The sequence below is a fragment of the Camelus ferus genome, chromosome 4 (genome assembly GCF_009834535.1).
Source record: "Camelus ferus isolate YT-003-E chromosome 4, BCGSAC_Cfer_1.0, whole genome shotgun sequence".
Taxonomy (NCBI): domain Eukaryota; kingdom Metazoa; phylum Chordata; class Mammalia; order Artiodactyla; family Camelidae; genus Camelus; species Camelus ferus.
In genome coordinates this window covers 50077702-50221880 of record NC_045699.1, presented here as the reverse complement: position 1 = coordinate 50221880, position 144179 = coordinate 50077702, and the positions used below count along the sequence as shown (strand labels likewise).

Sequence of the window (144179 nt, the reverse complement as noted above, 5' to 3'; positions counted from 1 at the left end):
TCTACTCAGCCATAAAAAAGAATAAAATAATGCCATTTGCAGCAACATGGATGGATCTAGAGATCATCATTCAAAGTGGAGTAAGCCAGAAAGAGAAAAATATATGATATCATTCATATGTGGAATCTGAAAAATAAGAGGACACTAATGAACTCATCTACAAAACAGAAATAGACTCATAGGCATAGTAAACAATTTTACAGTTACTGGGTGAAAGAGGATGGGAAGGAATAAATTTGGGAGTTTGAGATTTGCAAATGTTAGCCACATATAAAAATAGATTTTAAAAAAACCAAGTTTCTTCTGTATAGTACAGGGATCTATATTCAATATCTTGTGAAATGATTCTGGAAAAGAATACATGTATGTATATGAATAACTGAATCATTTTGCTGTACACCTGGAACTAACACAACATTGTAAGTCAACTATACTTCAATTAAAAAAAATAAAGTATAAAAGAGAGTCAACATAGATATTTACTTAGGAGGGACGTGGGAGCCTCTGAGACACTGGATGTTTTCTATTTCTTGATCTAGGTGCTGGATATAGGAATATATTCCCTTTGTGAGAATTTATCAGCTGTAGTCTTGTGATTTGTTCAATTTTATGTATATTTGTATATACTTACATTTACCTAGAAAGAGTTTTGGAAAAAAACTGATGAGAAACGTTTGGTAGTGAGACACAGGAAGTTATCAAAAATGTGAAGGCTAAATCATTAGGGAGTGCATTCCACCATGTTCTTGGTCTAGACATTTTATTTTTCCTCACTAAGGCCCATGAGGCTTATCAAAAGTCTTCCTATTGTGGCTGGTGAAGGCGTTTGGAAGCACTCCAAATATTTTATACTGTGAAAGGAAATTACAGCTTCCATTAACACTGGTACAAATGCATTACAGACAAATGGAAACTAGAAAGAAAGCAATAAAGCAAGAAGGCAAGAAGATAAGAAAGCAAATGTCACCTTCTCTGGGTAGTCTTACTGAATCCTCTTTTCTGATTTGGAAACCCTTCTTTTGTGCTTCTATACAATCCTTGCATATCTGTATAGTAGAAATTTTAACTTCTATTGCAATCGTCCATTAACATGCTCTCCCTTCCCCCTGGAACAGAATTGTATACAAAAATATGGTATATGAAATTTTACATTTTCTAGTAGCCATGTCAAAAAAAGTCAAAAAGGAACAAGTGCAATTAATTATAATGATAAAATCTAATAATCTCAATAATACATTTTATTTAATCTGGTATGTCCAAAATGTTATTTTAGTATGTAATTATCATAGTAAATTATTAAGATACTTTACATTCTTTTTTGAACTAAATATTTTTAATTCAATGTATATTTTACACTTAAAGCATGTCTCTCAATTTGGACTAGCCATTTTTCTAGAGTTCAGTAGCCACATGCCTATTGGCTATCACAATGGACAATGTAGTTCTAGAATAAAACTATGAAGGTAGTGATTATTTATTCTCTTCATATGTTTATCTACAGAGTGCCACCGTTTAGTAGGTACTGAATAGATAGTTCTTTTATCATCTCCAAAGATGCATTAAAACTGATATAATAATTATAAAAAGTTCTAAATCTTAATCTTAATCTTAATGTGTTCCCTCCAGAGGTAGAGTTTGGTGATGGTGCACATGGCTCTGGGGGAAGCTCTAAATAGATGCTTATTTTGCCTTCTTGTAAGGTCAAACTGTTTGCAGGAGACTTGTCTCAGCTGAGAGAGATAAAAATCTAGTTCATACTGAATAAGACGTCAATAAAATATTTCATCATGTATCAGGAAAGAATAATCATTTTTTAAAACTGAAAAATATCCATCAGCTATCATCAGAGAGCTGAACAAAACAACAAACCACTGTGTAGCAAAGCTATAGTTTACTCATCTCAAACAGGATAACAACCACGTGCTCCATCAAAGGGCTCACTTGGGGATTTTGTTATAATACATGTGAAGTGGTACATAGTAAACAGAAGCAAAAGGACTTTAGGGGAGTAAAGAAAAATGAATCCTCTGAATGGAAACGTTCTATTTGTTTGAAATGATAAGGACGTCTTAAATTGTTTAAGCTGGTAGAGTAGAAAAAATAGCAGAAACCTCACAGTTCTCATACACCATTATAGACCAACAATTTCAGCCTTAAATCATAGTTCCCTAGAATATCAGAACCATCGGAGCCTTAGAGATCCTCCATCTTAAGAGTTTCCCTTCTGGCAATTGATTGATGCTTCTTTGTTTCTGGGTAGAATTTTACTCTCCTGCGAGTGTCTTGTTCTCTTTATTTTCTTACAGAAGTCCAGGTTAGTCTTTCAAGGGACAATTTCATGTCATTTCCTCTCTGAATTCTTTGTACACAAAAGTCACTGGATATACATGGTATCCATCAGTATTAACAAATGTATCTCTAAAATCTCATTATTACCTTGCTTTTCAGTCATATTAAAGTGAAATTTCAACTCCTCGCCTGGCTGGACCCAAAGCCTCTCCTGACCCCAGGCGTTAATAACCAGGCCCCCCTGGGAAGCCAGCATTTCAGCTCATGCATTTACCACTCTGATTTTCAGTTCCTCTTCTTTTCTGGCAATTAGTGACTCCCCTTTTTCTTTTGAGCACAGCTACTCATCTCTTTGGGAGTTATATTTTATCCAGCATTTCCAAGTGTTGGTACAAGGTTTTTCACACTAGCTGAGTCCACTATCTTGCCTAAACAACTGTATTTGTTCAAAGTATATACTTTGTTAAAGTATCTGCTTTTCAACCACAGCAACAGAACACTCATTTCTCAAAGGTGGCATTTTAGACTACCCTTAAAGAAACAGATGTTTATAATAGTATCTAGCTCATATCCTTAACATGCCATTTATCAAAACAAGCTGCCCCTAGGTTGCATCCAAAAACTAACTGCTGATGTAGCCGTACCAGTGTCTCTTGACATCAGTCCTCTTCTGATGATAGAACCCACAGATGATATTTTGCCCCTTTGCAAGATAATGTGTTCACTTTGCAGATATTCTCTAAGGAGATGGAGGAATGGAGAGCTGTGTGTACTAGGTTATGAAGAGCTTTAACTTGCCCTGTATTTTAGCATACCTGGATTCGACTCACATGATAATCAAAACCTCTTTGTTTTAGTTTATAGATACAGATGATGACTGTGCCTTTCTGCTGCTACTTAGTAGAATTAAGGTACAGCCTTCCTCATTTGTGAAGGCAGGTTTCCTAGAAGTAATAAATAATGGATAAAAGACAGCAATTAAATGCATTAAAATGAATTACAACTTTTGGGGGAAATTGAATCTGGTGTTAATTTGGTGATCAGTGTGGCATTTGAAATTCTGTTTAGCTTTATAACTTAACTTTGCGGCTACACTTCACACTTAAACCAATTTATGAGAGACAATTGTTGGTGCATGAAATATGTAGCTGTTCTAGATATTATAAGTGTACAGTTTATCTTTTCAGATTCAGCAAGCTCTGGATTATGTTCCATAAATAGCCACGCTCAATTCATTTGTCTTTTATTCTCAGATTTATCCTGAATATGTCATACAAAATGTAACCTAATAAAAATCACAATATGGCCAACAGGGAAAAAAAATAACACATATTGTTTGGTGGGATGTTTACTCATGCTCAGATCGTGTAGGTAAAATTCCATCAATATAACCCATTAGACAGAATAGGATAGCATCAAATTTTCTCATTTTATAGTACTGAAAAATTTTATTCACTCTTCCTGAATAGTTTTTGACCTTTACTCTCTAGTTTCTTTTTCTTATAATATCACTCTTCTAAGTGGATGTTCAAGTATCATTGTGCATCTTATGAACTATAAATGTTATTTGAAATGTCATTTTTTTGATATGAAATAGTTTATATAATATCTTGCATATGAAATATAAATGTAGCTTTAAAAAAGAAGGTGCACAAATTGTAAGGAGAAAGTATAAAAATGATTGCCAGTAAAATCTGTAGTAGTTATAATCTTATAATCTTTATCATGGGGTAGCATTTTAAAAATCTATATTTACAATAAAAGGAAACAAAAGAAGCACTGTATAATTCAAGCCCTCACTAGCCAGGGCCTTGGCGCAGGGTGGGATGGGTGATGGTAGTTAGGGAAAGTGTTGGGCTTCCCTGAGACATATCCTGCGAAAGGGACTGTCAGCCTTTCAGTAAAGCCCCTCATCCCACGTGGCAACTCATCTAGTGTGGTAAAGAAACAGACACTAAGGGCAGAGAGTTGTTTAGGTTGACAGGTGGAGTTAGCATTATAAATTGCTCACATGCTATCTGAGGCAGGTAGAATATCCAAGAGGAACTTCCAAGCATCACCAGGGAGATGCGGAAGTGCTGAGAAGCAGGTGGGTCTGGAGTCCTGTGGTTGAGATGATCAGGTGCAGCTGTGTGGACCCTGTAAACCAAAACAAAGGCAGGTCTGGACACTGGCACTGCCTTAGACCCCATATGCTAGGAACCACCATTTTTAGTATCATCAAATGTGATGATAAAAAAGACCAGTGCCAAGGACATAGAAAACAAACTATGGTTACCAAAGGGGAAAGGGCAGGGGAGGGATAAATTAGGAGTTTGGGATTAATAGATACACATTACTATACATAAAATAGATAAACAACAAGGACCTACTATATAGAATGAGGAATGATATTCAGTATTTTATAATAACATACAATGGAAAAGAATCTGAAAAAATATATATGTATGTATGTATATGTATAACTGAAACGCTTTGGTGTACACCCAAAACTAACACTGTCAATCAACTACACTTCAATTAAAAAAAAAAAAAAAAAGACAAGTAAAGAGATACTTCAGGGGGGAAAAAAGGCCAGTTCTAGAGATATAGAGGATGAGCCAAACCAACTGGAAGCCCACACAGAACAGAAACAGACACGTCTATCACAGTACGTGCAGTGAGACCTCCTCCCCCACCCCCAGACAGAAGTGTGCTGTGTCCCTAGTAGAGAGTTGTACCTTGAACTGACTGAATATTTACCCTCTTCACCAAGAAACAAAAACTGTTTAAACCTTAAATGCAGAAGTGCTGATGGTGCTAAGGTCTTTTGTTGGTGAGATTCTTGTCTCCTACTAGGTCCTATACTCTTGTCCTAAAATTACTAGTTTTAGCAGTGGCTACGGTTAAAGATTAGGTTATGGAAAACAGATTTAAAAAATACTTTCTTTGGAACATCTGAGCTAAAGTGAGTAAATATATATTCTTGCACACTATATTTCAAGATCTTATTCCTACCTATTTATATGCGCATTTTAAGCAGTGTATAGATGACACAGGTTGAAAAACAGATAATTTTACTTGGCCACTTTTCTTTGTGCATGCACTTACCACTCATCACTGCCCAGACATGTTCCAGGAGGGGGCATCTCGTCCTGCCGACGGTGGTCCAGGGCTGACATCTGCAAATCACATCAGTAGAGCTTCTAGGGGAAAATCATGTCAATGAACTCCAGAAGTTCTTGATGTTGCCTGGATTTTCTATTGGTACAATTCCTCCTTTTCAACATCAGGGTATGTCCCCACTTTTATATGTAGTATTTTGTATCTGCTAATCCCAAACTCCTAATTTATCCCTCCCCTACCCTTTTCCCTTTGGTAACCATAAATTTGTATTCTCTGTCTGTGAGTCTGTTTCTGTTTTGTAAATAAGTTCATTTGTATCATTTTAAGTTCCACACACAAGTGATATCATATGGTATCTGTCTTTCTCTGACTTATTTCACTTGGTATGATAATCTCTAGGTCCAGCCATGTTGCTGCAAATGGCATTATTTCACTCTTTTTTATGGCTGAGTAGTATTCCATTGTATATATACCACATCTTCTTTATCCAGTCATCTGTTGATGGACATTTAGGTTGCTTCCATGTCTTGGCTGTTGTAAATAGTGCTGGAGTATAGGTTTACAGGTGGCCACCAGTATATAATTCCTGCATCCACAGATTCAGCCAACCATAGACAATGCAGTATTATAGTACAGTCCATATTCAGTGAAAAAATAAATCTATGTATAAATGGACCCACGCAGTTCAAACTAATATTGTTCAAAGGGTTAACTGTATATCTTTTTATTATAGCCTCTCTTTAAGTCTGTTCTTTTCTCTGTATGGGAAATTCATTTTGAGTTAAAGTGTAGAGCTGAAAAGTTAATTCATTATTTAATTTTGGGATGTTAAAAAAAATTATTCTTGAGAGCATTTGGAATTAAAATATTGTTAATTATAATAATTGACACAGGAACTTTTTGATGAAATTAGGAAACACTAAGCACAACCTGGGCAGGAAATGTAATATAGAGACTCATATAATATATAGACTCATAGCTAATACTCATCATGTATCTACTGAGTGAATGTTTTAGAAAGTTCTAAGATGTTCCTGTTTTCATCCTAGGATAAAAATAACTTTTTTTCATAACAGTTATACTTACAAAAGCAAGCTGAAAAATATAGTTTATAAGCAGCATTCCAAAAATAAAGAGCACCATAGAGAACTAGTCCTAGAATATTCTCTGGCTCCTACACCAACCCATCCTGTGATCTCAGACAAGTGACAGTTGATCCCCAGCTCTCAGTTCACAAATATGTAAAGGAGGATCTGGGAATCATGTCCTCTAGAGTTTTCCAATTTGTGTCCCATTTCTTCATATATATTTTTTCTGTGAAGCAGGTAACACATTCACAACTATAACTAGCATAGTTTGTCACCCTACTTTAAATAAGGTTTAATGTTCTACAGGCTTCAGTAAATATGGAGACAGACAGAGATTATAGGGGCGAGGTAACAGAGCCATGGTACAAACCTTTATGGGAACTATTATACCTACTTCAGCAGAGGCATCTAGCCCCTAGCTTCTGTGTACTGTGAATCCTGGGAGGACAGGGACTGTATCTGCTAACTCATTGTCGAATCCTCAAAACTTGCGCTTGGCACATTGTGGCTGATGAGTAAATATTTGTTGATGAATGGTAAAATGTCTCCTATGGTGAATACGGATATCTAGCTGCAAGGAAGTTTTCACTGCAGTTTACTGTTCATTATCTAAATAAAGTGGAATAGGATAGTATAAAAATATATGCTGAACCTGCGAGGTCTAGGATTTTCCCTGGAGGTATAGCATCTTAACCCTGAAACACTGGGATTATTTCTCTGTGATGAGGTAGATAGAAATAAGTAACAGAGGCATTTAGCCCAGCCTGGGAGGAGCTTCTGGCAAGGTGTTTTGAAGGATATCCTCTCTGAGGTGAATCTTGGAGGACAAGTTGAATACAGAAAGGGAGAGAGCTGTTCCAGGTTGAAGAAACATGCCATGCATTAAAGCATGCCATTATAAAACAGCCTCAGTCCCTCCTAAGATTTCTAATTACAGTAAACTATTTAGCAACTTGGAACATCTAATACATGGGTTCTGAGTTAGATGGATGTTAAGTTATTTAGTGATTAACTAGACTGTGGTGGTAAATCCCAGAGGGGATTCTAATTGAGAATCCATTTAACTGACTAGCTCTTAAGAGGATGGACTACAGCACAGCACTGACAGCAGTTGGATCGATGTTTCCAACAGGAAAACACAATTATTAATTTTGGATTGATTGCAATTGGGTACTTTTTTAAAATTCCAGAGCAAAAATCATGGTTAAGGAAAGCTGACCATAATAATGAAAAAGTAATTGTTTTGGACATTAGTTGTCACTGGCCACAGCAGTGTGCTTATAACACTGCGGGTACATGAACTATGCATTCTAGGAGCGTGTCTGGGGTTACAGGTAAACTCCTGGAATGCACTCTTTATGCAAAGTTTTCTGAAAATGATAATGTTGGTTTTGTTTTTTGTCCTATCTTGACTTTCATTCTCTGGTTTTTACTTTGATGCCAGAAATACAAGTTCATTGGAGAACTAGTGACTGATAGAGATGTAAACATCTAGACTACTCACTCAGACATAGCCACGTGAGGCACCCACATGCAACCATATGCTATTTTTAATATTCTGATTTCTGGTTTGTATTCCACACTAGACTATGTCATCCTAAGGAGACTCCGTATCTGTCATGGTTGTATCCTCTGTGCCTACCTCAGGCCTGGCACATTGTAGATTCTCAGTGATTTTGTAGACTGAGCTAATACATAGCTATAGTTGTGTTCTCTGTAACTACATTGGAACACATGTTCACATACAGGAGAAAATTCTAAGGACCAAATACACCATGCACAGTTTGCTTTGCCTCTCACAAGGTTTCACTGCAACAGCTTCTGTTATCCTGCCATCTGCCTTACAGCCTTTCCTTTTCCACTTTCTGATGACCACTGTTACTCCCAGCCGCAGAATCATTGCCTCCCTTTCTGGGGAGGTGGGCATCATTTTAGACCACCTACTTCCCCACTTGCCCTGTCCTGGCCTTCTTTGTTCTTCAGTGATGATGCCTTCACAAACCAAGGCACACCCAGGCCAAAAGCTTTTCTTTCCTAACAGTTTCCTTAGTTTCCACCCCAAACCAAATTCCTCACCACACCAGATTTAGCTCCCCATTTCCCCAAGTGACTGTTCCAAAACTTTAGTTTCCTCTTGTCCCACCATGCCCCTTTCCCACTCACCTTCAGGAGATAGCTTTGTATTGATCAAGAAAATAGAGAAACCTTCCTGCTTAAAATCTGCAACTGCAAATATTATGACATTGTTGCCTCTAGTTTTACAAATGTCTTACTTCTCTTCAGAGCCAACACTTGTCTTGAGCTCTTGGCATCAGTCCCCTCTGGTTACCCAGGTTTTTTGCTTTGTCAGTTGTAACACCTTTCCTACAGTTTCATTGTCTTCCGTCCAGTGGATCACTCCTCAGAATATACGTACTTCTCACCCATATCTACCTCCAGATCCCAGTCAAGCTTTCTGCTCCCCTCTCAACCATCATTGGACTTACACATTCTTCAGTGCTTCATTCATTGTGACTTGGCTTCTACTCCTGCTACTGCATGGAAACCACTCAGCCAAATGTTACCTGCCGGTGATCTCCATATTAACACATCCAAAGAGGCTCTTCACCAGAAATAACATAGTGCAACTTGCTTCTTAAATCTTTTAAAATTATTGGCTTTCTTTATATTCTTTTCCCCTATTCTTCTCTTATCTTTTTTAAACATTGATTTTCAATCTTCCTATTGGTCTATTTCTCCCCAGTTCGCATCTTAAATATCAGTATTTTCCCAAGGATTCTGTACATGCCAGAACATTTCTTTCTACTTCCTTTCTCTGGGTGACCTCATCAATAACCATGGTTTTACCTACCCCCTGGACAATGATGATTTCAACACATTGTCACTACTTTTGATCCCTCCTCTGGGCTTAATATAACCAACTGTCTACTGTACCAGCTGGGCATCACACAGATGTTTCATACAAATCAAACCCAACATTTAAAAGCTGGTTTTTTGTTTACATACTAACTCCAGATTTATTCCTCCTGTGTATCCTCTATTAGAGTGCAATCTGCATGATCACTGAATGACCCCAAACAGAAACCTGGTGAGTTTGTGCCTCCTTCCACTCCATCACTCACTGTATCCATATCACTCAGGATTTTGATCAGAAAAATAGAATCACTAGGAATAATAGAAAATATGGATCTATATTAGAATTTAACCCTAGGAATTGTGGGGGCTATTTAAACGGTTTATGTATGGCTGTTCCTTCTACATCTGGTGTTGAGTCTGGCTCAGGAAGAGCTGAAAGAAATCCAGTGGGAACTGGAGGGGCCCAGCAGCTGCTCAAGCCAGTAAGGTGAGCCAGTGAGTCAGTAATGGTGTATTTGAGCTGCAGCTGTGCAACTGGGGCCCCCGCTGATATTTCCAGCATGAAACCAGTATTACTGCTGCTTCACTTATGCCTTCCAAATTTTAGGCAGAATGTTCCGCCTCATTCATGCTAACCTGGAGCTATTCAGGGAAGAGAACTGTGAGAAAAATAGTTCCAGATTAGCTAAACTGACGCACCAGAACCCCATTACAATACCCAATTAGTCAAATACTGCCAATTTCTAAAATCTTTTCCTTTATCCACACCTTTTCTGGTATAAGCCAGTTCAACTCGTAATAACCTCCTTCTTCATGTAATAACCTCCTGTTTTCTGGCATCTAGACCACCTCACATCCATGAATCCGTCCTTCACAGCACCACCACTCTGCTCTACCTATAAAAATCAAGTCTCACATCATTAGCTCACACGTAGTTCCCACATCCCGCAAAATTAAGTCCAAGCACTTTAGCATGATGTAAAAACCTACAAGATCTTGTCCCTACCTACCTCTTCAAGCCTCATGCTCAGTACTCCTTGCCTTGAACTTTAGCAACTCTGGATCAGATTTATTCTCTGCTCCTCAACTTCATAAATTTATGAACTTGTTTATTCTGCACCTTCTATCTCAACTACTCCCCCATCGAATCCTTACTCCATACACAGTTAACTGGGTTAAATCCTTCTTATTCAGCAATTTGGGATGCAATTTTATTTGGAAAACCTTTCACTGAACTCCATCCATTCTCCTTCTGGACTGGCTTAATGCTCCCTCGTTTAAGCTCTTTCACCAACTACATCTTGGGCATTTCCCTTTCATAGCAGGCACTACATAATTTTGAAATTATCTCTGTGTCCTCTCTACTCTTGGGTAAGAAGTTCCTGTAGAATGAACACTAGGACTGGTTTATTTTCTTTTCATCCCAGACCTGAGATCAAGCTTGATGCATAAAATATGTTTGACAATGTTTGCTAAATCAAACTGAAGTGGGAATGCCTTCCTATCTTCCAAAAACTGTATTTTGGGACTTGGTCCTGTGATGTCAAGAAGGGAGAAAAGAGAGGAAAATACACTGCATTTTATTTTATGTCTAGGAAGAACTGTTATCTCCTTCTAAGGTATGCCATCCAGTACTTCTTCCTGAGAAGATTTGAATGAGATGAAAAAATTAAAGTCTAATAAAATTATAAATGTTTTACTTTTCATGAGGAGATAATAACTTCATGGAAAATTTCTATTTTTCTGAAATTTTCACATTGAAATATATTTGATCACTCAAGAAGATTAGCTGAAAAATATATGATTTTAAGAATTCAATTATCATATACACAATAAATATGTAACAATCTCTAACTTTCCTTTAAACTAGCAATAGACAGAAAACATATTGAAACAAATAAACTTATTCCTAATTTCAAGAGAAAATGCCTAAAAATAAACTTAACAAGAAATATATAGGATTTTTATGAAGAAAACTACAAAGATTCACTGAGGTGCATAAGGGAGGTACGAATAAATGACCATGTTCCTATAATAAGAAGAGTGACTTTTTAAAGATAATGTCAGTTCTTTCTACTGTGATTAATAGGTTTAATGCAATTCATTCAAAACCTAAAGAAAACTTTTAAAGACCTTCACAAAACCATTTAAATGTTCATTTGGAAATGTAAATGGATAAGGCCAGGTATGTAAGTTGTGAAAAAGAAGAGTTGTTGAAGGGACCCAATCAGCTCAGATATTTTGAAGTGTATTATAGAGCTAAAATAATTAAAACTTTTTAGAAACAAATGAAAGGTTAATGGAATAGAAAAAATAGTTCTAAAGCATAAACTAATATGTATAAGAAATAAAAGATAAAGGCAGCATTTTAAGTCATTGGAGAAGGAAGCATTGTTTAATAATCTATGCTAGGACAGTAGCTTATATAAGCAGAAGAAAAATGAAATAAGCTTCTGCTTTCATTCCAAAATCTAAAATACATTCCAAAGGGATGAAAGGACTACATGTTTTTTAAAAATGGAGGAAACTATCTAATTCAATGGTTCTCAACCAAGGATTATTTTGGCCCTCAGGAAACACTTTGAGACAGGAGGGAAGGGGGCAGGGCACAACCACTAAATGAATGACACAGCAATTGAGGATATGACAAAAACTGGTTAAAACCTCCTAAGCCCAAGATGGTGGAAGATTTGATCTCCAGTAGACCTTGAGCCTCATACACTCATTGTAATACATTAGCATACTAAATGATACACACACAGATGCCATAACAGTTCTGAGCCTGACCATAAAATGCCAAAAAGTGAGTGGTAGCCCAGTTTCTGGAAATCCCCACTCCTTTCCCAAAACAGTTGGAATAATCTCCCATTTGTTAGCATAGGAAATTACTGAGCCTGTAAAAACTAACTTCCTTCACACCTCCAGGCCACTCTCACTTTCTGAGAGGACCCCATGCTCTGGGGCCAATTCTCTTGACTTCTGAGTCAGCCCACACTCTGTCTATGGAGTGTGTATCTCCCTGAATAAATCTACTTTCACTCTTCTTCTGCTTACTCTTTAATTCTTTCCTGCTTGAAGCCAAGGACCCCCATTTGATGGGGCATGTCCCAGGGACTCACCCGAGACCTGAGACATGACCATCCTCTCATACCCCATTTTCTTGCAACAACTTGGCAATGTCTGGAGACATTTTTGGTTGGGGAAGGAGTACTATTGTCATCTAGTGTCCTAGCATCTAACCAGGGAAGCTGCTAAGCAAGCTCCAGTGCACAGGGAAGCCCCTTGTAACAAAGAATTGTCCAGTTCAAAGTGCCAGTTATACCAGTGAGAAATCCTGATCTAATCAAAAAGGCAAAAATCATAATGGTTAATGTCAACTGAAAAAAGAAAAACAAACCCTAAAAACGCACAGTCTTAAAGTTGTGAGTTCTGTTGTTTAGAAGGGACCTTACTGAGGACTGTTGCTCTGGAGATAGCCTCTCCGATAGCTCTAAGGAACTGTTCCAAAGAGGTAAGAGAGAAGCCAGCATATACAGGAGTTTCTGTTGAAAAAAAAAAAATCGTAGTTAAACAAAAGATTACTGCTAATCACAAAAAAAGACATATCAGGTTAATAATTTTAGTGCTTTTCTACGTATGGGAAGATGCAAGAGTCTGGGCTCATTGAAATTATTCCTTTGATTTGCATCTTAACCATCTAGGATGCATCCTGTTTTTCTCCCTGCTGAATTCCCCTGAGGATATATCTTCCAGGAAAGAGGCATAGGGTGCGAGGGAGCCCATGGCTGCCATGGCTGATGGTTTGATGGCAGGCAACATTCTTTGTTTACTGAAATAAATGGCGGGCAACATTTTTTTGTCCACACTAACTACTCATAATATAGCATAATTAACAATACTAGGGCCAAAAAGTCAAAATCATTAAAAAAAAAAAAAAGTAATCAGTTTTTTAAAGTGTAAGAACTTTTAGGGTGGCTTCAACTAGACTTGGGAAAAGGATATATCAGTTAGTGTCCAATCAAGGGACAGAAAACACCCAGTGATCTGAACAGGAAATAATAAAAAAAAATTATTAAGTATAGTGGGGATTGGAATCATGAGGGACTGGCCAGTAAGGAGTAAAGAAAACTCTAAGGAATATAGGAATAACAGTTATTAGGAGCAGTCACTATCCCTAGAGCTGAACTAGCACACAAAGAGCTTCTCCCAAGCACTGAGGCCGATTTGTTGGAGATGGCACAGCTCACTGGATGGCAGGGAAGTGACTGTTGCCAGCACCACTTGCTAAAAATTCATCTTCCAGACTTCAGTGGTTAGGGTCTGTATCAGCCGATCCTAAAATACAGTGGTAGAATTTTCTCTCTCTCCAGTATCCCTACTTGTTGCAAAGAATAGAAAGAGAAATAGACTGCAGTCCCTGATGGACTCCCCTCTTGACACTTAAAGTCTGTGGTTCCTGGATCCAGACCTTTGTGATACTCAAGGGCATTTTTTTGCTTTTGAGTTGTGTGAGATTATTCTGTGTTCTTATGATGTAATCCCCTTTTTTGCGAGGGAGGTGGGGGAGAAAGAAGAGAGACAGGAGTGCAGGGAGGGAGGGAGAGAGGAAGAAATAAAAGCATGCAAATGACATGAATAAAAATTAAAGAAAAAAATTTCAAATGGCTCATACGTATGAAATTAACTGCTCAACCTCCCCAACCTCTAATTTGTAAGTGTATAATGCTTTTAAGTACTACAGACGGTTTTGAAAAGTGTGTAGAGCTACAGTTCTCTCTCTCACCTTTTTCAGTGCCTCATTCTTCCATCTCTTGTAGATCATGATATTAATTGTGAGTTTGTGTTAGATAAATTACTCTCATATCTGTAATTTTAAGTTCATTATGCCGTTCAGGAGTCCAGATGAAAGAAAGGATAAGAGTAATGGCAAGCACTTAACAACCAGAAGTCACCAGGGAGCATGAAAATTGAAAAATGCAAAATAAATATCTTGTCTGCCTGAATTAATTGATCTAATCAAGAAGCATGTTGCTGTTGATGCCATGATTACTGAGCTGTACCCACAGGGGAAGCCGAAGCCTTTGTTTGCATTTGTGCTAAATGCTATCACAGGATTTATTATCACAGAACTGACACATTTTCGAAACACTGAATTAAGATTAACTAAAAACTGTAGCCAGGGAATTGAGAAATAAAGACCAAATACTCAGTGTACCAAATAGTTTTAATTATCTAAAGATGAGAAAGCCACTGTAATAAATAATAGCAGCTAAAATTGTTTGAGAACCTACTAAATGCTAGGCGTAAAGACTACTACATTATCTCATTTCATCAACTTATGAGGTTGGTACTATTAATATCCCCATTTTACAGATGAGAAAACTAAGACTAAAGAGGTAAAGTTAGAGGTGGGACGTGGATTCAAACTCTAATCTATCTGACCACAAAAGGCATACTGGTTAGATGAAAAATGGATATTAACTTTGAGTTATATAATTTAATTCTGATTTTTAAAGTAAAACATTCCTTTTTGGAAAAAAAATAAAATTTTAAAAGTAAACAGAAAAGAAGAAACATTAACATATTGTCATATTACCTTCTAGCAGTCTTTTTGTGTGCAAATATATGATTTTTACTCCAAATTAATATCATACTACATATCTTAGAATCTGTTTTGTTTTCCCTAACTGTATGTCATAAGCAATTTCTCATGTTGGTAAATGTTATTCTAAAATATGCATTTTAATGATTATAATATATTAAAAATATAGCTATATAATGATCTTTTAATCACTTCCATAGTGTAAGCATTCAGTTAATTCATAATTTTTCACTTTCATAAATCTTTATGTAAAATATAATATTTATACCAAATCATTTGTAAACTTTGCTTCTATAAATTAATAGAAATACTACTACATGGGAAGAAATCATAAAAAATTAACCTCCAGAAGAATTGTAGCAGTTTCTAGAAGTTTGTGAATACATTTCCTTAACCTCTTGATCATAATAACTCTTGGCTGTTATTTAATTTTAACATTTATAGAGAAAGTAGTGTCTTCCTGGCTTACTTTTAATTTCTTTCCTTATGTTCTCTATTAGATTTACTTCCAAACATTTGCATAGGCCCTGGTTAACTCGAACAAAAAGGAATTTTTTTAAAAAGAATACTGGATTGCTTGCAACATTAAAAATATAATGGAGCAATCTGATCTTAGTTGAAACTGGGTAATACTGGAAGCACTCTTTAAGCTGCTGCTGTTTGATCAACTCAACCATGACTTTTCTCTAGAAAGAATGTCAATCGCTCTAGTTTGCGTTAAGAGGGGCACAGTTCAGGCAAGGCCCACAGAATAGAGGAGGCATGTTTCCCCAAAATAAAACAATAGACAAAAACAGTAGATGACTTTGCTAGTGAAGATAAACGAATCCCCATATATATGCTGGCTGTTTGGCACTTCTCCTCATAGTGAATTGCTTCAGTACATGTCCTTGACTTTCTCAACTACTGTGTTTGTCCTTTTCTTATTGTTATCATGTCTTCTTATATATTAACTCCACATGTTTTTCATATTTATTGTACATCTTCCTAGTCTAATTTTGCATTAAAAATGTGAATATAATATGGGAGCTTACTTGCAAAATTTTAAAATTTCTATATAGTTAAGTAAGTAGGCTGTTTATGTGACCCTTTCTGCCCTCACTGTTCTGTTTAGATTGTTATTCCCAGCCTAACATTCTATTTACATTTATTATCATAGCTACTGCCTTTGGTGCTTTATCTTTGTACTTATATATATTTTGTTGCATTTTGTTTATTGTATTTTTCTCTTTTTTTCCCTATGGTCTACTCTTTGCTGCTCGTCCTTCTCATATCTTGTATTCTAATTTCACCAATGGGGCTCTTGTCAGTTCCTGTGTTCAGAAACGGCCACTTCATGCCCAAATGCCAATAATCACAAGGTGGAAGTTGTATTTTTCAATATTTAGATACTTGCTCAACATCTTCCCAAACCCTCTGAGATATCCCACGAATAAAGAATTCTATTAGAAATGCTGGTACCATCCTTGTCACTGCTGCCTGCTAGCTGATTTTCATTCTGTTCTCCCATGAGGATCTGACCCCACCTCTGCCCTCCTTCTTGTCAGGAGTTGAGGGACAAGAGAGGAGTAGTCTGAGCCCTAGAGAAAAGTTAGCCTCTGAGAGCAACACAGATGAGAATCAACACTATACCTGATACAAAGTAGCATGCACATTGTCTAAATATCAAAGGGAATTCAAATAATTAGAAATCACACATCCTGAATATCACGTTTTAAAAGTTATTTTTTTAACCTCTTACTAAGGAAATCTTCAAATACATTCAAAAGTAGAGAAAACATTTTAAAGAACCTCTCTTGTTTGTATCTCCTAGTTTCAACTACCAACAAGGTATGTGGAGCACCTCTTAAAGGAGATTACCATGTCAAAATGGAATCATTGACAATTAACATTTCTCTCAGCAACATTCACAGCAATATACTTCTGAAAGATCTCAATGGCTGCTACAAGTCTCATGCAGCTAACACAGTCAAGTTCACTTCTCTCATTCATCAATATCTGTTTAATTCTGTGTGAGAGAGAGTCAAATGAGGTATTCACACATCTGGAATCTGTGGGGATACCTGAACAGTCAAGGAATTGTAAAGGAAATTTAAAACAGAAATGGGTTCAAATTTCTAGTAATGTGTCCTTGGGCATGTTAACATTGTGGTCTTGTTTGCATCCTTAAAAAACCTGAAAATTAGTAATACCTATTTCTTAAGGTTTTATTTTCTTCGGGATCAAATGAGAGTTTGTAATTCTTTGCTTAATACGAACTGTCATTGTGATATTTAGTAAATTAAATCTTCCCCATCCAAAAAAACTTTAGATTTCTAGAATTCAGCTGTTCATTATGAACTTCTAGTTAACCATGTAAAATAATTTAGACCAAAAATTTTTAACTTTACTTTTTAAAAAGAAATCTAGAGGTTGAGGCCAAGTTTAGAGTGTAAGTTGTCAAATCAGATCTGAAGGAACATGCAGGAGGTTGCTGAGGGCAAGGGTCTGGAGGTATCCAGCCAACAAAGGTTTTAGGTAGAAGAATCACCCAGGTGTCAGGTTCCAAACTAGACAGACAGAAGAGGGCAGCCGAAGTATGGTTTTCACACAGCAAACTGGGAAGAGCTTTTCAAGCCTAGTTCTCAGGAAAACACTGCAGTTTTTACTACATTTAAAAAAAAAAAAAAATGAAAAGAACCTGTGGTTTATATCAATCTATTAGAATTTAGTATTGTGGTTTTTTAAGACTCCACAGCAACATTTAAACAGAAAGGTTTGTATGATGCATATTAAAATTTAAAAAGCAGAACACAAAGTGGTATATATACACTGAGGTTCCAACTACATAAAATGTTGGTTTATGAGGATGAGGAATAAACAGGACCAGAAAAAATGAAACAGCTAGTATGTGAAGATGGTAGAATTGTTTTCATTTTTCCTTTTTGAATTTTCTTTATGTTATGCAATTGGACAGTAAATAAAAAGTTAAGAAATAAGAGTGTCTGGGGCTGAAGGAAGGCTAAATAAGATCTCAGTCTGTCAGAGGGTATGAGCCTCGGGAGGGGGTCTGGGCAAAGACAGAGTCTCCAGGGAATAAGCACAGGGTTATTTACTAACTGGGAAGGAGCTAGCTAATCTTACTCTTGTTGTGCCAGAGGCAGAGAGGCCGGAACCTTGAGAAGAAAGCTCTGGGGTGGGTAGAGGGGGATGAGAGATCATTGCTGAAGACAAACCCATGGTGTTTGGTAACAGCTTCCTTGAATCCATGAGTAGGAGGCCCATTGTCCACCAAGATTTGACCTTTGTCAAACTTACCCAGCTCTTGTTCAGATCTTTTATTTCTTTATCATGACACACTCCTAGAGTCCGGACTTAGAACCTCTTCCATTTCCAGCAGAAACGATAGTCAGCATCATAAATGCTGCTGAAGCTTCTGGAGGGAAAGAAAAGAAGCATTTTCTATCACAAATTCAGTAGCACACCATTTACAAGTCTTCTTTTTAAGACTCTTAGCTTTTCTAATAGCCAGGGAAATTTTCATCTTCACCTTTTCACCACTCAGTACTTAACCTGTCCAGCCCTCGTTTTCTTTGTTCCAGATCCCACACCCCACCCCCACCCCACCCCCAGTCTCTGCCTAGTTTCCTATTCTTATTCAGGAAAAGTTAGCCTGGTTGCTGCTCAAATAAACAAACCTGCATACCCTCAGGCATTGATTGACTCAGCAAACACAAGGCCCTCTGGTTACCAGAGTCTACTCTTCTAGGGAGGCATTGGAGAATAGACTAATACATTTTTTTTTTTTCTTTTCTCATTGGCATTGGATACTCTGTACCTGTGCTTATAATCAAACAATATGAAGTTTTTAGTTTTTAATTTCCAATATGTATTAGGCACAGAAAAACTTAATTAGAAAGCATTGCATTTTATAGATATGAAATTATCATTCCAATTTTATTTTGGACATCAAAATTTGTAAGAGCTTTAAAGTTAAAGAACACTGCAATCTGATATTTTTCATTTGCCTGTGCTATTTCTATAGTCATATGCCTCCTCTAGGAACATGGTGCAATGGTCAAAAAGAGAAGTGGCGTTTATCAAGAAGGGCATCTTAGTACATTTTTAAAAATGTGAAGCAGAAATGTGTGCATGTCTAATGAATCTGGGAATTATACAAATAAAATATAGTAGTTCTAGCTTTTGACTTCGAACCAATGAATTCTGTACCCTAGTGAAATAGTTACTGCTTTTGAGTATGCGCAATTCATTTTTCATTGCCCCAAATTCTGGAGCCTAAAATGAGAAGGAAAGAGCATCTTTCCTCATGAGGGATTGTGACAATTTCTTAATTATAATGGAGGAGCACTCTGAAAATGAGTAAGTGGTATATAAATTATTTAACTCTGAATTACCTCAGAGTAAGGAAAATGTGGGCTTTTTTTAGTTCTCCTTATATGCTATTTTTAGATAAAGTCCAGACTAACTGCTATAGCAAGCAACATCCAAATTTCAGAGGCTTAATTAAGGATTTATTTCTCACTTATAGTCTAGTGCACATCAGATGGAGAATTCTCTTCTCCATGGTCAGTTAGGTACCCAGGCTAGTATGTTCTCCCTCAGGTTCTCCGTCTTCTAGGGCCTTGTCCTTTACTGGGTCCCCAATATGTGATTAAGAGATAAGGAAAGTTTGTGTGTCTGTGTGTGTATGCCTGTCTGAGAGAGAGGGAGACAGAGACAGACAGAAAGAGAGCGAAGTATACAAGGTTTGGAAATGGTCACCAGGCCTGGAAGTGGGACCTCACGTTTGTTCATCTACATTTCCTTGGCCAGATTTCAGTTGCAGCCTCATTAAGTGCAAGGTGTGTGAGACAGATACTCTGTCAGTGTGTCCAGAGACACAAACATTGGTGAATGACAGTTTTCTGTGCCACAAGGTCACTGTCAAGACACATCAAAGTCTCTCCTCAACAATTCCTGGGATACCTGGCAATGCTAAAGCCACAAAAAAAAAGATGCACAGGGGTGTTCAGTAGTCATTCAGTTTATCACCACTACCCTACAATTTCAGATATCAGAAAAAAATGAAATACAGGGTTATTGAGAATAAAAAGCTAGTTAGTAGCAGAGATGCAACAGTAATCTAAGTCTCTTGATCCTTCGTTCAGTGTTCTTTCCACCGTACGTACCACTTGTCTTCACAAAATTAAAGTATTGACATGTGGTGTAGAGATTTGATTTAATATGGTGTAACTCTGGAAGGCAAAATGAGAACCGAGTGGCTAAAGTGAAAGAGAAATGATTTATGCTCAATCTATAATATATAGTTGGTCCAAGGGAGAATGGACTGCCTAGTAAAATAATAAATTTACCGTGAATGGGGTATTAAGTGAAAGCTCCATGGTCCGTTCTTGGGATGTTGCTGAAGTAAAGATTTGTATCAGGAAAACTCACTTTTTTCAGCTGTAAAATCTATAATAAAAACATTGTCTATTTTCATTTTTTTGTGGTCAGAAATATAAATTTTTTATGGTTGTCTCTATAAGAAAAATGTTCATCCTAATGAAAGATAAAATCCTTTATGACAAATGGCCTTATCTTTGATTTTTAAGAAGTTGTTGGTCTATTCAATCATACACACATACACAGACACACACATGCATGCACACACACCTTGAAACTTTATTTAAAGTAACTAAAATCAACGTCAAAGAAGGCCACATCAATCAAGATGCAGAAAAGATGAATGGGTAAGGCCTCAGTTCTGCCCAAACTCAGTGTCAATCCTGACCGTTTTGTTAGATATTTGGTGCCATCAGCCTCACCAATAATGGGCACTGAGAGAAAAGAATTCATAAGGATCTTAATTCTTCCCATCTATCCTCTGGGACATCCAAGGCACCATTGCTCTTACCCAATATTCTCGTAAACACTGTGATGAAATCTACTAGCGAGATGATAAGTTCTTACCTAAGAATGTTTTTGCAAAATATACCTGATCTCTCTGGATAGCTTATTTTAACTAGTCCTATAATTTTATGGATTTATGGAATGTACTGGATACAGGGGCCCTATGACAACCTAATAGAATATACAGACTAAGAAAACCCAAACTTGAATGTTCCTCCTCTGTGCCAGTCTGAACTACATACAGTTGGCGCTCATCCCTCTGAACCAGAACACGCCTTGATGTTGGTTTAGGAAAGGGACTTCATCGAGACTTGTCTGGTAGATTCAGGACCTTCTAGAGCCTTCTCTTGTGGCTGCTTTGTGTTTATATTCTTTGCTTATGTTTAGTAAATTTTGATGTAATTATGATCTATGATTTGTGTGAATCTACTTTGAGAATTCAACCTTGCTTCTTTTAAATTTCAAGCAGTAAAGACAAATTTGATTTCAAGATACTAAAAGTGAGTTTCTCAAATTGTAAAAACAATACCTTAGATGCTTAAAATGATACATTCCTCCTACTTTTTTCCCTATTAGGGTAATGTAAATGAGATGTCACTCTTTATATCATCTTATTAAGGAAACCTAACATATTCATAGAGTAACACATAGCAAGACTTGGAAATTTTGATCATTGATTAATAGGCTACATGAAATAATATCTACCATCTGGAACCACCTTATCCTATAAAATAGCCACAGATGGTTGAGAAGCTTTTAAGATGTGGCTGGTCTGAATTGAAGTGTAAAATACATGCTGGGTTTTGTGCTGTACAAAAAGAAATGAATGTGAAATATTATTGATCATTTTTAATGTTGATCATTTTTAATGGTGATCATTTGTTGGAATAATAATGTTTTGGATAGATTGCTTGAAATAAAAGACATTAGTAAAATTAATTTACCTTTTTATAAAACTTTCTTTAGTGAATCTGCTAGAAAATTTATAATGTATGAGGCTCTCCTTACATATGAAATTAGCATTACAAAGTATAATTCACATAGTCAAGCTTCTGGATGAATTAAATAGCCCCATTTGTATAAAATAGCTTTTTTTTGGCCCAAAGAATAAGTGGTAGATTATAGTGGTTAAGAGATCGTCCTCTAGAATGATTGGTTGCTCAGCTACATCACGTACTAGCTGTGCGACTTTGGACAAGTGACCTACATTTCCTGAGCTCCATCTCCCTCCTCAGCTAAGGAAGGATAATAATAGTATCTAGGCCATTGTGTTTCAGTGGCTGGCACAGGATAGGTAGTCAATAAATGCTATTCCTTATTATTATTACCCCTACACAGGTTCTGCCAATGTTCAGGTTTAATCTCTGAAATATTTTCTGTGCCATGCATAACAACCACTCACTAAATGATACTCAGACCCTGACATAGCAGGTGCTTACCTTATCATAATTTACCTGGATATCAACAAGAGGAAAATATTATATAGAGTATGATTTATTAAGTTTCAGCTATTAAATGATAAAGTCTATTAAGTATCACATTTATGGAAAATTGCTCTTAGATGTATGACCCCAGTCAAAATACTTTGCTTCTTTGTGACTCACTTTCCTCATCTTTAAAAATGTAAGAAGTAAACAGGACATTTAATATAAAACATTTAAAGTATTGCCTAACACTGGGACAAACTAAACATGTATTAGATGTTAGTATACTGGTATAGGAAATGAAATGTAACATTATTAGAGCATATTTGATAAATTGGGGGAAAATCACTCACTATTATATCTTCCTAAAAATCTTGCTATTATCTCTCAGTTTTTATCCATGTATAAGCACACTGTTTACATTGTTCTAGTTAGAATGTGCTTATGAACCATTTTGTAAAGGCAGATTACAACAGTGAGTCTATACTACAATCTATTTAAAGTGCTGGAAAAAAAATATACACACATTTCCAAAATGTGAAGGAAACAGATTAACTGTTTGATTTATTGGGCTACAGGGATTGTTGGATGATTTTTATTCCCTTCTGGTTTGGGTTAATGTTGTGAATGCAATAAGGAAAACAAATTTAATCCTTAAACTTGATACTGCTAGAAAAGCATTGAATCAAAAAGGATCCTGAAGGACAAAACATGATTTCCTCTACACTTCCCACTGTCTATTGCCTATGTACTTGTGAATAGAGGTGGTTAGGAAATCATTTCTTTTTTGATAACATATTTCATGTCAGACTCTTAGAACGGAACTACTGTATTTGAACAACAATAAATTTGAAAAGCAATTTCAAGGAGACCATTCACTGGGGCAAGGACATGTTTTCCCATAATATTCTAATCTGCCATCGTGATTTTTCCTTTTATCAAAAGCAAATTAATAAATACCTTAATCTACCTAGCAGCCATATGTTACATCAATAGAATGACCTCCATTACAAGTGTAGCTAAAGTGACAGGGCTCTCTCTTCATGAATAACAGTAGATGTGTGTAATGACAGATATTGATAATACCTTTTTAAATGATTTTCCCTAGCCCATTATAAGCTATCCTTTCTTGATTCCACTTAGCAGGTACATTTATTATTAAGTCTATGCTCTCTAAATGAGAAAGAAAATATACTATAGTGCCATGCACTGTTTAAGTACATGATATTTATTACATCATTTGGCTTTAACAATAACCTTTGAGATAATTATTTCCTTTTTATAGACAAAGACATGAAGGTTAAGCTGATATAGATAGTAAGCAATATAATATCTCTGTTGAGATATTAATACAAATATGACAGGCTCCAAAGATCCATTAGTTTTTCAACATAGAGATCAATAAGCAATGCTACTTGTGAAATTGCACAATCACATCTTTAAGTCTGAACCTCATAGTAAAAACAATAATACTTTAGAATTTTTAGGTTTACGTAAGATAATGGCAGTCATCTTAACCTGAATCTCTTCCTGTATTCTCAAAAAAAACATACACTTCAACAAGAGGAACAAATAAAACTACCCATGGCCTACATATACAGCTTAACTAAAAAAGGATTCTATAAAATACAATTTATATGTAAATATATAAATATACGCTGGAAAATCAGAGTCTTTCTCATAGTTCATGTTGAAGCTGAGGTAGGAGAAGACTGGGAAGGGAAAAAAAGTGAATCCCACCCAGAGCAGGAAGATACTGAGAAGACTGTTCAAGACCTCTTAGATCAGATCCCTGCCCAGGTACCAAAGGAAAGGACCTGAAAATGCAAAGGACTGGAGATAGCAGTCTTGGGAAAGCACCACTTCTAGAGAAAAGAGCACTTCTTGGAGGCTAAGTGGTAAAGGGAAAAGACCAAGCAAGTGTTAGAAATCAAGAGTGCTACAGAAGGAAGTGTATCAAAACCCAGAAGCATCAATGCTTCCCTGTATGGAAAAGGATCCAACTATTAAAAAAGAAGAAACTTTTGAACAAAGAAACCTAGGAAACCACCCAAATCCCAGACCTCTTATCTATACTTATGACATTTCTGGGGAATACAAGTTATTTAAAAATTAGTAGAAAATAGCAGATCACATACATACAAACTTAACATAAGGAGAAAGAAATTTCAAATCAAAACATTTCAGCTAATGAAAGTTCTCCCCAAAATACTGATCACAAATCAGAGAAAGACTATCATACAACATTTCAACTAAATTAAACACTCTGAAACAAATATGTGCAAATAAGAAATTTGTAACAGAACTTAAAAAAAAAAAAAGAAAAGAGCAGAAAGAAAGGGTTGTTGAATGCCTAAGAAAATTGAAGAAAAAGCAAATTCATCTCTAAGAAGTTAAGAATAAATTACAAGCTGGGCTAGAGAGAGTAGATTTTATTAAACATATAATAAGAGGCCTTCAGAGACAAAATAAAGAGATAAAAAGATAGAGGATAGTAATAAGAAATAGAGAAATAAGTTCCAACATACTTAAAATTGAGTCCTTAAAGAAAAATGAAACAACAGAATATAACTAATGTTTAAATCTATAGTCCAAGAAAATATTCCAAAAATGAAGGAAAATCTGAATCTCTATACATACATAGCCCAAAGTATAATCTTAGAATATTTACCAGGAACAGTTAACTCTAAGACATCCTGCTAAAAAAGTGGGTCTTAAAGAAAAATATCACCAGAAGAAGCAAGTTAGTTTGGCATTGAACTTACAAACAGCAACATACAAAGCAAAGCAAAACTGAAGCTTTATTTTTAAAAATACTCTAGGAAAGAAATTGTGAGCTAATTATCTTATACCCAGACAAACTGTTCTTTAACTATTAAGATTTAGAAAAATATTTTCAAATATACAAGCACTCAAAGAATAACACTCATGAACCTTTTATAAAGAAAGAACTACATCCAACCAAAAACAAAACAAAAACAAAAAGGGAAAACTATCAAACGGGCTTATTGTCAGACTGTCAACTTTGAATATCTTTATTTTTAGACCCAAGGCAAATACAAAATGTAAGACCAAGAGAAAAAGAATATTGTGTGAATGTTACAAGTTTGGATGAAGAGGAAATAACACAACTTAATAATTGAAGAAGAAAGGGAGAAAGGAGAATGTATAATAAAATCATTAACTAGTGCATAAGAAATACATAGAATTCAAAGGATGCCACTTACGCACCAAAAACAGAGCCTTGAAATACATGAAGCAAAAACTGAAAACAAAACAGACAAACCCAATAGACTGGGATTTCAAAATAGCAGAATAGACTACACTGTATAGCACAGGGAAATATACACAAAATGTTATGATAACTCACAGAGAAAAACATGTGACAATGAGTGTGTATATGTCCATGAATAACTGAAAAATTGTGCTGAACACTGGAATTTGACACAACATTGCAAAATGATTATAAATCAATAAAAAATGTTAAAAAAAAAAAAAACAGACAAACCCAGAGTTATAACCAGAGAATTAAATAGCTCTCTTTCAATAATTCATAGAATAAGTAAAGGTAAGATCAGTAAGGATATAAAAGATTTGAAGAGAATTAATTAATTTTACCTAATTCAAAACTATAGAACACTCCACTCAACAAAAGAGGAACACACGTTCTTCTCAAGTGTATGCAGAACATGTGCCAAGATTGACTGTATTCTGGGAAATAAAACAAATCTCAATACTTCTAAACGTATTCAAATCGTATGAAGTTTGTTCTCTGACCACAATGGAATTAAATTAGAAATAAGTGACAGAAAGATCTCTGGAAAATCTCCAAATATTTGGAAGTTACCTAACATACTTCTAAATAACCTATCAATGATATAAAAAATCAAAAGGAGAATGAGAATGCATTTTGTGTTACATGAAAGTGAAAACACAATATATCAAAATATGTGAGAGGCTGCTTAAGCAGTATTTATGGGTAAGTTACAATGTTAAGAAGAAAGATCTCAAATTAATGATCTAAGTGTATATATACCTTAAGAAACTAGAAAAACAGCAGGACATGAAACCCAATGTAAGCAGAATCAACATGTCAACTTTAAAAAAAAACAATTCTATTAGGAATTTTGTTGTGATTGTATCCAAACTACAGATCAATTGGGAGAGCGTTACATTTTAATATTGAGTCTTCCGATTGACAAAAATAATACATCCTCCATTTATTTAGATCATCTTTATTTTCAGCAATGTTTTACCATTTTTTTGGTAAGGAATTCTTAAATATTGTTTGAAATTTGGAATTTGATTTTTTGATGCTGTTGTGACTTAAAGTATATTTTTATTATATTTTCCAAATATTTGTTATTTATATGTAGAAACACAATTGATTTTTTTATATTGACCTTGTATCAGTGACCTTGATAAATTCACATGCTAGTTTCTGATCGGTGGGATTTTATTTACAGATTTTTTTTCTGTATCAGCAAATTATAAATATTCTTGCACATATCACATATTTCAGAATAAACATTTTAAGACTGTTGAAATACTTCTGGAATGAAAATATATAAAAGTCTAACATTTTCATTAACTATTATAATTCCATACTATAATGTTTCTCTTGTACTTGATGCATTTGAAAATAGAGCATCCTATAAATTAAACTAAATAGTGAACTCTCAGGTGAGATTTTAATATGAGTTCCCAGTTTAAACTCTTGTTATGTTTGGAACATTAACATAATAGAAAATAGTTATTATCTCTGTATTTTGAGGGAAATATTTTGGTAATATTATTTAGACTATTTGACTATATCTGAAGATTAATTATATCTATTGTGAGCAAAAGGTACTGCAAGCCATATCACTAAACAAAGAATGCTGTGGCCATCATGTCATCAGCCAACTCTGGATGCAGACAAGCAGGCAGTCAGGACTCTGCAGACACCCCAGTGGTGCCCTCTGAGGCATGTGAAAGAACAAGATACTGGCCCTAGATAGCCAGGTGCATACGAAAGGAATGATTTCAGTGAGACCAGATATTTGTGCCTTCCCATACATAGAAAAGTGCTAAATTCTTTAACTTGAGATGTCTGGTTTTCTTCAGTTAACAATAATCTTTTAATGTTCTGACTACGTGGCCTTTGTTGTAAAGCTCCTATATATCCTGGCTCCTCCCCTACCCCTTCGGAGCAGTACCTCAGAGCAATCTGAGAGGCTGTCATCTTGGGCTCAAAGGGTTTTGAGTCCTCAGAAATGTCTGCTAAATTAAACATAACTCTCAACTTTTAGGTTGTGCATATATTTCAGTCGACACTACCAGTCGACACTACTATTTTTGTTACCCCCAAGAGTTAGGCAGGGATTAGGAAGTGTTCAACAATAGGCAACTGAATGAAAAACAAAAAGGAATCATTACTGAGGAATAAATTCATTAATCACCTTAGGCATGAAGACATAATGAAAAAATGATTACCAAGGGTGATATTTACTTCAGTTAAACTATCATCTTTCCTATTCATATTCATATTTCAAAACCTATTTTCTAATGAGAAGAGTTGAATTCACTTAGAATCTGCCAAATATCATGAAAAAGGATATGAGCCAACTGGCCCAAGTAAAGGGTATGAGAGTGACAGTATTTTTTAAATGCCATTTCTTAAATTTAGCACTGGAAGAATGGCTTCAAATACTTTCAGTAACTTCTGCATTCACTCTATCAACCCTCCACACCCTGTCCACACCTTTTTTATCTCCTTACTTCCTCCTTTCTTTAAAGTAATCCCTCAGCCTCCCTTATCTAGATGTTGCACTCTTACTCTTTCTAATTTCTTACCCAATGAATCCACCTCTCAAGAGATCTGAAACGCAAGTTGGCCATGCCAGTTAACGCCCTTACCTACAATATGAAATCCTTAGGCTAGCAAATCTGGTTTTAGTAATCTGATAACTGCCCATCTACAGTCTCTCCTCCTTTCACTCCTTACACGAGACCTTGTGAGATAGATATACATATATATATCTCCAAGTGCATAGTAATTCCCCCAAGAGATGAGTAGTAGAATTGTCATCAGTTCTTTTTTCTGTTTTGATCAAGAAATGTGATTTTTCTCCCTTTGGAGAATAAGTAGAAGTGATGTTTCAAAATATATGATGATGACTTTGCATACATTTGTCAACTTTATCATGTTGATCCTTAGAGTTACAATTTTTTCCCTCTTAAGATTTTTGGGTGTGTTATGGTTAGGAATTTCCTGTTACCTAAGGATACACTTGTCAATTCCAGTTTCTTCCTCAAGAGATACTCTTTCCATCATAGGTGTGGCATCATCCATAAGATACAACTATTATCTCAATAAAACAGATATCATAACCTTGGATAACAGAAAATGAATGCCACAAAAATGTGTAGTTAGAGGTTGAGGATAGAATAGGTAGACTTTGCATTTCTTTGGAGTTATTTGCTGGTATTTCTGAAAAGAATTGGGTTTCACATTTGACCTGCTAAAAATAATTCCCTCTGCTTAAGAACAATTATTCCAAAATACATGAAGCATCCTTTTGTATTTTATGATTTCACAAATACACTCAGAAGAATTGCAGAATTTTAATCACTTTCATTAGCATATTCTTCTAGGGTAAAGGAGCTCTAAGCAGTTTCAAATTAGCAACTTCAAGAACACAAAGCCATTCCTTTCTTTTTTCAGTGAATTTTTTAAAACTAAAGAACGTTTAATGTACAGTATTATATTAGTTTCAGGTGTATAACATAGTGATTCGATATTTTTATAGATATACTCCATATAAAGTTATTTTTAAAATATTGGCTATATTCCCTGTGCTGTATATTAGATCCTTGTTACTTATGTGCTTTATACCTAGTAGTTTGTACCTCTTAATCCCTTTCACCTATCTTGACCCTCCCCCAAATCCTCTCCCACTGGTGACCACTAGCTTGTTCTCTGTATCTGTGGATCTGTTTTTGTGTTATTATATTCATTCATTTGTTTCATTTTTTATACTCCACATAGGAGTGAAAACATACAGTATTTGTTTTTCTCTGTCTGATTTATTTCACTAAGCATAATACCTTCCAGGTCTGTCCATGTTTTCTCAAGTGGCAAAATTTCATTCTTGTTCATGGCTGAGTTATATAAATTATATATCACCTTTTCTTTATCCATTCATCTCTTGATGGATGCTTAGGTTGAGTCCATCTCTTGGCTATTGTAAATAATGCTTCTGTGGACATAGGGGTGCATATGTCTTTTCAAATTAGTGTTTCTGGTTTTTTTGGCTATATACCCGGGAGTGGAATTACTAGATCTTATAATAATTCTATTTTTAGTTATCTGAGGAACCTCCACACTGTTTTCCATAGTGACTGTACCTGTTCACGTTTCTGTCAGTGATGTACCAGGTTTGCCTTTTCTCCATATCCTTGCCAACACTTGTTTCTTATCTTTTTGACAACAGCTATTCTGACAGGTGTGAGATGATATCTCATTGTGGTTTTGATTTGAATTTCCCTGATGATTAATGATGTTGAGCATCTTTTCAAGTGCCTGTTGGGCATCTGTATGTCTATTCAGGTCCTCTGCCTATTTTTTAAGTAGGTTGTTTGGGTTTTTTTTAAATATTGAATTATATGATTTCTCTATATATTTTGTATATTAACCTTTTATCAGACATATCATTTGCAAATATCTTCTCCTGTTCAGTAGATTGCCTTTTCATTTTGTTGATGGTTTCCTTCACTGTGCAAAAGCTTTTAAGTTTGATTAGGTCCTGTTTATTTATTTTTGCTTTTGTTTCCCTTGCCTGAGGAGACAGATCCAAAAAAAATGTTGCTAAGACTGATATCAAAGAGTGTATTGCCTAACTATTTTCTTCTGGGGGTTTTATAGTTTCAGGTCTTATATTCAGGCCTTAAATCCGTTTTGAATTTACTTTTGTATATGATGTAAGAAAATGTTCTGAGGTCATTCCTTGTAGGTACAGTTTCTGTATTACTGCTTTGGATGCCCAAAGAAAACTAACATAAACAAGTTTAGATGTGTTTATTCCTGTCCATTAGTGGTATGTTTCACCTTCATAGAATGCTGCAGAGTCTTGTAGAAATTTTGAATTGTATACTCCTTTGATCGCCTTTGTATGTTCTCTAGGAACCCTGACATTGGCCTTTTATATTGATTACGTGCTGCATTAGGTGGCTTGGGAAACTGCAGATTGCATCACTGAAAAGCTTTGATGCTTGTCTCTATCAGTCCATTTTAACATATCATGAAAGACTTCTCAAAGTTCATTATAATGACTTGTTTACATGTATATCTTTTCTCTTAACTGTGAGACTTTTCCTTTAGCAGAATGGCTAGCAAAGTGGAAGTCCCCAAATACTTGTGTGAAAGAAATTACCCTCAGAATTTAGACATAAAATCACCCTCTGCAAGAGTTTACTAAGAATCAACAGCGAATTAGATAAGAGTAGGCAGAAACAGAAGTAATCAAGCCTAAAAAGTACGTTTATAGATGTGAGAGGCTTGGGAAACACTCAAAGCCAATCATGAAAACCAGGATGTGTGCTTAGATTTGAACTGTAACTAAATAAAGTCTGGGGGAAAAATTGTCCTCATGCTCCTTCACCAAAACTGAGGGCTGAATGTCTCTAGCAGCAGTCCTTCCTCCCAGGGGTCCTGCTAAAGCGGCATTGTCTGCTTACATCCACACTTGTTGCTATTGCAAGCCAAGGCTGAACCTGGCAGAGCAATTATCTAGAGAAACCAGAGGCCAGTTGAGCCTAAAGGGTACAAGTTATCATGTTTAAGGATGAAAACAAAGTCAGAGACACAGTCTCAGATATCAAACCCAGTATAGGGTTGAATACACAAGGAGAAGTAAGCAGCCTAGAGCTGTGAAGTTGAAGAGTTGGGGGGATTGGAGAAGGCACACGAAGATTCATTAACTTTACTACAATAAGGGTAAAAGTTTCCTGGGTCATTCTCCCCTTGGTTATTGGGTCTAATGTGCTTAGGTCAGTTGGCCTGAGTTAAATGCTTAGATGTGAGATGGCATGCCAGGAGAAAGACTCTCCTAGCCATCCTATACAAGTTTTAATTACCCAAGCTTGTCAAACCAAGCTTTACAACAAGGAGCATTACCTCAGGTAAACAGGATATTTAATAAGGATGATAGGGTCACCTGGTCAGGAAGACTTCAAAATAATAAATGTGCAGTGAAAATGTTCTGTATCTTAATTGAGGTGATGGTTAGTGGGGTGTACACATTTATTTATATTCATCATATTCTGCAGTTAAGATCTGTGGATTTCATTTTATATCAAGTTTTCCTAATAAAAGTTGTACAAAATAAGCCATATTTTCAACTATAATAATCCTGAAAATACAGCATGCACCATTAGAGTCAGAGGAAAAAGAGAACTATTTTAGCCCTACATGGGCAGGTTCCTCGGATTCCTCCCTCCAGACTATAAGAAGCATAAACTCAAAGAATTTATGAATCCAGTTACTTTCTATATCTCCAGTGCCTAGCACAAGTTCTGATGCATTAGCCAATCAGTAAGTATAGTGTATTAATTGACTGATAAATGTGTTAGCCTATCTGTCTAATTTCTCAGGGATAATGGCTTCTCTTTCTTCAGATTCTTGAAGATAAATGTGTGCTTATCTTGTGTCAATAGTGAAGGACATGAGTCCTGCTATCTGGTGTTTCTGAAATTAGATGCTCACCTCATCCTTGTCTTTAAAAGGTAGCAGGTTTTTGCTTACCCATGAACATAACATTATTCACAATAGTCAAGAGTTGGAAGCAACCCAAATGTCCATTAGTGGATGAATGGATAAAGAAGAAGTATATATAGAAACATTGGAATATTATCTAGCCTCAAAAAAGAAGGAAATTCTGCCACATGCTACAACAGGGATGAAATCTGAGGACATTATGCTAAATGAAATGAGCCAGTCACAAAAAGACACAATCTGTAACATTCCACTTATATGAGGTATTTAAAGTAGTCAAATTCATGGAAACAGAAAGTAGAGTGGTGGCTGCCAGGGGGCTGGAGGAGAGGTTAATGAGGAGTTGTTCAATGAGTGTAGAGTTTTCATTTTGCAAGATGGAAAAAAAAGTTTTAGAAAACTGTTGCAAAACAATGTTAACATACTTAACACCACTGAGCTGTACTAAAAGTTTAAGATTTTGAATTTTATATCATGTGATTTTTGATCACAATTAAACATTGTTTTTAATGTAGCGTCCTTGTCTTTAAAATGTAGCAGGTTTTTGCATACCCAATAAGCCTTTGCTATTGTATTTGCCTGCGATATGTTAACTGTTTTCCCCAAACCAATTTAAAAGCATACTTTTAAATGTATTGTATGGTTACCCAAAAAAGGTAAATAAAATAGATATGGTGCATGTGTGTACCTAGGAGCAACTTTCTTAAGTTGAATTTTTTTTCTTGTTTCATCTCTGATACTGCCTTTTGGAAGTTATTTTTCTGAGATACTGATTTCTATATTTAGCTCTGGGTTTTCCGAATATCTTCAATATATCTCCTCTGCATTTATCTTAAGTCAGAAGTTCACTGATGGGCATAGACCTGAAAATATCTAATTGATACAGGCAGGGTAGCTCTTACAGAACCACCAGTATTAGGCTATCAGGGCAGGAAAGAACCTTAGAGATTATCTATTTCAACCATTTCCATGTTTAAAAAGGCTATGGCCTAGAAATGATCTGATCATTGACTCTCTCCCCTCATCAACCAGTACTGGTCTCATCCCATCCAGTGCCCTCTCTGTACTGTCAGAATCTTACCTAGCACATCTGAAACACTGTCTTCCCAGCCAATGATTTAGAAATTCAGATCTGGAGACACTGAAGGCTTCTTTTATGCTGCAGTCCACGTGCATCTCCACCACCCAGTGTTGGAGGCTCTCGGGACATTCCCTTATTCTCACACATATCAATCTCTCTCTCTTTTCTTCAAAAGTGCTATTGACAGATGTGGACTAGCCTTGCAGGAATATAATTCACAAAGCTTACCATTTGAGGTCCTTGTGCTTTTTTGACAAAGACATGCAAGAAGGTCCATTTTTCTTTGGTTTCAGAAGAAATTAAAGACATATTAGGGGAAATAAACCACAATTACCCTCTCTAAATAATCTTTTTGTCATATTTTACCATCTAGTATTTGTCTTTCTACATCATATTTTAGAGTTGTAATCCGTATAACTGCCATTTCATACTGACAATTCAATTACTGTGCTAGCATAGCAATTTTTCCATATGATTAAATAGTTTTAAAAGTTATTATTTTCTCTTCTTAATACCCTTATTTATTCTTAGTTTACATCTCTCCAGTGAATAGGAGATAGTCCTACAAATATTCAGTGGCTTGCCACATCTGAAAAAAATTAGGGCAGTTGCCAGGGGCACAGTGGGACATCCCTTCCAAAAGTAAAAACAAGTGACTACATGGTGCATCTTCTGCCCCCAACGAGGAAGCCCAATGCGGCAAGTCATTTCTGCAGGTAGCGTTTTGACATCTATGAATACTAGTCAGGCCCATACATCACAAATCTAAAAATAAAAACAAAAACAAAAACAAAAAATCTACCAGCTTTGAGTGGGGCCCAGAATAGGAAAGTCTGCAACAGAACCAGGTTATGGCTGAAGAAGCCCTGCTATGATGGAAGTAAATCTGGCGGACTCTGTGGGAGACCCCAAAGGTCATCTGGCAGAATCTAAGATGCTGCATGGCATTTGTGGCAGATTTCACTAGAAGAATCACAGTGAAAGCACCTTGGGAGCAAGAGCACTTAAACTATGAATAAGAAAGTTATTTCATTAAAATGAGTTATCACCACTAAATTGTATGAATCATAGCTTTTAATATGAAATTTTGTCATTAGATTTTGTGAAGCCCCAATAATTGCTCTATTGGACCCCAGTCTACATGTCTGCTTATTTCTCTGACTCCTACTTGTTTCTCAGATCTGAATTGAAATATCAGTTAATCATAAAACACATTTCTGACCCTCCAATATAAATTATCCCATCCCCAACTCATCCAGAATTATTCTCTCTCATAGACCTATTATTTTCTTCCATAATAATGGTCACACTTGGTAATTAAATTTGTGTGTTTATTTGTTTTATAGCTATATCCTCCTACATCTATGTCTATATCTAAGCATCATGAAAATCTGATCAACCAGTGTATTTTGTTCACTGCCGTATACTCCATGCCTACCTAGCACAGTGCCTGGTAATAAACAAATAGTGAGTGAATGGGTGAATGAATGAATGTTCAGAGTTTTTCCTTTCCTCTATTGTATGAAAATAAAGTCTTATGATAAAGTTCAGCAATGTAATGGAAGTGGAATATGAAATTGTTATAATTCTGGCTCTCATGGAGCTTTCTTTCTAGTCTTGGAGCTTTTTGAGAATGTGACATCTAAGCTGACTCTACTTAATAGATAGAGACCTATCCTAAAAAGGGTGATCGGGAAAGAGAGCATGTTATACACAGACATGGTATCAAAAGTAAAGAGTCTTTGGCAGAATCAGATTTGGCAAATATGATGAACAGAGAGGTATCCAATGGATTCAAAGAACATAGTAAGTAGATCATTATAGAAGATGAGACTAGAAAGGTAGGCAGAAAAAAGATCGTGTAGGACTTTATGAGTGTTGGTAAGAATCTTTTACTTCATTGAAAGTGAAGTGGAAGATCGTGGTAAGTTTTAAGCAGAGCAACAATATCTAAGTCAAATCTTTAAAATGCTATTCTTCCTTTGTGGGTAAGAGGTTGGGAATAAAAGTGGATGGAAAGGATGGAAACAAGGACACCAATTAGTAGACTATTGTTTTAGTTTAGGAGAAATATGGTGGCTTTAACTAAAGCGATAGTTTAGAGGCAGAGTCAAGAGAGGACTTATTATATATTTTCAGTTCTAACATGGATTGGAGGTGGGTTTGTCAGGAGACAATGAGGAAAAGAAAAGAATCAAAGATGACTCCTGCATTTTTGGTTCAAGAAAGTGAGTAGAAGGTGGTATCTTTTATTGGGAATAGGAATAGTTTTGGTTGGAGGCAGAGTCAGAAATCAAAAGGTCTCTCTAGGGCATGTTAAGTTTGAAATGCTTACTAGAAATCTAGCTGGAGATGTCAAGTAGACCATTGGGTAGCTGAGTTTAGAATACAGGAAAGAGATGAGGGCTGTAAGAATACATAAGGAAGTAGTCAGTGTATCATTGAGATCAAGGAGGTATGAGAAGAGAAAAAAGAAGAGAGAAAAATAGGCAGAAGGACCAAAGTTGGTTGTCAAGCCCACTAATATTCACAGATTAATTGGCAGAGGGGAAGCCAACAAAGGAAACTGAGAGCAAAACCAGGATAATGTTGTGTCATAGAAGAAAAGAAAATAATTTCAGGAAAGAAAGAGCAATCTAATTTACCCAAAACTGTTAAACAGTAGAATAAAATAAGAACCATTGGATCTGGTATACTGAATACCACTAGTAAACATGGCAAAATAGTTTTGATGGAATAGAAAGAATGATAGAGCAGTTAGAGTAGATTGAAGAGAGAATTCCTTAATAATACTGGCAATATCACTACTCCACTATAACACCTATTCAGCAGATTAGATGTTCAGTCATTTAACAGTTCTACATTCTTGGTAGCAAGAAGCTAAGATTTCAGGGTAATTAAAGGATGGTCCCTGTCCTTGAAGATTTTATTTTTTAGATATCTCAGAAATCTTAGGAATATGTTATTCAGTTCTGGAAATTTTTCTAATATAGTTGCTCTATTTTGTACTTGCCAAATATGATTTAAAATTTTGCACCTCCCTGATGGTGTATCAGTGGTCTCCAGTTTGCCAGATCCAATGGTTCTTATTTTACTTAGTAAGAAATGAAGGTAAGGCCTTACTTAGTCATACACCTTTTCAAATTCTTCACCCTGGCAGAGTGTTTTCATTCATTTCATAACATCTTTCCATGTTCAATAGATTAAAGAAATTTCTTTTATGGGTTTAAATGAAGTAGGAGATGGCTATTCATACTTGGAAATTCTTTAACAAGTTATCTTTATTTGCCTTATATTCTTGTCCTAAATGATTTGGCAGTTTAGGGTCAATAACTGACTATGAATAGATTCTCTTATTAAATTCACCAGTTCTTCAATAACAGTAGAGAATTCATCATAATTAATGAGTTTCTTAGTGTGGTAATTAGAGAGTTTGATATTGATATCCATTCTGTGACAATTGCTGGCATTTCTATGACAAAAATAACCATTATATTTAGAGAATCCTTTAAATACTGACTAGAAATAGAAGTTCGAGGCACAGATATGTCCATTATTATACCAGAAGTAGTTAATTTTTTTTCCCTTTGCCAAAATCCAAAGATACAGAAATGTTCTTTTACTTTACCGACTTGAGGTACAGTTTAGAACACCTTTTCATGCTATTTTACTTTCAAAATGGAAGATGTTTATTGTTATCACTGATGCAGGGTTAGAGTTTTTAAAAAAAAAAAGTTTATTGTACAGATGGATTAAAAGATACCCATGATCCCAGCATCCAGAAAGAATTACTGTTAATAGTTTTATAGATAATCCCTTGTAAATATTTTTCTATGCTTATGGCTTTAAATTTAATGCCTGAGAATAGATCTGACTGGTACAACCACATTTCTTCATGCTTTTCAGGGGCTATTTTTTATTAAATTTATTTTTCTGTTTTCAAGGAAAATATTCATTTTTGTAGGAAATTTAAGTGTTACAAAGTAAAAAAGAAACCCTCTCACCATCACTACCACCAATATCATCACCCAAATATTAAAAAAAGCCAGGATCAACATTCGGGTGGTTATCCTTCCAGGATGTACTTTAAATTTTTAGTTAGTTTTCATTAGTAGAGTCTTTACTGTGGATAATGTTATAGAGATTAAATCACATCATGCATACTATTTTGAAGCTTGCTTTATTTAAAAAATTTAAAGTTGTATTATCTTTTGATAGAAATGAATGCAGAGTTTGTCCTGTGGTTGTAAGTTATTATTTAATAAATCACTTATTAGTGAGCACTTAACATACTTTTCAATTATATTTTGCTATTTCGAGTTGCAATGTACATTCTTCTACGTTCACATTTGCTCTCTTGTCAGTTTATCTCTCCTTTTCTACTCTTAATCTCAAAGTAGTATCCTCTTAAAATATGATCTAGGCATTCTTGCCATTTAAATAATATGGCTGTAAATACTTATGGTGTTAGCTACAAAGAATTGAGTCTAGACTTTTACCTCTGGTGGTGTGACTTTATATTTTTTGCTGTTTTCTATGATATTGCACTGTCTCTCACCAGTTCCACCTGAGATCCCTCATTTTCATGATATCTAATTTGATACCATGCATTAATCAGTATAAAAATGTGGAAATGCAGACTTATCATTATAGAAAAATCAATATCAAAACTAACAAGATTTTCACCCCAAAGAATTGAAAGCAGAGACTTAAAGCGATATTTGTACACCCATGTTCATAGCAGCATTAGTCACAATAGCCAAAGATAGTAGCAACCCATGTATCCTTTGATGGATGAATGGATAAAGAAAAAGTGGTATCTCCACACTGTAGAATATTATTCAGCCTTAACAAGGAAGGGAATTCTGACACGTGGTGCATCAATGGATGAACCTTAAGGACATTATGTTAAGTGAAATAAGTCAGTCACAAAGGGAAAACTGTTGTATTATTCCACTTATATCAGGTACCCAAAATAGTCAAATTCCTAGAGACAGAAAGTAGAATGGTACATTTCAGGGTCTGCAGGGAAAGGAGAATAGAGACATTATTTAACGGAAACAGATTTTTCAGGTTTGTGAGATGAAAAGAGTTCTGGAGGTGGGTGTTGGTGATACTGTGCAACAATCTGAGTGTACTTAGTACTGCTGAACTGTACACTTAACAGTGGTTAGTAGATAAATTTAATGTTATGTGTATTTTACTAGAATTTAAACAAAATTTTTAAATGAGGTTTTTAACATACTCTTTATATTTATTTGGGAACTTGGAGACCTAGGAAGCATGTGTGGGCTTATTAAAAAGTAAAATGCAAAGCGTCCATTATTTATTTTGTCATTGTTCTCAAAATGCACTTCTGAGACACATTATAACCTGCTAGCAAACTCAGGCTACAGTGAGCCTATCTTCATACAGAGAGGGGCTGAAATATAGCATAGGAAATGTTTTTTGCCTGAGGCCTGCGCTCTGACTGGGAATCTCATAATTTGGAGCCTTGCTGAATTGGAAAAGTCAACTTCTGTACTTGGACAGTTCTGCCAAAAATTTTTACTGCAGTCACCTTCTTGTTTGTTTTTCCCTCTTTGACTCCTTCTAGTTCATTTTCTACATAGCAGCCAAAGATCTTTAAAAATACATTATGACATTTTGCTAAGTGCAGTAAATCAGACAGAGAAAGACAAACACTGTATGATCTCACTCATATGCGGAATCCAAACAGCTGAACTCAGAAGCAGAGAGTAGAATGATGGTTGCTGGGGGCTGGGAGTGGTCAAAATGGAGAGATATTAGTCAAGTGGGAAAAAAAAATTTCAGTTATAAGATGAGTAAGTCCTGGGGATCTGATGTACAGCATAGTGACTGTGGTTAACAATGCTGTATTATATACTTGAAAGTTGCGGACAAAAACCACATGATCATCTCAATCGATGCAGAAAAAGCATTTGATAAAATTCAACACCCATTTATGATAAAAACTCTCGCCAAAGTGGGTATAGAGGGAACATATCTCAACATAATAAAAGCTATATATGACAAACCTACAGCCAGCATGGTACTCAACGGTGAAAAACTCAAAAGCTTCCCACTAAAATCTGGGACAAGACAAGGCTGCCCACTATCACCACTCCTATTCAACATAGTCCTGGAAGTCCTAGCCACAGCAGTCAGGCAAGAGAAAGAAATAAAAGGGATCCAAATTGGAAAAGAAGAGGTAAAAGTGTCATTATATGCTGATGACATGTTACTATATATAGAAAACCCTAAAAGGTCCACACAAAAGCTACTAGAGCTGATTGAAGAATTCAGCAAGGTAGCAAGTTACAAAATTAACGTTCAAAAATCAGTTGCATTTCTTTACACTAACGATAAATCAACAGAAGAAGAAAGTAAAGAAACAATCCCCTTTAAAATAGCACCCAAAGTAATAAAATATCTGGGAATAAATCTAACCAAGGAGGTGAAAGAATTATACACAGAAAACTATAAACCATTGATGAAGGAAATTAAAGAAGACTTTAAAAAATGGAAAGATATTCCATGCTCTTGGATTGGAAGAATCAATATTGTTAAAATGGTCACACTGCCCAAGGGAATCTACAGATTTAATGCAATCCCTATCAAATTACCCAGGACATATTTCACAGAACTAGAAAAAATCATAATAAAATTCATATGGAACCATCAAAGACCTAGAATTGCCAAAGCATTACTGAAGAGAAAGAAAGAGGCTGGAGGAATAACTCTCCCAGACTTCAGACAATACTATAGAGCTACAGTCATCAAGACAGCATGGTATTGGTACCAAAACAGACATATGGACCAATGGAACAGAATAGAGAGCCCAGAAATGAACCCACAAACTTCTGGTCAACTCATCTTCGACAAAGGAGGCAAGAATATACATTGGAATAAAGACAGTCTCTTCAGCAAATGGTGTTGGGAAAACTGGACAGCAGCATGTAAAACAATGAAGCTAGAACACTCCCTTACACCGTAACAAAAATCAACTCAAAATGGATTAAAGACTTAAACATAAGACAAGATACAATAAACCTCCTAGAGGAAAACATAGGCAAAACATTATCTGACATACATTTCAAAAATTTTCTCCTAGAAGAAATAAAAGCAAGAATAAACAAATGGGACCTAATGAAACTTACAAGCTTCTGCACAGCAAAGGAAACCAGAAGTAAAACAAGAAGACAACCTACGGAATGGGAGAAAATTTTTGCAAGTGAAACCGACAAAGGCTTGATCTCCAGAATATATAAGCAGCTCATACAACTCAATAAGAAAAAAATAAACAATCCAATCCAAAAATGGGCAGAAGACCTAAACAAGCAATTCTCCAAGGAAGACATACAAATGATCAAAAGGCACATGAAAAAATGCTCAATATCACTAATTATCAGAGAAATGCAAATCAAAACTACGATGAGGTATCACCTCACACCAGTCAGAATGGCCGTCATTCAAAAATCCACAAATGACAAATGCTGGAGAGGCTGTGGAGAAAGGGGAACCCTCCTACACTGCTGGTGGGAATGCAGTTTGGTGCAGCCACTATGGAAAACAGTGTGGAGATTCCTCAAAAGACTAGGAATAGACTTACCATATGACCCAGGAATCCCACTCCTGGGCTTGTATCCAGAAGGAAATCTACTTCAGGATGACACCTGCACCCCAATGTTCATAGCAGCACTACTTACAATAGCCAAAACATGGAAACAGCCTAAATGTCCATCAACAGGTGACTGGATAAAGAAGAAGTGGTATATTTATACAATGGAATACTACTCAGCCATAAAAACCGACAACATAATGCCATTTGCAGCAACATGGATGCTCCTGGAGAAAGTCATTCTAAGTGAAGTAAGCCAGAAAGAGAAAGAAAAATACCATATGAGATCGCTCATATGTGGAATCTAAAAAACAAAAACAAAAACAAACAAACAAACAAAAACAAAGCGTAAATAAAGGACAGAAATAGATTCACAGACAGAGAATACAGACTTGTGGTTACCAGGGGGGTGGAGGGTGGGAAGGGATAGACTGGGATTTCAAAATTGTAGAATAGACTACACTGTATAGCACAGGGAAATATACACAAAATGTTATGATAACTCACAGAGAAAAAAATGTGACAATGAGTGTGTATATGTCCATGAATAACTGAAAAATTGTGCTGAACACTGGAATTTGACACAACATTGTAAAATGATTATAAATCAATAAAAAATGCTAAAAAAAAAAAAAAGAAAGTTGCTAGGAGTAGATGTTAAATGTTCTCACCACACAAATACACACACACACACACACACACACACACACACTGTATGGTAATTAATTAACCTTATTGTGGTAATCATTTCACAATATATATGTGTATTAAATCATCATATTGTATACCTTAAACTTACAGAACGTTATTCATCTTTCTTCCTTGTCATTTGGATCTCAAATATCATTTCTTCACAGAAGTCTCCCCTGAATACCTTATTTGACATGGATCCACCCATTATTCTGTATCTCTGTTCCCTCTTTGTTAACCTCATGACATTTAACACAATTTGTAATTATGTCATTTTGTTGTTGACTCGCTTTTTTTTCTGTTCCCCTCACTTAATTCTAAGCTCTTGAAGGGCTGGCCCTATATTTGTTTTGTTCACTATTAGGCAGAGCACCTAACAGAAATTTAGCACATAATAGGAAATAAACAAAAAATTGTTGTATGATTGAGTGAATAAAAACAGCAATTAAATTCAACCTAATATCCATCAGTAGAGGAGTAGATCTTCTAGAAAATACGATTCTATTGTTTAATAGAATGAGAGAGATATCTATATAGTATTGTTACACGAAAATAGCAGGTTGCATAACAGTACATTCATTGCAGTAATGTTTTTAATAAAAATATGTATTTGTATAAGTATAAATATATATGTGTGTGTGTGTGTGTGTGTACTTCAGAGTACCTTTGGAAGAAACTGTTAACAATGATTACAACCAAAGAAGGAAATAATACTGTATAAGCTGGGAATTGGATGATGAGAGATTTTAGTTTTTCGGGAATTTTTTTTTTCTTTTGCTAGAGAGTGAATTCTTACTTCTGTGAGCACGTTCATGTTTTTGAGTAATTTAAAAATTAATATATTTTTTGTTTGTGGATACCTTTATTTACTATGTTCAAATTAATTTGGGAAATTGGATAATCAAATAGGTGCGAAGAGTTACCAGAATCCATACATGGTACAAATGGGATGTTACTATGTAGAGGTTAAGTAATTTCAAGCCCTTAAACTGAAGTTGTTAGGTAAGAATACATTTTCAATATTAGAATCACTGGGGGCGAAAAATTACACATTTTTGCTCATTCAAGATAGTAAGTTGTTTAGCATTGTCATGAATTTTTATGCCTGAAATATTGATTGATTTACACCAATAAAGAATAAATATATTTGAGAGATTTATATTTTATTCAGTAGTGCTGCAACTGATAATGAACTCAGAGACACAATATCAAGAGATTTTTTACAACCAAGTAGAGTTATATTCATTACATTTGACCAGCTCTGTCATATTTACCCAACTTCCAAAAAACAAATAAACCAAAAAAGAGCTTTATTTTTATAGGCTGTTGGATCAATGTGGTAAGAATGAATGTCCTCTAGATAACTGCCAACTCAAACACAAAAGATGATTGCAGGAATGCAATTCATGGCTTCCTGAAGGAATTATCATAAACTATAGATCAGACCTCAAGAATTCCAGCCCACTTACAGCATTTGGAAACGTGCGCTTCCTGACCTAGAGGAGGCACAGGTGCAAGACAGCGTTGAGTTCTCAAGGATAAGCATCAGACAGCCTTGTAGACTTCGCGGTTTTGAGCTTGAAGCCACTTCTTTTTCCAATCCTGCCTTCATCTTCTTTGCCTCCGGTGTCAGAGTCTCTTCCCACATCACTGTCACCTTTAACATTGTGCTGTGCTTCTCTTCCCAGCCTGGCTGCAGAATGGAACAGCCTTCCTAGAACATACTTTCCTTGATATTCTGAAAAGGGCGGAGTCTCTGTATTCGGGCAGGAAGTAGCTCAGCAACAATGCCTCAGAGTCACAGGCAGAGCAGGAGGGGTGGAGGGAGAGTCCTAATGGTGTATGAGAAGGATTGTGGTATAAAACCATGATATAAAATTTTAAGTCTCCATCAGTGTTAAATGGGCAATTTCCAGCACGGTCTGGATGGCTGCCAACTCATTGGTGTATAATTCCATGAACACAGATTTCCAAAAGGCATTTTTTTATTGAGATGATTTGAATAGTAAAAGTATTTTTTCCCTCAAGTCCTGATTGTAGGGAGAACAGTCTTCTTCCTCACTCCATGGTCCCTGCATCTGACCATGAAATAGGAAGTACTATTCTCTTGAAAGTATTAGGAGAAAATATTCTGTCCTCCCTCCCCTCACTCATGCTGCCCACAGAAGGAAGGCCTTAACTGACTGGAAGATGGTCACCAGAGGAAAGGTCACTGGCTTCTGTAAGGAACCACCAGCCGTTCAGGTTACGCATATTCACTCCTGGCTCCTCCCTGTAGTAAGCCAAATAGGTGATTATTTATCAAAAAAAATAGAGCTGATATTTTGATCTTTCCAAACTATTCCTCAGAATGTTCAGGAACATGAAGGAGAAAGGTCTCCATAGAAATACTCATTACCTTACTGGTTTAAGTCTTAGATTGATGAGTGTCTGTCTCTGAGCCACAAACTGCCGAGTAATGTAGAAACTGTTGAGTAATGTGGATGTTTGAGCCAGAATGAGGTACACTTATACATTTAAGTAATACTTATTGAACTTAGCACAGGAAAGACACTTATCAAACAAAACTAACAAGAGTGAATGAAGATAAAAATAGCTAATACTGAGTGAGCATAGACTGTGTCGGATGCACACTCAATTGGTAACATGCTCCATCAGTCAGGATCCTTCAGAAACAAAATTCCACTCAGATATTCAACTCAGGGGCCTTTAACGAAGGGACTCTTTACAGAGGACTGGGCAAAGTTAAGAGAACAGTCAATGGATACTAAAGCACCCAGGAGTCAGAATTCGGTGAAAGCCACTAATAATGGCACAGAGGCCAGAAGGACAACAGGAAGAAGAATGTAGCAAGGACCTAGTAAGAGCTGGTGCCCCAGAGGAGGGTCAAATCTACCGCCATAATGTGCCAGAATCAGGGCACTTAAGCAGAGAGAAAACAAAGAAGAAACACCAACTGCTTCCCTTCTCCGGTCTCTGGTCAGTGCCTTGCATTGGCCGGAAGCACCAGAAACTAGCCAGCCAGGGAGTCTGCATGATCCAATGTGCAGGGCTCAGCCTTAGGGCACAGAAGACAGTAGAGAAAGACAGAAAATGGGTCGGTCCCAGCAGGGAGGGAAGACAGCAAATGGAAAGCAATCAACACAAATGCAGAATAAGAATTATATTAATTTTCAAAACTATCTTTTGAGATAGTTAATCTCATCTTAAAAGTAAAAAAAAGTGAAATTTAGAGATGGTAAATAAATTGTTCAATTCCTGAGTCCATGGGTTTAACGACTAAATTATTCTAGATGCAGAGTATATGCCCCCAAATGTTTGCTTCAATAATTAATTGATTGAATAGAAGCTATATTTGATGTAATTAGGCATGCATTGTCTTTATAAATATAAGCTAATTAACCATAGCAATTATTGGTCTGTAAAAAAGAGATGACTTTTCTCCCCTGAGATATCAAATGCCACTTAATCAGGATTAGGAAACCACTGAAGGAACATTCAGGATTAGAGTTGAAAGGCAGAGGAAGGGGAGATTCACTAGAAACAAAGAACTCTAAAAGGCAGGTTTTTCTTAGGCAGCCAACAGAGCCTAAGCCCCAGCTGAGTTCCCACTAAAATCTTTCCTCGTATCTCTGGTGTGATTCAGGCAAAGTGTCAATCTTGTGTCAGAGCACGCAGTTCGTGCTCCTCCATGTGCTATTCTCTGGGCCTGAAATACCTTTCTTCCCTTTCTTTTCCTGATCTAATTATCGAACTTATTTTCCAAAGCCACATTCAAAGCCATTTCCCTGTGAAGTCCTCCTGAAGGCTAGGGGTGTATCTTACACGTCCGTGTACTACTCATGCCTGACAAGTAGGCTGAAACATGTAAGGCATTCTGTGAATATGTTTAAATTAATTAAACCTAGGAAAAATGAGAACTGGGTCCTGAAGGTTGAAGACTTTTGGGGGAAGCAATATAGAGAGAGACAGAACAAAAATGGGGTAAATATTAGCAGAAGATCAAATTGATATAGAATAAAGAGCTGTCACTAGTTTATTTCTTGTACAGCACAGAGCCATACCCTTTCTTCCCCTGAAATTGCCCACAACACCATGTGGATATCTGCTCAGTCTACTGCCCAAAGTCTCCCTGTGTATCTCCTTGTTACTCTTTGAGGAATTACACACGTGTTACACACGTGTTCACTTTTACATTTTATCTTCTCTCTCCTAACTTACAGCTAGCTAGTTTGATCACAAATATACACTATTCCTCCCCTAACAGAACAACTCCCCTTTAATATAATCCTTTTGTGAGTTTATTCATCTCAAATTTGACTAGTCTTAAAATCCATTATCAAAAACTTCTCTTGCTCCCAACTCCACCCACCCCTCCGCACTCTCAGATTTACATGGAGCTGATTGCTGTATTAGTTAAGGCATCAGACAAGGCATAAGGAGAGGCTATGATGATAAAGGAGATATGGTTTCTGACACTAGGACGTTTAGGCTGTAGCAGGAAGGGTAAGAAAAGATATAGAGTAATTGATCTAAAGAGTAGAATTTTTGGGGTACAAAAATAATTGCTAGGGGTAAAGAGATAAGAGAATTCACTTCTAATAAGGAGAACAGGAAATACTTCATGAAGAACATAACATTTTTTTTTTCATCCAGTTTTCAAAGTGCCATAGACCTCATGTCTATGAACCAAGGAGAGAATGATAAAGGTTTTTCCTATCTCTTTTAAAGGGATAAGAATAGGAATAGCTTTCAAAGTTAGGGTGATGTTAGAAGAAAGGAGGACACATGCATACCGTAGAGGAATGATCGATAAAATTATCCCAATTCAAGGGAAGCAGGTGCTCAGAGCTTAACGTGACTCAGGAGTCATGACTCTCTTTGCTTCCCACCCAAGGCCACCATGTTGCACATGAAGAGACACCACACATATCACAGTCTAGGTACATGGAAAACAGTATGGGGCCTTAAGGAGTCTTTATATATATTACATATATATATTTTACCTTATTGCTTTCTCATGAAAACACCAGAGATATACTATGTGTCTTTGATGTTCTGTGTGTATATCTGTGCTCCATACACAAAGGAGTAATATTTTTTGTTCCTCCTCTTACCTGCCCCCCTCAATAAGAACAAGTTTTCACCCTCTTGGAAGTGATGTTATCTGTGTTGAGAGTGCACGATGGAAAAGCGGTACCCATTCATGTTACAGTGGACCATAATGTGAATGGTTCTCCTGGAGGGGAGAAACCCAGCTCCCCCAGGCCACTTTGAATCTCCCAACCGATTAGGCAATAATTTAGTGATTATATATTTGATTTTGAGCCATTTTAATTTCAGTCTCAAATATTAGGTTGTCTTAGTTGACATCTAAGTCACACCATGAATAACAACCAAAACTATTGCCAGATACCAAGAAGAATTCCCCCATTTTTCCAAGGCTGATGGAACTTTATTGAAAAGTTCTAAATCACCCATCACACTGGCTTTTGAAGGTGTTGCAGACTTTAATGAAGGGTTAAGGTTGTGCATCCTCAATTCCCGTCACTTGATTATATAGGACAGGTGGCCTCTCTTTATTCTGCAGCTCACACACCTTCATATCCACAGATTCATTGGTGTCATTATTCTGAACTGGCAGAGACTTTGAAATAGTATTCTTTCATTCTCACTTTTCCTATTAAACTTTTTCATAGAAGAGGTCAGTATAGAGATTTATTTCCTTGCTAATGTGAATTATTTCCCAAATACCCAAAGAGATTAAAGGTTGGAGAGGTTATTGTTCATTACGGTTGTCAATAACATTTTTTCCACTATGGTGAGTCATGTATCACTATAGATATTTTAGTTTAAAATTGAAGAGGTTGTATTTGGGATTGCTAGCCAGACTGGTTTTTTTTTTTCTCCCATTTTTCAAGTATTGTTCTTTGTTGTGGCAAACAACTGCAAAACACTTTCACTTTTCTTTAATGGAAAGATCTGTCTTGAGAATAAATTAGTTTCTCAAGGGCCTATTCAAACACAAAATTCAATGTCTACTTTCAAGTTTGTTAAATGTAAAGAAAATTCTCACATAGAAAATAAGTCTAGACTCTGAAATCTCTAAGGTCCCATCTAACTCTTAAGATTCCAAAAACAGTATTTCTTTCTGAATATAGCAAGAACCTTGGCAGATGTCAGTGTACCAGCTTTAAGTGATAAGCTAGAACCATGGTGGAGATTTTCACCAGCCACTTTTCTCCTTAATATTAGCCAGACATCTGGTCAGCACCACACCCATCAATCTCCTCTCTTGCCTTGATTTTTGTGGTACTTTATTACAATAAGATTAGGAGATTTTATTGCATAAAGTTTTAAGGATGTGTCCACACTGAAAAGGAACACAAAAGTACTTAAGAAACTCTTCTTTAAAACACCCAGTATTTCCTAGAGTGTAATTCCTCCTTTATCCCCTAAATACAGGCCTGATTCTATCACACCAGGCCTTTAGTAACTTCAAATTGCCCTCAGCAGAAAGTAAAAATTCCTTAGCACAACATACCAAGTCATCTCAACCTGACCCCATCTAGATTAGGACCTCATTCCAGGCTGGCCTTTCTCTAACTTTTTCTATGTTGCTGGGCTTTTCCAAACAAGGCTTTTTATTTTTTAATCCCCATTTCTCTGACTCTCTGCATGTTGTTCCTTCTGTCTGGAAATTAGTTACTTCACCCTCATGCTAACCATCAACAGTTAACAACTGACACCTCCCTCCTTTAAGAAGTTTCCGCATAAATGAGTCACACTTCTCTAAGGCCATCACTCTCTACACATTCTCCCTCATAGCTCTTCTCCAACTGGATCTCAGTTGTTTGTATGCAGGCTCACTCCTGCTAATAGGCAGTCTCTTTTGAGGGCAAGGACAGTGTTAACTCACTAAAGTGCTTATGACATTATGCATTTACTTATTTATTAGGTTGAACTATATAAAACTGCTGAAATTTAAGCATTTTTGACCTATAAAAATGACAATACTTACATTATTTATGCCCTACCTCATCCTAAAAACACTTCTCAAAACCCTGTCAAAAATATACTGAGACAGACTGTATACTCACCAAGTATTTCATTTAGACCCCTGTATTTCCTGACTCCCTTGCTTCTGGTTTAGAGCCTTGCAGCCAGGCCTGGTCAATGAAGCAACAAAAAGGCAAACAGGAGTCTGTCCCTCGGTGGCTGAAACAGTGAAAATAGCAAGTGCATTTCCAGGCTCTCTCCTCTTGCTGTAATGACCAAAGAGACTGCAGGTTCCAGATGGTGCAGCTATAGACGGTGACTCTTTTTAGCTTGAATTGCTAACTGACACATGGCACAAGTCCCTACACCAGCCTATAATGTACACAGGAAAGAAATAAACCATTGTTGTGTTAAGTCACTGGGATTTCAGCTTTAATTCCTGGCTAATCTTACATTTAACCAAGTGAAACAAAACGGACAAGGAAATGAGGTAAAGGGACATAAAGACAGAGAAATAAAGACAGGATAAGATTAATCCCAAAGTGCAAGCCATTATGTCCTCTCTCTAGTAGACGTGTGATACGTATTTGATTTGAGCTTCTTTGTGGTCCCCTCAAAGTGAGAAATACCATATCTTAGAAAGTTCAATGTCTCTAAAATATGAAAACTAACTTATAACAGTGCTTTAAATTCTGGATGTATATTGAATGAATGAACTCTCATAATCATTGTTTAATGTGTACACCATACATCAGGAAAATAGAGAATAGCGACATTAGCTCTGGAAAGATTCGAAGAGTCTTTACAAGAGTGGATCAGAGAAACCTCCCAACTGTATTGAGCCTGGTGTAACACTAGATCAATTACGTTTCTGTCTCCAGAGGTATTAACCTTGATTTTTCCAATGAGCAAAGGATTCTAAACAAAGAAGGATGATGTTGCGGTAAGCCACTCACTTTGTGCATGCATTTTTAATAAGCTCTTTTTAAAAATATCATTTTAGACAGTGCTCAGCTGCATATTAACAAATCCACAACAAAGCGTTTTATATTAAAAAATGTTTAGCTCAGAGGTGAGAATAACACCTCTAATAATTTTGTGAGCAGTAATTTATAGGGCATAGAGACTGACAAGAAGATATTAACAACTTTATTCTCCAAACGCTTGGTGAAACTAAGACAGTCATTATCTGAGTTGTTGTCTCTCCAGTTACGTATTTCCAAATTAAGACATAAAGGCAAAATTGTTATCTATTAACAATATATGTGTGTACAAGCATTCGAATCAGAAGTCTTGTGAGATCGTGGATCATTTTTATTATCTTCTTTATACTTTCCTTTGCTTTTTTCAAAATATTTAATAAGAAACTACACTATTTTTTATAATCAGAGAAATGCACTTTAATATATATAAATTCAAATGTTTTGGCATTTTGATCTAGCCTGTTCTCAGTGCTATGCACCCACCCTCTCTTCCTCATTCACAGCGTTGAACTTAAAAGACAGGGATCATATCATACTTACCACTTATTACCCACCTTTACTACCTCTGTGATTCAAAGCTCCTTTGAGGACAAAAACTCTTTTTATAGATAAGCTGGATAGGTCTGTGAAATACAAAAACCTCTGCATTCCCACTGGCAAGGTTCATAGAGAAGACACTCCTAGTTTACTTCTAGGTACTTCTGCTTCAGCTAATGTGCACCAGCCCTCATCCTCAGCAATGCAACGTCCCTGTTGACTGAATACAATCTTAGGTCTGTTCTGTTGTCTCTTTGCTCAAAGACAAAAATCATTCAAACTCTTTCTCTGCCCTTTTCATCCATTATTGGAGCTATGCTATTCATTTCCAGAAATGTACCTCCAATTTTGTTACCCTATTCAAAGCACATGGCATCTCTTCATGGTGGCTATCTTCTCATACAGTGCTTTAGCAAAGCAGAGAGAAGAATAATATGAGTTCTTTTTCGATATTAGCTGATCTAAAATCTGGAACAGCAGTCTTTTCACTTGGTGTTCAATAAGGAATTATAAAATCAATCTATCAATAAATTATACCATATTGCAATAATCTCTTGCTCTGTCTAAAACTTAGGGAAAGAAACTTAGGAAAATAAAAGGAACACCTCTCTGTTCAAACCATTAGCCCCTCCATGTTTTAACTAGAAACATTTTTGTGTGCACGTGCGCACACACACACACCACACAATCCTGCAGGTAGGGCTAAGTGGCTCACCAAACAGTCTTCGCTTTGTGCTCCCAAATCTCCAGTCTCAGCTCAGGCCCTTTTGTTTCCATAATCCAGAGACCCAATTCAACTCTGCCACAAAGGAGCTACCTCACTTTTCCCAGAAGAAATGCAAAAAGATTGCATCACTAATACTTTGCCAGACAGAGCTGGTAGTATATTTAGTTGACACAGTCTCCTGGAGGGCAATTTGGCAACAAACCCAAAGGGTTAAACTTCTGCATAAACTATGACCCCCAAATTTTACTTCTAGTAATTTATCCTAGGGAAATAATAGTGGATGTGTGCAAAGTTTGTTTAGAAGAATGTTTATTATACAACTGTGATGTTCCCAGGAGAAAATATGAACAGTTTTTGTTTCAAGATTAACAGCATATATTGCAAGGTGGTGTGATTGTATCTTTTAATTTCTTATTGACAGGTTTTAAAAATGTACTTGAATTTTCCTGTAATAAAACTGTAATCACACATAAGAATTCCAGTTTCTGACTTGAGGATAGGGCTTGTCCACAAGCATTCAGCAGGACTGAGTGACTGATTCAAATAACCTCACCTTTCATGTAAGACTTTTTCCTTCAGAAGCAGAAGAAGGGTGCTGTCAAGCCAACATTCATTTAGGAAGTGTTCTTCTAAAGTAAAAGCAGGGCCATGTGCCCACACTGCTACGACAAGCAGGGGTTTTTTTTAAGTCATTTCCCACTTGAACTATCTGTTAAAGTCATTCTTGAGCCACTCAGTTTAGTAATCCATATTTGCTACCTTGTATGGTTATAAAATCCCTCAGTAGGAGTACAAATACGGAAGTATTGTTTCCATGTGTTAGTGTTCCTGGGAATATTCCTTGGCCAAAGGGAATAGCTGACACCCAGTGACTGGTTGATGGCAGGGTACAGGTGTCTGAAACTCTTGCCTCGGTTTATAAAAATCTCCGAATTGGTGTTTCAGTTCTAGAGTTTCCTGTAAAACTGACTGGGGCAGCAGCATGCTGCAGCCAGGTCTTATCTATTCACAAAACCCAAGTTTTAAATATTCAGGGAAAGTACACTTGACTTGGTTATCAAAAGACATGGGGGCTGGAAACAGGCTCAGTAATTACCTTATCCTCTTGAGCAAAGATATTTAACCTTGTGGAGCCTCATTACTCAAAAATGGAATAATGCCTACTTCATAAGTATATTATAAGGATTAAATAAGAAAGTGCTTGACTCACAGTAAATATTTGCTAAAATAAGAATATGCTAGGAAAAGTAGTAACTGACTACAGGAAATTTTCTCAGAGTGTCCAGTGAGCTCTTGGCCATTTTATTTTACAATGCCCTTTTTCTATTTCTTCTGGCATTTTCTTGACTGGTAAGGTCATGCACTGGAAAAGAATATTGCAGTAGGAATAAAAAGACTCGGGTCTCAATCCAGGCTGTGAACCTGTGATATGGAATAACACTTTCTGGGTTACAGTGACCTTAACTACACAAGGCAGGATGGCTCTTTAGTTTAAGGTAACTTCAAGTTACAAAATTGTATGATCTTATTTTTCAACTTTTTTTCATATAAATTTCCATTGTGGATCAAGCTTGAACCTCTCTAGTTCTCCTTTTCCCCAGGAAGCAGCATCCCTTCCCAAGTAGATTTAAACATTCCAGTCACAGCTTAGCTATGAGAATATAATAAAGGTTTAGAGAGGGCTCTCTAAGAATGCTGTGATGCAAACTCCGGCTTAAATTGCATCCAGTGAAGCCACTGGCAAGCAAATCTTTCTCTTCCTCAGTATCACAATCAAGTGTTGGAAACTAGTTGGGTTTAATTTACTACGTGTCTCAACTGACCTTCCAGCTCACTGGCTAAGCTGTTAGGTTTGCCTTGATGTCAGTGAACTTTGGGTCCCTCTAGTTCTCCTTCTGGGCCTTGGGCATCATACAAGCATCATTCACTTTGATTGCCTCAGTCCGCGGCCTTTCGTTTTAACTCATTTGAGCTTCTTTTTATCCTCCACAATAAAATATCTTTCACATTTGAGATTCAGCACCTCAGATAAGAAATCAGTTAAAGTATCTTAGGCCATTTTTCTGTACCTTGAAAAGATGTTATTGCTATGATAAATTGTTTCCTTTCAACAGAATTTCCTCTCCGAGTTTCCTGTGTTTCTCTTGGTGCCTTTGATTATGCCTGATTTTGAATAGCTGCACTATAGATTTAATACAATAGATATATACTGATGGTCCAGGCCAAAATTGCTTTGAAGACCATGTTTGTAAACTTAACTGGTACGTAGCATTTACAGAATGTTAGTTTTTAATTATGAGGCCAATATCTTGCTTCCAATATTTATTTCAGAACAGAATTTCTATAATTCACTTGAGGCAACTTGGTAAGGAGGAAATAACTGACTAGACTGCTGAGTTATAGATTGGCTCCTGGTTCTCAGGGCTCTAGAGAGCCCCTATGAGAGAAACCCCTATGTGAACCATGTAACAGTTTGAAACCTCTTATTTCTGGGAAGGCTTGCATGGTATATGAATTTTAAGAGAAAAAAAATCCAAGGCAGTTGTAGAATTACAACTTCAGGATTAGACACTTGAAAATATCATAAAACATCGCTTCTGAAAGTGTTCTCCAGCCATTCTTTGGAGGCAAAGCCCTTGCTAGCTAATAAAGCCTTCTGTAAATGCCGGAATGTTCAGGAAGATTGGTGGCTCCCTGGAAGTAGCTGAGCTTGTAATGAGGATTAGGACAACTTTGATGTGTTGGGCTACAGCAGGCCCATATGGAAGACATACTTCCATAGGTTGTTGAGTGAGATTTCACAGACTAAACAAAGTTCAAGGAGGCTGTAAATAGTGGAGGTGATCCTGACAACGGTTGGAATTTAGCCAGGGGCTCACCTTGTCCCTCACTGTGGCTTCTGCAGTGCTATCCAAAGGTCATACTTTCGGGAGCCAGTACAAAATGTATGAGAGGATCTTGTGTTGTGTTGAGGCAAACTAAAATAAAGCAAACTAAAACAGAATAATCATTGCTTTTTTTTTCTTTTTTGGTCCTTATTTGATAGAAGTAAGTTCCAATTCTAGTGCCAACATTTACCAGCAACATTTACTAGAAAGTTGAAGGAACTTTCTAGGCCTTGCTTTTTCTCTTTGACAAATTAGACAAAATAATGTATACCTTATAAGGTCATTGTAGGAATTAGAATCAATAGTTTATATAAAGTGATGATGAAAATGGTGATAGTGATTTTTAAACAAATACTTATTACAGAGTTTGACACACAGTAAGAAATCAGTGTTCATTTTTCTTCCCTTTTCATTTTGAGATGACTTCATACCTAATATTTACAGTATAGTCTTCCTATAGCTTTTCTCCCCAAAGCCCCAAAGAAAAGTAGACTGCATCTTTCTCTCAAGAGTTATCAAAAATCTTCTCTTAGCAAGATACTCTATTGTGTTTTGTGCTAAGAGGTGGGGAAAAAAAGGCCTTTGGAGTCAGAATATTTGATTTTTTCCTCTTCCACTATTCTCTAAGTATTACTGAACATCTGTCTTAGAGTAATTTTTTCTCTTGTATTAAGAGAACATTAACTGCACCAAAGGTCCTGAACCTTACTCCATCTAAAATATGAGAGAGGCTACCATTTAAGAACACTTACAATGTACAAGTGTACTATCTCATTTAATGCTTAAAATATTATTATGTAATTATTGCTGCCATTCTTATTTTTAAGATGAGAAAAATTTGGCTGATACAGGTAAAATGCAACTGAAACAAGGGCATGGAACTAATAGGCAACAGAGCTGAGATTTAAACTTCTGTCTGACTCTAAAGCCCATGATCATATCCACTATGCCCTACATCTCCTTGGCAAAGATAGAAGCACTAAGAAAGCTTATTCTCTTAGGGAGCTATAAAATAATAAAAATCGAGTGAACCAAATGTCAACTTGTTCATTAAGATAGGAAGTACACACAATATAAAAGTGATAAAGCGGTTAACTTTTTTTTTTTACAGCCTCAGTGTTCCGTGAGAGAACTAAACTCATCAATCTTCTTCCCAAGTAATCTTTTCAACATCAATAATTTCCTAAAGTAAATTATGAACTGGGAATTAATCTAATGAGTTTTTCTTCCTAATGACATAAGCCTCGTATCACTGTAGTTTCCCAAGCAAATTACCATTTAAGTTATCAAAAGATGTGGACCATAGTCCCCTGTGGAACTCAAGAGTTAAAAACAAAATTTAATCATTAGAATTTCTCATTGAAGTGGACACTTTTTGTTCTAAAACCACCCCCCCTAAAAAATGATGTGTTAACATAGCCAGCAGCCTTATCTCCTTAGCAATTTAAGAATGTTTGTTTCTTGTCATGTGTTACCTGCTCCACAAAACACATGCCACCAATATAAAGTATGGCTTGTATACATTTTTAAATACACAATTATAATTTTCAATGAGCCATGTACGAGAGATATGAGTTCATGTCATTTGCATAAAGTGTCAGTCAAATTGGCAGCGAGTTCACCCTTTTGCTGTCCTTGAAGCAGAGCACAGACTGCTGAATCCCAGTGTCATTAGTGATGACAATCAGAATAAGGACCAGTCACTTTTAACTGAAAGAATGAAAAATTGAATTATCTCTGATTTGTCAAATCATTTCGCAGAGTAACGATACCATTAATAAATCATATTAGTCCTACAAAGGGATCAGAATTCCGCCTGTAACATTTATGGGGGAAACAAGCCATTCTGTTTAAGGAAGAGGAGGATGAAAGCAAAAGATTTGGTTACTTCTTTAAGTATATTAGTACTGGAAAAGGATTAAATAACTTGAAGCATTATCTTTCCAGTCAATCTACATTGTTTGTTTATTTTTTAATACTCACCCTGGACAAGATGCTTCTGATCAGGGAAACAGTTTTTAAAAAATTGAGTTCTCTCTATGCTAAGGGATGAGTAATTCACAAAGCTTACAGGAGAGGTGGAACTATGATACTGAAGGATCTTGAAACATATGAGGAATGGTGGAGGCAGCTGGATTTATGTAGCCTCAGGAATATTCAGCAGAGGATATGCTGGATGCTTTCATTTATTTAAAACCATCATACAGAGTGGACTAATAAACAAAGGCAAATGGTTAGAAGACACAAGGAAGCCAATTCCTACTCATCATAGGAGACTTTGTAAACGTTAGAGCTGAGCATTACTGTCTACTTCGAATACCACTGAAAATCTTCAAACATAAGTTGCGATTGAGAACATTAGGGGGGGAAACTATTGTATAGAAGGAAAAACCAGATAGGTGGCCAGTAATGTTTCTTCCAGACCTAAATATCTCTGTTCTAGAGATGAAAAAGATACAGTCATGAAATAACCCAAGAATCATTTTAAAAGAATATGACAGAAATCAATGCATACAAAATGGAGAAATTCAAACTGAATGTGAAGTATTGTCACAGGTTGGGTTCCTCCAGAAGGTGACTGTGAGACTGAGTTTAGTTTGCTGAATGCTTATCAAGGAGCTTTCTTAGGGACAATCCCCAGAGAAGGAAGGAAAAGGAAATAGGATTAAGCAGAGAGTGAAGTCAAGCTAAGAGGCAGGACCAGCGACAGCCTCCGCCTAGTACAAGAACCCCCCTTAGGAGTTGCCCTGAGTTGGGTCAAGATGGCCAGGTCCTCATAGGCTTTTGTTAGTAATTCATTGGATGGGGATCCTGGGCAGGGCTGTAACCTTGAGCAAGGTCACTCCCTGCAGCTGGGGCAGACCTTGAGAGGGCTGACAGCTGAAGGCCAGCATCTCTGCTAACAACTGAGGCCGTAAGTCCTGCATTGAAGGGGGATCTGGGTGATATATCACGGTGTCCACCAAATCCACCTTTACGCAAATTGAACTTGTTTCTTCATATATAATTTGCAAGCAACTTCTACAGGATTCTCGCAGTCCTCTCTTTTTGAGTGAACTTTGCAGGAGGAAAGTCCATAGGACAAGCTGCAGCCACTGCAGGCCTCCAGCCACAGCTGACGCTCATTGTCTCCCCCCACCAGGAGGCGAACGCGCTCCATTCTAGGTGCCCCGTGCGTAGCAGTAATTAGCTCCGTCAGCGATGGTAAGTAAAAATCCCTACTCTTGGGCACAAGCACAGACCGTTTTGTACTCTGTGCCTATTGTGTAGAGTACTGTGAGCCAGACTCTTCAAGGGGGAGTCAGGGATGAGGGGCCGCTAGCATCAGGGGCACCCAGGTGTTTCTCATCCCAGGACTCCCAGGCCGACCCCCACCCTGCCTATATCTTCTGCAAGATTGGGTTTCCTCTGGGAAGGGGGGTTGGGGCAACAGCACCTGGGCCTAATTCTACGGTTCGCTGAGCCTCCCGCGACCTAGCACATACCAGTCCATCCTCTCCCTGCCTCTCCAACAATACCCGTATGTACTCCCTCCCCCTACACGCTGTAAGCCACGAATCAAACGCACCCTGAGGGCTCCTGTTTGCCTTCCTGGGAAGCCCCACACTCCGCCCCAAGCTCCCACCAGACCCTGGGCCCCATGCTCAGGTGCCGCTGGTATTCAAAAGAAGCGAACATTTCCTGCTGGAGAGGCTTGGGTGAGGGGGTCAGCTCCCCGATCACAGGGTATTGGCAGTAAGGCTGAGTCAAAGTGCGCTGAGGCTGTTCGGGAAGGCTCCAGGAGCAGGCAGCGATGGTCTCCTGGGATGAATTCAATAATCTTGGCAGCTGTTCGGAGGAAAAACTGGCTCCCAGGAGGATGTAACAGTGCTGTCGGGTTGCTGCGGCATTTGACCTTGTTAGAGGTAAGCCTGTGCCAGCCGGTATCCTGGGGCTTTGGCCCCCGGCGTCCTGGGCGTCCTGGAAAGTGATGGACTCCCAGTGCTCACCTGTGCAGGTCTGTGCCCTGACCAGGTCTCAGATGTGCCCGCCCTTGCACCTCCGTTGGGACAGACCCTTGTCCCTCACTCCTTACTGGGCCCATGGGAGGGCTGCCGTCACAGTGTGCGTCTGACCGCTGGGTCAGGGGCTGTTTGTTGTGAGGAAATCATTTTGACATGGTCTCCTGAGACTGAGCACACGTGGGCAAGGGCATGAGAGAGAGGCAGTGTGTAACAGCAGTGGACTCCGTGTTATGTGTGTAACAGTGGGCTGATCAGGGACCTGAGCATGATTCTTGATGAAGCATTTTTATCTTAAACAGGATTGTTGCTAGGCCCAGCTGACCTGTGTAATCACTTAGTACCGCGTGGATACGTACTCCCTGTCCACAAGGGCTCAGTAGCACACCAGGAATTGTTTTTCAGAAGATATTGAAGTCTCTGTTGCAGATGGTGTGGCCTTGCCCTATGGTTCTGTGTTGTGAATATCCCCCAGGGGCTTGTCATAAATTCCACCTGGTATCTTTTCCCACAGCTTATAATGCCACAGGGTCGGCCTGGTCTGTTTCAGGTAGCAAGGCTGCTCCCACTGTAGCCTGGCCTTGCTACAGAGCTCTTCGTGTTTGGGGCTCCCCTCAGTTTCCGCGTCACTTGATGTACAGGTCAGCATTGTATCCTTGGTTATTGAACATACTGCCGTCAGAATCTGAAGAGGCTTACCAGTCATTGTGCCTCTTTCTCTGTACTGGGAGGTGCAAGGTGCAATAATTTATCTTTTACTTTGTATGGGATGTCCTGGAATGCCCATTCCAGTGTTACTGATGTGGCCTACCCATGTGTCGTTAGGATTCATCTCCTGTCTCCTGGAGAACATGTGTCTTAGCAAGGTCTCTCATGCGCCAGCCGTTCTGTCACTCGTCTTGCCCAGTTAGCATGATGTCATTGATACAGTGGATCAACATGGTATTTTGCAAAATGTTTAGATTATCCAAATCTCTTCATGTTATATTATGATAGTGGAAGGAAATTTCAACATAATTCTGGAACTAAACTCTAAATATATACTGTTGCCTGTTATCTGAACTAATCTGATCCCCTATTTTGATAATGATGGGAAAGAGTACATTTGCTAAATCAATGGCTATATTCCATGTATCCAGGGTTATTTAATCTGCTCAAGCACCACCTGGCCTGGTGACTGTAATTAGGGCTGCTTCTTAGTTGACTTTGCCTTAGTCTAATGCTGTTTTTCTAGGATCGACCTTGTTATTCCAAGGGCCAGATCAGTGAAGCAAGTGTAGACATGGCTGGAACCACCAACCCAACATTCTGTAGCTTGTTAAGAGCGGCATGAATTTCCACCAGTCCCATGAGATGTGGTATTATTTTTGATTTGCTATGTTGGACGTGAGTTTTACAGTATCAGAAGCTTCCACTTAGAATTTCACACCTGAACAGCTTTTACCTCACAGGTCTAGCATCCATGGTAGGTGTTTAGGTGTAGTGCCCTTACTAAGGACGTCTATTCTGATTACATTGGGGGCCAGGAAAATGACCGTTAGATGGGTCCATACACCCAGTAAACCCTTTGAACCAGTTTTTTTTTTTTTAATTGAAGTATAGTCAGTTACAAAGTGTTGGTTTCTATTGTACAGCATAATGTTTCAGTTATATGTATATGTACATATATTCCTTTTCATATTCTTTTTCATTATAGGTTACTATGAAATATTCAGCTAGTTTTCATTTATTACCTGCCTCCATATCCCCCCACTGTAACAGATCATGATGACACTGTAGACTTCCAGGAATCAATTTAATTCAGACTCTTTACCTATCATTCCATAAACTGTTTGATTATTTACCTTCCCCTGGGGCACAGTTATCCTAGCATAAAGTTGAGTCTTCTCTGCTAATCTGAAAATCTTTGTCTTCTGATGTGTTTATACTATTTTCATTTAATGTGATTATTGATATATTTGGACTTTGACTTACCATTTTCTTGTCCTTCTCTCCATCTTTCTGTTTCTCATTTTTTTGTTTCTTGCCTGATTTGTTGTGGATTATTTGAATGTTTTAGTATTCCATTTTAATTTATCTACATGGCTTTTTGATTGTATGCCTTTATTTAGGTTTTGTTAGTGATTACCATATGGATTGCAATGTACATACCTAATTTTTCAGTCTACTTAAAGGTAATATTTTACGTCTTCAAGTGAAATGTAGAATCCTTATGGCTATGTAGGTCTCTTTACCCTGTTCTCTTTATTTTGTAGTTGTCATGTGCATTACACATGACAGTAAGTGGAGGGGTAGTAATAGGACATGAACTAGAAAGCAATAAACTAAAGAAGAAAGACTAGGCAAGAAGGAAGAGTGGAAAAGCCTCTTAATATTTATAATTCTAACAGAAAGACAAATTCAGTTCTTAGGTTTTGGGGGAAAACATACTGAAGCTTGAAATAAAATAAAAAACTCTTATTTTCATTCGTCCTATCAAATGTACAACATCCATAGTAAAAAAAAAAAAAAAAAGTCCCTTAATTTCATTTATCAATATGCCTCTTCATTTTGGCCATAGAATCTGACAAGGTGGAGTGGGGGTGGTCCTTTGCAGAAAATATGTATGTTTAAGATCAGAAAGACCCATTGAAAATCCCATCAGACGATTTTATAATTTTTGCTTCCATAGTCATACATATTTTAAAGAACTAAAGGAGAAAAGAAGTTTATTTATATTTCTATTTATCTTCTGTTTCTGTGTTTCTTTATTCTGAAATTCCAGGTTTCTCTGATATAATCCTTTTGCCTACACAACTTCCTTCTTTTAGAGGAGGGGTCCTGGGCACAAATTCTCTTTGTTTTACTTTATCTTAGGGTATTTTATTTCTCCTTCATTTCTGAAGTCTTATTTTATTTGGATAGAGGATTCTGGACCAGATAACTTTTTGTCTCAGTACTTCAAAACTATTTTCCCACTGTTTTCTGCCCCTTGTGGTTTCTGATGAGAAATCTGAAGTGGCATTCCCTGGTATATATAGCATGTTGCTTTCCTCTGGCTGATTTCAAGATTCTTTTCCTAATTTTCAGTTTTCAGTAATTTTGGTTTTGATGTATTGGGATATAGTTTTCTTTGCATTTATCTTGGTTAAATATTACGAAATTTCTTGTATTTGTTTAATTATATCTTTTACCAAATTTTGGAAATGTTAAGCCACTGTTTCTTAAAATAAGCTTCTGCATTGATTTTTCTCTTCTGTCTTTCTGGGACTTCACTGATACATATGTCTATTTTTTTTTTACTATTGTCCCACATAGTTGTTGAGGATTTTTTCATTTTTTCCAATCTTTTTTTCAGATTGGAAAATTTCAGTTGGTATATTGTCTAGTTAATTCTTTTCTCTGTTCTGTCCATTTTGCAAGTGAGCTGTAAAAGTGACTTTTGTTAATTCTAATGTACTTTTTGAATTCTAAAATTTCCATTGTTTTTCTTTTTTATAGTTTCTAGTTCTTTGTTGGGAACTTCTGTCTTCCCAGTTATTTCAAGAATATTTTCATGAAATATTTCATGAGTCATGGTTACAATGCTTTAAATTGCTTCATAATTCCAGCATCTGGGTCATCTCAGGGTTAGCATTTGTGGATTTTCTAGCATCTGTGAGTTTTATTAAGATTTTAGTGGTACTTTCTATATCAAGTACTCTTCAATTATATCCATAACTTTTTGAATATTCTATTATGACATTGTTAAATTATTCAGAGAATGTCGGCATTTTGTTTTAGCAGCAGCCAACCTCATTGGTTCAGATGCAAGTCTTCACCGGTCTTTGTGGACTGGACTGTAGTTTAGATGTCAGTCTAGTTTGCAGAGTTTATGCAGTGCTATTTGTGCCAGTCTGGGAACTCATCAGCGGTTTGAACTATAGTGTGACAGCCTATCTCTCTTGTTCTTATGACGAAGCATAGGTCAGTTCCATGCTTGTGCAGTTCAGAGGATGAGCCTGGCACCTTATACACAGATTTAGGGATCTCTTACTGATGCAGGAAAAACAGATGTGGGGCATGAGGAGGGCCGTGTCCCAGGCTTTGTTTGAGCCCCTGGGACATGCCCCGCCAAGTGTGGGTCCTTGGCTTCGCACAGGAAAGAATTCAAGAGCAAGCCACAGTTGAGTGAAGGTAGATTTATTCAGAGACATACATTGAAAGGCAAGAGAAAGGCCATGAGGTGTGGGGGTTGGGTGCTCAGATTAAAAGTAGGTACACACTCCACAGAAAGAGTGTCGGCCGGCAGAAGAGGGAGAGAGAGGGGGTGGCAGCCACTGCGCACCATGTTGCCAGTTTTTATGGGCTCAGTGGCTTAATTTGCTAATAAGTGGAAGGACCAGTCTAACTAGTCTGGGGAAGGGGCTGGGATTCCCAGGAAGTTGGACATTTCCCGCTCTTTGACCTTTTGTTGCTAGCCTTGGGACTGCCGTGGTGCCTGTGGGCATGTTATTCACCATGTTAATATATTACAATGGGCGTGTAATGAAGCTCAAGATCTGCTAGAAGTCAAATCTCCCACCATTTTGAGCCTTAAGGCCTACTGGGGGTGGAATCTTTCACCATTTTGATGTTAATTACTGTAGGATTCCTTGAATGGCTGTGCCCTGCCCCCTTCCTGTCTCATTACTACAAATCCTCTCTGTCTGTGATTTTCTACATACTCTCTGCCACCAGGAGGTCCTGTGTACTGATCCTGTGGCTGTTAGGCTAAAGTTTTAGTGTTCTGTTCTGCCATACACTTCCTATTATTGGGTTTACCTCTTCTGCAAAGTAGTGAGAGAAAAATAAAAAAGAAAAATAACCTGAATTTCCACCGTACTGTTTGGACCACAGGGACTTCCTTTCTGAGTTCTTTTTGTCAGAGAGAAGGATTTTATCTTGCAGTTTTAAGTGCCTGAGTGGCCATCACTGCTATCCTGTCTTTGCAAATGCAGTTTTGTGACTGGGTCTTGCATTGGGCTGGGCGAGTTTTTTTTTAAACTGGATTTTCCTATGCCAGTCAAAACCACAATGAGATATTACCTCATGCTCATTAGAATGACTATCATTAAAAAGACAAGAAAAACAAGTGTTAGGAAGGATGTGGAGAAAAGGGAGCCCTTATATACTATTGGTGGGAATGTAATTGGTGCAGCCACTGTGGTTGTGGTATGGAAGTTACTCAAAAAATTAAGAATAGGACTACCATATGATTCAGCAATTCTGTTACTAATATATGCAACCGGTATTCCAGGTTCTTGTCCTGTCTCAGAAAGAATTCAGAAACAAGACTTAGAGGTTAAAAAAAAGGTAAAGTGAGGATTTATTAAAGGATGGATAGTACACTCTCAGGGGAGAGCGGGCAGGCTGAGGTGAGCGGCTGCCCTGAGTTTCTTTGGCAAGTTAGTTACATAGGGTGTAAAAATGAATGGGCGGAATATTCATTGGAGAGGGAAGGGTTTGGGGTCGTATTCCCTGATTATCATCCCAACTCCACCTTCCCGAAGGGAGGAGGGATTTTTGTCCTTATTTAGTGTGGATCGGAAGTGTCATGGCATCGGTGCATGATGGGTACTTCTGATCTGCAAGGCTAATTTTATTGAAATGAGGGCATAATGAGCAAAAGGTTACATTCGGACACTAGAAATTCCTGCCTTTTCTCACCTTTGTTCTTCTCCAGGCCACTTGTCATCCCAAAAGGCATGATCCCTTATCAGCCCCAAGGTTCCTGCTTTTCTTTCTCTGCCCAAGGATCCCTGTTGCTTACATGATGTGTGGTTTCCTGCATTTGGCCTGTGCCCCTCCTTTCTGCCCAATTCCTGCCATTTGGTCTGTGTCCCCCTTTCTCTGCTCATATCTAGCTATCTGCCTGCTCTAACAATTCCACTTTTGGGTATTTATTCAGAGAACACAAGAACACTAATTCAAAAAGATACCTGCACCCCTGTATGTTCATTACAGTGTTATTTAACAATAGGCAAGATATGGAAACAACCTAAGTGCCCATCAATGGATGAATGGTTAAGGAAGATATGGTGTGCATACACACACACACACACACACACACACACACACACACACACACACACACACACACACACCAGAGTACTATTCAGTCATAAAAAAGATGAAATCTTGCCATTTGTGACAACATGGATGGACCTTGAGAGTATTATACAAAGTGGAATAAATTATATGGAAAAAGACAAATGCTGTATGATTTCACTCATATGTGGAATATAAAAAACAAGTAAATGAAAAAGCAAAACAGAACAAAACAAAACAAATGAAAACAAACACATAGATACAGAGAACAGAGGAGTGGTTACCAGGAGAAGGGGTTAGGGGAGAATGAAATGGGTAAAGAGGGATTAGTTATATGTTGACGGATGGAAACTAAATTTTGGGTGGTGAGCATGCTGTAGTGTATATGGAAGTCAAATATAATGTCCTACACGTGAAACTTATATAATGTTATAACTCAATAAAGAACAGACCAAAACACAAAACTGGAATTTCCTCTACAACTGTTCTACGGGCCTCCTTTCCACAACCTTTGAAGAAAGGAAAAGAAAAGGAGAGAGAAATTCTTGGTGATTTTTCTGTCCATACCCACAGATTTGGGATGCCTTAAAACCTAAGGTCATGGGAGTCATGGGAGGAAAAATAACAAACAGGGGCTCAAGGATATATTGCTTATTCTTCGAGTTTCTGTTTCCGTCCCAAATTTGCTTGCTATTATATGCTGTTGAGAGTTCTCAGTTAGTGCCTTTATGCATTTTGTTCAGGTTTTTAGTTTTAATAAGTTTGGGAGAGAGGGGGTAGAGGAAAATTGGAATTCAAACCTCAAAAAAATTGAAGTTTGACAAATTTAGAAATAAATTAATGTGAACTTCACAAAAGAATGTTAAGTATTATTAAGTCATTACTATTCTGATAAATTAGGGTCATGACATTTAAGAAACTTAAAAAATAACTGTAAGGAACATTTAGTAATTCTTTTCTTATTAGACCCTTTTTATTTAGTTGGTTAGTTTTTGAATTATCCTTTAGTTTCAGTTCTTCCCATGTGTTAAGTGATTTCACCACTCCTTGACAAAATAAGGACTGGAAGTGTTTTGTTTGACAAATGGTTCATTTGACCTACTTATAAATAAAGGGAATTATTTGACATTTCTAAAGAGTAAAGATCTCTTAATTTTCTGTATTAATTTTTCTTCCTCAACAAAATGACTTCTTAAGTATTAAGAAATTTAGCCATTTTTGAGAATAAATTGCTTTATAGCAAAAATGGTTTTAATATCTATATACCACGATAAATTACATAATAGCATCAATATGCTCTATGAACAACTTTAAATTTAAATTTTAAATGCATTATAACAAGCAAGAACATTGGCTGTAATACTGTCCCTTGATGCTGCAGATGATGCACTAAATTAAATACTTTTCATAATAAAAAGGAATGATTTAACTTTTAATAATGGCCATGCCTCCTATAATTTCTGCCTTTTCAAATTCCCATAAATATTTTAATCTTGATAATAAAATTTAAACTAAAAACCTTTCTCTATTCCAGCCCCTACTAACAATCATGCTAAGCAAGTTACTTCATCTGTAGGTGCTGCAGCCTCTCTGCTGTAAAATTGGAATTGCACGCACCCACGTAGTCATTTTACATGACTGTTGCTAGGATGAAATGAGGATAAAATATCTGTGAAGTGGACAGGCATAGTAATTTGGAGTTATTAAGGATTATACTGTGTTACTGTTTCTCTGTGCTTCCACCATATCTTCTTAACAAATTCACTCACTGTTGATAGATGACATTTGTGCTACTCTTGGTGTTCCCGGCCAGGCCAAATATGACCCCCGTGAACGCGTCATGTGGGTGCCCTTCTTAGTAGAATCCTCACGTGTTCTCCATCTAGAAGAATGTATTGGGTCCACAACATCACTGTCAGTTTCTACTTACCAGTTATTTTTAGAAAGGCCATCAGGACAAACTTTGTAGTGATGATATTACAAAGCTGAAATGAGCCAGAGGGACCAGTGAATTATTTTCAAGATTACAAAGGGAATCATGCATTCAATATACATTTCCCGAGTTTCAACTGTATACCAAGGACTGAGCTAAGATCTGGAACTCAAAATGCAGAAAAATGTACCTGCCTACAGATTGGTGGAAAGATCAGAAATCCCTAAACTAGATGATAAGTTCTTTCAGGAGAGGCACCTTGTTTCATTCTTGGTGCTCTCAGCATTTAGCAGATGCTCTGACATCTGATAAAGTAGTAAGTTAAATTTTTGAGTTAACTTTCATGGCTCATTTTCGTTTCCAGGTAGCACCATCTTTAGGACACCGTGGACCACCCTTCTGATCTAAATTAATAGACCAGAGTCCCCAGGCCTTCCTCTCACAACTTTCTGACGGGGAAGGAATGACAATGGAAATCTCTCCTTTCCCATTTCTATTTCCTTCTTTGTACCATAAGACAGGAGACAGACAGACACAGCAGGGTTACAACGCTGTACAAACCTCTTCTAAAGGGGTGTTCCACTTTTAAAAATCTATTTGTATATTTTTAAGCTCACTCCCTTTCTACAAAATATAATCCAATAGTAGAAAATGAAACTGTTTTGATAGAATCAGGACAGTATCTTACAGCTACTTGGCTTCTCCCAGCCCTGTGGCAGTATATCTGGGAAACCCTATGGAACCCAATTTGAAACCCGTCCTTCTAAAGAAATACCACTGCTTGTCCTATCAGATGTGAAAAATGTCCTGTTGAATGGTGTCTGCACAATCTGTCTTTTCTTCAGTGCCTCCCATTTTCTCTTATGTAAAAAATCTTGTCAGAACAACATAAAGACCATTACACTAAGCAAAAATCACAAATTATATTCTTTGTTACATTTTCATTAAAATAGAGGGAGTCAGAGGCCTGCCATTTATCAAGAAAGAAGTTAGTGATCCTATCTGTCCTGAAAGCAAGTGTATTCCTAGCAACTCCTTCAAAGTCTCGTGGACTGCAGGGAGGGACACGCCCCCATGAAAGATTGGCTTAAGCCTCCCTGCTTGATGATGGCTTCTGTCAGTGTGTTTCAGAGAGATAATGGAAATCCCAGCCACATCTATTGTCTCTCCATTTCCCTGTTTTAATCCATACAGCTCAGAGTCTTCATCTCCAAGTGCTCCATAGGAACAAATACAGAGAGAGAGAGGGAGCAGATTAAGCCCATTATCTGAGGGGGTACCGGGAAATAATTGAGTTTGAAATCAGAATGTGTATTAAAATATATTACATGTTCAAAGGGTTTTAAACTGCTGAGCGTAGCCTGCACTCTGCCCGACCAGGAAGCCCAGTCAGAGAGCCCAGGCAGGCCTGGAGTCCATCTCACAGCAGTGCTCCTTCGGGAAGCCAAGCCAGAAGCCTGTCCACCTGCAGAGGATAAGCTTGAGCCCCACATGAGCAGGGAGCCTGAACAGTGACCGCAGGCAGCCTTAGAGCCCAGCCTGTGGTACCACTTCAATGAGTATTCGTTCCAGCACCACCACCCAGTTAACTCAGGTCCCTTCAGACACTGACCCGATGTCCCACAAGTTTAACTCAGTTCTGACGGTGTCTACCTGGAGACAGCATCGGGTTCCACAGGGCGAGGGCTCAGTCCCACGGGACTGCCCCCACTTCAGATGCCAGTTACAAGTTCAAGTCCCAGTGTTACAGGAGCAGCTCTTATCAGTCCTTCTCAACCAGGTAGACGTCCTCCTACCCAATCTTGTTCCCTGTAAGATATAAACACTTTTTCTAAATCCTTGGTGTTTTGGACTCAGCCCTCTACTCTTTTGTTTAAATGTTTTACTTTAATAAACATCTTCAGTATAGCATAGTAAAGAAGGGTGTGCAAATCATGAGAGTATAGCTCGATTAGGGTGAACACGTCTACCCAGAGGCTGGGGAGGGGCTGTGTTAGCTCCAGGATACCTGTGCAGGGTGGGGCAGGAGTGGAAATATTGGAAAAGGAGGGAGTCCTGGGGATATAACCTGACGTTGCATTTATGTAACTCCATTCCCAGGAAAGCAGCACATGTATAGCAAATAAGAAGGAATCTCAGTGCTAGAAACTGGGCCAAGGAGGGAGTGAATAAAGGGGGTCAGGAAAAATTGTTCCATTTGGCATGGAGGTGTGTTGGGGGGTGTGTGTGTGTGTAAAAGAAGGCAAATGGCTAGATGAGCCCTCGGAGATGAGTCTTGCTTTTTGGTTAAAGCCAGCAATGATTTTTTATGAAGTCTTACCCACTACTTTTCTGCTGAGAAGCTTCATATTTCTCTCACGACTCCAAGGGTTCTGTTGTGCCCAGAGTTCCCTTGCTGTGTCCACAACTGCCTAACTGGCATCTGCGGTGACAGAATAAGGACAGTGCACCCTAGACCCTCCCCAAGAGTTAGCCTCCTCTAGGGTCAGTTTTTTAGGCTCTGCCCCGCTTCCTGTGCCCTTCTGAACACCTGTATTGTCCTGACCCTGATATACCTAAATCAGCCCCCCTTTATAGCCATGTCAAACGTTTTCACACATGATATAGATGTTTCTGCTCTCTGATGTTGAGGTAAGCCATAAAACATGTTCAGCACTGCTATTTTTAAAGTTCAAGTCGACCTGAGTCCCAGGTAGGCTGGGTTGAGAAAATCCAGACTATGAAGGTTACTTGTAGTTTTTATGGATCAAGAAAGCTCATTTAAGTGATAAATCTGGAGGACAATAGTAAAAATTGCCTATACATAAGTTATATCATGACAGGACAGCGCACAGAGTAACCCTAGTCTACACAAACTATGCTACCATGGGAAAAATTTAATTCTTTTTTCTTAAGGACACTTTGGGGTTATTATGAGCCATATTTCCAAAATATTGTGGGATTTTGTTTATGGGCTTATCCCCTATTCACACAAAGAGAAATACAGAGCTTGGGCAAAGAAAAAACCATATTCTAGAGGTTACTTTTTAAATTCATTTTATTTGAAATTAGAAATAGGTGAACTACAGAAATTATTTGTGGTGTCCTGTTTATCTGTGTCAAAAATGGACTTTGTAAACCCCAAATTCGTGTGACTACCAGATCTAATCTTTAAATTATAATAGTATTTGATCACTTGGATAAATGTTAAGTTCTTAAGGTGGTTAGAAGTGTGTGAAGCATTGTAGTTATCCTCGTGATTCTAAACCCATACTGAAGAAAATGGATTATTCACTAATTGTATTAAGGTGCTAGGAAAACAGATGAAAATATAATTCTTGAACTCAAGTAGTTCATGGTCTAACTTTGGGAGTCAGAAATATAAACAAACACAGTTCAGAGTTGTGAGGGCTATATGAGAAGACCGTTCAGAATCCTGGAAGCATGAAGAAATTCATGACACAAAGGAAGTCATGCCTAAGTTGGGCTTTAAAGAACGAGAGTTCACGAAGAAGAAGTGCATGAGGGGTGGGGATGACAGAGCGTGTGCATCACGTTACGGCCGCAGCAAGGTAACTGAGAGTGAAGGAGCCCTGTGGTGGAGACGGAGCCTGAAGTGCAGACCACCATGACCGTATCATTGTCCTTGTAGACTTAGTTTGTGGATAAGAGGGAATACATATAGAGTTTTGAAAGAAATACATGGTCAGATCTTTATTTTTAAAGGATACTGCAAGTAGTGTGAGCAATAAACTCGTGAAGAAATAGACAAAAGGACAGACAGGCTGCGAGGCCATTGCAAAAAGCTAAGTAGTAAAATTTACTATTGTATTTAATATATTTTCAGTATTATATGTTTGCAATTAAATTTACAAATGCTTTGAGAATTGTTCATTTCACTAACACATATTAGATACCTGTATCATGTAACAGGCATTAAAAAAATAGAAATATATAAGGATGTACACAAAGATTTAATGTTCATTGCAAGGTTACTTATAACAAAATCGGGAAACAGTCAAAGGCCCACAGTGATTACATTGGCTAAAATATCTATTTTTTATTTTATACACATACAAACATACACACTATACACATATATAGTATGTTTGTATACAATTTCTTTTTTTAAAAGCACATGATTTTTCTATATTTTCTTCCATTTTACAAAAAATCATGAACAATTTCCATAATTATTTGCCTTCTGAATGTAAATGTATTCCATCATGGTTACAGCATATATGTATACATGTAACATACATATAGAGAGGTTGCATGTAAACATGTGTACTATAACTGATGAATGCATTAAATCACATATAATATAAAATTTTATAGTAAAAGAACATGAAAACATCTGCAAATTATTCATATATTAAAGAAAAAATGTGAAGATATGCACCTTTTAAAATAAAAAAGTATATATTACATACTTAGAAAGAAATACCAAAAGTGTTTACCTGACAATGTGGATTGGTTATAACTGGATAATGACATTGTGTGTGATTTTTATTGTCTTATATGTGTTTTCAATAGTGACTTACATATTTTTGTAAAGAGAAAAATTTTGTTGTAATGGATATAGTCAAAATTTACCCATCTTTTTATGAAGTTGTAAAAGGCTTACACCAAACTTACACCAAACTATTCTATGACCTAAATCTGCAAGATGAAATATGAATAGATTTGCCTGCGTTTGAATCAGTGACTATACATGATGGTCACTTATAAATCTTTTGAACTTGGGAACCGCTAAGCTATTTGACACCTGGATCCTACCTCTGTCCATACTGTTCCTGCATTTCTGAATGTTACCTTACCTATAGACCAAAGTGGTTTATACAGATGAAGTCAGTGTGTCTCCAAGTTCTTGGCATAGAAATTTTCATCCTAAACCCAGTTTGCACCAATCTGAACATGCGCTTACTGTTTAAATGCACACATGGAGTTAATTTGGCCTATGGACCTGACTTTCTTTAACAGTATGTCAGTAAATTGGGAGCTCAATTGTTTCTAATTTCATTTTAATGCTTCTAATAAAATTTAGAGCCCGAATAAATTTAAGGTACCATAATTATAATAAACTATTATTACACAGAAATTTTATTTTGCATGAAATACAGATTTGTGACCACTTAATAATTAGACTGTAGACTTCTAATGGAAATGTAGTAAACCTTACTGTGTCGCATAACTTCTTTGTTTTATGGAACTCGGTTGTGCTTTGTAAACCTAACCTATTTGAGTTTTTTTTAGGTAGTTTGTCAAACAAATAAAAAAACCAGAAGGAAGGAAAACCCTTCAAGTTAGACACCACTGGGATACAGTCTGGACTAAGATTAGTTGGGAACCTTGTTTTGGAATCCATTTATTGTGTGATGCCACAAATATATGACATAATTGTTTATTCTAGGGTTTTTTCCTGTTTTTAAAGGTGATATATATGGTATATGGTTCTCTGTGATAATTGTGAGGATAGTCACCATGGACTTTAAAACTGGTGAAACAGGTGTAACCTTTGAATAATTTATCCAAATAATTATGTAAAAACAAATTTTGAATAATTTATACATTACACATTGCATGTTGAAAAACAGGGAGGCCACTTTTAATGTCATACTGCTGAGTTCAGTATAGGATGAAATAAAGATAAAAAGGTTCCTACCTCACTTCCTAACTCAAGTGATTGGTGAAAGCATTTAAATGGACACTGATGGGAAGTAGTGTATTATGGACAGGGAACACCCAGGCTTTGGTCATTTGATTGCTTTTTTCAGTAATTATTTTTTGCATTTGCCTTATTTTGTAATCCTTTAAATAATTTCAACAATGCTGATTTCATTGGTCTCTATTAAACATTTTAAACTGCATCTATTTAATTCTATATCTTAATTCATCCCTTGAGTAGTTGGACTGTTTCTTGGAGGGCATTTTTTTTTGGTTTCGTTTTTTTGTTTTTAGCCCTAAGAAGACTACGTGTGCGATACTTTTTAAGCTTCGCTTAACTGAGATGATGTTTTATTGCTTTCTTAAATGATTATCAACTTGGCTGAATATAGAAGTCATTTGTTACAACTTTTTCCTGTATAGCTTCTATTCAAATACCTTTTGATATATAATATTATGAAGGAGATGTCAACGCCAGTCAGAGATTTTTCCTTTGTCAGACATTTTTGCCAAATGTTTATGAATTTCTAGTACATTTATTCATTTATTTTTATTGAAGTACAGCTGATTTACAATGTTGTATTAGTTTCTGGTGTACAGCATAGTGATTCAGTCATACACACACACACACGTATTCTTTTTCATATTCTTCCCCATTATAGTGTATTACAGGATATTGAATATAGTTCCTTGTGGTAAACAGCAGGACCTTATTATCTATCTGTTTTATATATAGTAGTTAGTATCTGCTAATCCCAAACTCCTAATTTATCCCTCCGCTACCCCCTTTCCCTTTGGTAACCATAAACTTTTTTTCTATGTCTGTGAGCCTATTTCTGTTTTGTAAATAAGTTCATTTGTATGATAAGATAATACGAAATAAGTTCATATGTATTCATATTTTAGATTCCACATAGAAGTGATATAATACGGTATTTGTCTTTTTTGTCTGATTTACTTTACTTAGTATAATAATCTCTGGGCCCATCCATGTTGCTGCAAATGACATTATTTCATTCTTTTTATGGCTGAGTAGTATTCCATTGTATAAATATACCACAGCTTCTTTACCCAGTCATCTGTCAGTGGACGTTTAGGTTGTGTCCATGTCTTGGCTATTGTGTACAGTGCTGCTATGAACATCAGGGTGCAGGTATCTTTTTGAATTAGAGTTTTCTCTGGATATACGCCCAGGAATGGAACTGCTGGATCATATGGTAACTCTATTTTTAGTTTTTTACAGAACCTCCATACTGTTTTCCATAAAGGTTGCACCAATTTACATTCCCACCAACAGTGTAAGAAGGTTCCCTTTTCTTCACACCCTCTGCAGCATTCATTATTTGTAGACTTTGTAATGATGGCCATTCTGACCAGTGTGAGGTGATACCTCTTTGTAGTTTTGATGTGCATTCATCTAATAATCAGCAAAGCTGAGCATTTTTTCATGTGCCTGTTGGCCATCTGTATGTCTTCTTTGGAAAATGTCTGTTTAGGTCTTCTGCCCATTTTTTTATTGGGGTCTTTGTTTTTTTCTTATTGAGTTGTGTGAGCTGTTTCTATATTCTGGGAATTAAGTCCTTGTCGGTTGCATTGTTTGCAAATATTTTCTCCCATTCTATAGGTTGTCTTTTTGTTTTGTTCATGGTTTCCTTTGCTCTGCAAAAGCTTGTAAGTTTGATCAGGTCCCAGTAGTTTATTTTTGCTTTTACTTCTATTGCCTTGGAAAACTGACCTAAGAAAACATTGCTATGATTTTTGTCAGAGAATGTTTTGCCTATGTTCTCTTCTAGGAGTTTCATCATGTCCTGTCTTATATTTAAAGTCTTTAAGCCATTTGGAGTTTATTTTTGTGTTTGGGGTGAGGGAGTGTTCTAACTTCATTGATTTACATGCGACTGTCCAGTTTTCCCAACATTACTTGCTGAAGAGACTGCTTTTTCTCCCTTGTATATTGCCTCCTTTGTCAAAGATTAATTAAGCAAAAGACTGTGGGTTTATTTCCGGGCTCTCTGTTCTGTTCCATTGATCCATATGTCCTTTTATGCCAATACTATGTTCTTTTGATTACTGTAGCTTTATAGTATTGTCTGAAGTCTGGGAGTGTTATGCCTCCAGCTTTGTTCTTTTTCCTCAGGATTGCTTTGGAAATTCTTGGTCTTTTATGGTTCTATATAAATTTTAGGATTATTTGTTCTAGTTCCATGAAAAATATCATGGGTAACTTGATAGAGATTGCATTAAATCTGCAAATTGCTTTGCATAGTATGGCCATTTTAACGATATTAAATCTTCCAATTCAAGAGCATGGGATAGTTTTCCATCTCTCTGAATCCTCTTCCGTCTCCTTTGTCAGTGTTTTACAGCTCTCAGCGTAGGTCTTTCACCTCCTTGATCAGGTTTATTTCTAAGTATTTTATTTTTTATTGTTTGATGTGATTTTAAAAGGAATTTTTTTTTTTTTTTACTTTCCCTTTCTGATATTTCGTTAGTGTAAAGAAATGCAGCAGATTTCTGTATGTTAATCTTGTATCCTGCTACCTTACTGAATTTATCAGTTCTAGTATTTTTTGTGTAGTCTTTAGGGTTGTCTATATAGTAACATGTTGTCTGCATATAATGACAATTTTACCTCTTTCCTTCCAATTTGGATCCCTTTTGTTTCTTTTTCTTGTCTGCTGTGGCTGGAACTTCCTACACTACGTTGAATAGAAGTGGTGAGAGTGGGCATCCTTGTGTTGTTCCAGATTTTAGTGGGAAGACTCAGCTTTTCACTGTTGAGTATTATACTGGCTGTAGATTTATCATAAATAGCTTTTATTATGTTGAGATAAATTCCATCTATACCCACTTTGGTAATGATTTTTATCATAAAGGGGTGTTGAAAAGTACATATATATTATTTTACATTTAAATTAGGTATGTTTACATATTATTTATACATGTATTAAAGGTTTTATCCAGATGTTGTTCTCTTCATTAAGCATTAAACACTCAGTGAGACCTTTTAAAGTCAAGCCTTTTTTCACCTCAGGCAAATATTCTTTCCTTACATCTTCATTTTTTTCTGGAAAATTTGTTCTGGACTTTTCCTTAGGAACTAATTTTTGTGTATTAGGTCCCTTTTGGCCAAACTGTTAATTTTCATTACTTATTTTTCTCTCTTTACCTTTTTTTTTTTTAAGTAACTGAAAGAGTACCTCATGTTTGTTTTCCATAATATTGATTTGATTTTTTAGACTGACCTTAACTGCTTCTAATGTAAATTATAATTCTGTTTTTCTTTTTAGTATCATTATGAATTTTCTTATCTCAGTATTTTCTTTTAGTTTACCTGCTTCTCAGCACAATTTTATTTCAAGCTTTTCTTTTATTTAATCATATCTTATTTCATAGAGTTTATCTTGTTTCATAGATATTGAGAGAAAAGGAAGCACCTAATTCCTGATTTTTTGATTTATTGTTTTAAAAGTTTTAAAGCATATTTTCTCTGCATTTTAAGTACTTTATTCTTTGTATTTTATATTGCAGAATCATATTATACACAATATACTGTTAAGTGATTTTTTGGTAAATTTTTTACTTAACGGCCAGAAGTGTCTGACAGCCTAGTGCTTACATATAGGTAGGTGGTTATTTATTTCTTGAACATTCTCACTATCCACTTTCATTACTGTTAGAATCTTCCTCTTATTTTCAGATGGATGGCTAATAAATTGACGTAAATGTGTATGATCGAGTCAGATGTGGCTGACTTGGAAACAGAATAGAGGCGTGGATAATTCAAGCAGGGAAATGTCATATTATTCACTAGGCTTCTTCTGAGTTGAATCAATTTTCTTTGCGTAACTTTCTTTGTATCCCAGCATCTAGTTCAGATACAAACTATGGCTGTTTCTAGTCTTCTTAACAATGTTTTCCTCATAAACATTATTTTTAAAATGTGGAATGTACTACATAACAATATATATACCTAACAATAATATGGATTAATTGTTTGAATATAAAAACACTCATAATACCACTATCCTGTGATTTCATGTTTTGCACAATACCTTCCAAAGCTTTTATGTAATCTTTCAAAATTATATGTAATAAGAAAAAAAGTAAACATGTAGTATCCTTCTAGGAGCACTCCTCAGTCAGGAAAAATGCACATTTGTGTTTTGACCAAGAGAAACTTCCTAAGACGGGTGGGGCTGAAAAGAGTTCGTTCCTCCCTCAGGGTATAATTTTCTTTCTACCCAGAGTGGAGTGAGGCAGGTCAGTGGACCACGATGCCAAAACTGAGTCAACATCATCTGAACATAACTCACACTATACAGAAGCTGTGCCGCTCATTGTTGAAACTTAACTAGCTGTAGGAAAAGCAGCAGAAAACTTGACACAAGACATTGCCTTGAATTCTTTTGTAAAAATAGTTGAATGGGCTCAGAGACAAACTAATGTTCTATGTTTACAGTAAAAGTGACAGAAAAGAATATAACCAATGAGAGGAAAATAAGGGTGAACCAATGTGATACTGTTCAATTCGAAATCTTGTCTTAGGCTAAAGTCGATTTGCCTTGTGTAGCTTGAGAAGCCCACTACACACAAGGAACAGATTGATCGCAATACTTGGTTGAGAATGCAAATCAGAAGTAGAATGCATGGTAGAATTTCTGCTCAAACTAATTAAATAGGAAGGTCATTTCCGTATCTCCTGGGTCAAAAAGAAACCTGTTCAAATAAAACTTTGAAACTTTGTAATACTAACACAGTGGAAAGGGAATTGTTAATATTAATTAGGAAAGAAAGACTAAAACAGAAGTGTTCCAAAGGCCATACCCTAGAAATAAGAGTGTGGGTGGTGAGGCGGAGCAATATTTTTCTTTTTAATTAATGGTATAAAAACAACTTGAGTGTTTCTGCCGTGCACATCCATTTTTCTTATAATTCAGAATACATAAAATAGTTAAAAGAATTCTAATGTTGTAATTGAACGTTTGAAAATAAGAGGAATATCCCAGTTTAATTCTAAAATTCCAGCACTACTTTCTAATTTTGTTTCATATGCATATAGAATGGAAAAGCGGTATGTGGTTTAGGGCATTTTTGCTTTCTAGGGAAATGGCGGATAGCAGCTGTATTCAACATGTAGCTCCCCCCACCATATTTTCTAACAAAAGTGATCCACAAACTGATGCCTCTCCCTCTCCAAATACTTGCTGCCTACTTATCATATTTTTTGAGTCATACCAATCAGAAAGAAGGTGCGGGTATTAATAAGCCCATTTGGAAACCTTTTAACATTAAATAAAATATACATGCTGTTAAGAAAATACCAATTGAAATGGAGTGTTTTCAAGGAAAGCCAGGAATTTGTATTATGATACCTGGCTTCAGAAGCTAAAAATTAAACCTGAAAAATCTCTGAGCATGTATTCTCAGGAAAAAAATGTAAAAACATGAAGACTGCTAATTGCAGTTTCAGTGGAATCCACCACATCTTGCACACGGTTGAAACAGGTCTTTGCGCCAGCACATTAGTCTGTGGTTATCATCCTGAAAGACTGAATGCCAAGAAATTCTTCCATTTGTGACAGCTGCTGCATTTATAAACTTAATGTGCAACGAGCCTTTGATCTGGGGTATTTGATAATGTTCCCTGGGCTGTAGGGGAGAGCGTGACTGATTTGAGGGATCCTGCAATAACTAGAGTCGTTGGCATTATTGTCACAAACTTTTGATACTCTTTTAGAGAAAGGAAAAAGTGTATGAGTCAAATTGCTCGTTAGAATATTTTTAGATTCAAATTTCCTTCCCAGACGAGCAGTGGATGCAAGGCTTCTCCTGGGCTGTAGTTTTAGAAACTGAGGCTGGGCCTGGGAGTGAGGTGGGAACAAGGCCTTGTTGGCAGCGGGTGGGAAGTGAATAGTTTTGGACAGAAATTGTCCTGCAGAAATACTGACAAAGGACCTACAAGAGCATGCCATTTAAGACCAGGAGGCCAGGCAAAAGCGTGAGAACCAAGTATGTCAGGAGGACTTGAGTGGCTGGTTCAGGAGGGAAAGTACAGAGGAGCGTTCGTGAGGCAGGAGTGAGACGACGAGGGGCTCCTGAGAGCGAGCCTCGTTGGCTCTGATGCTGTTACCTGGACTCCCTCTTAGGTTAAGCACCTAATACACGGCAAACCTTGTTTCCATCTTGGGTTGCTGAGTTAGGCTTGTTTTCATGTCTGTAGTTTAGGTAAAGCAGGAGGCACCAAAAATTTTTGTAGTAGAATTTCATTAGTGTGTTTGGACTTTTGAAGAGTTAGTGAAGTAATAATTCTCCCTCTGTGAGTTTGCGTTTGAATATATCAAACTTACAGTTTAGTTATAGATGGTGCCTTTGTAACTTAAAGCAAATCGGAGGGCCTAGACTGTTTTAGGTGTGGTTCTTTTTCCAATGATTTTGCCTTAAATGGAGGAACATCTTCTGCTTGCCTTTGTAGTATTGTTTCCCTGTTCAGGAACATTTTATGTCTCTCATTATTGCTCTTGTTAGAATTGTGCTCAATTTTCAAGGTTAGGTGATGGGTCCACATCCATAGCCGAATAATTTTTGTTACATCTTTTTCCTCCTGTTTGAATATTTTCCTTTTATATCTTAGGGGGGAGTTTCAATTTTATTCTCTTGATCTCTGATTAGCTTTTCTAGCATCAATTTTCCATTCAAATCAATTTAAAAGGACAGTTTCAAGTCAAATAGACTTCTCAATCCAGTCCTAGAATGCCTTTCCAGCTTCATTTTTTAAAACATTGAAGTAAAACTGATATGTAACCTTTTATTAGTGTTGGGTGTCTAACAAAATGATTCAGTATTTGTATATATTGCAAAATGATCACCACAGTGAGCTGAGTAAACATCCATCACCATACATAGTTAACAAAATTTTTTTCTTATGAGATCTTTTAAGATCTCTTAGCAACTTTCAAATATGCAATACAGTATTATTAACCATAATCACCATGTTGTACATTATATCCCCATGATTTATTTATTTTGTAACTGAAAGTTTGCACCTTGAGACCCCTTTCACCCATTTTGCCCATCTCACACCCTTCATCTCTGGCAGCCACCAGTCTGTTCTCTGTATCCATGAGCTTGGGTTCTTGTGTTGTTTTAGAGTCCACATATAAGTGAGATCATACGGCATTTGTCTTTCTCCGTCTGACTGATTTCACTTAGCATAATTCCCTCAAAGCCCATCATGTTATTGCAAATGGCAAGATCTTTTTATGGCTGAATAATGATCTGTTGTGTATGTGTGCATATCACATTTCCTTAATCCATTCATCTGTCAGTGGACACTAAGCTGCTTCCATGTCACGGCTGTTGTGAATCATGTTGCAGTGGGCGTGAGGGTGCGTGTCTTTCTGAGTCAGTGTTTGTGCTTTCTTTGGACGAAGACCCAGAAGGAGAATTGCTGGATCATGTGGTAGTTCTATTTTTAATTCCTTGAGGAACCTCCTGTGTTTCCTACAGTGGGTGTACCAATTTCCATTTCCACCAAGAGTGCACAAGGGTTCCATTTTCTCCACACCTTCCAGCTTCGCTTCTTGACTCCATTTACATAATCTATAATCCAGGCACATACAAATATTTTCAGTTCCCCAGCATTCAGTGTTTTTCATGTTTTCATGCCTTATGCATGTTCTTCCCTCTTCCCTCGAATGGCATTACCTTTTGCTTCCAGTAAAGGATCGTTCCCTTCCTACCCTTGGACAGAAGAACCTCCATGCCTACGCTGTGTGGTTTGGCTACAGATAATGTAATGAACCTCTTGCAGACACTTCTGCTCTACCTCTTGTCCGAGTGATATTTCCTCAGTTATCTTTCTCTTTAAAATGACAGATTTTTAACAAGAGCAATACTTGCCATTTATGAAATACTTGTTGCTTGTCAGGGACTGCGCCAGGCACTACGGATAAAGAGGTGCCGCTGCCCTCCTGCTCTGCGGGGGGCTAGCACGGAAAGAATATGGCAAGTGCTCCAAGAGAGGTCTTAAAAACACGGAGGCAGTATAGAAGGGGCAGTAACTCACTCTATCTGGGCAAAGCTTCTGAGATTTCAACAATCTAGAGACAACTTCTAGGCAGAGATTGGAATAAACAGCTTCCGGGCAAAAGAAACATATAAGATAGCATGGAGAGTCTGAGTAATGGCACAAAGGAAAGAACTGAAGTAACGGGGACACAGAGTGAGCAGGGGATTTGGGCAGCACACGTGATGAAGAATTGGGCTGGGCATAAGACAGCCTGACGTCCCGTGACCTCTCTAGGCTTAAACTGCCTCAAGAGGGAAAAAACAGGGTTGAATCAGATGAGCTCTTTAGGAGATGTGTGTTTGGGGATTTTAGGCACTGATAATGCTAGAATGAGCCTACTCCCTAAGACCAAAGTGTTTAAAATTCATTTGGGGAGACTTAACCTGTAGGACAACGGGATGTACACCGTAACTGGACGTGCACACTTGGCCTATTATATAGAGAATGATTTTTATTTATGCTGGTGGGAATAGGTTTAACATGTTTTTTTCTCATACCTTATACATTTCAAGAGGGTGCAAACCTGTACCAAGTTCTAACTTTTCAGTCAGTCTATCAGTTTGGTATTGTCAGTTTCACATTATGAGAGAGACACAACAAATACATTACATTTGACACTTTTACAGGCCTTTGAGAAATTAAAAATGAGATCCCAAATGGGAGAGCTGTTCCAGCTAGCTTTCCTTAGTCCCCAGATAAGTCAGGAAGGGTGTTCTGAAGCTGTCACCTTTCAGGGGGGTTAAGCAGCTGTATCCTCCATAAGAACACAGAGAAGCACTAGTGATAATGCTCCTGTGGAAGGAAGCTTGCCTTTGTCAGAGAATAATGATCGTCTGTACAAGTTATGCAAGTTGTCTTCGCTATAGCACAGTGCAGTCTTTTTCAGACTGTAATCTCAGGATCTCTGGGGAGGAATCTCAGGATACGTTCTCAGGGGTCTGTAACGCCTCCACAGTCTGCTAAGTTTTGTGCTTTTATTTTAGCAAATTTAAAAATAAATACATACATATTTGGGACTCATCTCAACAACTTGCATCTGAAGTACTGCAGGGTGATTTCATTTCTACTTGGATAACAATCTCTTTAGCATGAAGTAGAGGTATTTTAATAGGCCATGAAATAAAAGAACAGAGGTGTTCCTAATATGTGTACCTAGTAGGTGATCAGCAAATGACATTCTAGCACAGGATACAACGTTTGATAGTGGTGAAGAGTGAGGAGAGCGGTGGGGAGAATGAGTCATTGCAAGGTTCTCATTAACACGCTGAAATCACAAGAAACTGCTCTGCTGCTGCTAATATCATTCTCTCTCTAAGCAATAGCTATTTCACCTTTATCTGTGTAATTTAGATAAACGTTACTGAGCTAAACTTTTTTATGGCTTATATAATACTTATTTTTTATGTTTTGTTATTTAACAGTTTTATGAACACAAAAAGCAAAGGGAGTTCATTTCAAAGTTAGGCTCCTACCTATTTAAGTAAATCTTGTGTGGAAAGTTTTTTTTTTTCCCTTTTGAATAGTTTTTACATTTTTAAGTAATGTTTTAGGAACAGCTGTGTAGTTGAAAGATCAAGAACCTTGGAATTAAAGAGGTATTCAAATTCTGACTCTGCTGCACCTTCACCGAGGAAGTAAATTAACTTCTCTGAGCCTGTGTGTTCTCATCTGCGAGAATGATCACAGCAACTTTGAGTTGTTAAAGTCAGGTGGCAGGTGAAATTATGCAAAACGTGTGCTTGTTTTCTTCCTTTCTTCTCTATCCTGAATCTGCTGTTTGCCATTTAAATGTTTCAGTACCAACCCACAGGAAAGAGCATGGGCCATGGATTAGCAGCAGTGTGTGTGTGTGTGTGCGCGCGTACGCGCACACACACACACACACACAATTTGGTTCATTTAGCCTGATGGAAAGTACTTGAGAGAGGGAGTGGAAGATTTGGTTTAAAGTACTGGAATTATTTATAAAAGTAAATTACTCAGGGTCTTTCTGGTTCCCCAAAGCACGGGTAATCAGGATGTGCTTAATACCTGCCTTCTTACGCTGAGCTGGAAGCAATCTCAAGATAAAAATTTTTTAATTTTTTTCCCTTTCTTCAGATTAACATCAGCCTTGAATTTTTAATCCTACATAATTAGCAACAAAGCAAACTTCTATACCCAATCTACTAAGGGATTTACAGTTATGTCTCTGAGTAAAGTTGATGGATGTGAAATAAAAACCTTTCAGCTTTGGAATACAATAGTTTAGACAACTTATATAGTTTTCACACCTACAAAAATAGACTAGGAAGTAATAGATAATATACAAAAGGGCAGATACTATCAACTCTTTCAATTCCTTTGGAGGAAAAGCCTCCAGCATGAAATCTTTGCTTATGCAGTTTGTGAGACTTCATCACAAGCATGGTTCTATAACAGAACAGTAACTTTTCAGAGTGAATATGGATCAGTCTCATTCTAGTCAACCTGATAATCCAGGAAATATGGGACATAACTTAATACCATGGTCTCTTCCATCTTTCACTTTTGATTCCTTATACTCATTTACTAAGCAAATAATCTTTGAGATCAAGGCATTAATAGGTTATGAGCTCTAGAGAGAGGCACGCAGCAGTTTATAATCTGCTAAAAGAACTAAAACCTGTTCAGTTACTATTTTGGAACATTTTTTGATGCCATTTGAAAGGGGCTGGGAATAGAGAAGCATCCACAGAGGTAGTGACTTTTGAGTAGGATCTTGAGGTATGGGTGCACTGCTGATAGGATGGTATAGAGTGACTGTTCCACATGGAGATGAGCATCGGCAAAAACAAAGCAGGAAGCAGTGTTCAGGAGTGGCAGCCATTGCCGACTGGGTGGAGTAAGGTTTGTTCCTAAAGACGTTAGTTGAAGATAGGCTGGACTCCTCCGGTGGGTCATTAGAGGGCTTAAAATGCCAGCATGTTTAAATAGGGTAGCTGTGTCTACTAGGACCAATGCGCAGAACAGAGCAAAAGTGGGCCTTGAGGTTTAAAAGAACTTCAGGTGCTTAATGACCATCAAGTTAACAGAGCTCATCCTATAAACCACGTAAGAAAAGCTGTCTTGTAAAGGACAGATAGTATGTGAAGCCTCAGGCCATTGACGAAAACTCTTAAGAAAAGGGATCACTTATGATCAAGAAAAGGGATCACTTATGTCTACTATTCTGTCATACCTTTAGGAATTAGTAGCCATATTCTCACTTGAGCCTTAGGACTAAACCACCATCTTCATTCTCTAGAATGGATTTAAATATATCACTCCTTACTCCCACCTATGCCTGACAAGTAACCAGAGAATCTTGTCTACGCAAAATTATGCAAATATTCTCTCGGCTCCAGGTGCAAACCCAGAATACCTAATTCATAGTTTGTTACATCATAATGGCTAGGAATATGGGCTTTTCAACTACATAGTCTGAGTTTAAACCCTGCTCCCATTCCTTTCTAGTATAACTTGGGACAGATTATCCAAGTGGCCTGTCTGGAGTTGGAAATAATTATGTAGTTGGAAAAAGGGAGGAGTATTAGATAATGTAGATATTCTTTCTTGATACCAACAACAAAATGCAACAAGACAGCTTCTTAAAATCGCAGTGTGGAATGTGAAACTCTATCAATAATGTTACCCTGTAACGTGAAAGTCCAGTGGTCCTTCCTGTAATTACAATGGCCATTTTACCCATGCATGATTTTCTAACACATTGGTCACTGGAAAATACCTCTGAATTATGCAGATCTTCCAAATGTTAACACATTTCATAATATAAAAAAAAAATCCATTCGTTGTCAGCAAAGTCTTTAGTATTGAGAAGATGTCAAACTCACAATGACGAATACAAGTTAGCCAAAATTCTGATTTTAATTTGAAAGCTACAATTTTATTATTTGCAACAAATGTCAGGTCCTTCTGACAGGCTCACTGTGTTCACTTTTGAGACATGTCTACCAAATACCATAGACTTAATAACCATAGTTTGTCTCAGTCATCTGTTCAAGTGAAAATGGAATTCCATTAAAAAAAGCTACTTCAGGCCCCAACTGAAACTGCATTTCTGCAAAATAACCACCATCTTGATAAGCAGAAGTGCTTTATACATAATTCTCATTTTATCACTCAAATTATTAAAGACATGCACTCAGGAGGTTGGGACATAAAATAATGTTTACAGCTTCATTAAAGACAGTCAAGTGAAATTGCCACAAAAAAATTCAAATGCATGGCAGTGGAGAATGCAGTCAGCACTACTGGCAGTGTGGTAGTGCCCTGATTTACCCCAAGGTGACAGTTTGCCTTATCATTGCCTTTGCACTATTCATGCAAATATTAAACACATGAGTTACAAGTTCTTTGTACATTTTGCATGTAACTCTGTCAGCTCTATCCATTGAAAATAATTTCTCCTAGTCCATGATTTTTTTCTTATGTCTTTTAAAGAGATGTTTTCAATTTTAATGTTCCATTTATCCCTGTTTTTCTCTATGGTTTTTTGTGTCCTAGGAAATCTTTGCCTAATCTAAGGCCACCAAGATTTTCTCCTGTTTTCTTCTATTACTTTTAGGTCTATGACTCATTTTTAGTTATTTTTTGTGTATGCTGTGAAGAGTCAATGCTTATTTTTCCATATAAATATCTAGCTGTCAGTAACATCTATTGAAAAAACCTGAAAATGGCTTATCTTTTATAGATGTTGAGATTTGGCTAATATTTTCAGGATTTTCGTTCCTATGCTCATGAGAACTATTGTTGTGTAATGTCTTTGTCAAGTTCTAGCATCAGAAAAACACTGGCCTCATAAATTAAGTTGGAAGTATTCTCTCCTACTTTCTGAAAGACTGTAATTATGACTGGTGTTATTTCTTCCTTGAGTGGTAAAATGTTTAAGTGAAACTATATGGGACTGGGGTTTTCTTTGTGGAGAGCTATTTAGTATCAGTGATGTGAGGCTATTCAGGTTTTGTCTCATGTCAATTGTGGTGATTTTTATTTTCCTAATAATTTTCCATTTTGTCTAAAACTGTCAAATTTACTGGCACAAAAAGTCATAATTTTGTATTTTAAGTAAGGTAAGATCCATACTGGCAACTCTTCTTTCATTCCTGGTACGAGTGATTTATAATTTCTCTGGTTTCCTTGATTGGTCTAATTAGAGAGCTACTGATTTTGTTGCTTTTTGTTAACCAGACATTGGTTTCATTGACTTTTTTTCCACTGTTTTTTTGTCTTCATATATAGTTGATTTTATCCTTTATTAGTTACATCTTTATATTTTATATTTAATTTGAGCTTACTTTTATTCTTATTTATCTAGAATAAAGATTAGGGTAGAACCTTAGGCCACTGAGTTTGTATCTTTTAAAATTTTCTAATAGAAGCACTTAAATATATCATTTTCCAACAATTTTTGAAAAATTAAAATGATACAAAGTATGATCCCTGACCATAACAAAATTAAACTAGAAATCAGTAAAGCTACCTGGAATATCCCCAAGTGTTTGGATATTAAAAACACTCCCCAAAAACCCAATAGTCAAAGAAGAAATACCAAGGTAAATTAGAAAATATTCTGAACTTAAGGAAGATGAAACAGCAATGTATCAAAATCATGCAGTTGAGGTTTTAGCTAAAAGATTTAGGAGGGATTTTTCTTTTTATAGCAATAATTGCTTATTAGAAAAAGGTCTCAAATTGATAATCTAAACTTCCACCATAAAACTAGAGAAGAACTAAGTCCAAAGCAAGCAGAAAAAAGGAAATAAGCTAAGAACAAACTCAATGAATTGAAAACAGAAAAATAATAAAGTCAATGAAACTAAACTCTGGTACTTTGAAGACAATAAAATTGACAAGCCTCCAGTAAGACTGACAAAGGTAAGAAAAAAAGACACAAATTACCAGTATCAGGAATGAAAGAAGGGACATCAGTTAAGACATCAAAAGGATAATGAAGAAATACCATAACGTCTGTACACAAATTTGACAATTTAGATGACATGAAACAATTCCTCAGAAAATACAAACTATCGTAAGTCATTTATATGAAACAGATACTTTAAACAGCCCTGTTAACTATTCAAGGAATTGTGCTTATTTCACTCCCCTCGCCCCAAATCTCCAGGTCCAGATGGTTGCACAGGAAAATTCTACAAAATATTTAAAGAATTAACAGGAATCCTATACAATCCTCCCGAACATAGAAAAGGAAACACTTCCAAATTCACTTTACAAACCTAGTATTACCCTAAACCCAAAAAATAGAAGGAAAAAAAAATTATAAGACAGTACCCCTCATGAATATTCATAAAAATCATAACCAAACCATTAGCAAATAGAATTCAGCAGCACATAAAAAGAATTATACATCATGATCAAGTGGGGTTTATCCCAGGGATACAAGGCTGGTTTAATATTTAAAAATTAAGCAGTGTAATCATAACATTAACAGGCCTAAAGAAAAAGTTATTATGATCATATCACTGCAGAAAAAGCATCTGAGAAAATTCAACACCTATCCATGGCAAAATCATGATCAGACTAGGAATAGAAGGAAACTTCTTTAACTTGATACAGAACATCTACTGAAAAAGCCCATAGCTAACATTATATTCAGTGGTAAAAGACTGAATGCTTTCCTTCTAATTTTGAGGAAAAAAGCAAATATGCCAGCTCTCATCTGTTATACAACATAGTGCTGGAAGTACAAGTGAGTGCAGTGAGGCAAGAAAATATAAAAGGCTTACAGACTGAAAAGGAAGAAACTGCCCCAGTTGCAGATGACATGACTGTGGGAGTTAGATTACTCTACCATGTTGGAAGAGGGATTCTCAAGTCTGCTTTTGCATTTGCTACTAGCGTACCTGAAATGCCAAAACAAAAACCCAAAAAGTACAAGGAATCCTCTCTTCAAATGTTTGAGGTTCTTCCTAAAGATAATTTTCACATGTTGTGCATACTACTCATCCAGATTTACTTAAATTTACTATGTACAATAAATGCAGATGTCTGAGCTGTCAGAGAGGTGATATATAATAGGTTCTGGAGACTGACTACCGATACTTGTACCTCAACCCTTCTGGTCACTCACTGTGTTAACACTGGGGGCGAGTTTCCCGACTCCTCTGCTTAGTTCAGTTTCCTTAGGTATATAGTGCTGATGATAAAGGTACTTACCTCACTGCATTATTATTAGGATTAAGTGTGAAAAGATGTACAAATGAATAGTGTCTGATGTACAGAAACTTATATTAATAGATATATATTAATGTTACTCATTATTACAGATGTGTGAAACAAATGACCCCATCCCCCTTAATGTGTTCCCTCTAAATCAAATGATGACAACTTTATTCACAAAAATTTAATATTTGAGGGTTTCCATCAAAAAGCAAAACTGTACATAAGACAAATTAGGAAAGCAAACAGATTTGTTAGCAAAGAAAATTAGTACATATGGCAAAATGTCCAATCCTACAAGTTATTTATAAAATGCTAGTTAAAATAGCAATTAAATACTATTTTTATAACTAGTAAATCACAAGTATTAAAATTAACAACCAGTGCTGACAGGTTATGGTCAACAGGTATACTATACTGGTGACAGTGTGAATTGATGTAATTCCTAATTCTTTCTGGCAAACAATTTGCAATTCATTTGAAAAGAAGTAAACTTACGTTTATTGCATGTGATATTGGACTTCCTATATAACTCAGCATTTACAGCTTTGTCTCCTCCTCCCACAGTGGGCAGAACTAATTCCACATTCATTCCTTTCCAATGTGCCCCACAGTATCAGCTATCTGGGTGTCACCTGACATTCTCAGATATGTATCAGGATGACAGATAAGAAATGTGAAATCCAGGGCCAGGAACTATGAGCATGTATAGGAAGAGGATACCACAAAGGAACTATGACTCAAGTGTCAAGAAGAAATGTGGGGCCAAGGTCAGATTAGATCATGTCAGAACCTTCCAGATTTGGAGAGTTGAGACACTGTTCTAGCAATGCATCAAGAGATACTAAGAACCATATAAAGCATCACTCTCAGTGTTTGTTAGCGCCATCATTTGAATTCTTAAAGGAAATTCATACTTTTGAACTGGAAAGCAGAGGACACTGAGAAATAATTATCAAATTTTAAGAATCCTTTTGGTACAGCAGATGGATCTATTTATTTATATATGTATCCGACTAAAGGAAAAAGATAAAGTTGGTTTAGTCTGCTGGCTCCTACATTTTCACTCACCAATAGATTGTCATTGATTGGATTATGAAAAGGCTGACAAAAATCTTTGAAAATATTTGGAGACTTCAGATAAACCTACAGCAGAGAGCAACATGCAACACATTCTCCCAAGCTTTTATTAAAATAATCTTTAAAAGATTGCACAGACCAATTACTAAGCATATAGAAACATGATATTCAGCATTAAAATGAGAGAAATCTTTCAATATCAGTTTCCCATCTGAGTCTAAATCAGGGATCTGGCACTGTGTCATCAAGGAACTAACCAGAAATAGCTCAGTGCTCGCCTAAGAGCTCTGTGTTCCTTTTGTTGGTCCAGTTACTTGCTTTATAATTCTTCTTTACCTATATGACATTATTAGCAATAGAAAACACACTATTACTACCTTAGGAATTAACTAATTATTAAAAGCTGTCAGCTGTATTTATCCTATAATTTAATTTCATCTGTTCCTTTGTAATTCTGCTTTTACATACAAAATCTACTACCAACTACAAATCTCAGGTTCCCTAATCTATAAAAGACTGGTATAAGAAAAAGCATTTGATGACATGCATAAAATCACAATCACAGTAATTGGACCATAGTTAACATTAATTCAGAAAAGAGGAATTTATGTTCATTTATAAGTGATTACATAAAGGAAGAGAAAACGGGTTAAGTAACAAAATATTAAATTTTTATATAAACATATGAGATAAATCCCAAGTTCTTAAAAGGTTTGTGTTTAAAAAACAGGTCAAGCTGAAGGAGTAAGTTTGTCCTTGTAATTTCCATGTGATCATTTGGGTCCTTTTGCCTTGGGTTTGGTTTCCTTTGGAACTTTCCCATTTTGACATTGAGTAAATCTGGCTACTGTAGAAACACCATCCACAAACTTGGTTTTGAAAAGGACATTTGCATTGTTGAACATACCTTCCTTTAGGGATACCACAATGAACTTAAGGGAAAAAGAAAAGCAAAGCATAAAAAATATTTTGCAATATTCTTGTTCACTCTTTTTATACTCGGAGTTAAGAATCATTGGGAGATATTTTGATTTTAAACTCTTGGCTCCAAGCAAATAAACATCCTCAAATGCAGGTAACAGCTAGTTATATTAGGCACCTAAATGAATTCTTTCCATATTCAGTTTTAGGAGTCTCTCAGTTGTACTGTGAGTGCCTCCTCCCCCACATTTACTGCTTCCTGCTGGTTGACTCCTTGTTGCTATCTACAGCTGGCTTCACTGTCTTCTTGTTCGCTGTAAATGCCCTGCTGAAATATTTTTCTCTGTGATACTTTAATAACATCAAAGACAGTTTCAGGTTCCTACAGCACTATCATTAGCTCAAATGGAACATCTATATAACTAAGAAAAGGTACCACTTCACTGCTATCTGTTGAAAAACTTCTGTAATAGACACACAGTCTAAGATAACTGTGTTAAGTGAAGTCCCCCAGAGCTGTTCAGTGCATTATCTGTACAATCTTATTTGGCAGCCCTAGTTCCTGCAGCAGCAGTTTAGTAGAAACAAACTGTTTTTAGCTTCACAGGGTTTTTCTCTACTTTCTAGAAGGGTTGAACAGTACCCCATATAGTGCCACATGATTTCTTGAGGTATTTTTCAGGTATATCCCTGAAACAGTCTTGTTTTGATTGTGCACCCCCTGGCAACTAGCTAGAGAAAATAATTACCCTAAACAATTCCAAATTATGGAAAACTCAGGTTCTCCCTCATGCTACAACTGACAACTATAATGCCAGGCTCTTTCTTTAGTAACAAATGAAAACCCTCTTTCCTTCTATACTCATTTGAATAGAAGCATATATTTAAAGAGATACACAAAGTTTCAGTATTCCTCAATCCTAAATACCTTATTTACAGTGACCACTATCAAAGAATAGTTTTAGGAAAACAAATACTAGAAGTATTCTGTGGCATTCTTTCTCATTCTTACCTGAGAATGTGTGAAATGAGTACGTAGCATCTGTCCAATATTCTGGGTGTGAGAAAGATCCAAGGCAGCATCTACCTCATCCAGGATATAAATTGGAGCAGGTTTGAAGAGGAGCATGGACAGTATTAATGACAAAGCCACTAAAGACCTAAAAAAAGAAGGCCGGAAGAAAAGCCACCAAAACTTGATTTTACCACTTTTTACTAAAACACTGAACAAACCTGCTATCCTGTTATCATTATTATGAATAGTGCAGATTTAGCTGAAAGATGGCCATGGAGAAAAGAATTTAAAGCATCAAACTTCAACACTGTTGTATTAAAATGTTTTACTTTACCTTTCCATTTTTCCTCTCTTCAGTGAGCTTTATTTTGAATAGAACAGGTATATATATATATATATATATGTCATATATATATATATACTATTCTTTCATGTCAGATAATTAAGATATGCTTGGCATCTAGTCCTTAAGAAAGTGTTTAACAGTTAGTGCTAATTTTCTTTCCTTCCCCAATTCCCTATTAGATGCCTAAGTAGCAGGTGACTGAGGGCTATATACTTACTTAAGACAGTTGCCTTCCTAACAGTGTAACTGGTTTAGGTGCCCCCTTTCAAACTTTTACTACGTATGCACCCACGTGTGCATGCACACAAACACATGCATACTCTTTTTTTTTTTTTTTTTTTTTTTTTTTACTGATACTATTTGAGAATACAGATTATGTACAGATTATGGCTCATTACTCTAAACACTTCACAGTGTCGGAAGTTCGAACAATTCTTATGTGATGGTTAATTTTGTCAACTTGACTGGATCACAGGGTACCCAGATACTTGGCTAAAGATTTTTTCTCCATGTGTCTGTGAGGGTGTGCTGGATGAAATCAGCATCTGAATTGGAAGACTCAGTAAAGCAGTTTGCCCTCTCTCCCTAAAGTGGACCGACATCTTCCAATTTGCTGTGGGCCTAACTAGTAAAAAGAGGAAGAGGAAAGAATTCATCCCTTCCTGCCTGATTACTTGAGCCAGGACATGCATATTCTGCCCTCAGTGCTTCCACCTGGTTCTCAGGCCTTCAGACCCAGACTGAATTACACCAGTGGCTCTCCAGCTTACAGACAGCAAACTGTGGGACTTCTCAGCCTTCCCAATAAAATGGGCTAATTCCTTATAATACATCTCTTCTTATATCTATATATCCTATTGGTTCTGTTTCTCTGGGCAAGCCTGACTAATACATCTTATTTAAAGTTTGTAGTTACGGCCACTCATAGATTCTATAGCTCTTTTTCAGTTCTCTCCTACATCTCCTTTAACTGTACCTGTTTTTGTTCCAATCTGGTATGAAGAATTAGAATTCTTACAATATTTCTCTTAAACATTTTATAGAAAACCCTTTAATACAAAATGTTTATAGTTATCTAATGTTGACTAAAAGTCACAGTAACATTTGTAACACACTTAATTCTGTAACTTCAAGTATCTCCTGGCATGCAGCACTAAACAGTCAATCTAATGCTTACTGTATTCCAACAGGGTATTTATTAAGAAACATGTAAGTAGGAGAAGAAAAGTTTATAGAAGTAGAGGCGGTCTGGGAAGGTGAAACCAAAATTTCTAGCAAAGGAACTGAATGAAAGAGTCCAATAAAAACCGACAACAGGGAGCCTTGCATTCACTTCTGTAGGAGGTAGCTGCGGGCACTCGAGCAACCTGAAATTATGTTTCATGGGCTTTTTCTATGCCAAATACTTAATGCATTGAGCTCTAAACTTAATCATTTGGGGAAAAAATATTACCAAGAGGTAAACTACTATGCTGAATTGTGGTTTATCTGGGGAAGAAAAGCTTATATCATCTTAATTACGGAAATAATTTTTAGGCTCCAATAAGAAAATAAGCATACATTCTGTATTTTCCTCAAATTTTTCTGAAACTTTGGCAAAAACAGTTAAAGATACTGGGATCTAAATTTTGGGACTTAATTTCAATTGACAAGCAGCAGAAACTGTCTTTTAGACTCTTAACATATTTAGGAATTTTATCAATAATGAAAAAGATAGAGTGGGCTGCTATTCTACTCATAAGAATGACAAAAGATTTCATAAGAGAAATTAACTGGTCTTAGCATTTCCTACACCCATAAAAGTTACAAGATGACACAGGGCACATGAGAATGATTCAAGGATTATGGACTGTACATCCAGCAGGGGAAAGAAATACAAAATTAATAACCATCTTCAGTGACTGTGTGTGTGGCTCTCCGCAGGTAAGGAGCTTCCCTCACTTAGTGAGAATACTGGGCTTTGTGTGGGTTTCCCTCCCTGCACCTACAATCAAGGAATTGCTCCTAGGGAGAAAGCTAAGGTAAACACTGGGCTCAGCAATCTTCTTTCATTTCGTTCATGTATCATACTCTCGGGTTATTCCTTTTCCAATGTCTGAAAATAATTGTTTTTCTAGTTTTCTTTTGCCTACTAAAAATCAGATGTTCTAACCAAAATCTGTAATCTTATATTAGGCTCCTTAAATTCTACATGCAAAGATAGAACAGCAAAACTGAAATAAAACTGGGCAGTGAAATGACGGATTATAATAAAATAAGAGGAATTACTGCAAAGGAATTACTCACCTCTGACCACCACTAAGTTCAGTTAGGTTTTCTTTCCAAGTATTTCCTAAGGCAACCTTAAACTCCAGGCCATCTAATACAGTTTGCCCTTCCGGTGGTGCAAGCATAGCATTAGCACCAGGCAAAAGAGTAGAAAAAATAGATCCAAAGTCCTTGTTCACCTGGGTTTAAAAAAAAAAAAGATATTAAAATATTAAAACATTATAAAAGGTATTCCAAGAAGAATCATGCTGCATATGTGTGCAGCCCAGCAGAAGCATTTTGTTGTCTGTTAGTCTGGCTCTCGGGTTGGCAAATGTGGTGTGTGTGACAGACCTAGCCGTGGCTACTCGTGAATGTTATCGTCTGTGGTGGCCAACAACACAGCCATGGAGTCTGGTGGTTGCAACAGAGACTGTATGTCTCTGAAATGTTTCTTACCTGTCCCTTTACAGAAATCGTTTATTGAGCTTTACTTTATAACTTCCAGAGGGAACTAGAAGCTAAACCTCTAACTCTGCTGTGAAGTTCTGATACTTCTGTAGGCCATGTTGCAGGAATCCTCCGAGATTCACAACTGGATAATAAAAGATACTGAACTTTCAGTTGGAGAAAAAAACAAAAACTCATTTTGGCAAAAAACGTTCTCATATTTTTTGTTTGACGGGTATAGTGAGCTAGGCCTGTGGTTAACCGGCCACCTTTAAAAAGCCTAAGATCAGGGTGAGGTCTCTAGGAGAAAAAGAGGCATGAGATCAAACTAGCTTTGTTAAAGGTGTTGAATGGTTCTTTTCTGTATGCTTCTTCTCAAAGCCTAAGAAGTTAGGTTATCAAGGGACAGGAATAGGACTGAGCACCAAAAGAAAAAGGCTAAAGAAACTATTCGGCTTATCCCCATAAAGCCACAGTAGGCGATTACACAGATTTAGACCCATATTCTAGACTGTAACTGGACAATTTCTGTGCATACACACTTGATCAATGATTTGAGAATTCAGACAACTGTCTTCAAAAACATGACTAATAATCTCAGAGTTCAGCAGGCAAATTTGAGAGCATATATGTGTGTGTGTGACCATGCACGCGCACGCACTCCCACAAGGATTTGACAGCCATGTTTTCTAGGGAAATCTCCAAATTCAAGTGCAAAATATACTTTCTATGAATATGAGTAATAAGGAAATCTAGATATAAACAGTGCTCCTAAATATAAATTTACTAAGGAACACACATTCTAAGAGCAACTGCACACGTGCTGAGTAATATCCTACACAGAAAGTAGATTCCAGTTTGATCTGGGATAGATTTCCAGAGCTAGGCAAGGTTCATCATAGTGGGGAAGAGGACCACCGCCCTTTTGGGGGGACAAAACGGAAGACAGCATATATTTATAAATGCCCTTTCCTTTTTTAAATTTGTTTGACCAGGCAGGAGAGAGGTAGCGCAAAACTGAGACAGTGGAATTCTGCTAAATCCCAAACATGACCATGGATCCCACGTGGGAATTCCTCCAAAGGGGGAAGAGAGAAAGGTGTCAGTTAATGGGTAGAGAAGAATGTAGCCCTATCATAAATAGAAAATAAATCAAATTTTAAAACTCCAATGAGGCTAAGAAGGAAACAAAAAAGCAAAAAACACAACCAGTGCCTAAAATACTCTGGCTTTGTGAATCAAGTTTGCTTGAAGCCAGAAGGAAGTCTATAATGCTGATAATAACAGTACCTATCTCATTAGGTTACTGCAAGGATTAAATGAGAAAATTAATATGAGAATACCTGACATATAATAAGCACTCAATAAATTTACTTGCATTAGGAGAACTTTGGAGATTGGGGAAAAAATGGGTTTAAAAGATAAATTTGTACTTGCATTAAATCCAGGAACTGTGGGGAAAAACAACAGAAGCAAATCTCCTAGACCTAGTGTTAAATCTACATGTTGTATAAGAATAATGGGGCCAACTTTCTCCAAGCATTTTTAAAAAGATAGACAAACACTACAGGGAGATAGTACACTGAAAATAAGCTGCAGAACAGGAAAAACAAGGTGACTTAAAGGGATAACTGTACTGTTCTTACTGAAAATAAAGTTCCTGCAGAATTAAAGAGAAAAAGAGGAAAAGTGGCCAGTTATATCCCAAAGGCCAGACCTGTTAAAGTACCAAACAGCACAATAACTATGGAATCGTTTGAGTAGGAGTCTTTTGCTATGGTAAAGAATACAGGGCAAATTTCACAGCAGAGGCTAAGGAACTACCCTAAAGGCGACAAATCTATGCAGTGAGGGGAGTAGAAATAGTAAACTTGAAATCTGCCGAAGTTGGGATAAAACAAAAATGGTAATTGGGATTTTGCTGAATATGAATTCTGTAAAATACTAAACTTCCTTGTTTATTACCCAGTCTTTACAGAGCAACAAAAGGGTATTTTAACCTTGGTTCTAACACAGGAAAAGAGAATCCCAGATTTTCCACTTTTTGACTATTATGAGCTTAGACAGGCTATTTCATCTTTCTAAGCTTTGGTTTCTTCATTTATAAAGTAAGAGATAATAACTATCAGAACTACAGAATTGTTTTAAGATAATTAATGGAAAATAGAGCAACTGCTGTATTATAATAATATAATTATTGTCTAATTATTAATCTAACATGTATGAAATGCTTTGCTAAAAACCTACAGAATGCATATTTATGAATTCTGAAATGCAAATAATAATGTAAGTGGTAAGGAATACACAATCTTACTACAGAAACATTCTAAGAACTAATATTTGACCTCGGTGCATCTGGGCAAGAGAAACCAGAGGTCCGAACCAAATGGGTCCCTTGGAGAGATTTTCCAACAACTGGAGTTCTCCCAGTGTGAAACTGATACTGCTTCCAGTGTCAAGCAGAAGGTGAGTGGGGGGTCAAGCAGATATTGGACAGTATTTTCCAAATATTAGACGACTCTATGATCTCATGAGAAGAAGACAGTACAGTGTCCCCTTTAAAGGTAGCCCAGACCTGAAACAACGTAAGAAGGAAAAATGGAGAAATCTAGAAAGTTAGAAATTTAATATAACTTAGGAACCAGGGAAGTACACTATGAGAGTGTGATGGCGTGACACAACTTACCTTTGCAATCAGTAGTAAAGTCCAAAAGGGCAAACTGCTTTTAAAAGTGTACGATGTTTTAATTAAGGTATGAGGATAGGCCTCATTCAAACACAAATCAGTTACTTCAAATTCATCTTAGATTAAAATCCTATCGACAGTATTGTTCATCCTTGCTTCATACAAAATAAATGATATCTTTGGTTCAAATACCTTCTGCCAAGCAATATTTAAGGCTTGATTTTTCTTCTGGTCAAGATCTTCTATAGTTGCCAGGATTTTGGATTTGTCGTTTTCGACAATTCTTTTCTTCTTCATCAAGTCATTATACTAAGTAAGATAAAAAGCATACTTAATTTGGAAAACAAAACAAAATTTTCTTTTTATTTCTGACTGAATTCTAGAATATGGAGATTTCATTATTTTATATGTTGTGTGTGTGTGTGTGTGTATATATATATACACACACAACTCCTATTTACCAAAAAGGCATACTATAGTAAGAGGTATAATGTAAACCAAATTGAGGAAAGTAAATATATCATTTCTATGTAAAACTCAGTGACTATAATTGAGAACTTATAGGACAAGCTTTTGAAATATTCTGACTCCACAAATATTCCTGTATCTTCCTAGCAGCCCACGCAAAAAGGGAAATGAATCTACCATATGTAAATTCAAAAGCAGCCCTGAATGCTTAAGAAGTGAGGTCAGTCTTAGCAGTGACACAAATAAAATTTCAATTCTTCACCTTGATGTAACAAGTCATACATAATCTGGCTTTTAATTTATCGCTGAATTTTTGGCATCACACTCCTCTCAGGCTCCAGCCATACGGTCTTTTTTCAGTTCCTTGAACATACTAAATTCACTGTAGCCTTATGGCCCCTGCATTTTTCTTTCTCTGTTTCTGACATAAACTGGTGCCTTAAGTTTCAGCTCAAACATCACAGACTCAGAGTGGCCTCCCCTGGTTAATGCAGAAATTTACTGGAAAAAATTTTGAGGGAGGCTGCAGAGGGATAATCAAACCACAAGTTACAGTAGCACTTTCTAAAAATCCTTTTAACTTATTTCTGCTCAAAGCCTCACATTTTAAGGAGGCTTCAAATTCTCCCAAAAAACTCCAGCCAGTCCTGCTTTTCCCTGCTGTCCCTCTCCTTTGTGGAGAGGAGGTTTCAAGAGTTTGACATTTTTATCCTATTCCTTGCATAATTCCACGTAGTTTCTTACATGTGGTGACACAAAATACAACAAAAAACAAAAGGCCAGCTGCTGATCAACAACAGGGCCTCCCTCTCTGGTAAGAAGATGGGAGTTGGTAAATTACTTTTAAAAAAATATCAGGATCCAGTTATCATCTAATAAAAGCAAATAGTAAAAGTAAACAAGTGTATGATGTTAAGTAGCTCAAATTCAGACGGAAGATTTCCCTTCCACAAATATGCCGTATATTGCGAAGTTTTAATGGAGAGGAATATTTCATAGATTACAGTGCGTTACTAGCCTGTTTGGTATCTAACATAATAAAGATACTTATTTTTTGAAACTGTCATTGACATGAGTTAAACCCATTACCACTAAATTTCTTAAAAGTGACTGAGCTCATAAGAACCATCACTTTTACAGAGCTCTCATTAACTCTGCTATGCAAATTCAAACAATTTACAGAAGTAAAGGAAAAATCACCCAGACTGCTATTTACTATGGAGCCAACAAGACTAGAAACTGCTTTCCCCTTTGGGTTTTCTAGGGACATGGCAGACTGTGAAAGGTAGGGGAGATGGATAACATTATTAAGTAACTGAAAGCATTAAAACAGAAGACACTGCTGGATTTATGGATCTGTAAAACAGCGTTTATGTATATAACAGTTTTAGTCATTACTTATGCAGAGGTTCCAGCCTACACTAGAATCAACGGAAGATAGCAGTTAGGGGTGATTGGTGAGGAAGCAGACAGCAGGATACAGGTGTCCCCACTTTTCAACACACCACTTTGCTTTTCTAAGAAAAGGTAAAAACCGAGAATAGCATTCAGCATGTGTTTTGCAGTGAGGCCTTGCAGAAGCAGTGCACAGCCGGAGCACCGAGTGGCACCATCAAGCTCCTTTACTGGGAAGGACACCGAGCATCTCAGCATCAAGCTGTCAGAGGTTTGCACTGGGTCTATGAGCAACTGTGCTTTACCTCAGGTTATTGTATGCATCTGTGAGCAAGGTGTATACCTTCCGGCGCACCATTTTGGTGGAAGAAAGGTTTCACAGGGATGCCTCAATTTTGGGTGGTGGGGGAAACCTGTACCCTATTTTTTAAAACCTTTCAAAAAGGCAAGTGAAAGAAATGATAGCAATGTGAGGACTTAACATGATCAAAAAGTGTTTTTATTTACACCAAGAATAAGAAAAGAGTAGATCATTTTTATGACTAAGGCTAAGGCCAGTGGAAAAGTCATTCAAGGCATAACAGATTAATTAACTGATGATGCAAAAAGAATGCAACAGGAAATAACTGAAACGGGAGAAAAGGAAAATCCAAAGAAAACAAGTATCAAGAGCGTCAAGCAAAAGACTGACTAATCACTGCCTCAGGGGCCACATAAAGCCGTCAGCGCTACTCTGCCATGCTCTAAAATGAGCTGACAGTCATAGGACTTACCCGCTCTTCAGCTTCTGTCAGTACATTCATAGCTCTCATGTTGACATTTCTTCCTAGTTTCTCCTTCATTTCTTGCAACTTCTGAAGTCTCTGACCAGCTTCTTTTGGGTTGTTAGTTTTGAAATCATAGGCGCTATTGGGTTGCCCAAAGAGGTGTTTCTCGGCATTAATCCAGTCGTAATCTTTCAGCATTCTGGACACCTAGCCACATACAATGATGATAAAAAAAATTATTGCTTACAAGCTTATATTTACAAACTAGTTTCTTATATATAAAATAGGTAAACAAGGTCTATTTAGCACAGGGAACTATATATTCAATACCTTGCAATAGCCTATAATGAAAAAGCATATGAAAAGGAATATATATAATTGAATCACTATGCTTACACCAGAAACTAACACAAATTGTAAACCAACTCGAATCAATAAAATAACTAAAAAAGTGAACAAAAAAACAAGAGCCAGTTTCTTAAATATTTAGTAACTTTAAACCAAACATTTTGGAGAAAAATCCCATGATGACTTATTTGAAAAAAATGAGGTTCATGGTTGACAGAGAATCTGTAATAAGTATGAATATTTTTACCTGGAGAATATGACTATATAGAAAAAGATCTTCCTATTACTTAAGCAGTAGAATAAGAGCCAACTTAGAGAAATAGTTACAAAATGTAATTATATACAATACATCTTCACTGTAATGAAATCAGTCAGGTGAGGTTCCGGAATTTACCAAATTCCATCTGTTGCTTCAAAAAACAACTTGTGAAAGTTAAAAGCCTTATAGGCACACTTAGGTCATAGATTTAGGAAAATCATGGAAGCCTAATCCTAACTGTTAATTCTTCTTGAAATTATAATCTAAGTAAACAACTGTCCTAAATATTGACTCTATCTTCCTGCCACCCTCTTTTGACAAGGCATAGTAAAATACTACTTTATAAAATATAACCAATTAAAAATTTTTAATTATAGTGCTGAAAGACGACTTTCTTCTATTAGAATTGTTTAAGGATTAGAGTCTACCAGTCAGAACCAACCTTATCAATCATCCTTATTAATTATGTGGGTACAGTCTCACCACTAGACTCCAAAGTAAAATGACCACTTCTAGTCTCTCTTCCCTGCTGACCTGTGAGCTCTATGCAGGCATTCTGTGTTCATGTTACTCATTCTTCTATCTTTCATGCCTGGCACAGTATGCAGTAAATACCTGATAAGCTACACATTTCAAAGAATCCTTGACTTTTCAGCAGTTCCACTTGCAAGTTCCTCTTTCTGTCCCCTTCCCTTAACTGTAAACAAAGGCTAGTAAATACCTATCTAGCATTTTCAATTATCAAAAAACTATTAACAGTGATATTAGCATTGGTAACGGTTCAGTGAATCCACTAATACCAGGCTACAAGGCTAACGGGAAATCAATACTAAAATAGTAGGATATTATGATGTGGCCATAAAAAAATTGTTTTTTAAATCAAGTAATGAAACTGAACAGGTACTCATGGGCTCTTTGAGAGGGTGGGAAACTGTTTTGTATGTTCTGATCTTTTTGAAGTTAAATTCCTTGTACTTTTATGATGCTAAAAAAGACTTAAAAGGCACTAAACTGTTATACAGCAGTAGGAAAACATGACTGGTGAATTATCAAAACCAGATAAATGTAGCCTCTTAACCAAGCAATGAATTTCTGCAAAACCACGTATTCTCTTTAAGTACTTAAGGCACTGTGATACAAGAAGGAAGAAACTTTGAGACCAAAGAGTAAGTGACCAAAACACTGTGGGATAACCTCAGGAAGATAACTGCTTAGCAAAACATCAGATTTCAAATGAGGCTGCAAAAACTGACTATACTGATCTTCAGAAGGACATCCTAAAAGCAGTTAAGTCCTTATTTTAGAAGTTGCCTGTGTCTATTTCTCTGTGAATTCTTTCAATTCAATCTGAAATAAGGAAAAGAATGTATAGTATTACTACTAATATATTAGTAATTAGTTCTATGCACATTCAGGGATAAAAACCAGTCATTTCCAGGGGAGACCACTAAATATTTGGTAAAAACATCTTGGAGATGGGAATAACACCTAAAATTAAATTTAAAAACAAAACATTTTTGCTATTTGGTGATTGCAAGAGGCAGTTAACATAGTTGTAAGCCTCAAAATTATATTACACAGTAGTTCTGCCATTTATATGAAATTCTTCATGTAGCAGTTTACTGGAGTATTTCAACAACACAGGCCAAAATTTGAGTAAGGGTAAAAATGAACAACACAACTTGCCTTGGCAGCAGCATCTTCAGCTTCCCGTTTGTGCTTGCTGATGTTGTGGTCCAGTTCCTTAATTTTAAGCTGAGAATCATTGTTTTGCTCCTTATGCTTTGCCACTTCTGCATATTTAGTTTTAACTATGTTATCCTGGGCTGTTATCACTTCTTTTTGCTTGGTCACTTCTTCTTGAGCTTTATTTACTGACTCCTGAAACAAATAATTAGAAGACAATACATAGCAAGGTGTAAGAGAGAGACATTTTTAGTTTTCTAACAGTCTTCTGGGAAAGACGGCAATGTGATTACAGGTAGATGGTCACCCAACTCTCTATATTTTATGTCCCCATTAAAATGACTAGTGAATTTACACATAAGAGGAAACTGGTAATACTCCTAGAAAAAAAAAAAAGAAATGGGATGCAGTGTTCATGCTGGAAGCAAAGTTTCTGCAAGATGCAGTGTACCTGGGGTCAGCTGTGGAGGGGGCACTACTGAAATCTGACCTCAGATTGAGGTCTCTCAGAAAAGTGGCATTTTGGGGTAGTTAACAAGAAGATAGTCTGACAGACTCGCAAATGGCGTTTATCAGGAGGGGCAAAGAACAGGGGTGGGAGTAGAGTGGGCTGGGATGTGCTCCTTTCCCTCCTAGAGATGTTAAGACTTTACCTGTGGCAATGGAAGGTCAGAGTGGTTCTAGCACATGTGTCAAAATAGAGATATGGAAGAAGAAGAAATTTTTTTGAAGAAACGTATCTGTGGCACAAAGAAAAACCACTTTCTCTAACGTTTTACAATCCCCTACTTTCCAAGGCTGAAGTTATTTCAACCTTCAAAGTATTAATTACAGCTAGGATTTAGTTTACCAACTGTCCCCTCTCCCCTGCTCCCTAAACCTTGTTGCTAGATCTTAAAAGTCGTCCTCGTACAGGTACAGTCAAACTCACACAAAAGTCTAAAAACAAAAAACCTAGCTCCACTCATTTTGGTAGGGGGAAAACAAAGAAGTAGAACAGCCTGCTAAAAGACTCTGAGGAAGAAGAGCTCTCTGTTCGTGTAAATACCAGTATAAATTTAGGAATTTTTTAGGCATGCTTATTAGAAAACATAATTTTGAGCAATACACAGTATTTGATAATATAGTTAAGTTACTGAATGTGCCATAAGTGCTTTAATATCCTTGTAATGTTTGTGTCACTAAAGATCTTTTGCAGAAGGAAGATAAACCACAACATTCACATACAAAACCCAAAACCAGAACCCATGACAAAATGTGTTTATGAAGATTCTCTCATGCCTGGAGGTTGAAGACTGCATTGCAGGTGTGACTGTTTTAATTTTTCACAATGGTAGGGGGTAAAAAAAGGAAATCCATCACTTAAGATTGAGCAAAAGTCAAATTTCAGTTTTGTCTGAACCTAATTTAGCGGGCAATTTCTCTTCTTAGCTCCCTGAGAGTGTCCTTAGGTACTCTTCTATCAGCAAAGGGGAACAATTTAGAATGTAGAGCCTGAACTAACAACCTTTAAAAACTAAGTGGTCCATTTTATAGTTTTCCACAAGGAGAAATAGATATGCCCTTTAAAGATAAAATCAAAACATATACTTATTTCTACATTTAGACCAAGGAAGGAGTGGCTTATCTTACTTCCATATTTCTCTTTAGACATAAACATCTAATTTTTAAAAATTCCACAACATGATGTCTATGAAAGATAGTAGAAAACAGAGGAACAAGATGAAAAATAATGATTAAAAAAAAATCGGAAGGAAACTAAAAATATTTTAAAAAACTAAAATTTACTTTGAAGGCAGAAAAGAAACCTTAGAAAATATATCAGCGACACAAAGCCGAGAAGCACTTTGATCCCTTATCTTCAAAAAAATAGTTCAAAGGTTGTTATTCTGCTATTGATTTGATAAATAATGTGTTAAAAACAAAAAACGTGAATGTAACCACAAACAGAATCAAGACACAAGAACTACCTTCTAAAATACTGCATGCTACAACAATTAAAACTAAAACAACCATCTCCAAGGAAAAAGGGGAAATGAAGAAACAGATAACAAAAGGCCAAAGCACACTTTACTACCGGGCAGGTAAATGGATGGAACACCCCCTGTTAAAGCTATTTACATTTTAGTGAACATGAAGATCAATGATACACTACTTACAAAAACACTACACAGAAACATGACAGAAAACTTAAGAAATCAAAGTTGTATCAAAAAACAAAAGTAGTTACACTTTGTACAGCATGGTCACAATAGTTAATAACACTACTGCATATCCGAAAGTTGCTAAGAGTACAACTTAAAAAGTCCTCATCACAAGAAAAAAAATTTTGTAACTATGTATGGTGACAGTGTTAAGTAGACTTATTGTGATCATTTCCCAATATATACAAATACTGAATCATTACATTGTACACCTGAAGCAAACATTATGCCAATTACACCTCAATTTAAAAAAATAGGAGTAGAAATAATATGAAACAAAACAGAATTCAAGGTCAAAATCATAGAAAAGGTCAAGATCTAATAAAGACATATCACAACATTAATTTGCAGGTGACAGAATGTCTTCATAACATGTGAAAGCCAAGCCCTTCAGCCCCAAGTGCACCCTTTACTGCCTGCTTCTGAGATGGGAACAGTTCTCCCTCGCCAGGTGCATCACTAAAGGCTGCTGCAGGGACACTAAAAGGAAGGGGCTTTATTTCTCGGTTCTGATGTGCCTTTATTAAAGGCAAGCTTATCACGTACAGGGGCTAGTAGCTTACACGGCTTTCCTAGCAGAGGGGACTTCGCAGCATTTTTTGCAGGCTGGGCATCTCCCCGTGGCCAGGTCCCCCTGGCATCTCAGAAAGCTATTTTCCAGCAAGTGCCCCCATGCAGCACTCTCCTACGTGTGGCTTCCCCAGCACTCCACCAACTCCACCACCAGTGGGCCACAGTTACACAAAGACATAACTAGGTCTGTTCCCAGCCCTGCAGGCAGAATGGGATCCTTTCCAGACCTGTTCCTTCCATGGATGCCTCTCCCTCAGCCCTACGGGTAATGACCGTGCCGTCTACCTGCTGTTGTTACATTCTTTAGAGTTTTCTTTACTTCTTAGCAATCCTGCATCATTCTAAACTCCTGTATAGCTAATCACTTTTTATTTAAACTTTAGTCAAATTACTGTGCAGTTTTTGACTTCTGAGTAGAACTGGACTAAAACAATTAGTAATATTATTTCAGAACTCTTTCTGGGTTGGTAAATCATCATTTTGACTCCCATTGTGACAAGAGGGAAGAGATGGAGACCTCTAAAGTCAAGTATCTTCAGGAGATTAACATTTGTAATTTTTCCAATATGGTAAGTAAATCTTACCTTATTTTTAGCCACCTCAGCTGCCATTACTGCAATCTGACCTTCATAGGATTTGATAGCTTCATTTACAGCTTCAAGCTGTTGCTCACAGGATGCATGCTCTCTCTTGAGCTCTTCCAACTCCAGGGTGATAGCTTCAACTTCCTACAAGAAATACAGCATCTGGGCATTCAACCATTTGTTAACTACTAAAAAATAAAAATATACATATCAACAAAATCAGTAAGATTCTCAAGCAAGTTAAGACCTACAGCTTCTTCAGCTACCAAAAATATGTAAGCTATTTCTGAAGGGGAAAGGGAATTAATTTTAATATATTAAAAAAATGATGACAAATGTACATACAGTTTTTATGAGTTCAAAGAACTTTGTATAAACTATGTCCTTTATTCTTCTATTCCTACAGGGAAAAACAATATGGAATTCTACATAATAGATAAATTAACAGAGGTAAAGCCTGTTTAAAATTATTCAGTAACAAAAACATTAGTTTCTCGATTTTCTTCTTTCCTCTATAGCCTTCAGTTTTTTAGAAAATACTTTGTGCAGTTATTTAATGACAGAATCATAAGGTGGGTTAAAAAAAAATACAGAAGATTTAAATGAAATTTTACAGAATAGATTGAGCACACAGCATTTGTAGACAGAAAAACACAGGTTTAAATTCCAGCCTTTGCACTATCCAAAAGATCAGACATCACCAGTCCACAATCAAACAGCAATTTATAAACATAACATGCTTTGTCCCACATCATTCTTTCACAGCGTACATTCACACAGATGATCAGCAAACAGAAATGTCAAGAGTGAATCTCTGGTTAAGCCACAGGTGTCACATGATAGGAGCTTTGGTCCACTCTTGAATGAAGCGTTTACCAAAAGGCAGCTTTGCTCCTTCTCCAAAATTAGCAAACCAATACAACCCTTACTCAAAATTATATGACACTCAATTACAGGGTTTTAGAGTAGAATATATTTTAATTTGACTCATAACAATTCATAATTTATCTCCTAAAGAAGCACATCTCACTTTTGGATTTGGTGATAAATTTTGATGCTGTACATTAGAAATTGACACAACATTGTAAAGTGACTACATTTCAATAAAAATATATATACAATAAATGAATGAGTGAACGAATTCTGATGAATAAAGCCAAGGCCAACCAATGGTGTTTGTTCTGCTACCTTCATTCTATGTTAATGTTAAAAGATAAGTTCCATTTCAAAAAAAAATTACCTGTTGTTTTTCTTTCATTTTCTTGCTAGAAGCATCTGCTTTAGTTTTGGCGCAATCTAGTTTTTTCTGAGCATCCTTCAGTTCTCTCTCTCTTTCAGCTTCTGCATTTTTCATTTTATTCTCCAATACTTCATATTTTTCCTCTGCTTTTTTTTGAATTTCTTTGGTGTTTTTTAAGGTCTCCTCACTTCCCTCTGCATCATAAAGTGGGCAAATATGCCTAAATGAGGTCTTCCAACTATTAACAGTTACAGATAATGGCTAACAAATTCAACTTTTAACAGAAGAAAAGGTATGGGAAGTTAGAGGCAAGAGTTTAAAAAAAGTTAACTGTTTTAACCTTATTTTAGAAATGGTATGTTGAAACACAGATCATGCCTAAGAGCCATAGTTGAATTATCTAAAAATCTGTAAAGAAATTATTTCCAATCACTTGAAATTAAGTAACATAAACTTTACTTACAACTTAAGTTGTTTCAAAACTTTGTTTAAAGTAAATTATGTAAAAAGATAATCTGTGATCTTTTTAATATCCATATGCTTTCAAAAACCAGAACTGAGAATATAACTATGGTGTTTTTTTATTTTTTAAGTTACAAGAAAACTTACAATTAACTTCATAAGCAAGTTTACTTGCTTGTTACTTGCTCATTTATTCAAGGAACCTCTTATTAAAGTAGAAAAACACTGTAAGAGCATGTCTAGGATGAAGTTATAGCAAACATATTACTTTTAAATTTATAAATTAAAAAAATAAAAAAGTAAGATATGAGTATATTATGGTCACAACTGACATACACTTTTAAGTGTCAGGACCTACATACAAATATTGCCCTGAAAGCCATGACTACACAATTTCCTACACTACCTTTCATTGTAGAGTATCACTGCAAGAATCAAAAGAAATAAAAATACACTTTGACAGAAAGGAAACGGAAAATACAACATACCAAAACTTACCTTAGATGCAGCAAAATCAGTTCTAAAAGTGAAGCTCATAAAAATAAATGCCTACCTCAAGAAATAAAAATCTCAAATACACAACCTAACTTTATACCTTAAGGAACTAGAAAAAGAAAAAGCCCCAAGTTAGTAGAAGGAAGAAAATAAAAAAATCTGAATGGAAATAGACTAAAAACAAATAGAAAAAAAAAATCAATAAACTAAGAGCTGGTTCTTTATAAAACTGACACTTAGCTAGACCGAAGGAAAAGAGAGACTCAAAGTCAGAAATGAGAGATGTTACAACTGATACCACAGAAATACAAAGAACCACGGAAGTTTAGCATGAACAATTTTACACCAACAAATCACACAACCTAGAATAAATACATTCTCAGAAAGATACAACCTATCAAGACTGAATCAGGAGGAAGTAGAAAATGTGAAAAGATAGATTACTAGTAAGGAGATTTAATGCATAATCAAAAAATTCCCAACGAAGTCAAGGACTAGATGGCTTTACTGGTGAATTATAACATTCAAAGAATTAATACCAATCCTTCCTTCTCAAAGTCCTCCAAATAGTAGACAGGAAGGAAACTCTTCCACACTTTTTTTGTGAGGTCAGCATCACCCTGATGCCAAAACCAGAGGACACCACAAGAAAACATTACAGGCTATTATCCCTGATGAACATAAATGCAAAACTCAACAAAATACTAGCGAACTGAATTCAGTAATACATTAAAAGGATCACACACCATGACCAAGTGAGATTTATTCCAGAGATACAAGGATGGCTCAACATTGGCAAATCAGTCAACGTGGTATATACAACAGTAACAAATGAAAGAAAAAATCATGGATATCTAATAGCAGAAAAAGCATTTGAGAAAATTTAACATCTACTTATGATTTAAAACCTCACAATAAAGTGGGCAAAGAGAGAACATACCTCAACTTAATAATGGTTATACATGACGAGCTCACAGCTGACATCATAATCAACTGTGAAAAGCCCAGTTCTTCCTCTAAAATCAGGAAGAAGACAAGGATGCCCACTCTCACCACTTGTATTCAACATAGTACTGGAAGTCCTATAGTAATTAGGTAAGAAAAATAAATAAAAGGCATCCAAATTGGAAAAGAAGTAAAACTGTCACTTTTTGCAGATGACATTATATACAGAAAACCCTAAGGACTACATCAAAAAAAAAGTTAGAAATAATAAGCAAATTCAGCAGTCACAGGATACAAAATCAGTATACACAAAAATCTGTAGTGTTTCTATACACTAACAATCCCATTTAGTATCAAAAAAGAATAAAGTATCTAGGAATAAATGTAACCAAGGAGGTGAAAGACCTGTACAGTGAAAACTGTAACACACCGATTAAAGAAATTAAAGACAGAAATAAATGGAAAGATATTCCATGCTCATGGTTTGGAAGAATATTGTTAAAATGTCAATACTATCCAAAAGCAGTCTATAGATACAATTCAATTCTTATCAAAATTCCAATGGCATTTTTACAGAAACAGAACAATCCTACAATTTGTATATAACCACAACAGACCCTGAACAGCCAAAGCAATCTTGAAAAAGAACAAAGTTGGAGGTAACATACTCCCTGATTTTGAACTATATTACAAAGCTAGAGTAATCAAAACAGTATTTTTTTCAATATAAAAACATACACAGATCAATGGAACTATTGAGAACCCAGAAATAAACTCATGCATACATGGTCAATTAATTTATGACAGAGGAGTCAAGAACATATGATGGGGAAAGGACAGTTTCTTTAATAAATGGAGTGGGTAAACTGAACAGCCAAATGCAAAAGAATGAAACTGGACCATTATATAATATCATACACAAAAATTAACTAAAAATGGATTAAAGACTTAAATGTAAGACCTGCAACCATGAAACTACTATAAGAACACAGGTGGTACTCTACCTGACATTGGTTTTGATGTTTTGGATTTGTCACCAAAAGCAAAAATGAACAAGTGGGACTATATCAAACTAAAGAGCTTCTGCACAGCAAAGGAAACCATCAACAAAACGAAAAGGCAACCTACTGAATGGGAAAACATATTTGTACATCATATATCTGATAAGGAAGGGGTTAGTATCTAAAGTTTATAAGGAACTCATACAACTCAATTAAAAAAAAAAAAAGCAATCTAATCAAACAATAGGCAGAGGACCTGAATAGACAATTTCCACAGAAGACATAGCCAACAGGTACATGAAAAGATGCTCAACACTAATGCATTATCAAAACTACAGTGAGATATCACTGCCTGTTAGAATGACTGTTATTAAAGACAAGAAATAACAAGTGTTAGTAAGAATGTGGAGAAAGGGCACACTTGCACACTGTTGGTTGGATTGTAAATTGGTGCAGACACTACAAAAAACAGTATGGAGCATTCTCCTTCTGAGTATTTATCTGAAAAAACCAAAGACACTAATTTAAAAGATATCTGGACTCCCAAGTTCACTGCAGCATTATTTACAACAACCAAGACATAGAAACAACCTGTGTCCACTAATGGGTAAATGGAGAGAGAAACTGTGGTATATACATACAACAGAATTACTATTCAGCCATATAAAGGGAGGAAATCCTACCATTTGCAACATGGATGGATCTTGAGGTCATTATGCTAAGTGAACTTAAGTCAGACAGAGAAATACAAATACCATATGATCTCATTTATATATGGAATCTTAAATATCCTAGCTCACAGATACAAAGAAAAGATTTGTGCTTGTGGGAGGCAGAGGGTGGGAGAGGTAAATGAAATGGGTGAATTTTTAATTTTATAAGAGAAAAAAATGAATGAAAATATTAGTGGGGGAAATAGGTGTGTGGACACTGTCCTAAGTAACAAGACAAATTTCAAACTACCATATACACTTAAATTCTGATTAAAGGTATAAGACAGGTTCTTAAAATTAGGGATAGAGATAGCTATAAATTGAATTATACATTAAAAATTTCTGTATAGCAAAAATACTATGAACATAAAGCTAAAAGACAAGCTTATAAGTAAAAAGATATCTGAAATGCAGATAACCTATAAAAATCAGAACTCTATATATGAGAACAACAGAAACAAACCATGAGCAACCCAACAAAAAGGGGCACACAGATAGAAAATTATTACATATTGTTATTAATAAAAGTATTTAAAGTAATTAATTCAAATAAATATATAATAAACATGAGCTCTTCTGAATACCTAAAGTAAGGATGTCAGTAGAAACAGATTAGCATAGAACATTTTTATCTTACCAATGATCTTTTTAAGCGCATCTAATTCTTCTTGTTGCTTGTGATATGAGCTTTGCTGAAGCTTGGTTTGTAATAAATCTGCCTCCTCAGTTTTCATCTCCCACTGCTGTTTCAGTTGGCGATACCTGAGAAAAAAGAGTTTATAATAAATGACGAGTTTTTCTGATGGTTGACACATACACTTAAACAGGCTCTTCCCTGAAACAAACTCAGATATAAACAATGTAAGATGCTACTGGTTACAAGACTCTCTTAATGACTCTCACATTTCTGAGGCATCAATTAAACTCAAGTCTGATTTGGCCACTGAAGGTAAACAATTCTAAATGACTAAGACCAACAGTAACTATCCACAGAAATATTAATTTTAAAAAACACTAATATCCTTTGAATAAATAGGTTTTCTTAAAAATAATCCCTTCTGCTGATCCTTGTCAAAAAGAGAAACTCCACAAAAGCTAACCACCACAAAAATAAACAATACATAACAATTATATACAATTTCAAAAATTTGGTTATTAATCCCCATTTCCAAATGTTTAAAAAAAATAATGTTCCCCACACTTTGTAAAGAGACCGATAGTTTAAAATGGAACAATACCGAACAAACATTTGCAGTGCACTTTTCTTGCAAATCCTGTAATTCTCCCCAAGTCCTGGCCTCTTGAAGTTGTTTCTTTGGAAGGTATTTTGCTAATTCAGCTTCAGTGAAATTTTAAATTACAGTAAATTCATAAGGATGCTTGTTACTAGAAATTCATGTTTGAGGAAAAAGGAAGCAACTTATAAAACATAAATACTCCCTTAAGTATTCTTGCCTGAGACTGCTTGACAGTAATTAAAAACATAATTTTAACTTAGTCTCTATTTTCCTATTCATTTAAAAATGTCGAGTATAGAAATCTGAAAAAAGATATAAGCTATTTTCCTGATGTGGTGTATTAAAGAATTTAGTTGACCCTTTCACTCTCATTTTTCAAGATCTATTTCCTTTTCCTCAACCTCAGTACCACAATTAGTTTACGGGACAATTCTGCAGAATTAATAATCCAGTACGGCTCAACAAATTAACAGTTCCAAGCTAAGTAGGACTCCAAACTCACTGCCTTGACAGAGCTTCCACATAACAGACAAATCCTTCTGCATCTTTCTCACAGGAAAAGTTCATTTACTTTATGGTTAACTTATGTTAACGAAGGTAAAAGGCAGGCTTACCATGCATATAATGTTTAAAAGTGGGCATTTTAATGTAATTTTTATCTTGGAATGAACAGTTTGACCGATTGTAACTATCTTTTCCATATATACTGTGTCCCAAAAAATGTCTTGGTACCATTCTAAGCTTTCGTAGTTTTAGAAGATGAATGCCAAAAACTTACCCTCAAAAAAATTATTTCAAAGTTTTTGATTTTTTTTTTAAAACCTTTACTCAAAATTGTGAATTCTGAACAAAGTGTTTGATTTTGATTTAATCTCAGTTCCCATTTGCCATCTTGAGGGACTAGAAAAAATTACAATTAAACTCTCAAATGATGTACTTTGTAAGTTTGTGGCATTTATACTCCTGAAGCTTTTAAAGCAAGTAAGGACTCTTCTGGATAACCATGTGATGAGTTCTCTCATTCAGGTGTTTATTCAACAGTCGTCTTCTCAGTGAGGCTTTTCCTGACCACCCCAACTAAAATTTTAAAGCCTCTTTCCCTGGAGACTTCCTATCTCCTTTCCTATTTTAGTTTTTTCTTCTTAGAACTTAGCATTATCTAACATGGTTTACCAAATTAACTTTTTATATTGTCTGTTTCCCCAAATACATGTATGAAAACAAGATGATGGAAGAGATTTATCTGTCTGGTTCACTGCTGTCTGTATTCCCAGCTCCTAGAAGGGAACTTGGCAAAAAGGAGGCACTCAATAGTGAATAATGTTAAATGACAAAAAAAAAAAAACCAAAAAAACAGGTTACATTAAATAGAATGATCCCAGTTAAAAAAAAAAGCATACACAAATTTTGTGTCATACACAAACAGAAGTAATGTTTAAAAGAACACATACATACCTATATCCACACCCACACAAAAACACTAAGTAAACACTAATTTTAGTAGTGACTTTTGACATGTACTTGTTTAACTCCTCCACAGGCAACCTAATGATGTTCAACATCTACAGGACAGCCACAATGCTGCAAAACTTGGTGTAGATACCCGATCAATGCTATAATATGTTACATAATTTCAAATCAAAGACTCAATTATCCTCTGGTGTCAACCTCCAGAGTATCTATGGGTCTACCCACTAATCCCAGCAGAATGTTAACAGGGTCTATCTCAGCAGAAAAAGGGGGATATTCGGCTGATTTCTCTTCCTTCTTTTTAATTAGCTTTCCCTAATTTCTTAAAGACATTATTTTTATTTAAAAAAAACCTGATAAACAAGTTAGCAACTCACAATTGATTCAAATAAAATCAAGGACATTATGAAAAAAGCCATAAATATTTCTTTAAACAAAACTGTTTTTTTCTACCATGCAAATCTTTGATCAAAAAATTTTTTAAATACAGCTTCATCCAACCAAAGTCTTACTTTTCAGCAGTGTTTTTAAGACCTGCTAACTCCTCTTCTAGAGCCTGTAGCTCATTCTCCTTGATTCTCAGCTCATCTTGAACATCTTTGAGTTCTTGAAACTTGGTTAAAATAGAAGCTGCCTGGGATCGAGCACCTGACAGAGGCAAATGGAACATTAAGTTACCACATATTTAGTAAACAATAAAGTTTTCTAAGAGAATTATACTTGAAAAGACTCATGAAGCTACAGAACTCATTTCATCATATGAATCTTAGGATATACATACTTGATAACAGATACTTCTAAATAGATGCAGTGGGTTATGTTTTCAAAACAATCACTGCCTCTGCCTACTGGGCCCATCCCTACCAGGCCCGTTTTCCTCCCTGCTAATATCAGGCTTAGCCATGTGATTTCGTTTGGCCAATGAAACAGGGAATGTGCCTCTTCTGAAAGTAAACTTTAAGAGGCAGCACATAATTCACCATTTGTTTTCCCTTTCCCGTAAGAAAAGTATGTTCAAAAAAAGGACTTATTTCTCAGTCTGTCTGGGTCCCATAATGAGAATAACATGAAACAGAGACAAGTGACCTGCAGTTAATGTACTGTAATTGTGGAATAAACTCATAAGCCACTGAGAGCTGGGAGCTGTTATGTGGTCTAAACTCTTGATCTAGCGGAGTAAACTGGTTTCACCGTACATGTACCATGTCTGGCAGTAGGTGTTAACAGGCTGAGGTGTTATGTTGGCAAGAAAACTCTAGGCTTCATGGGAGTATGTGAAGGTCAATCAGCAATGCTATTATGAACACTCTGTTTATATGATACGGGGTTACATATTTGCCATCTCTTAAACAGGAATTTCAAGAATATCCAAATCAATGGAATCTAAAATGTTTCTTCTATTTTAGATATTTAAAAATATTTGTGCTCTGTATCTTCCAACTGCAGATACTAGTCATATTATACTATACACTTAGTAGAGTATACTGGGGAATTTGATACTTGATCATGGAATTCATTGTATTAGCTACTGTTTCCTTGGCCTAGGAAGAAATTAAGACACTTGATAATCTCAGGAGGCATCCAAATCTTGTGGTTTGGTTAAAAGCACATACTCTGAAATCAGACTATCTGAGTTCAAATTCTGAGCTTTGCCACTTACCAGCAAATTACTTACCCATTCTGTACCTCAGTCTATACAACTGTATACTGGAGATGATAGTAATGTCTACCTCATAGTTGCTATAAGGATTAAATAAGTTAATTATTCAAAGCCCTTAGAATAGGGCTTTATACAATGATAGAAATGTTCTATATCTACATTGTCCAATTACCCATTAAGCATTTGCGGTTACTGAGCCCTTGAAATATGACTAGTGCAGTTAAGGAAATTATTTTTAATTTTATTTAACTTTATCTTAATTAAATGTAAAGAGCCACATGTGGCTTGTAGCTACTGTCTTGGACAGTACAGTCTTACAACACTGCCCAGTACACAGTAAGTACTATTCAGTGTTTGTTACTTATTACAGTCACTTGACACAGATCTGAAACCTCAGTGTAGCAAATATCAAAACAAGAAGAATACTATCATCATCTAAAGAATTTCTTAAGGCACCATCTCAAGGGTAGATTTAATTTTGTATTTTACTTTTGACAGGAGCAGAGGCACATACACAAATTAGAAGTCAACATGTTTCCTGAAGGAGAAGTGGGTAGTGAAACTACAAATGTACTGAATAAAAAGACTTCATTTTCCAGTGACTAGAGTATCTTGATAGGGAAAAAAAGAGAAAATAAACAGGAATAGATTTACTTAAGATGAATAAAAAAGCTATAGTACTGATTACTAGACTATGAGATCCTTGAGGGCTGTAACATTGTATAATTTCTCAATTAATATTAAGTATTTGTCAAATAGTAGGTATTCAAAACAAAACTCAATCCTGAGGTTAGGAATAAAATACTAGATTAAGACATTCCAATCCCAGTATTTTCTGTTTAAAAAAAAGCCCCCATTTTATTTAACACACAATATCGTAAGAACAAAATAATATAAAACCTACCTCCACTCAATGTCCCATGAGGATCAAATACTTCACCTCCTAGAGTTACAGTTCTGGTCATTATCCTTTTATCAAAAGCTACTTTTTTTGCATTATCCATATTGTCACAAACTAACGTTGTTCCAAAGACAAATTCCATTGCTTTCTGAAGTTCTGGTTTGTATTCAACCAAGGAAAGAGCCACATGAACATTATTAGGGCCAACCTGTGGGAAAACAGATTTCATTATACATAATACTCCTTTCCTTTCAAATATTATTTTATAAAACAGTAAGAACTGCTATAATAGAAACTTAAAAAATACATGCCCAGCTTTTGAACTTTCTAAAGTACTATGGAAAATGTAATAGTTTTAGAAAAAAAAATCTCAAGTTTAAACATTGAAAAATGTTTAGCTAGAGTACCAGTCATAATGAGAGTTTCAATCAAGCAGAAGCTACTACCAAATTTCTAAATCCAAAATGGCCTATTTGAACACCCTGTTTTAATTAAAGAACAGCAACTGCTGGATCAACACAATTACATAAAATGTTTTATTTCAATTATTAATTTGGTTTTTCTAAAGTTAATTCTTTTTCATTCAAATTAAGCATGCTGGGGCAGCCACCTGCCAGTTATGGAAATAAAAACACCATAATTGAGAGAGTAAAAAAAGAATTTAAAAAATCCCCCAGTCCTTTATTTTGACCCAACCGTCTTTTTTCAACCTTTGTTTATAATGTCGATCTCTGCTCATACTTTTACAACAACTCGGCATCCTTTATAGAGCTTAACAGCAGGAGAAATCACAATGAAGGCAGCTCCATGTAACCTACATTCAGCAGTGTCCTCTGACATAGCTGTTACCATTAAATGGGTCTGGCTGAGGGATCTTGGTGGAAGTATTTTTGTTGTTACTTATAGCCCAATTCAATTTACTTCTAACACTGGGACTTGACCTAAGGTTGAAATAACTTTCAAAGCTTTGTAGACTCTAGGATGAGTTTTCAAAGGAAGTACTGGCCAAAAATACCACTTTCAATTACTCTGTATTCATCTTCTTTCTCCTGATAGTATACATATCTATACTACTGTATTTTGAAACAATTTCCATTGAAGGCTCCTCAATTTCAACAAATATACTGAATATCCATGTAATACATTAATTATACATGCATTTCTACATTTCATAGACTGTCTTTTCAACTCATATACTCAGAATGCCTGCTCAATAACTGATATCTTTGTGTTATGACTGACTTCAGGTTTTTACCAAATATTATACAATCATAATAGCCTTTTAAAAGTATTTCCTTACACTGGTTTGTTTACTACTAACCACATCACTTTAGATCCACCTCAGCAGCTGACTGGGTATCCTGGCTACCTGCTTTGTAGTTCATAGGTTGGAATGCAGTCTAGAAGAACCTGAACAGAGAAGCATCTTTGCAAGACTGATTGATACCTTCCGCAACAGCTGTCGCTGTGGGCAGTTTAAGTGTGCCTGCCATGAAAAAAAAAACTGAAGAACTCTGGTATTTATCAGCTCTGTAATTCTAACTATGGAGAAATCAGAAATTTAGTATTTACTACCCCTGATAGTCATGTGACTTGACTTTAGGTTTAAAGATGTTCTAATAGTACACCTTTAAAATATCATAGAGAATTTTAGTCTTCCAACATTTCTATGCTCTTCCTATCTAATTTCACAACAGCCAACTTTATTTTTTTTGGTATCTTAACTTTTTAAAGCATGGTAACATAATAAAATTTTGTGGTTTGACATATGATTGGAATCCCAGTTTACTTCAAAGGACAAAGTTAATGTCTTGTAATTTTAAAAAAAGTAAGATGCAGACAAAATACATAAGGAAGACTTACAAGATTCTGAGCAACCCTCAGAGTTTCTGGAGCAATACATCTGGCTGAAATTTTATTGAGTGGAATGATAGTGTATCGACGCTTCAATTCCCCCTTTTCTAGTAGCTTTTTTCCAGTAACCTAAGACATTGTGCATTAGAAATAAGAAAACAAAATATTAATAACAGAAAACATTCAAATGGAAAGACTACAAGTTTAGGAATCCATAATCAAATTGTTGAGTGCCTACTATTCTGAATAATCAAAACTCTGAGACTGATAATATGCATTCTAGGCTCTTGAGTTAGCGTTAAGACTTCCTCTGGAATACAGTTAATCAAATATAGTCAATAACATAATAAAAAAAGCCATTCATGCTATAGTTTTACACTGTAAAGGTATAAGCAACCTTAGGAGAAGCTTAAAACATCAAGAAAGTACCCAGTTCTTCTAGGAGTACACAATTTTTCAAGCTAAACAACAACTATAGGTCTTCTTTAATTAAAGTCAATTTACCTCTGTGTCTACTACGACATTGTAGAGTCGGTCCCCAGCCACCAATTCTAAAGCTGTGGTTGCAGAAGTATCTTTCACACTGATCAGTGAAGCTACAAGTCCTTTCACACAATTTCTGTTCCAGTTCTTCTCTGGATCCCTAAAACAGAAAAGTGGACAAAAATTAACCTTAGATAAGCAAATAGAAAAGGTTGTACTTTACTAGTCTCTTTCTGACAATACATTAGATTAAAATACAAGATTCATATAGTTTTAACAGAATACAAATTTTAAAATGTTCAGATGACTAGCCAGCTACAGGCTGGTTTTCTCACAAATTAAAGGTTTGTGGCAACCCTGCAGTGTCACCTGATGGTTAGCATTTTTTAGTAATAAAGCCTTTTCAAATTAAGGTATGCATGTTATTTTTTACACATTATTCTACTGCAAACTAATAAACTACTGTTTTATAATCAACCAAAATATCTTTCAGTATATACTACATTTTTAATGTAACAAAAATAACTTTGATGTTCTAATCTTTGTAATACATATATTACTATAAGTATTCCACCAAAAAATACAGTAAAACAAACTGTAAAATGTTAATATAGCTGTTTAACATTAATGATAATAACCTTAAAGGAACTTTTGGACTGAGATTAAATTCCCCTCATTTTGGTCTTAATTTAAGATTAAGTGGCATCAGTAGCCTTTAAATTTCAGAAGAATTTCCTCTGCCTACAAATCTCAAACATTTCAATAAACGTTTAAGGAAAAAATACCAATTAAGGAAAAGCAGCTTATAATAATTTTCACACAAAAATATATCTTAGTTATTACTATATTAAGATTCAAGGTTTAACTCTCTTACCTGTAGGCAAATCGAAGATTGGGAAATCTGGCCAAGAGAGCTTCGTATGTTTCTTTCAATCTACTGATATCACGAGACAGCTGCCTACGCTTTTCCAGGAGGCTTTCCTCCTTGTTTTCTAAACAGTAAGTCATAAGTAAATTGAAACCAGTTTTAAAAACTCAAATATTACACTGTTTTATGGAAAATATTACTAACCCCTACCCTCAAAGCATTTCTGTAAACAAAATATAAATTTCTGGTGGGTAATTAAAGCATGCTTAACATTCAAATTTCTATCAAGTGTCAGGTGAACATTATTTCCAACACATAACACCATGTTCATTCCAAGAAACAACATATGAATTGTATACCTACTAACATAGAAACATACAAATAACATTTCTGAGTTGTCAAGTGGCACTTCAGAGTGACTGAAACAGGAAATTCTTAGTACTGAGTTTTCAAAAATTCAAAGCGCTGTTTTATACTCAGATATTTTTGTGACTATATTTACATACATATCCTATCCTAATACCACCTAGTATTAATGGGGTAAAAATTTTTCCTACTTGCTACTTCCTTTAAGTTAGTTTCTATCAATAATCACTACTTCTAATGATTTAACATCATGTCTTTAAAGGCAAACCTTCATAATTTAGCTTTTTCATTTCGGCTTCAAGTTTTTCTTTAAGTTTCTTCACAGCTTCTAATGCTTCTTGATCCTTCCTGTAGCCACTATCCATCTTCTTAACTTCAGTTTGCTTAGTCTTTAATTCTTGTTGGGCATGTTTCAACTTCATCTGAGCCTGTAATAGAAAAATGTAACAGACTATATGAGGCAGATAGTGTTAGTGATAAAACAGCCACGGATTCCAATTGGTTTAAGAGAAACCATGACTGGGACATTGTGCTGTACACCAGAAACTGACACACTGTAACTGACTACTAAAAATTTAGAAAAAAAGAGACATCAACCTTGAAAATATTAACTGCTTGGTCACTTGGATTAATATCTCAACAGATCAACTATTTCCCAATACTGTCTCCTCAAAAAAAAACTCAATAAAAACTTATAAAAAGTATATGCTTAAATCATTAAATAACTTGCAATTCATGTCCATCTTTTTACTATTTATAAAATATGACATTAGTGAGTTCAAAAATTATATCAAAGAATAACTGCCATTAGCTGGTTAAATAAAAAACAAAATAGAAAGCTAGAAATCACTTCCTTCCCTTCTTTTCTACTTAGATATGCGTATTTGTATTTATGTATATTTGTGAGTTTTATCTGACTATGAAACTGTATTGAGCAGTGAGAATAAACTTATACAGGAAAGGGAAGCAAAACTGACAGAAAAATTTAAATGCTAGAAGTCTGATATTTAAATGCAGTTTATATAATTGAGCACCTTTCTTTAAAACCATGAACTAGTATTCTAAGATCTTACATGAGTGTATCCTTTAAAACTGAATGTTGGGCTTTTCCCAATATAAAGTAAGTTAACAAAGAAATTGGGAAGACTTTAACATTTTTTTGCTATTGATTTCTTACAATTTATTTGTGACTATCCATCTTTAAATGAAAAAGTTGCAAATGTGTAACAGAAAATCTTGACTAGGATTAATAGACACACACATTTGGATATATTTTTAAAAACAAGTCCTCTATTAAAAAATGAATAAAAGAATGTGTGTGTATATATATATATATTTTTTTTCTTTCTGCCATCAACTCTTGTGTTCACAGGAGTTCTGTGTTGCACATCTAAATAAATTTGAAAACCATTACAATAGACAGAAAAGCCTTTGAAGATTATGAAATCAGAGTAGGGAAACCAAAGACTGGAATGGAGGTAAATGGGAGATAGAGATACTTACAAGGAGGATGTTGCAAAGTTTCAGAAACAAAGTTTTAAGAACTAGGTGTGGTGGGAATAGAAACGGAGAGGACATTTTTGTTTTCCTGTTAAAGCTTACAACTTCAACTTTATAATGTCAATACAACAGCAAAAAGATGGAAATAAACTGACTAACCTCAAGTATTCCATACAGTGTTGAAAACAGAAGAGAGCATTTATTGCACTTAAGATTTCAATTAACCTATAAAGGTACTTTATGTTTTATAGCATCTTTAACACCATCAGTAGGTAGCAATCAACATATTTGAATTTCGTTGTTTTAGGTACTAAACAGTAATCAAGTTCCTTGATATTGATCTGATTACTTTCAACATTTTACAACAACTGCCAAAGCATAATATGAAAGAGCTTCTCAGGAAAAAGAAAAACAAAATGCCATCACAAAGTGCTCTATGTCTGTATTTACCTGTTTGGCTTCTGTCTGAGCTTTACTTATGTCATTTTTACAGGCCATCATCTGACCAGCCAGAGTTGCTTCTGCTCCGTCTTCGTTGCTGGACAGGCCGGCGGAGACAGCATTGAAGTGCTGCTGCGCAGCAGCCAGAGCCTCGGCATCTTTATTACTTGCTTCTTGAAGGGCATTCAGCCCATCTGTTATCTTTTTAACCTCTTTTTCCTTTGCCGCTAAAGTTTTAGAATCCTTTAGGAAGAGTTTCAGATTGGAAAGTATTATGTTTTAGAAAACCGTCCATTTTCTTATACCCTTATATGTCATCAAATTTCATAGCAAGTTGAAGTAAGCATGGTAATTTAACCATCATAACTTTAAACACTGTAGTCCCATTTTGAAATTCAGTCTTTCTCAATTTTTAGGATAAATATATCTCTTATCCTAATAGAAATACTTCCATTTCATATGTTGTAGTCAAATCTGGGACATACGAGCTAAAACAGCATTGAAATTTAAACCACTTGCAAAAACTAAAAATCAGTTCCTCTAAATCTCTAAAATTGAAAAAATAGCCTTACTACCCCAAACTTAAAAGTAGAGATTTTAGGATTAAGAGCATGTATATGAAAATATTTTTATAAACTATTGAAAGTTCATAAAATTTTAATATTAAAATAATCACAGGCACAGCATTACTAATACTTAACACATTTTAGGTTCCAGTAACCAGGTAACAAACTATGCAAAATACCAGCACTGGGAAAAGAAAAAAAATCTAGTTGTATTATTTACATGGAAACGATCAGAAATTTTGGCCCACATAATTCATGATTCATCGGATGTTTATCAGATACATACCCAGGTACCAGGCATTGTCCTAGACATTAAAGACACAAGCTCCCAAGGGAGCCTATATTTCTAGGATGAAAAACATAATAAACAAATATATAAAGCAAGGTAAAGGGATGAAAAAGAATGGGACTACTGTTTTAAGAATGAGGGAAGAGCTTTTTGTGATGATGTGAAACCTAAATGAAACAAAAGGAGTGACCATGCTAACACTAGGGGGACAGTATACTTGGCAAGCTCTGAGGAATATGCTTGGGTGTTGGAGGAACTGTGGTTGGAGCACAGTGAGCAAGTGAAGGAGCCAGGAGTCATATTATGTAGGGTCTACAGACCATGGGAAAGACTTTGAATTTAACTATACACATTATTTTTTTTTTTTTGAAACCACTGAAGGATTTTAAGCACAAGAGTGATGTAATCCAACTTCAGCTTCTGTAAAGAACAGACTGTAGAGCAACAAGAGTAAAAGCAGGACAATTAATGAGGACACTCCCAGAGTATCCCTCCTGGGAGGTGATGGCTTGAACCAGGTTAGCAGTGAAGGAAGGATAAAAAGTGGTTGTATTCTGGATATACTCAAAGTCAATGGAATCTGTTGATGAATTAGAATCTACAGGGTTTGGGGGAAAGGGAAAATCCAGGAGGACTCTAGGATTTCGGGAGTGAACAACTAGGTTAACAGTAGTATCATTTACTTACATGAGGAAAACTCAGGCAGGTTTGGGTAGGTGGGGAAAATTTTAGGAGTTCTATTTGAGATATATTACATTTTAGGCTTTTTGTAAGTCATCCATGTAAAAATGTCAATTACATAACTGAACAAGTGAGTCTAGAATTCAAAGGAGTAAAGGCTAATTACTGATTTGAAAGGCACCAACATATAGATGGTATTCAGGGCTACAGGGCTAGACGGGATCACCTAAGAAATGAGTGTATAAATTGGCACCTCAAATCTATTATTCTCCAACTATTGATAACCATATTTCAAATTGTCAAAGACAAAAACCTAGAATTATCCTTCAATCTTTTACTTCATATTCAAAAACCAATCTACTGGGTCTATCTGTTGGACCTATCCTTAAAATACACATAAAAGTCCCACAACTTCTCTACTATACCCACTTCTACTGCATTTATCCAAAGGCTGCTTCTTCCCTTTATCATTAGTTTATCCTCGAAACAGCAAGAATAGTCCTATTAAAACATTAAAATGTCACTCTTCTGTTCAGCCAACTCCAGAGGCTCCCCATGTCACTCAGAATACAGATCAAAGTCCTTCATACATTTTGCAAACCACATGTGATACCATCCCCCCATCACCTTTCTGCATTCCTACTACTTAGTGATCATCAGCCACGTTGATCTCCAAGCTTTTCCAATGCCTTAAGCACTTGGGGCAATTGCTGTTCTTCTGCGTGGAACATCTTTCCCTACAGCCTGCCAATTTATCTACATGGTTCTTGAACCTCCTTTGGGTCTTTAATGAAATACTGCCCTCCCAATTAGACCTTCGATGTCTACCCAATTTAAAATCCCAAACTGCAACCCTCTCCACTGCTTTATTTTGTTCTCCACATCAGTAATCACTATATAACATGCTATATATTTCACTTATTTATTTCCTTTATCATCACTTTCCTCACTGGAATGAAGATGCATAAAGGCATTTTGTCCATTATCATTTTATCCATTGTTACAACCTAGCCCAAGTTATATCAAGGGTAGTTGTTGTGATCCATAGCAGATAAATATTAATAGGATGAATCTCCATACTGTTTTCCATAATGGCTGCACCAAACTACATTCCCACCAACAGTGTATGAACCAGCAATTCCATTCCTGGGCATATATCTGGACACCCCAATGTTCACTGCAGCACTATAGCTGCCAAGACATGGAAACAACCTAAATGTCCATTGACAGATGAATGGATAAAGAAAGTGTTGTATATTTATACAATGGAATACTACTTAGCCATAAAAAATAAAATAATACCATTTGCAGTAACATGGATGGACCTGGAGATGGTTATTCTAAGTGAAGTAAGCCAGAAAGAGAAAGAAAAATACCATATATCATTCATATGTGGAATCTAAACAAAGAAAAGAAAAGGACACTAATGAACTTATCTACAAAACAGAAACAGACTCACAGACATAGGAAACAATCTTACAGTTACCAGGGCAAAGGGGGCGGGAAGGGATAAATTTGGGAGTTTGAGATTTGCAAATGTTAGCCACCATATATAAAAATAGATAAAAACAAAAAACAATTTAAACACAATTTCTTCTGTATAGCACAGGGAACTATATTCAGTATCTTGTAATAACCTTTAATGAAAAAGAATATGAAAACTAATATATGCACATATATGCATGACTGGGACATTATGCTGTACACCAGAAATCGACATATTGTAACTGTCTATACTTCAATTAAAAAAACATTAACAGGATGCATAAATGTATACACTGGAATTAAATTAAGCTTTTTATTTGCTTACCTCAACCATATTTTTTTCTAGCTCTTTGCGTTTATTCTCTTCACTCTCCAGATTTTTCTTCTTGAGATCAAAGGCACTCTGAGATTTAGTATTGACTCGCTGAGCTTCTGCAAGAGCATCTTCTAAAGATCGAAGTACACCTCCAATTTCCTATAATCAAATGCACTCAATTCAATCAGTATACTTAAAATACGTTCACGTCAAATTTTTTTGGAAAACTTCTATATAAATCATTTACTTTTTATAAGCTATTTTATTGTCAAACTTTAAGATTAACAAATCAATACAGAAAATGCCCTAGTTACTGTACATAATTTTTTTTCAGTATATCATCTATTCTTACAAATATGTCTGACCTTATCTTTTCTTTTTTCCAACTCTTCTATTTCATGACTAAGTGCTTTTATTTTCTTATCATTCTCACATAATTCTTCTTGAAGCTTAACAATTTTATCCTGCATTTCTTTTAACTCCTCAGCTGAGCGTTCTTTGGTATCTTCAGCCAGCAAAAACTGATAAGCAATATATAAACGACTCAAATGTTCTATTTCTCTCATTACTTTTTGATACTCCAAGTAGGAAGATCTTTCCTGAAAGAGAAATCACCAATAAAGCATAACTCAAAATTCATAAACGAAGTTGGAAAAAATCAAAATATAGCAACGTGGATACAATTTTCCATTACAAGATATATATTGGATTTTCTCTTAGATTGAGTAAATATGGATTATAAATTTTAGGAAACTTTTATAACAGAATTTTGGCTTTTTAGACAGTGTTCTACCATCTCCAGTGAATCGTATACGACTGTTTGTTTTCATATATAATCAGGCAGTTGAGTTTAACAAAGAAATGCACACATAAGGTTCATAGACGGGGGATGGATAGCAAGAAGTCTATATAAATACAACCTACACACCACAAATGATACACTACTAAATGTATTTTGTAGTAGTATTACCAAGATGCCTACCCAACATTCATTCATGTAACTATTTGCTCACATATTACTAAACTTGATTTCCATAAGAACCTGCTGCAGCAGAGAAAGTAGACAATTAAAATCACTAATTTGCAGATGAAGAAACAAATTCAGTGATTCAATGACCTCTCAATGCTCTCAGACTTAGAATTTGGCAAAATCTGGAATGACACCTAGGTTTAAACTGTTATTTCAGTGTTTTCTACTAAATAATATGTACAAAGGGGGTACCTTCAAGCTCATCTTTAAATTTTTCAGTTTTTCCAACAACATCTATGCTACTTATATGGATTCAGAAGATAGCCTGAGAAGCATCAAATTTTAATGAGCATTTAATAAGTTCCTAAACACAATTTAAAAACAATGTGCTATAAATGCATTCTTTCACTGAAACTTTATGATACCAAAAGCTACAAAGATTATACAGAAAACACAGCCATGTGTTTTAACACCTTCCACTTACCAATTGCCCTGACAGCAGTAATAGTAGTGATAGCCCCTCTTATCCTAGAAGTTATTCACTCTGCCAAGAAAGGTTACTAAGAGTGTCGTATTTTTAGGAAATACTGTTCTGCTCAAGTCTAACTATCCCAGAAAATTCAGACTTACTTTTCGACAAAGAATTAAAATCTGGAATATCATCTTCTGAGACTATGAGAGCAACCTCCAAAACCATGATGACTGAACAGACATGAAGTACATGTCCTCTACAAGCAGAAGGCTGAGTATGGACTACAAACTCTTTAACTCTCATCTCATTCCAGAAAAAAATTCCTGAGAAGTGGTACACAGTTCATCCCTACATGTAAGATCTTGGATACGTCACCAATTTTGAAGAGACATTCTAGCTGGTTGTCCTCACATTACAGTATATACCTCTTTTAATTTTTGAATAGTTGGAGTAATTTCTTCTTCAAGTATCTGGAAAATAAAGGAAAATCATACTTTTCAGTATGTGAAGTACCATTAAAGAGATCTGAAAGAGGGAAGAAGGATAGAAGACTAAGGAGAGGAACTGTCGGGGGGAAATTTCCCTTTCTACAGCAGAGAAACTCTAAATGCAAAATTACTCTCTTCTCTAAAAATGTTTTATATAAATCTAATTACCGTCTTTATCTCTTTCAGCTTAGCCTCCTTTTTTTCTATAGTCTTCTGGGCAGCTATCTTTTTGTATTCATACATCCTGGTTCCAGCTGCTTCTTCTATCATGGACAAAATCTGGAAAGATGATTGTTATTAATGTTTTAAAAATCCAATACAATGCATCTCAGTGGAACTTACATTAAGGTTATTATTTAAGGCCTTAATCTCACTACGCATCTTAACAAAATTATGGACCATAAAAGTTAAGTATATAAAAATGTACAAATTAGACATAACCCTAACATTCAAGACACATCTCTGGACTTCACTCCAATTCTAAATCACTGATGTTCCAGAGTACATCTCTTTTAGAACTGAAGCTAGTAATTCTTTCCTCCTCTTTTCCTTCAAATACAAGCCTTGAAAAAAAAAAAAAAATAAAGGCTAACAACATTCAGCTTTCATTTTATAAATTTATACTTAAAACTGTTCCCAGTGAGACTTCAGCCATTTTGTTCCTACAAGGATGAGCCTTGGCATTTCACCTGCGTCATGTGCTTTAAAAACTTGGTCAAGTAACTTAATTTTCTCTGTCTGCAGAGTACTGATAGTATCCCACAGCATTGTTGAGAAGTAAACAAAATAATTCACGTGAGAAGCACTTTGAAAAAGGCAAACATTAATCAATTATAATTTTATAAGAAGGACACTTTTACCAGCACTCCTTTTTCAGAAGCTTCTGAAATTCACCATCAATCCCTGTCTCAAGAGGATTATTCCTCTGAAAACCATTTTGATTTCTATGTATTTGGCAGGTTTCAAATTGGAAGTTTTCCCTTAAGATGCTATCTAAAGAAAATAAGCATGACCTACGGTCAAACTGCACTAGTATTATCAGTCATCAGTCTTCTTAGTTCTTCTTCACAGAAAAAAATAACCAGAAGAGCCTTTGCTCTTGTACAAAACATTCCTTCCTTCATACCAACTCTTCTCCAGGGTGCTCCAAAAGAAAATTAAGTCTTAACGCCCTAAGCATTCCACTGTATGTAATGAATGAATTTCACTCAAATCTTTTTCTGTGGGGTTTAACTCTGACATGGAACACCAGTTGAGAAGGCTACTTTATACTGTTAAAATTTCTGTTAATACTGTATTAGGCACCTAAAACTCTTAGAAGAAAATGTAAGTGGTAACCTCCTTGATATCAGTCTTGGTGATAATTTATTTGGATGATACCAAAAGCAGAGGCACCAAAACCAACAACAACAACAAAAAAAAGTGGGACTATATCAAACTAGAAAGCTTCTGCACAACAAAGGAAACCATCAACAAAATGAAAAGGCAACCTACTGAATGGGAGAAAATATTTGTAAGTCATATATATAAGGAGTTAATAACCAAATACACAAAGAACTCAGCACAATTCAATGGAAAAAATTACAATTAAAAAAAATGGGCAGAGGATGTGGATAGACATCTTTTCAAAGAAGACATACAAATGGGCAAAACGTACAGGAAAATATGTTCAACATCACTAATCATTAGGGAAATACAAATCAAAACCACAATGAGGTATCACCTGTCAGAATGACTTATCAAAAGGACAAAAAGTAACAAGTGTTGGTGAGGGTGTGGAGGAAAGGGAACCCGTGTGCACTGTTGGTGGGACTGTAAGTTGGTACAGTCACTATGGGAAACAGCATGGAGGCTCCTCAGAAAATTAAAAATAGAACTAACATATGATCCAGCAATTCCACTTCTGGGTATTTATCTGAAGGAATCAAAGACACTAATTTGAAAGGATAATCTGCACCACAATGTTCACTGCAGCATTATTTACAACAGCCAAGACACAGAAACAACCTAAGTGTCCACTGAAGGATGAATGGATAAAGGATATGTGATATTTACACATATAAACAAATTAAATGTTTAACCATTAAAAAAAAGGAAATCTTGCCATTTGTGACAACATGGATAGGACTCAAGGGCATTATGGGAAGTGAAGTCAGAGAAAGACAAACACAGTATAATCTCACTTATATGTGGAATCTTTAAACAAAAAAACTGAACTCATAGAGAACAGACTGGCGGTTTCCAGTGGTGGGGGATGGGTGGTGGGCAAAACGGGTGCACACAGTCAAAAGGTACAAACTTACACTTATAAAATTAAAGGTCCTGGGTAGGTAAGGTAACGTATGGCATGGTGATCATAGATAATCATACTGTACTGCATATTTGAAAAGTGCTAAGAGACTAAATCTTAAAAGTTCTCATCATAAAAAAAAATTTGTATCTATGTGGTGATGAATGTTGACTAGACTTCTTATGGTGATCATTTTGCAATATATACATGTATCAAATCATTATGTTATATACCTGAAACTGTCAATTGTATCTCAATTAAAAAATAATAAAAAAAATCTGCTTAACAAGGTCCCATGACTTTTCTTTTACATTCTCATTTAATCCTCAAAACAGACCTTAAGGTAAGGATTATTGACTTCAATTTATGAATGAAGAAACTAAGGCTCAGAGGGCTATGTTTCATAATTTTTAAAAAATTGGGGCACAGTGTTAAATATTAAAAAACAAAACTATTTTCTTTATTAATCAATCTTAAATAAATGTTTCTTAGAATTTTAATAATGAAAGAAATAATGTTAAAAAACTGGTTACCTAGAAGATTAAGACAGTATCTGTAATTATTATTTTTACTGTCCTTAAAGAGTACTCTTACCTCTGGAGGTTTCATATTCAACACTTTTGTAATTCGGCCCTGAAAATAAAATGGCAAACTTAGTATAATAATAACAAATTACAGAAAGAGTAACCTCAAGGCATACATGTTTATCTGCACCAAAGCTGTTGTATCCTAATATACCAATCTTTTGGGAGTTATTTCTTCAACCTACATGAAAAGACGTTTCTTTTATTAGATTTGAGACTAAAGTCAGCTTTTAATTCTAGAATTGTGCTATCCACTTTCTCGTGAGTGATACAAATTACATAAGTTATTAAATGATACAAAGTTAACTCAGACCACATTGCTGAGACAGTTAATATTAATGATGTAGAAGTCTCCAATTCTAAAATGGGTAAGTATATAAATGTTAGCCTAATTACTGAATATTTCTTGATTTTTTTGAATGATATCCCTCCAAGATAAGTCAAAGAAAATTGCTTCTAGGCATTCTTCAAAATTCAAATGTATACAACATATTAGAAGACATAAGTACAAATAACTCACCTACATTTCTTAAGAGGTGCCCAAACACTAGCACAGTAGTAAATAAAAAATCCATATAGAAGCACTTCTGCTATAAGTTAAAAAATAAAAGATGTCAAAACTATCAAGAAAGATAATATAAAGACCACAACAAAATACCTGCATGATGAGAAAGTGAGGGTTGTTAACATTAAGGCCAACAGAACAGAAGAGATCCTGTACTCTGGTATTGTTTGCGTTTACTCCATTGATTAAATATTTATTTCTGCCACCAATAACCACCTTAAAAAAAAGAATTTTAAAAGATATAAATGAACACACACATCTTGAGTTAAGATGATAAATCCCCAAATACATTATCTTTTATTTGTTTGTTCTGTCTAACTAATGGTAAACAAAACCAATCCAGAATAAGTAACAGAGGAAGTGTGACATGGTCAAAAAGAGTATGACACTGAGTCAGGACAAATGGCTTCTAATGCAGGGACTTTTGCTAACCAGTTATGTAACCAAGCACAAGACTCCTAATCTCTCTAGCACTGGACTAGGTCTCTAAGATCCCTTGTAGCTTCACACTTCCAAGTGTGTATACAATACATTTTCCATCCCTGGTCACCCTCTTCCTCCACTTTTTTTAGCTTCCAAAAGAAAAGAAGTCAGATACTAAAAACCAAAGACAAATCGTTTGTTATCAATCTTTGTCAAGACTCTAAATGGGATTAATAAAAGACATGACTTGTGAATATCTGAAAGGAAAAGTATAATCATAGAATTTCAGCATGGGTTTAATAAGAACAACTTTTACCAGCCACCAAAACTGTTCATACTCTATTACAGACTTGCATTGTCATTTTTTGGGTATGATTGTCTCAATCTATGGTATTTTGTGGTCCTTAATGGCAAGATCTATTTCTCATTCCTCTTTCTATCTGTATTTCCAAGTGCATTCCAGAATGCCCAGCATGGAGGAATAACCCTCCAAGAGTTCAGACGATACTACAGAGCTACAGTAATCAAAACAGCATGGTATTGGCATAAAAACAGACATGGGTCAATGGAACAGAACAGAGAGCCCAGAAATAAATCCATAGACCAACGGTCAATTAATCTTCCACAAAGGAGGCAAGAATATACAATGGAGAAAAAAGACAGTCTCTTCAGCAAGTGGTGTTGGGAAAACTGGACAGCAGGATGTAAATCAATGAAGTCAGAACATTCCCTCACTCCATACACAAAAATAAACTCAAAAATGGCTTTAACACTTAAATATAGGACAAGACACAATAAATTTCCTAGAAGAAAACATAGGCAAAACATTCTGACATAAATCTTAGCAATGTTCTCCTAGAGTGTCTACCCAGGCAATAAAAATAAGAGCAAAAATAAACAAATGGGACCTAATTCCACTTACAAGGTTTTGCACAGCAAAGGAAACCATAAGCGTAACAAAAAGACAACCTACGGAATGGGAGAAAATATTTGCAAATGATGCAACTGACAAAGGCTTCATTTCCAGAATATATAAACAGCTCATACAACTTAGTAACAAAAAACAAACCCAATCCAAAAATTGGCAGAGGACCTAAATGAGCAATTCTCCAAAGACATACAAATGGCCAATAGGCACATGAAAAAAGTTCAATAACACTAATCATCAGAGAAATGCAAATCAAAACTACAGTGAGGTGTCACTTCACACCAGTCAGAATGGCCATCATTCAAAAATCTATGCTGGAGAGGATGTGGAGAAAAGGGAACTCTCCTACACTGCTGGTGGGAATGTAGTTTGGTGCAGCCATTATGGAAAGCAGTATGGAAATTCCTCAAAAAACTAAAAATAGACCTACCATATGACCCAGCAATCCCACTTCTGGGTATATACCTGGAGGGAACTCTAATTCGAAAAGATACATGCACCCCAATGTTCATAACAGCACTATTTACAATAGCCAAGACATGGAAACAACCTAAATGTCCATCAACTGATAACTGGATAAAGAAATTGTGATATATTTATATAATGGGATACAACTCAGCCATAAAAAAGAATAAAGTAATGTCATTTGCAGTAACATGGATGGACCTGGAGATGGTTATTCTAAGTGAAGTAAGCCAGAAAGAGAAAGAAAAATACCACATGATATCACTCATATGTGGAACCTAAAAAAAGAAAAGAGGACAGTAATGAACTCATCTATAAAACAGAAATAGACTCACAGACATAGTAAGTAATTTTATAGTTACCAGGGAAAGGGGATGGGAAGGGATAAATTTTGGAGTTTGAGATTTGCAAATATTAGCCACTATATAAAAATGATTTAAAAAAAACAAGTTTCTTTTGTATAGCACAGGGAACTATTTTCAGTATCTTGTAATAATCTTTAATGAAAAAATATGAAAATGAATATATGTATAAACATGCATGACTGGGACATTATGCTGTACACCAGAAACTGACACACTGTAATTGACTACTTCAATAAAAAATAAATGAATTAAAAAAAGTTAGTCTTAAAAATAAAAAAAAAGAATGCTCAGCATACAAGCACTTAATATTAAATATCAATTCATTTATTCCTCTGACAAGATTATTACCCATAAGTAATTTGAGAAAATCTTTATAAAAAAACTCTGATGAAGATACAGGTGTATGGATTGTATGAGGACAGGAATTTGAGGGATTAGTAAAAGACTTACTGAAAATCCTTAAAAGGTGATTATTTGACAGATGCTTAACGACAGAGAACAGGATTCTGTCCCAATCTAATCAATTCCCCCCACTCCTTTTTTTTTCCAATCAGAGGCTTTCATTAAAATAGAGGGAAGTCTATAAGGTACATAATGGCAAGCTGGAGAGTGACTGGGAATTAACAGAACTTTTAAAAATAAAACTTTGACAATCAAAACATAACACTGAGTATAATAAGAAAAAAGATTTAAAGGGACAAATGTAAGGTCCTCTACTGCTTTTAAAAGCCTGCTTAGATACAGAAATGGCAGTACATGGCTAATAACACGTGAAAAAAACTTACAGTGATTTTAAGTAAATCAGACATAAATTCATAATGTACCGTGAATTCTCCAACATCATATTGGGAAAAATAGAAGCAGAGTACCTAAAATGAAAGAAATAACAATTTCTGCCTAATCCTGTCCTAGCCAGACCAACTCTAGTATGTGCAATTTGAGATGTCACGGATTAAAATAATAAATAAATTTAAAAACTGGAGCAAATTTGTATTCAGTATCATGAGACAAGTGAAAGAACTACAACTCAATGTCAACTGGAAGAGCTAGAGAGACTTGGGTTAGAAAACCGATTTACAGAACATTTAAACATTGAATTATGGAATAAACTAACTTGTTCTTGGTGCTCTCAAGTAAACTAGGATTAATGTATAAAACATGAAGACAACACTTTGACTCAATTTACAGGAATAACCTTCTAATTAGAACTTTCCAAAAACAGAACGGGTTACCTCAGAAGACAGCAAGATCCCAGGTACTACAGGTGTTCAAACAGGCAGCGAAGACTCAAGTGTGGTTCAAGATTTAAGCATGGCTGAGTGCTTGTACTCATGGATTTCAGATCCCTTTCAATCCTCTTGGTAAATGGTGGAATTTACATAATCAAAATTTTAACATAAGGAAGATATTCTTAAGGAATCTAGTCTGTATTTGATGGATCAATTTTGTTCATAAACTTTCTCTCTCCAGCAGTCATATTGCCAAAAAAACCCGCAAGTTTTCAGGTAACCAAGTATTTAGTAGCCACTCACCTGCCTTGTTACTGTAATTTCATCATGAACCTCAAATCCTAAAGGACTTTGCTTTTTGTCAGAATTATCAAAGGTGATTGATACTGAGGCTTTGGTAATTCCAGCCTGCCCATTTTTGTAAACTAAATCTTGTAAATTAGAAGCCCGAACCTAAAATAAAAGAAAATGTTATCAGTTATAAGACCCCATATGGCACAAAATATCACCAAAAATGGGTTTCCTGCTGTTGGAAAACCACCCATGTAGTATCCGTTTAGCAGCCAAGGACAGGCAGTAGCATTCATAGAGAAGAAAGCAAACCAAAGGGGCAATGACCTGAAAAAGCCCACCTTTCTCCCTTGGGCTTTTTCAACTCTGAACTGAATTGTTGTCTACTTATTTCTCAACAAAAGTTCACTTGAAAGACTGAAGGAAAACAATGTCTAAGAATTTCACTATTCATCCAATCCCATTAGTAGATTTTGAAAAGTCTTCATAATTGGTGGGAGGCGGGGAATACAACTCTGGAATGAGAATGCCTGAGTTTCAGTGTTGCTCCAAACATCTTAAAGAGGATGAACCTTAGGCAATGCCTCTAAGTTTCTATTTTCTCACTTAAAATATGGAGCAATAATACCCACCTTTAACGAACTGTGGTAAGGTATATAATACTTCACATAAAAATGCAAATGAAGAGAATATTGGCAACAGTCTCCAAATTCAGAGGATTCCCCTGAGGTTCCTCAAACTTCAATTCACATAAATCAGAAAGTTTACACTTTACCTGAGACAGGTTGGAGATGCCCAGCAAAAAGCAGATGGAGTCCAATATGTTGGATTTCCCACTACCATTTAAACCAGTGATAGCATTGAAGAGGGGGTCAAAACCATTTACTTCAGTCCTCTGAGCATAGGACTTGAATCCCTCAAGAATGATCGACTTAATGTGCATTTTCACTAGTGACTTGGACGGGTAAACCTCTGCTAGAAATCAAACTGGCCACAAAGCAGTTCTGTACAAAGCAGAAATAAAAACACGTAAGTGGGATGTAAAATCGGAGTAATAAATGTGAAAGACTAAAACCTAAGGACGACAGCTCAACAAAAATGAAACAGCCACTGACCAAGCTACTTCCTTTCATGTGAAGTTATCTTTCCCTAAATTAAAAATACACTAGAGTTAGTGTCTACCTGGAAGTTAATTACACCATTAATTCAACCTGGAAGTCAACCACTTACTTTCTCAGGCCTACCTTCCACCGTTATCATACTCAAGATAACACAGACTACATTTCACATCTCATTCCCTTTGCCCATAATGCTCTTCTCCTCGACACGGGGATACCTCACTCTCCTTTACAACTCCCACGTCTTCGCTCAAACGTCACCTAACCGGGGTCCTTCCTGACTTCCCTACATAAAAGAGCACCTCTACCTATCCCCTAACTCTGCTTTTTCCTTCACTGCACTTAAAGCTGCCACAAAGCAGTACTTATTTATTCGTCTACCCAACCTATCATGTAATGAATGTCCCGTAGCATCTTCGCCTACGTCCACGGCTGTATGCTGGAACAGTGCCTGACTCCAGGGCGCGGGGCTGGGAGGTGCCTAGTAAATACTTATAAAGAGATTAAACCCTAGACAAAAGCCACCTGCTTTCACTCAAGCTTACTCCCTCGCTTCATTAGCTCTTTCTGTCAACACTTTCTCACCTTGTTCCAAGGCTGGGTAGGAACGAGCCATTCTGCCAGGAACCCCTTAGGACTAATTTTAGTCTGCGGTTCTTTTTTTTTTGCTACTCGGGCCCCCAGCCCCCACGGCCCCCATCTCCCGCCAGGAATACCAGGCTAGGCCCAACCAGCCGCGCGCACGCACCTGCCTCACAGCTGCGTCAGGCCGCCTGGGCTTGAAGCGCCCCCAAAGCTCCTAGGGCGGAGAGAGGGCCAGCTTTGCCCGGCTTCGGGGGCTACGAAGCGAAATCCACCATAGCGGCTACAAACGGGCCCCGCGCTCTGCACCGGGCCGGAACTATTTATGCCTTTGAATTTCGGCGCGAGCAAAGGACCCCACCTCGAGGGCCTATTTCATTGGCTGGTGCCTAGGAGATGCCTGATTTAAAGGTTCCATTTTTTTCCCTTCCATCAAGCAATAAAAATGACAAGGAGATAGGAAAGAAGGTCGCGAAGGTGGCGGCTAAGGGAAAAACGACGGCTTGGGCCTGATGACTAAAGAAGCTGGTGGCTTATGTTGAGATTGGCGTCCGGCACACCTCGGGCAGCCCCACGCCGCAGCCTCGGGGCCTCGCGCTCGCCGGCCCCGCCCCGTCTCATGCCCGGTCTGGCGGCCGGCCGCGTCCTGGAGGCCCCGCCTTCCCGCGGGCCCAGCGGGATTCGCTCGTGCGGGAAGCTGTGGAGGAGGGGTGGCTGCCTCCTGTGTCCTCGTTCTGCTTCAGAAGCCTGAATCTCCCCGGGCTTACTCAGACTCACCTAAAATGGAAGTTGCACCTTGTTGGGGGTGGGGAGGCGCCGAACGAATTTCTGAGGACTGTGTGTGGCGTTCTGGCTACGCCCCTCGCGGGCTTTGGATCCACGCAGGGCTTTGGATCCACGCAGGGTTTTCGATCCACGCAGGGTTTTCGATCCACGCAGGGCTTTCCGTCTAAGTTTCCCGCCCGGAAAGGAAGATAAGACGCGCTGCCAGAGCTATGCAGAGTCCAAAGGAGAAACTGAGTGGGCTCGATAGTAGGTGCTGGACGAATAGGAGTTCCCCTCCTTTCACTGAAAAGCTGAATAATGATAATGGATGGCAGAAGTAACTTTTCAGAGAATTTGGAGGGGAGCAGCTTATCACAGCTGATGTTTATTGAGCTTCTGTGTGCCAGCCTGGGTTCCAAAGGCCTTTGTAAATCCTAGTAGCAACCCTGTGAAATCAGTGATATTGTTCTCATTTTACAAATGAGAAACTGAGCCACAAGAGAGGTTAAGCAGCTTATTCCAAGTTGAAGTGGAGAAGCTGGGATTTGTTCCCAAGCTGTCTTGCTCTAGGTGCGCACTCAGATACTGTAGTTCCTTCTCTCCGCGTAGACTCCAGTACTAGTGATAAGAGATTATTGTTCACTCTTGAGGAAAAACTGCCAGTTTACTCACAGTTGAGCATATTGATACCAATAAGTTAGGAAAGGCTTAGTTTCGGAGTGAACTGTGGTGCTATTCCCTAGGTGATATATAAAAAGATGGTGTGGCCAGTATGCTATTTTAGGCCATATATTTAAAGTTGCTTTTTTCGCCCGCGATTGACTTGGCAGTATTTAACACTAGTCGAACTACCAAGAATTACCAAGAATGGGCCAATGTTTTGAAATTCTTTCTCTACTTATGAGAGTAAAATAGTTTTTATGGAGTTTTTGTTTATATAAGAAAGAATCCATTTATTTTCATATGCCACCTCCTCATAGTTAATCATTACAGACCTAACATCATTAGCTTTGTCTACCCTGATTCCTGCCTTTCCTACACTCCACATCTCTTCACTTGTATTGATTCTATTCAATCTTAATACATTTCTTTTCAACTATGTCCCCTTCATTTCATCACTTTGTGAGTAAAGAATTTTAATTTGCGAACAAAATGTAATGTGGGTTTCATCAAATTGTGAAATGAACAGTTCTTTGGGGTGAAAGTGTAAATGTTAAGACAGACATCATTAGCCTTTGCACTTACATAATAGATTAATAACTAGCTGACGTGATAAAAAAATGCAGATGCACTTTTGCTAGCTAAGGACTTCTGGGTACTTACAAGAATAGACATATCTACTCCCACTAAAAGTATTTATTAAAATGAAAATTGCTTATAAAAGGAGACATCTATAGCAGTTTTAGTCTTAGAGCATGTCAGAAGCACTAAGGACTTTGTGTTAGTACAGATGGACGTGAGGAAATCACTGAAGGTTTACTTACAACTCTGCCCTCTGAGATTACGGCAGGAAAGTGGGAAAGACCAAGGCACAAAGCCACTACTACCCCCTAAAGAGGTAAGGGCTGGAAGTAGATAGACTGTAGGGTAGTTACAAACAGCACTCTTCCTGTTTCACAACCGTGGATGAAAAACTTGAAAGCTTTTAACACTTGGCCGGCTAGTAGAGTCTTAGTCCTTATGTGGGTGGCTGCAGTACCAGCAAGGACACTGATAAAAACATAAAATGAGATCTAGGAAAAACATTGGGTCTTCTATCTCACAGGGCATTGGGAGGGACCCTCTCCCTGGGTGCACTTTTCTAATTCTGGAGTTGTACAGAACTTCTCCAGTTCTTCTCCAGACCTGTGTGAATTCTCTTTCCCTGGAACTTAGGGAAGGAGAAGAAAGCAAGCAAGCAGGCAAGCAAGCTAGCAAGCAAGCAAGCAAAAGAACGAACTTTACCTTCACTGCAGGAATAAGAAAAGTTCATTCATTTTGTTGAGAGATTAATTTGGGATTCAAGGGAATCAATTGATAATGACAGAAAGTTTATATTGTATTGAGCACCAGCAAGTATAACCTGTCTGACGAACTTGGAAAGAAGTACAGCTGAGCATAATTTAAAATGAGGAATAGAAGAGGTCATTGTATTCGTTCACTTATGGGATCTGGTTAGACATTCATTTTTGTTTCAATGGCAATACTGTTTTCAATACTACTTGTTCTATTTGGTTCTTTGTAGAATCTGCTCATTCTTTCATTATGATTGCTATTATTTTGCCTCCTTAATTAAGTTGAATATCTTTATTTTATCTTCTCTTTCAGGTGCTTCTATTCTTTCCAGCTTTTGAGTTGCTAACTATACTGTTTACAACAGTTGTTGACTTGTACTCATTGTGATTTATTTCCTCCGTGGTGCTGTTCTAGGATGGGGTGGTTTTGTTTATGGGAGTCTCATGCCCTGAATTGGGAAAGGGTCCCTTCAGAGCAGTAATGCATTTGTTTCTGTCAAGGTTCTTTGGCTCTTAAAGATCGTAGAGGATTTGTAAATGATTATTTCTCAGTTTGTGGTTCCTGAATTATACAGATAATGTAAATTTGTATCTTTTGCAGGTCTGGGGTTTTGACTTCTCACAAGTACCTTTTGTTTTATCTTCCTTTCCAAAGCTTTAGACAAAGAGCAAACTTCCTTGCTTCTTCCCCAGACTGGAGGAGTTTTTCCAGTCCCAATGACTGGCAGATCTTTAAGGCTCCGGGTTTTACCCAAGGGACTAGTTCCAGCTCCTCTGGCTCACTGAGGCTCAAGGCCTAGTGCTTGTGCACTGGAACCCAGTCATGGCTCATGAGTCCTATGGCCAAGTATAAACTGTTGGAGGGCTGCTTGTCAGTACCTGCTCTTCAAATTTTCGATTTGTTTCTGGCACTTAGAATTTTCTGAGTTTTGTTGTTGTTGTTATTGTTGTTGTTTGGTTACTGAGCTTAGTATATGGTTTATATAACAATAGTTCTATTTTACCTAGTATTTCTATGCGTTTATAAAGGGAATTTCAGTCAACCAGGTCGGAAGAGGTCTTCTCACTTACTTTTCATGAAGACCATCAGTGATCTTTGTTTTGTTCCTGCTGAGCTTTCCTTTCAGGTTCTCACGTTCCTTTTGCAAAGTAGCTTTCCCTAAAAAAAACAGAGAAAGATATTTGGCTCTTAAAACATTTTCATGCACTCCTCATAAAATCCAGTCTCTTTGTACTTCTTTCATATTTGTTCTTTCAGTTTTTCCAGCTGTCCTTGGCTTAATCACTTCCATGCTGGTTAATAGCCAAAGCTACTCATTTCGTCTCTCTTCTGCTTTGTCACACCCCTTCCTTTACAGGGATGATGATTCACTCCCTGTGCTCAAGTATTACTCATTTCATTGTTCTCCCTCCCATAATGGTTCCTTATTACATTTTATTTCAAATCCATACACATCTGCTTGATCTTCCTCCAGCTGGTTCCATTTTATTACCAACTCGATTCTTACTAGATTTCACTTGGATTTTTTTCCTACAAGATCTGCTGCTTTCGTAATTAACATTTCCTCCATGTGTTACATCATTCTGTAGTCCTCCAGTCACAGCCTTCAAATTCTGACTTAAATTTCTACTTCAACAATACTTACTAGCCACTAGTCTATGCCCTCTATAAAGTTCGATAAAATATATGTTTCTGTATCAGAAATATGTATCTCTTTACTCTGTATTCATTTATTCTCAACTCACTTTTCTAGACTCATCTCCTCAGACTTCTTCCTCACATTACCATGTCATGTTTTGTTCACTATTGTAAACCAAGCACCAACCAATGACAAAAAAAAGTGTTCAATAATGTTTTTAATGGATAGATGAATGAATTAAATAGGCATGTATAGAATGCATACCTCATTCTAAGAATTGTGCTAAGTTCTGGGATACAAAGATGATTAAGTTGTGGGCCTGTGCCCAAGGAGTCCATAGTTGAATAGGGAAGACATGTATAAAGACATTAACCAGAAGACGAGTGAAAGGCATTATAAGCAGAGAAGATTGCACAAGCTAGGGCATAGAAGTTAACATAACATATGAGGCAAGAAATAGGAAGATTTAGAAGATAAACATAATATATGAGGCAAGAAATAGCAAGATTTAGCATAGAAGTTGCACAGGAGTCAGATTATAGAGCATTTTATGTGCCATCTTAAGGAACTTCTTGACATTCCTGAAATATTGATTTCTCGTGTACATCTTTGTATCTTTGCACATGCTGAACTGGAAATGCTTATCTCCTCTCCAATATCTCCCTCAATGTGTATTTCTACTTATATTTCAAACCCTCAAACTGATCCATTTCTGGAAGAATTATTTGCAACCTTTTCTGTAATCCCTTAACCCTTTTATCTAGGTTGCTCCTCTCACCTATGTTCCTACTGTGACAGGCCTTTGTGACAATAAATACTGGTTGAATATAAATAAATCTAGGGGATTCATTTTCTGCTTTCTGATTAAGGTAAATAATAGATTTAAAGCACAAAAAGGACTTGAAAATGCTAAATATTGAAATATTTCCACAATAGAATCCACAGACTTTTCAATATTTTAAGGTCCAGTAGGTTAATGGTGGTGATTATTTCAGTGATCTGACATTGAAAAAATTTTTACCCCAACTAGAAGTGTTCTGTTTGTGTAATACCATGAGTGACCACTGTGACGTTCACAAGGCTAGGGAATCTGCCATTGAACACACATTACAGCTTTTGGCTTCAGGGAGCTCTCAGCATTGCTACTTTCCCTTGTCCTGCTCTTTTGACGTGTAAAATAAAAATAAGCTTCTACTATGCTGGGATAGCTGCAGGTTCAGGTTGAAAGGATATAATTCAAGTATAACCACTCCCTTAGTTGCTGCTGAGGTATAATTAACACCCCTCCTTCCTGCTCCTTTATTACACACAGACTCATGTTACATGTTACTGTATTTATTCATTTGTATATTTATTTCTCCCCACTGTGAGCACCTTGATGTCAGTGGTCTTGCCTTACCAGTGTCTGTAAACCTAGCATCCAGTCCAGTTCTTGAAAGAGTTGTGCTCTGTAAATGTTTATTGAATGGATGAGCAATTACATGAACATATGAAGATAATAAGGTGCTCATTCTTTCTAAACCAGAGAACACTTATTCTCTGTTTTTTAGATTTTTCAAATAAATATTGGTGATTGTTTTGTTGTTGTTATTTTTGCCCTTATTTAAATTCCTAGATAATTGCCTGTATACTCCATCAAACATTAATGTGTATAGAAACTCAGGAATTATCTTGATACCACTCTTCCTTTTCCCATTCCCACCTTACTTCCACCTCAGTCCAAACACTGACTTCCACTCTGCCTCTACTGCGCTTTGGGTGGCAGGTGGACAGGGAATCTCCCTGTTTATTCCCTTTGGGTCTTCACCCTCCCTCTATCTCATTCTCCTCAAATCTCACTCCCACCCATGAGGGTGGGGTCTTGCCCTTTGGTTCCCAAGGGACTGCAGATCAGGATAGTCTGTAACATCAATGTATCTCTAGGAGTTTGAGGGTCTTTTCCTTCATAATATCAGCATTTGTGAGACATTCACAGTAGAGTTCAGCTGGGGCTTCAGTAATCCAAATCTGGTTCTGTTGACATCTTTTGTCAATGGGCAGGGAGGATCATGTCTCCAAGTCTTTTCTGCCATTTCCAGGCCTCTTCCCCAAACCTCCTAAGGGTAACTGCTTGGGAAAAATGCTCATATACACTCCCTAAGTTACTTTATGTTATTCAACAATTCAACAATAATAATTATTATTATCTCTGTATTACTGATGAAGAAGCTAAATCATAGAGTTAGGCTTTGATCACAGAGCAGCACTGGGACTAAAATCCACCTAGTTATTCAACAAATGCTTGGGTGCTTACAAAGTCAGTGAACAGAACAACAAAAATTTCTGCCTTGTGGAGCTTATGTTGTGGTGGATATCAGTTCTTATTTTATTGATTATAAAGCATAAATTTTTACAACACTCTTATACTGCCCTAGGTGTAGCTGTCAGTCTTACTGCCTCAAGTAATTGTCCTTTCCATGTGACTCTTGAAGCCCTCAAGTCATTGAAACCCCAGCTGACCTATTTCACCAGATGCTTAGACATTCTCAGTCAAGCTTGGACTTACAGTGGGTACTCAGGTTTAGGTCAAGAATGAAATCTGAAGCATTTTAAAACTGCTCACAGGGAATGAATTCTTAGGGAAGAAGCAATGTTCTACTAGGAATAAATGCTATAACAGGCTAAAAGGTAGCTTTGTAAACATTGCTAAAAAGTAGATTCGATTTAGCATAGGTAGAAGTGCTGAGCAGGGCAACGGGAGGAAATGTTTTTAATAGGACTGGTTGGTGGCATCTTCTTTTTATACAAAGAAATGTTGCCAGCAATTCTGCTCAGAAGACTAATTTGGAGTAATTTTTATTTTGTACATTTTTTTATTAGTTAATGGGATCTAGGAGTGTAATAACCTGGTGAGAATTTCTCTGCAAATAACAATCAAATTAGTCTTATTCATGAAACTCATAAATAAGCTATAATTCAGCATTTTATGTCTTGGGAAAATAAAACTGGGGTCATGCTGTTTAAGAAGATAAGGGAATTTAATGGAACACTGGGGATTTATAGATTTATGATGAAGATACATTCTAACTGGAAGCTTAATTGTGATTTAGATTACAGATCAAGCTGTGCAATGTGCTTTTTTTTCAGGAGAAAATCTCTGGAGAGATAGAGTGTGCTTTTTTTAAAAGAAGAAACAGAAAGCAAATTAAAAAAAAAAAAAGATTGTATTTTCTGTTTTTCTTTTAAAATTTCTAGCTGCTGTAAGTCAAACTGCCCCTGAGTTCCTGATGAAGGTTGTTGTGAAATTTCTTTGTTTTACTTTCTTTGTGTTATTCTCACCCTCTATTCCAGAGCAGTTATTTTACTTGACAGTAACAGAAAGATGAAGACAGCATATCTGCCAGCAAACTAATATGGAAACCAGAGATAAAGTATTCTCAACCTTTCTAGAACTGTGGCATCCTATCATTTTAGATTGACTCACATAAAATCAGCAACTTCTACAGATGGAAGGGCCCTTTCAGAATTATAGTCACTCATTTTGCAAATGGAGAAATTAATGATTTTCTAACGATTTTCTTAAAAATGCTCTCTTTATCTCAAATTAAGCTCTAATGAGGAAATAAAATATATGTATAAATGATTTTAATTCACAGTATAAAGAAATTGCTTTCCTTTAAAATTAAAACAGAGTATCACAGGTTGACTCTGTAGGGAGGATTTTTACTTGGAAAGTGACAGGCCTAACGGCCCAGACTCTTCCTCTCTGACATTTCCCTTTCCCTCCGCGAAATCCCTCAATAAGTAATAGCACAACCACCAGGCCGGATTAGCTGCAGGTGGAGATGGAGTCTGGGGTGGGGAATGGGGACAGAAGGCCTGAGAAGGAATTAAAATGATCCAGTCTCCCTTTAAGTCTCTGAAACAGGGCCAGGTCAAGAATGGAACATTTAAACAATCCATGGCTGAAACTGTAGGAATAATAATGGGGAAACTATCTATAGAATATGGTGATAAAACAGAAGAATCTAGCTTACAAGATACAACAAGATTCAACAAGATACTCTGGGACTCACAGGCATAGTGTCATCTGTGTGGGACCCCAGAAAAACAATGGCACTAGAATGTCCCATCTGAGTCCCTCCTGCAATTCCCCCCACCCCTACCACTTTCCATCTTAGCTTCTCTATGCCTTGAGTTTGAGAAGCAACTCCATAGTCATTTACTTAGAGGACACAAGGCAAACGTATAACACAGGATGGGTGCAGAGTGCCAAAGAAGTTCACTAGAAGAAAAAAATTATGGCTGGAAACATCATCAACAGACACTTCCTGGGAGGATTTTCCTAGATGGTATTTGAGCTGAACCCTTATGGAAAAATATGCCTTTGACAGTTGGAGACAGGGAAATAACAGTTCAAGTGGACAGATCATTGGGGATAAAATGAAGAGGTAATGGTTTTGATAGGAGATAACCTGGTACTGGCTTCCAGTAACTTTATTTGAAATTTATACTACCCTTGTAGTGGATGCTATGTCACACCACACAGAATCCTTCTTCAAGACATGAGATTTTCCAGTTGCCAGGAGTGTTGGCTGCAGAGGGCTCACAGCTGAGCCCCTTCCCAGCATTGCCCTCCACTGAAAGGAACTCCCTCCCTGAGAGTTACACCTCCCTCTTCTATATTTACCTATATACAATGAATGATTGATGCAGGGACACAAAAGCCCCTTTGCTTCAACCAGGACAACAATAAAGGGCCATCTAAATAGCTTCCCATGCTATCAGCTGAAGCCTGTGACTGCATTGCAGTGCGGCTCCGTCCTCTGGCTAATTCTGTTTTCTGCACTAGATCATAGGTGTTGTTCTGGACAGCACTTCCAAGTGAACTTCCTTCCTGCATACAAATCTCTGTCTCAGTCTGCTCTCTGGGGAATTCACCTAAGACAATTTCAGATATAATTTGGGACACTATAGGCTATTTTAGCAGAATTTATCATAGAGTTTGGAAAGCCTAAAGGGTACATATGATTCAGTCATTAGAAGTGCTGACTCGTGGTCTCTATGGTAACAAGCTGGCATCTCAAGCTAAGTGCTGAATTACTAAACCAATTTATATTCCACTGACAAAGAACTGGAAAGGAGAGAAATCATACCTGAGCTGTGAGTCTTCTGTTTTCAAGCTTTGCCAAACCCATCAATCAGTTCTGGCCACTAAGTGTTAGGGGCTCTATCAGAAAGGCTATATCAGGAAGTTACGCTGTTGGCGAAAAAAATAAACAAAAATCACCAAGGGCTTAAAAAGCAGCAACGGATTACTCCTGGCTCATGCTACGTATCCATTACAGGTCAGCAGGGGCAGAAGGTATCTCTGCTTATCGTAGTCAGTAAGGCAGCCAGTGTAATGGGGTGGCTGGTACCTAGAACTTTGTAGATCCCTGCTACAGGGAACAAGAGCTCTGGAAGGGTCTAGAACCAGAACTTAAAATGCCCCATCCAAAGAGACACACATCACTTACACTCACAGTTCACCACAAATATTTATTACAAGGAGCTCAAGAAATACAATCCCAAAATGTTCCTGGAAAGGCACGGAGGGAGGCGAGAACTGGACGATTTGGTAGACTGCGCCAATAATGACTAGGGGGAAATCCTGGAATCCAGAAAATGAAAAAAGAAAAGAAATATCATGTTAAACTGGTAATTGAATTTAAAATTTTCAATTAAATAAAAAGAATCTTAGTAGTAAATAATCATTGATCCTTTATTACGTTTTAAGTTATATTTGCACTGTTGGATTTTAAATTTATCTATTTTATAAACATGTATTAGGTATCTTCTATTTACAAAGGGCACAAATATGAAAAATCTCTGGATTTTGTTTCTTTAAAGACACATATCTAGTTGGAGATACAGGCATTCAAAATAAAATATATAGGGGAAGAGGACAAATGAAGACGAGGGCAATGTTTAGTGAGTGTAAACAGTGAGTTAAGTGCTGAGTCTCCACGTTTGAGGCTGGGATGCACAAAACAGTGCCTTCTACAAGTACACTTGAACATACACTGCTGCCCTGAGCTGTACAGAGGGCTTGTTAAGCAAAAGTCAATGTTACGTTTTCGCTTTTAAGCCCACTTCTTGATTTTCATTCCCCTCTCCCATTCCAGACCCTTCTGTTTATATTTTTAAAATTTTCCATAGATAGTGCCACAAATATTTATGTCGTTAGGACACATGATTGTGAACAGAAAGCTGAAATCAGGAGCCTTGCTTTTTTAGTATTCTGTACACTCTCTTCCAAGTTAATGATGATTTATGGTGATAATTATAATAAATTGCTCCTCGAATGGCTCTTAAAAAGCATGTTTACATATACTATTGAAGTTATTTCCACAACATGCACATAAGTTCAGGAAGTTTTAATAAAATTATTCCCATACTATAGATAAAGAAATTGAGGCTCAAAGAAGTACAGTAATTTAATCATAATTGCAGTTATTTGAAGCTGTGAGCAAACCACCCGAAAACAGTGATTTACAATAGCAGCACTCCTTCCTTTGCTCACCTGACGGCTGACTGGGATCAACTAGTCAGTCCTG

General features: G+C 36.4%; 1 protein-coding gene across 2 annotated transcripts; it reads right to left on the bottom strand.

The window, feature by feature from the left end:
- Positions 1 to 86598: 86598 nt before the first annotated feature.
- Positions 86599 to 133540, bottom strand: SMC2 (structural maintenance of chromosomes 2). Of its 2 annotated transcripts, XM_014559908.2 has the most exons (25): positions 133369 to 133540; positions 132278 to 132506; positions 131515 to 131664; positions 127895 to 128017; positions 127247 to 127285; positions 124531 to 124641; positions 124300 to 124344; positions 122798 to 123031; positions 122442 to 122591; positions 119105 to 119338; positions 117423 to 117582; positions 116795 to 116912; positions 115942 to 116080; positions 115447 to 115566; positions 113587 to 113791; positions 111535 to 111670; positions 108952 to 109076; positions 104699 to 104892; positions 103459 to 103602; positions 100098 to 100292; positions 97811 to 98011; positions 95367 to 95483; positions 92078 to 92238; positions 89443 to 89590; positions 86599 to 88441 (listed from the first exon to the last, which is right to left on the bottom strand). In XM_014559908.2, the coding sequence occupies exons 2-25, from the start codon at positions 132443 to 132445 to the stop codon at positions 88283 to 88285; spliced, it is 3576 nt and encodes a 1191-aa protein (XP_014415394.1). In that variant the 5' UTR covers positions 132446 to 132506; positions 133369 to 133540; the 3' UTR covers positions 86599 to 88282. The 2 variants fall into 2 exon arrangements, with proteins under 2 accessions (XP_014415394.1, XP_032333991.1); XM_032478100.1 differs by lacking the exons at positions 131515 to 131664; positions 132278 to 132506; positions 133369 to 133540 and adding an exon at positions 130768 to 130894.
- Positions 133541 to 144179: the final 10639 nt, after the last annotated feature.

Coding starts and splice junctions, on each gene's coding strand:
- SMC2 (XM_014559908.2), bottom strand. CDS start 132,445: ATGCACATTAAGTCGATCATTCTTGAGGGATTCAAGTCCTATGCTCAG. Junction 127,286..127,894: donor CTCACTTTCTCATCATGCAG/GTATTTTGTTGT, acceptor TTTTATTTTCAG/GGCCGAATTACAAAAGTGTT. Junction 123,032..124,299: donor CTATTCAAAAATTAAAAGAG/GTATATACTGTA, acceptor TTTCTCTTTCAG/GAAAGATCTTCCTACTTGGA.